Here is a 108,895-nt window from a genome sequence, read left to right as displayed (position 1 = left end):
TGAGATCACGTCCAAAGATTCATTTGTTTCTGACTGAACCTGTGGAAATTTGGGCAACAAAAACCGATCCATTTTACCACTAGCTCTACCTTTCACTCGTTCACAGGTGGAACATGAGGTCAAAGGTTAACATCAATTTCCTGTTTTGGTTTAAGTTTTTACTATCTATATGATAATTTACTGATTATTTTTGTTTTGTATGTTAAATATTATCACATCCACACGGTAAATTAAAATTAAATTGTCGTCGTCGTCTTCCTCCGCTTATCCGGGTCCGGGTCGCGGGGGCAGCATCCCGACGAGAGAGCTCCAGACTGTCCTCTCTCTGGCCTTCTCCACCAGCTCCTCCGGCAGGACCCCAAGGTGTTCCCGGACCAGATTGGAGATGTAACCTCTCCAACGTGGGTCGACCCGGGGGCCTCCTGCCGGCAGGACATGCCCGAAACACCTCCCCAGGGAGGCGTCCAGGAGGCATCCTGACCAGATGCCCAAACCACCTCAACAGGCTCCTTTCGATCCGGAGGAGCAGCGGTTCTACTCCGAGTCCCTCCCGAATGTCCGAGCTCCTCACCCTATCTCTAACACTTAGCCCGGCCACCCTACGGAGGAAACTCATTTCGGCCAATTGTATCCGCGATCTCATTCTTTCGGTCATTACCCAAAGCTCATGACCATAGGTCAGGATTGGGACGTAGATCGACCAGTAAATTGAGAGCCTGGCTTTCTGGCTCAGCTCCCTCTTCACCACGACAGATCAGCTCAGCGTCCGCATCACTGCAGATGCTGAACCAATCCGCCTGTCAATCTCCCGATCCCTCTACCCTCACTCATGAACAAGACCCCGAGATACTTAAACTCCTCCACTTGAGGTAGGACCTCTCCTCCGACCCAGAGTTGGCAAGCCACCCTTTTCCGGTCGAGAACCATGGTCTCAGATTTGGAGGTGCTGATCCTCATCCCAGCCACTTCACACTCGGCGGCGAACCTACCCAGCAAGAGCTGAAGGTCAGAGCTGGATGAAGCTAGGAGGACCACATCATCCGCAAAAAGCAGAGACAAGATTCTCCTGCCACCAGACTCAACACACTCCACACCACAGCTGCACCTAGAAATTCTGTCCATAAAGGTAATGAACAGAACCGGTGACAAAGGGCAGCCCTGGCGGAGTCCAACCCTCACCGGGAACAGGTCCGACTTACAACCGGCTATGCGGACCAAACTCACACTCCTCTGGTAAAGGGACTGAATGGCCCTTAACAGAAAGCTACCCACCCCATACTCCTGGAGCGTCCCCCACAGGGTGCCCCTGGGGACACGGTCATAAGCCTTTTCCAAATCCACAAAACACATGTGGATTGGTTGGGCAAACTCCCATGCCCCCTCCATCACACTTGCAAGGGTATAGAGCTGGTCCACAGTTCCACGGCCAGGACGAAAACCACATTGCTCCTCTTCAATCTGAGATTCAACTATCGATCGTACCCTCCTCTCCAGTACCTTGGAGTAGACCTTTCCAGGGAGGCTGAGGATTGTGATCCATCTATAGTTGGAACACACCCTCAGGTCACCCTTCTTAAAGATGGGGACCACCACCCCGGTCTGCCACTCCACAGGAACTGCCCCCGATGACCACGCAATGTTGCAGAGACGTGTCAACCACGACAGCCCTACAACATCCATAGCCTTGAGATACCCAGGATGAATCTCATCCACCCCCGGGGCTCGGCCGCTGTGTAGTTGTTTGACTACCTCAGTAACTTCTGCCCCCGAGATTGGACAGTCCATCCCCAGGTCCCCCGGCCCTGGTTCCTCCTCGGAATGCACATAGGTGGGATTGAGGAGCTCCTCAAAGTATTCCTTCCACTGCCCGACTATTGCCCCAGGTGACGTCAGCAGCTCCCCATTCCCACTGTAAACAGTGTGAGTGAGTTGCTGCCTTCCTCTCCGCACCGGACAGTTTGCCAGAAACTCTTTGGAGCCGATCGATAGTCTTTCTCCATGGCCTCACCAAACTCCTCCCACCCCCGAGATTTTGCCTCGGCAACTGCCACTGCTGCACCCCGCTTGGCTATCCAGTACCTGTCTGCTGCCTCCATAGACCCAAAGACCAGCAACGCCCTGTAGGCCTCCTTCTTCAGCCTGACGACTCCCTGAACCTCTGGTGTTCACCAGCGGGTACGGGGGTTACCACCACAACTGGCACCGGCCACCTTGCGACCACAGCTAGCAACAGCCGCCTCAACAATTGCAGAGTGGAACAAGGCCCCCTCGGAGTCAATGTCCCCCACTGCTCTCGGAACGCGGTCAAAGCTCTGCCGGAGGTGGGAGTTGAAGACCTTCTTAACAGGTTCTTCTGCCAGGCGTTCCCAGCAGACCCTCACTATGCGTTTGGGTCTGCCAGGTCTACGTGGCATCTTCCCCTGCCATCTGATCCAACTCACCACCAGGTGGTGATCAGTTGACAGCTCCGCTCCTCTCTTCACTCGGGTGTCCAAAACATACCGCCGCAGGTCAGATGATACGACTACAAAGTCTATCATTGACCTGCGACCTAGGCTGCCCTGGTACCAAGTGTACCGATGGGCATTCTTATGTTCGAACACGGTTTTCGTTATGGCCAAACTGCGGCTTGCACAGAAGTCCAACAACGAAAATTAAATTGTAAAAAAAAATTAATATTTACTTGGGGGTGCAATGACTAATCCAGGGGTGGCTATAGCGCCCCCTGGCGCCGCCACTGCCCCCAAATCAACTATTTTTTCTGATAAACTATATAAATGTGTGTCTAAGTTACACAAGTTTGTTCACTTTTATATCTAAAAAGAGTCTCTTTTAAACTTTTGGTAGGTTTGACCATTGTAGGCCTTTTACTGAACAAGACATCAACAATTAAAAGCTAATCAATAAAACCAACTGAATGTCATTTTTGTGTTGGCTAATTAGTGTGTGAAAAGGACAATAAGAATTCAGTTACAGTTGCTTTGGATACAACAACATTTAAATAAGTTTAATAACAACAATTTTGACAAAAACACGTTGATATCTATCAATGCAAATATTTCAACTTTATATAAATGCTTTTGTTCCACATCTTGCATTAGGCAAAATGATCACAAAAACGAACGTATTAATGCTTAAGCCTGGGACACAGCGGAGACAGACGCACCACAGCTTTGGGGAGTTAAATGGTCCCACAGGCCACGTCACTGAGTGCTTCTTTGAAAGTCACGCGATAGTCACAACATCACGCAAGACTTGAGAACAGGAAGCGGGAAGTGACTCTATTGATTACACTTGATCAGACTTGCGCGTCGTGCTTTCTGAGACTCTAAATCAGTGGTTCCCAAACTTATTTAGCCGCGCACCCCCTTCTATGTCCCGACCATGTCGACGCACCCCCCAGCCCCCCATATATATATATATATATATATATATATATATATATATATATATATATATATATATATATATATATATATATATATCAGACATCAAGCTAAACAGACAGGGTTAAAAAAATATGATCGACCTTTTCCCATCACTTTCATTTTAAAAAAAGTAGAGGTTCACTTTTGCCTCAGACCGACTTATTGCTGTTTTATGGTGTGGCTGAATCTGCGATCCGCTGCCACGCGGACTGGAACAACAAATGCTGCAGTAACATGAGTTGTGGTCAGGTTCATGAGGAGTCACTGGCTGGAGCGGACCCGACTTTAATACGTCATCCCAAAATAGAAGCTAATATCTTAATTTGACCTTGAATGAAAAATGTTGTTATAAAACCTCTTAAAAGTTTTTATCACGGAGGCAGCGCTCATTTCTGCCTTCAGTCTGACGGCTCGCAGGAGTTTGCGCAGTGTGCGCGCTTTTTGAATCTGTGTGTGTGTGTGTGCGCGCTCGGCACAGCTCCATGAGCCGCTCAAGTCACTGCGTCTCGTTATTGGCGCTATTTAAACCAATGTTGTAAAATTGCTTCTGCCCAGCCCAGATGTGCTCACTTGTGCACCCGTGAGCCGTGGTTCCGCTGGAACGCGTCTGACCTCTGACAGACGCACTCTGAACTTCAGATCTTCAGTGCGCTGTCAATAGCCTGAATGGGAATCATTTCTTGATTTATTTAGTTACATCCACAATGTTCTGTGTGTAAGGTTTACAATGTCAGAACACCTGCATGAGACAGGGTGTTAATTACAATCTGCCAGAATGACTCACCACCTTCAGATTCCTCCAACATTGTTAAAAATGATCAAATACGGAACATATCGGCGTGCGCAGGCCAGAGTGCTGAAGCTCGGCGCATTGTTATCATGAAGCTAGAGCACATGTGGAGGACACATGCGCAAAATATACTTGTTTTCAATTGCATTTATTGGGCCCACTTACTTTTTCTTAGGCCCACCCACAAATGAGTTTCTGGCTACGCTAATGGTGACATATGACAGACTTCTCTGAGCTCTGCAGCCATTACACTTTTCACCTCGCGCACCCCCACACTTTGGGAATCCCTGCGCCTAAATCATTAAAAATGGGTAAGAATGCTATTTATTAGAATATTTTAAGATCAATACTTTAAAGTCATCAATGCTGCAGTTGGGTTTGTGCCGTAACGCCGTTCCGCGTTGTAACGTCTGTTGTAAAGTACTCCACAATGTTGCAAACAGCCGTGGTGCCGCTTGTAGTAGAACTGGCGCCTATTTTCAGAGCCTCGGCGCAGTACTTCTGGGACACAGTGCGGCGCTCCCCGTATAGCCACTCTCATTAACTATAATAGCTTCTATTTAAAATGACGGTGCGGACATGACGCGTCTGTCTCCGGTGTGCCCCTGGTGTGCCCTAGGCTTTAGTCTCCGCCTTGAGCTGGGGGGCTCAGACGGGGGCCCAATCTTGCTGTTAGGGTGGCACTGTCCCATCCTCGAAACCCCTAGAACCACCCCTGGGAGTAGATTATTAACCTTTAACCCTTGTTAACCCAATGTGAAACTGATGTAGTTGGACTCAGAGCTGAATAAAATAATGGCTGTTGTTTGTCAGCGTTTTTGTGGGATAACTGGAATTTTTTCATGACTCACGTCCTCTGGATGTTTACACCAGCACCTTTGCTTTTGTTATGGGTTGACAGTAATCATCACTAACCCAGGAATCTTCATCTTATATTTTTTATTGGAGTACACGTAGTGAACAGCCATTTTTTGGGCTTTACACACTCACAAAACAACCAACACATGTATACTGATAATAATGCTGGTATTTTGTTCTTTGTTTTCTTCTGTCAGTCTTGATTTGTTTAATTTTTGTTTAGAAAATAACGTTCTGTGTGATTACATTGTGATCTGATACAACCCTAGTAGGATTTTGCATGTTTAAATGGTAAAATTTAAATCTGATTTGTTAGAAACAGACGTGAAATTAATAAAAATGTCTTACATTGGATCGGTTATTCTGGTTCGACAAAAGCTTTTTTTTCTTATTAGAACTTTGTTATATTTAAACAAGTCTCAGTGTCAGATTTAAACAAGTGTTTCAGATAGTTACATTAAAAAAAAGAAAATGAAGTAAACAAAATGCCCATTACTCAATATCTTACTTCCTTAAATCTAAGTTTCATCTGTTAAAATTGGATAATAGATTTTATTAAAGTAAGTAAAACTGCCCGACAAGTGTATTTAACAAAATAACATGTGGTTGTAAGCAGTAGGCATAGAAAGAAAAATAAATGTGGAACAATAAAAGTAAAAAATATCGTATAGCTCAGCATCGGGCTTGTGCATTTTTTTTTACAAATACAATTAAACGTATATTCAGTTTTTCATGCAAAACAAAACTGATCTGTAATTACTTATATTTTCACACTTAAAATCTTATTATCTTATCGATTTTCCAAACATATAATATTTTTCTAGAATACATTTTGTGTTACTGGTTATTCTAAAAACTGTTAAAAACAATAATAAAACAATAGCAAAAGTCTGAATTTGCATTAATATTAGAGAACATAAATTAACTAAAAATTGATATATGTTTTTATGTTGTAATATTTTCATACTGACAAGTAAATCTAATTTTAACAACTTAAATTGAAATTGAAATGGATTTTTCAATAGAAATAAACTTCCAAGCCTACCCGGAGTATCTTTAGCTCCACCTGGTGGTCAGCCCACAGATCTGCAGGCAAGATGGCGGCGCCCGTACGGAGGTTGTGCAGTTCAGGTGAGGCAGAGGTTAACCCCTCAAATATCTCTCCGTGTTTGTGTTGTAAGTCTGAAACTAAAGCTGTGTGACCGTTAATGTGCATTTATTTTGGTATTTTCTTTTTTACACATTTGTATTTTTCATTAGTTAGCGTGGACAGTCAATGCTAAAGCTAACGCTAACAGTGTTGCGTTTCAGCAGGTTGTGAAAATGTTTCTGCGCTTAAAATGGTCAATATAGAGACAACGATATTACTTAAAATTGTTCTCCCTTTTGTTTTTCAAGTGCTGAGACACTCCAGCAAACATTTCAGCACAACGTGTGGAGTACAAGCTGGGGAGAAATGGAGGTTGGAGTAAGTTTGCTGCTGACATTCTAAACCAAACTCCATGGAAAAAAAATCATGTTTTAAGAAATATTAATTCAAGTTCTCTGAAATTTTATGAGCTCTCTATTTCCTCCTTTATACTCCTGTTACAATGATTCGGCGAAATTCTGCTTTTCCTACGTGTCTAGTCTTTGCCACAATTAACGGTTGAACTGTTCTAATGTTGATTTATCAGGTTTTACACACACAAAATGCATTTAAAGCATATTTTTCTGAGTCCTGCTGCTTCATTAGTTAATAATATTACATCTGTAAATGCAACTACACAATAATTAATTTAAAAACATCAAATTATGAAATATAATGAGCTTGTATTCATGTGTTTGCAGACATGGACTTGCCAGAAATGGATCAGAGTATGGACCTCTGACAGATCTGCCTGATTGGTCTTATGCAGGTATTTATTTATTTATTTATTTATTATAATATGTTGTTCTTTGAAGTTTGGATTTTTAATTTGTTTATTTTATGAAATGATGACATCAGAGTGTATTACAGTATTTTCCTCATACATTTATAGCTTTAATTGGTGACTTTAATATTCACAGTGATGATCCCTCAGACCACTTTGCCATGGCTTTCTCCAGCCTCACGGACTCCTTCAGATTTACCCAGCATGTTTCTGGCCCCACACACACCAGGGGACACACTCTAGACCTTGTTTTTACCCTGGGCCTAAATGCTGACAATGTTTGTCCTGAGAACGTTTGTTTTTCAGATTCTTTTTGCATTTTTTTTACCTTGTCAGCTTCTGCGTCCCCACTTCCTGCTTGCCGTCTGGTTAGTTCTCCTTTTCCTAATGAGAGCACAGCTAGCAAACTTTCTGCTGCTTTTAATCCACCCTGTTCTTCTGATAACGACCCAGATTTCTTAACTTTTCAGTTTAATGAGCACTGCCTCTCCATTCTGGACAACATCTGTCCTGCCAGAACCAGATCAGTTCCTGCACCCTAATCCCTGGTTTAATGACGACATTTGCAGCCTGAAGCGCCAATGCAAAATAATTGAACGTTTGTGGAAGAAAACCTGTCTCCACGTCCGTCTGCTGCATCGGCTATCTTCACACTGCAGGCAAAGGCACATCAAATCAGATTTTTTACCCCCACATGCGACCCACATCTGATTTTTTCTATTACAGTCTGAACAGCACAGATCCATTTATTTTTTTCAAATCTGATCCAGGTCACATTCGTATGTGGTACTGATTCGGATACACGTCTGATGTTTTTGAAAGTGACTGCAGTCTGAACGGTCATGTCACATTAAACCCGTCTCCTACGTCACTGAGTCAACGAAGAGTTCAGGAGTCTGTCTGGACATCCTGTCAAGTTTGGAATTAAAAATAGGCGAGCTTGAGAGCGGGAGGTGCTGCTGGAGCAAAGCGTCTCACCGTTCTCAGTCATCATTGGGGGGGGGGGGGGGGGGGGGGGGGGCTTTGTGAGTGAACTCAATACTGGAACATTTTCGGTGAATAATATTTCAGGAGGATGGAATAAGGACTAAAATAGTTTATAATTTTTAAAACAGATTCCAGTCCAAAATGGGAGACTTCACAGGTGTGATCCTGATCTACTTGATGAACTATCAGTGAAGGCTTTCACGTCATAAGTCCGCCTCTCCTGGTTCCGACTCCACTGAGTGTGACTTCTTGTCTTTGGGGCCGTGGAGCGTTCACACTGGAGAGAGTTTGATGTCACATTTCAGACATAATGTGAACAGCCACACAAAAAAATCAATTTGCTCAAAAAAAAAAAATTGGAATTGAGCTGTTACAAACCCTAGGTGTTAAGCGTTGTGGCAAGGGGTAACATAAAAACTGATGCGGAGAAAGGAGGGGTGAGAGTAAATAAAAGGGTTTATTTCGCAGAATTCAACCCAAAATACACAGTCCCAGACTGGAAAGGTTCACAATGAATGTACGTAAACAAAACACACGAAGGAGAAACTGGAGATAACTCAAAACACCTGGGACAAACGGTCCCGGGGAGAAAAACACGACAATAACTATAGATCTAGACACGAAAAACAAAGAGCCGGAACTAACTAAAAACCAAATCTCAACGGCTATCAATATTATTACAAACACAACTTAAAGCGAGCTATAAAGCTAAAAACGAAAACAAACGGCCTCACGGGGGCAGAATCAAACCGATCTTTCAAACGAATCAAGGATACTATCTGAAGTCACACCAAGTCAATCCGAATTACCAAACCGAGTTAATCGAGGAGAGAAAGACAGAGGTTTAATCTGTGGGTCTCTCTCTGAGAAACCGAAACAGGAATCTTTTAAGAGCGTCTCATCAGCGGTAGACTGTCCGCAGCTGAAGCAGAGTAGGCGGGCCAAGGCGGAGACCAGCCTGATGGAGGACCTGTCCAAGGTCCTGAACAGCAGAGAGGGAACAGGACTGGGCCATACAAGGTGCGGGAGCCCAGGATCCGTAACATGAGCATTAAGACCTGCAGTGGGAACACAGCCTAAAGGACCTTCAGACATCCTTTAACTCTGCAGTCAGAGACATGAACGGTTCTGTTCTGGTGCTGCTGGACCTGACTGCAGCCTTTGACACTGCTGACCATCACCTGCTACTGGAGAGGCTGAGAGACTGGGTAGACCTATCAGGATCTGCTCTGGAGTGGTTCTCTTATCTGTCTGCGCATTCCTTCTCTGTAGCCGTCTCCAATTGTCGATCCTCCACCACCTCCCTCACGTTTAGGGATGGGTACCCTTCACATTTAAATCGATTCTGGACCAATTCCCGGTACCTAGGAATCGATACCGGTATTTAACGGTACCAATTTTTGATACTTATGAGTGTTTAATAATTTAAAAAATCCTCTTCTTTAATTGTGTTTTCTCTCAATATATAACCATATTTGATAAATATCATAATAAATAATATACAAACTGTATCTCATCATTGTAGGGCTGTACACATTCTTCAATATGAGAACCTTAAACCACAACTGTTGCTAAGTTATACAAAAACAAACCCAGCTCCATGTACTCCTAATCCTAATATATTCCCTTTGGACTAATTGTGTGATGGGTGGGTCCTTTTAGTCTTAAAATCTGCAAATTAAACTGAAGCAAACATTTTTGCTGTGAACTAAATTTACTTTGTATCTTCATTCCTTTTCCCCGTTCATTACACTTGATTATTCCTACTCGGAATTTGAAATTTTTGAATTTTGAGGAGGGAGCGACTGCCCCATTAGCTGATAGCAACGGAAGCTAACGTTATCTTAAGCAGTTTGTTTACCTGCTGTAGCTAATTAAGATGGTGATGCCTAACTTTGAACGTTGTTGATGTCATCACTCAGTCACCCATCGCTTTTAGTGAGGTGAAGACAAACTTTAGAGGCTTTCTCTCTGCCTACTTGGAGGTCGGAATTTCTGAGTACTGAGGAGATAGTGAACGCACCATTGGCTGTTAGCAACAGAAGCTCAAATATCAAGCTAATGTTGTCTTAAACCGTTTATTTACCTGCTGGAGCAGATTAAGATGATGAAAACTCACTTACATTGTTGACAATGTTATCCCCAAGTCAGCCATCGTGTTTAATGAAGTGGACCCAAACTCTAGAGTGCGTTCTTTCTACCGTGCTCTGTTTACATCTCGCCTGCAGCGACAGACGACATAACGCTCTTGCACGTGCGCTGCTGTCTATCTTGGGAAATCAGGTACTGAACGCTAGAATCTAAGTGGCAAAAGGTACAGAAACAAGGCACCGTTTCATATTAGGCAAATCTGTCCTTGGTCGGTACCACAGAATTCGGTCAGTGCCTTAAGAAGTACAGAATGCGGTACCCATCCCTACCCATGGTGTCCCACAAGGTTCTGTACTGGGGCCTCTACTCTTCCTCCTCTATCTGCTTCCTCTTCAGCACATCCTGAGCTCCTTCAAGGGAATCTCCTACCATCTTTACGCAGATGACATCCAACTGTACATCTCCTTTAAGCCCCATGAGATGTCTAAGCTGCAGCTGTTACACACCTGCTTCGACTCTATCAAAACCTGGATGGCTGGGAGCTTTCTTCAGCTGAATGAAGATAAGACTGAGATCCTCAGACAAGCTGGTTCCCAAAGTCAGAGACTCTCTTGGTCAGCTTGCTTCTCACACCAAACCCTCTGTCAGGAATCTTGGTGTGACCTTTGACCCAGCTCTCACCCTGGATTCTCATGTTAGTTCTCTTGTTCTCTCTTCCTTCTTCCACCTCAGGAACATTGCTAAGCTGAATTTGAGATCGTCATCCACACCTTCATCTCATCGCAAATATTTTTTACCCATTATTTTTGACTTACTGTTGAAAAAACTTTTGTTTTGCTTTTATGTTACATTCTGTCCTACTGGTTATTGAGAAAGAAAAGTGATCTTTGTTGCAGCACATTTTCTTTTTTAACTCTGCAGTGGTGTTAAGTTAAAATCTTCTTTAAACTGTATTGTTTGTTCACAGATGGGCGGCCAGCGCCCCCATTAAAGGGCCAGCTGAGAAGAAAGCAGGAGAGAGAAGTTTTAGCTGTGAGTTTCACAATAAAAGCCTCCTTTTTAAAAAAATCACTTGTCTTGACTCAATCACCCCTCCTGCTTGTTGTTTTTCTCAGAGGCGTATCGTGATGCTGAGCTCAGAGGTGGACAGAGGAATCGAGGCCTGGAAGGAGAAGCAGGATGAGGCTAAAAGATTAGAGGAGCACAAAAAATCCCTTTTACTCAAACCTAAAGGGAAACTTTTATTGAAACAGAAATCCAAGAGCTAGGAGCAAATGATCGTAATTTCATTTCCTGAACTTGCTACTTACTTCCTGTTGATGATGCTGGAGTGACAGCCTGTATGCTGCCCGGGTGGATCATTATTAATATACTTGTCCAAACATTTGGCTCTTTATCCACTTAATTTCTTGAATTTCAATGAAATAAATGTTTCTGGATTCTATTAACATGCAGTTAATTTCTGTGGCTTCTTGATGGGGGGGGGGGACAACAACATGGGGTGAGCCACTGGGTGTATTTCTTCAATTGTCCACTAGAGGGAAGCAATTCTCCATTTTAAAAAGTCACTGTAGCGATATGACCAGTTTTGTCTCAAGTTGTTTATTTTGGGGGTTTTGGTGTAGGTAAAAGATGGTGGTAGTATCATGGTATGGGCCTGTCTTGCTAAGCCAACACAACATGATATTGTTTATTTAATATCGGGTAATTCTAATGAAAAAACAAACTAAGTCTCATTACTTAGAGGGTGTTTTTTTTACCAAGTCGATGACCAAGCTGCCAAACAGAAAAAATAAGTAAAAAATATTTAAATCAGAAAAATAATAAACTACCTGGAATGATCTGCATAACATTTAATTAAAATCACATTTAAGCAGAAACACTTTAGCACGTTAAACAGGTCAGTGCGGGTTTGCAGAGATGCTGTTTTTGTTTAGTTTGGATTCATTTAATGTAACTGACTCATAAACTGTGTAACCCCCCCCCCCCCACACACACACACACACTTTTTATTTCTCTCCCCCCCCCCCCTCCCCCCCCACCTCTCGCCCTGGTTTTGTTGCAGACTTCAGCAAAGCCTCACTGTAATTAGGGCTGTGAGCCGCTGAGTTGCAGATTCTTTTCTGTGGATGTGGGAGTGCCCCCCCAATACCCCCGCCCCCCCACCTATTTTTTAAAACTTTTTTAATACACATTGAACCAAAGGAGCTGACTGCTGAGTGAACAGAAGAGTGGGAAGACGGTGAACAAACCAAAGAGGGAGTTAAAGAAAACAAACGTACAGATTGTGTCAGATTCATCAACAAGGCGACAGACGCTCACATCCTGTCACCTGCACCATCAAAGCTCTCCGACTGACCCGAGAAATTTAACTCCTCTTCCTCTCTTTCTACTCACCAGCTCCTCACACGCTGCTTTTCTCTGAATGTCCTTCCTCCCCCGCTTTCTCCCTTCCTCTCCTCCTGTTGTTTTGGTTTTGTGGAAATGAGAACCAGATGTTGCTCATTGTGCCGGAGTCAGCAGTGGATGGAGGGGTATGGGGGGGTGGGGGGTGGGGCACAGGGCGGTAAGGTGAGGTTGGTCCACCAACATGAAGGATAGGAGGGAGATGTGGCTGCATTTAAAGGATTAGCCCACGGGCCTCTGTAGTCTCACCCACAGACCCGACACAGGGAGGTCTTCCTGGCAGATGGGGGGACGGAGGACACACGGAGCAGCTGGTTTATGGAGGTTCTGATTCAGCAACTTGCTCATAAAGTCCGCTTCCTGACCTGAGAGTTCTCAGAGCTTCAGGTTCAACAGGACTTCAGAGAATCAACGCTGTATGGTTGCTGATGGGTATAAACTGATTTTGACCTCACCTTGTTAATAATTTGTATGTGTAAACATCTGGTGTTTTTCTTTCAAACGGAGGTTCATCAAACTTATTTACATTTAAATTGTTGCAGGAAGGGTGGCCTTTTATTATTAGAACTTCCTGAGAAGGCTAAAAGCCAGACCAATGTGTTGATCATGACTAGCGCCTGCAGGCACCTTCTCAGTGCTTCTCGGTTGACTGTCTGTGAAGAATTTGTGTGTGTGCTTATCTTTAACTTTGTGTGTGTGTGTTCCTAAACAAAATGAGGCTCCAGGCTTTGACTGATTGTGAGAGCAAACTGACCTCCGTTCTGGTGTGTATTGATTTCTCTCACCCGTTGCAAAGTATTTGTTGTTGTTGGTTGTCGGCTGATTACAATTTACCAAATTATCAATCTAATCCCTCTGTGTGTGTTTTGAACTTTCTTTGAGGTACTACGGGATCAATAAAAATTACCCAACAGTTGCATTTAACCCAGTTTATTACATAGTAAAGCATCAAATCCTTGTTTACTAAGCAGTTTTTAAAACTGACTTTAAAGGTTGATTAGCTGACTGTGATCAGTGTGTGAATGTCATTGTTTCCTATTGTAGCTAAAAATCTACATAAACAAAAAACGTACACATATGAATAAATAAATGAATAAAAGTATCTGATTCCACACGTGATCTTAAAGGGACAGTACATCATTTAACACGCCTATTTGAGTCATGTGACTATTCCAGTGACTTAACTGTTTTTCTCCAGTGATGTGTGTATGTACAGGTAAAGAAAACGTAACCCCAAAAACAAGTCATTTAACAAACAAGTCGTTTGATGGTTTATCTCTTGAGGTCCATGTGGCAGGAGTGAGGAGTGAGCACCACCTCACCCCTGCCACATGGACCGCAAGGGTTAAACCATCAGCCCTGCTCAATGGTCAACTTTCCTGGCGGGGTCACCCATTAGGACAGTGGGAGGTTTAAAGCATTAGGTCTCTTGATCATTGTTTTGTGGTGAGTAATTAAATCACATTCATCACATTGATGAAAAGGCAGAATTTTAAATAACCCAGAAGGAGTATTTACACAGGAGGGGTAATGGTGAATGGAAACCATTCACGCGGGCTGCCGGCTTGTGGAGCTCTGGGATGGAAACCTTTCCACCCGGTTCTCCCCAGCGGCAGCTCTGCGCATCTCAGATTGCAGCGGCGCTTGTCTGCTGTGCGACTGCCGCCTTGTGGAACTCTCGGGAGACCTCTGTGTTCCACCCGGTTTTACCCAGCGGTCAGCCCGGCGTATCTCTGACTCAGAAGCTCTGGTGTTGTGCACAGTTAACTCTGGTTGTAGCTAGGTTGCTACCTCCGTTAGCTTAGCTCCCACCTCCGCGTTAGCTTTGGGTTAGCTTCAGGTTAGCTTGTAGCTAGTTCGACCGGGTGTCGTCAGTCGATCCCAGCCTTACAGCCCCACCCTCATCTCCTCCTCTCTTCCCTTTTGTGGAATTGTCTGGGCTTGACGGAACCTGTGACACGGTCAAAATGGTGGTGGCCACCTCCCATTTATCTTCAAAAACGTGTTATTGGAGCCTATGGAAACCCACTGTCCATATATGTATATGTCGATGATGGAAACAGGTGTGCTGATTGCTAACTGGAAGCCAAGAGCTGGAACCAGGGATTACTGAGAACATTTAATAAACAAGTTCACTGGGAAAAAAGTTTTTAATTATTTTTCAAATCTGATTGGTCACTCTGAGTTTAAAATGCAGGCTAAGCAGGAAAGTAGTCATTCATTCGTTCATTTATCTCCTATCCGGAGAACAGCCATCCACCACTATTTCCTAGCCGCCAATAGAAAATAGACACAGATTAACATCACACTGAAATTCAACATCCATCTTGATTCACGACAGAGAAGGCTGTTGTTGGTTTAGCGTCCAGGAAATGGCTAAAATGTCAACTAATAGAAGCTAACCGTTAGCATTAGCAACTCCACAACACAGCAGAACTCCTTCAGGCTTGTGTTATTTACGGAGATAAAACATCAACGTTGCAGAGCAAAACAGCAATCAGTGGTAGAGTTGCATTGCTGGTAGCCAATCATAGGAGAGATCTCAGAATATCAGGAAATAAGAGTCCAAAACCTGCCATCTGAAGCTCACCTCTGCACTGGCTCACCTCCAGTTTCTATAACGGGAGCGCCACAGCTTTCTCCCCTACACAGCTCGACTCACAAGGCATTCATTTATACTAGAGACCACTGCAAATGTATCAAAAAAACAAGTGAACTCAGTTTTTATTGGTAATAATGGCCGAACAATAACCAGCAACAGAAAGTAGGACTAACTTTATAACAACCAGTTAATTGTGAAGGATTACTGTCCACTGGGAGTCTCCCACTTGCACTAATGTAACTCTTTTGTAATCAAATGGTATAATTCTAGAAGAATGGAAGAAGAAGAGACTGTTGAAATATAGTTGCCATGGCAACTCAAACTCGGATTATTGTTTAATCTCTAAATTTGCTCCAACTGAAAGAAGACATTCCATCAAATCTGTTCCAACAAGACTGCCATATTCCTCGCAACATCTGGACAAATAAACCTTCACTTTTAAATATGTTAAATTATATTGGCACAATTATTATTTTATGCAAAATAAATATAAAAATGCTAATAAAACCACAATCTAGGTCATCCAAAGTCTCAGGTTGAATTGCGAGCAGGCTTCCTGACCACTTCCTGCCTGGCATGAAGAGGGACTGCTGAGCCCGACGGTTGTTCCCGCACCGCCCAGCCTTTACTGAACGGGATTAAAAATGCCTGATGGGGACAGGAAAAAAGTTTTAAAGAGAAAATGTTTAAGAAAGAAAAACGGAAAGTTTAACAGCTGCCAAAAAACAACTTTTTTCACATTTTAGTATGCAGCATAAAAGAGTGTTAAACGACAACAACGGCTGATGCAGTCTGTTGAGTTGCATGTATTTTATTCAACAGCCATTAATGAAATTAGAAATGAAAAGATTTAGTCCAGAAGGTTAATGCGAGAAACTTCCACTGCAACAAATGGAAAGTCCAGATGCCAGAGCGCTAAAGAGAGTCGCCGGTGTAGCAGGAAAAAGGCTAAAGCAGATGTGGATGGAAAAAATGTGCTTCCAGCGTGGTTTTACAGTATATTCCTGTGAGACAAGCAGACGGTGCAGAAGCTTTTTTATTACCACACCAAAAACAGTGGGTCACACAAACCGATGCATGCTTCAAAATATTTAGTCACAATATAGCTTGTTACTACTTTTAATTGGTCTAGGTTACAGGACATATCATTATAGAAGTAGTAACAGCTTTTGGTTTTACCACCCTGATCAATGTTTAAGAAAGTGTAAAAACAAAACAACAGAGGGAGAGGATGTTTTCTGTTTTTCACACAATTAAAAGCAAAAAATAAAAATAAAAAATTGTTGGTTGCAATCTGCTCAGGTGTCACTGAATGTGTGTATGCACAATTATTCTGCTGTTGTGTCAGCTTTTACAGATAAACTTGTAGATTTTCCTGATCGGGTTAGCTTTAGCGATCATTCCAAGACCGTTTACTATCTGTTTCAAGACACAGATCAAAGTTTTTGATTCAGACTTTGAAAACAGACTCGTCTGGGAAAAACATGCGCAAATAGTGTCTTTCTATTCCCCTTTGTTGCTGCTGGTAATGTATCACCAGAGTGCAGACACGCTCTGATCAGGTGGCTGGAACATAGATTCGCCAGAGGTTGACGTCTTGGATTCATGAACAGTGCAGACATTTGCTTTTTTTTGTTTTCTGACAACAGCTGTAACACTTCTAGTCTCAGCATTGCCAAGGCAGCTGCTGCATTCTCTGGCCTCTGCTACAGATTGATGTTAGTTTTGTTCTTGGCTTGCTTGTACTAAGACACCCTTCTTAGACAATGAAGACCCTGAAACTGAGTAAAAAAATCATTCTTGGTCAGGTCTTCAGCCAGGTGTTATGAATGCAAAGTGAGATGGGTCGAAGATGATTTCAATCATGTACAAAACTATCCATGATGCCACTAAAATGGATCTCGTCAGTTGGTCTCTCAACGCGATTGATAAAATTTTTTCAACGATGAGAACAGGAGAAGGGGCTCCCGGATGCCCCGCCGTGACAGACCCAGTTGGACACATCATAGACTCCTGGAAACAGTGGAACTTGATTTGTTTATCTCAGCTGTCTGTGGAGGACTATGAAGACTTGTGGATATTCGTGGTGTTGGTGTCAGGTTTCCAGCTCATTGGCCTTGGAGGCTACCTGGCTTACCGGAAAATTAACGAGCTGTCGAGGAAAATTGGCCTGATCCCACAGCTCAGAGATGGTTTGCACCGCGCTGTGAATTCACAGACTCGCATAATTGTCGAGATGAGTCGTAAGCTTGGAATTTTGGCTGAGATTCATGCTTTGGCACAAAAGATGGATGCTATCAAGGAGAGAGTGGACGAATCAGCACAGATTGGGATAGTTTAATGTCCATTATTGGGATTTTGAGAGGTTGAGGACCAACAAACTGTAAGACAGAGAGGAATTTATCTCTGTCTGGCCCCAAAACAATTTCTAATCGGAATCTGGCGCCCTTGAGCCTGCAAGGCTCCAACGAAAACTCCCCCCTCAGAAGATATGTGGAATGTGCCGTCGCTATGGCAACTCAACTCTGTCTCCTATTCCAGCCTGGGTGGGACTGCGGGAAGGCTGCTGAAACATTCCAGGGTCACTGCAACCCTCCAACCCTCAATGCTCCTCCCCCTATCCACACTGAGGTGACATGCGCTGCTTATCGTGGCTGCAGGAACTGAAGTTGGGATAGTCCCAACCCACCACCCCACCTAGTGGACACTTATGTTGTGTTGCCTGAAGTCTGTTGCATATCTGTCTGTCTGAGGTGTTTTTTTGCAGTGCAAAGCTGCCCTCCTGGTGGAGGGTAACTCTGAAGTGCCTTTTTCCCTCCACCTGAACCAATCCTCATGTAACCCTCTGATCTCTATTAAGGTAGCGCGACTCAGGGTTGCGAATGACCACAGTCACCAATTCTTGTCATGTGTCTTGCCCATGTATGTCTGATCTCTGAATTGTGTGTACTGAAACTCTAATATCCCTCTGGGATTAATAAAGTATCTTTGATTGATTGATTTGGTTTACAGTCAAGCAGGATTAGCCATGCTGGCCTCATGACGAGACTACGACCCCTTCATGACATCAGCATCATGTTAGAGACAAAAATCATCAGACAATTTTCAAACCGTGATAGACCCCACAAATAGCAATTAAAAAATACCTGATACATCAGGTTTAGTCCACCTGTGTGTGGTGAAACCAACAATTTCGCTCACAAACATTCACTGTTTAGTTGGGAAATCTTGCTAAAATCTAGCAAAAGCAAACGTGACTTTGGAGTAAACAAACATGTCTGAGGAGGAGTGTTTTTCCACCACTATGCTTTCTGATTGGCTACATGTCATTAGCCTGAGCAGACAGCCCCATGCTTTCTTATGGGAAGTTCTCTGTGCAGAATTAAACAGAGGATGAGTCCGGCAGGCCAGGCTAACATGTCATATGCAACAGGCAGCATGCTAGATTGTCCCCAAATCTGGATAATTCAATTCAATTCAATTCAATTCAATTCAATTCAATTCAAGCAGCATGATTGGAGCAGTCTAGACATCCTTCTTAAAACACCCACACGGCAGGATTATCTGGTTAGATTATTTTCAACACCATTATGATAATCTGGCGTGTCCTGCCTCCTCACCAAGAAAAAAAGCAATGAAGATTGATCCCTTTTGCACGTTTTAATTTGGGTCAAAAATGCTTCTAATGTAAATTAATAATACTGATAACATAATAATATCAAGGTAATGATAATCCAATATAATAATGTTATGCCTTTTCTTCAAACATCTTCATATTTTTCAGAATTTTTCAGGTTTATAATTTAATCTTTTTAATTTTTTGCATGCTTCTTACCAATGTTCTAACATAGTACAGCTATAAATATAATGTAGAGATAAAAAAAAAGAATAAAGTGGTTTTCACGCATTTCACGCAATCAGCTCAGTGGTTGATTGTGGTAGAGTGTCCGACCTGGGACTGGGAGTTTGGAGTTCTAAACCGGTCGGGTCATACCAAAGACTTTAACGATGGGACCCAATGCCTCCCTGTTTGACACTCAGCTTTATGGGGTTGGACTGGGGGGTTAAACCACCAAATAGTTCCCAAGCGCAGCCACTGCTGCAGCTCACCGCTCCCCACGGGGATGGGTCAAACACTCTACCAGTGTGTGTTGATGACTACTAGGACTAACTTTTAACAATATTTGTCCAAAAACCTTCGGCAATAATGCGTTTCGGACCAAAAGCAGCTATATGTCGTTGGTTTTCTCTGAACTGCCATGTCCCTTCACTTCCCTGGGTCAATAGTATCAAATAGCTGGCTGCTACCACTTCATCTTTAGGACAAACTACCAGAGTCCCAAAAAGAAAAACACAATTTGATTTCATGGACAACCGAAGACGTTTGGATATAGAAAATGGCGACTGGTGTTTAGCGCTATCTTGTTTCCTTTGGCATCACGGCTTGCCTGTTCCGGTACAAGCGGAAGGGGAGGGGTGAGTGTACCGTCGCCATATTTGTGCTCAAAACCCAGATTGTTCTGTAGATTCGCTATAACACTTGTTGCTCCACCAGTTGGTTGACCAGGCAGTGAAAGGGTCGCTAAAGGGCAGAATTGTATCTAAAATTGGCGTATTTATCTTGAAGCCTTGGGCTTAAATGGTAGGACCTTTGTGGCTATTACATAAAGCATGGAAATGGAGAGGAGCATCATTTCCATCATCAGCTGTTAACTGTGTCTACTTTTCAACAATTACTTCAAAATTCTGCTTCTGACGTTTAAGACCATCCAAATTAGAACCCTTTCCAGGCAGTCTGAAGTTATCAACATCCACGTACCTTCCTGTACTCATCTATCCCAACTACAATGGTAGGTAGAGCACCCCACCTCTGGAATTCTCTTCCAGCCCATGTTTAGGATATTATACATCTACATTTAACTAACACCTAAAAACTGCTGACATATGCACTACGACTAGGGCTATAACCTCTACTGGCGCTCACACATCCTCAACCCTGGGCTTCATGCTGACCTACAAGCAGCATCTTAAGAAGTAAGCACATTTCTCTGGTCTTTCAGCTGCAGTCTTCGTCATTTTCCTTAATTCTTTTAAAGAAGCTATGCAGAACTTGTCTCCAAACAGTGGAGCTTGAATGTCTCCGACCTGTCCAGAGGACATCTGTTTGTAATCGAAGCTTTAGTGGAACTTCAGTAGGATTAAAGCAGGACTTCATGTCTACATGAAAGTATTCCACACAATTTATTACGTAATGCAAAATAATAATAATAAAAAAAAACTCTTTTGAAACTAAACTGCAACTTCATATCTATCAGTCTCACCAACTCTTGTTGGAAGTTCTTTGTCTTGCCCTTGTGGTTGTTTACTGAACGTAAATCAGGAGTTAAAAATGAAGAGTGGGGAAAGAGACAGAGAGCAAAAACAGACGAGACATACTTGTGGGGAGAAGGAGTGGTTTCAGGTCGAAGCTCATAAAAGAGCAGGTTTTTTTTCTTTTTTAATGGGTGAGGAAACAAGAGAGGGAGGGGGAAGCAACAATTCTTTCCTAAAGATCGTGCATTTTATTTTGCTTTGTGATCTCCAATAAAATATTTAGAGGAGAGGTACACAAGCACACACCAAAACACCCCACAGGCTGCAGCTGAGCCCGGCTGCGAGGCAAAGATGTGTCAGGAATACCAGATGTTTGGCAGAAATGCATTTGTCAGAAAAATGTGAGCTTTCCATAACTTTTTCAAAGTCGTTCCTCCTCACATGACTGCTGGAATCCAGACGGCTCCTCTGTGGCGCTCTAACAACTGAGAGCTTCAAGGACTGTTCATGCATGATTTAATTCATTCATCTAAGGGTTTGCCAAGTTTTTGCTTTTCAAATTTATGAAGAAACACAAAATATGGCATCAAAATGATGCAGAATCACAACAACAACAACAACTCTGCTCATTGCTGCTCCCATTGCTGTTATTGTCATCATCGGAGGAGCAAAGCTGGAGGGTCAGATTTCCTCAGCTGGGACTTTTCAGCATGGAAAAAAACTGCAGACGATGATCTGGCAGCAGCCAAGTGAAAGTGGAAGACTGATGTAATCCTCCAAAATTCTGTTTTTCATGTGCGTTTGTTTTGAGGAAACATAATTAAGAGCCTAGATTTCAGATGTAAGATGTGCAATTAGTATGTGTGGACGTTTAAAACAAGGCAAAATGTTAGAACTATTAACATTTGGAGTGGAGTCACTGCTATGACCCAGTTAGAGGTTCTGATTCATTACAAGTGTGGAACACTGAAAAACAATTTTTAAACTCTTATTTCTGATTATGATCGGTCACTCTGAGTTTAACATGTAGGCTGAAGATGAAAATAGTCTCCTACACCTATCTCCTGCATTAACTTCTGATAGAAAATAGACGGTTAGACTCTGGGATTAGAAAAGCCTGACAGATCTACGTCACACTGTCACTTAACATTCATGGACTCATCCATTTTGACTCGTAACGAGGAAGACTGTTGTTAGTTTAGTGTCCAGGAAACAGCAGAGAATGTCTTGGCTAGTTGAAGCTAACCGTTAGCATTAGCAAGTCCACCACACAGCAGAACTTCTCCAGGCTCATGTTATTTGTTGAGATAAAACATCAACGTGTCAGAGCAAACGTAGTCTGTGGTAGAGTCGTGTTGCTGTTAGCCAATCCAAAATGTCCAAATATCAGGAAATACAACCCCAAATTCCATAGACATGAATACGTAGACGCTCCATTGGGTGCTGCCAAATTCGGTGGGTTCCTCATGCTCCAAACCCAACTGGAGTCAATGCAGGGTGGGCAATTATGCACGTTTTTTGTCCAGCCTACAGTTGCAACAACCAGTGCACTATTGAAAACAAATCACGTGCAATTACTGTTGACTTTTTAGCTTACCTGTTGGGAATTTATATTCTAATTTTACTTATTTCAATAGATTTATGTTTTAAAACCTGCCATACCATTTATTTTCTTCGTTTGTTCTGTGTTTACTTTAGTAATCCATTACTTTGTTCTTTCTTTACACAGTTAAGTAAAAAAAAGTTTTTTTTTAACCTGACAAGTTTTTGACTAATGCCACTAGTCATTTAGTTCACCGGTGTTGGTCACTTCCGTTTATCCGCGAGCAGCAGAGGACGATGTTGCTCTCCACTACCCGCATCCTTCTTTGCTGATGACACCGTCCCGTGCCATAAGATCTGTTTTTAGTTGTGTAAACACCTTCTTCAGTATGGATAAATGCACTGGGGGCAAATGGAGACCCATCCAAGATGGCAGCCAGCCACTACAGCAGCTCCAAAAGGCAGCGCCAATCCATGGGGTATCCACATATATGATGTCTGTGCCTAATCCTGTCATCTTAAGCTCAGCTTTGAAGCAGCTCATTTTAACTTCCTAAAACTGGTGCACCGGAGCTTTGTTTCCCTAGAATATTACTGCAAATGTACTGATTAAACAAGTTATCCACACCTTTAAAGTGGGTTTCTGTGAACAACTACTAACGTTTTAACAACTGTTGTTGCTTGCACTCAGTTTGAATAAACAAAACAGATTAGGATTGACTGGGTAACAGTTAGTTATGTATGGACAAAGATGAACCTTTCCAACATACCACTTTTGATGTGAAGGTTTTCAGAAGTAGTTAATGCTTTTGCTATCAGAGGTGCTCCGGGAAGTGGAGCAGCTAGCTGCTACTGCTACATATAAAAAACAACCACAAAAGTTAATATAAAAGTGAGTGAAATGAGAAACAGACAGTGATGAAAATATTTCTAAAGCTACAATTGCATTAACGTTGATGGAAAGTTATGGGTTGTTGGCATAAATCCACTTTGTTATAAACTAGCCATTAGCGCATCAATCCAAAAATGAGTAATCTGTCATGATCATGCCTGGATCCCTGTGTTTTCCTGTCTCCCTGCAGCAGCAATAATCTAGCTGATTAATTCCACCTGTGCTGTTCCCTATTTAAGCACCTGGCTCCTGCTGCTCAGTGCGAGATCGTCTGCTGCCCTGTCACAGTCCTTCGAGCGTTTGTGTCTGTCTGTCTGTCTGTCTGTCTGTCTGTCTGTCTGTCTGTCTGTCTGTCTGTCTGTCTGTCTGTCTGTCTGTCTGTCTGTCTGTCTGTCTGTCTGTCTGTCTGTCTGTCTGTCTGTCTGCCTGCCTGCCTGCCTGCCTCTGTCTGCCTCTGTCTGCCTGTTTATTTTTGACCTCAGTCTGCCTGACCACAGAACCCGTCTAGTACTTCAGTTCCAGCCTGAATCTGAGCACTTACCTTCATTGGCATCCCTCACCTCTGGGCACCGCTGCTGTTTTCAAAAGGTCAGTCACTCTTCAGATTAAGACATCTAAATCATCTCCCTCGCTGACTGTCTCCCGGGCCACGCCACCCGGAACCGACTCCAGCTGGTCCCGATTGCGTTAACAAGTCCTTAAATAAACTCTTTGAAACTTTCTCTGTGTTTGGCTGTTGTTGGATCCGGCTGATCGTCACGAGGTCTGACCGTGACATAATCTTTTTCCAAACTGACGTAATTCAAAAAGCTATCTGCTACAGGCATGGACGTAATTTTGGGGGGGGGACACATGTCCTCCCCACTTTTTCCAAGTCAAGTTTCGACACCTGCACTTTTTACCATCCCAAAAAAATATTACACTATATTAAATTGACACTGGTTGAGCTCTAGGACCAAGCAGAAAACAACCGTTTGTGTTGAAGCTTGTTTCCCATTAGAAAAATCTGTAAAGCCCCCCCCCCCCCCACACACACACACACACACTACTAAAGTGAAAATTACGTCCATGGCTACAGGTAAGGTATTAATTGTTCATAATATTTCCTTAGAAACCCTATTGTTAGGTGTTGAATTAACGTAAATCCTCTAATATTAGCCTGTATTTAATTAACTGCCAGGTATCATATTTTGGCCGGTGTTGGAGTCTGCGGAGGTGAACAATTTATTGTGGCCGGGTGGAATGTGGTAACAAGCAAGTACCACAGGGGGTGGGGTGGGGGTTGTGGCGGTTGTGTCATCCGTCTCACTTTTGATTTGCCAGTGATAGACCGCGAGGGTAACTTTAACCGTGCGGAGATGAAGAGGAGGCGAAAAGTTGATATCAAGTTCAAAGAGAACGTGCTGATTATGCTGCAGGACACTCTGGGGAGCAATAGGGGTTGTATGAACTAGTCACTAGTCGACTTCACCGCTCTATAGTGACTTTTTATGCCTGTCATCGACTAGTCGCTGTCACGTGATAATGACCGGCAAGATGCAGTCCTCGGAAAAGACAGCAGCCTGCTGTCAGCAGGTGACAAGCTCCTGCGCGTCGGGAGGCAACGCGCTGTGCAGGAGCATCGGCACTGACACCCGCCGTAAAACGGACATTTAACCAGATTGTGACCTTTACCCTCTTGCAATTTAACCTTCCCCTCACCCCCATCCTAACCTTAACCAGCTTGTGCATGCAAAGCTCTGATTGTTGACGCGCTCCAGACATCTGCGTCCTGAGCACGGCCACAGTAACATTATCAAATCAGGTGTCGCCACCTCAAAAACTAATTTAACATGCGATCGTTCATGTCGGCTCATTTCCTTTTATGTTTTCTGTCTTTTATTCTTTTTATTTGTGCCTGATGCGTTTCGCTGCTGTGGATCAGGGCGCATCACCTGTTTTATCCTCGGTGCGCACCGATCACTGATGTGGCCGGCGAGCAGCGCTCACTCCGCTGTTTTTGCGGTCGGTAGATCTTTTAGAACTGCAGTTCAAAGGTAACTCATGAGGTGAATATCTATGAACCCAGGTAGCAGTTTTTCTGTAGGATTGAGAGGAGATGCAGGAAGATAATAAACAGACAGGACAGAAAAATAGTCAAATAAAAACAAGTTAGTTTTTGTACCTGGTGGTTGCAACAAACAGTCACTATTAAAGGTAATCAGAAGTGAGGAACAGAAAATGAAATAATTATTTTAATGTTTAGAGCAGCAGGAACACTGAGAGGCTGAAGGCGCATCAATGAGTTTGCGGCCGCTGCGCAGGGGGAGGGGGAAGAGGGCTGAAGCAGAAACTACCGTTGTTAAAAGAAATGTGTTTAACTTTGAAAATGTGGGCACAATTTTAATTGTCAAAAACTCCAGCGAACCATTAGTTCATTTTGCTCAAATAGAAATTAAGGCCTGCCTCTAATTCTGGTCCTCCTTCCAATAAAGGCCTGGAGCTTGATGAGCTTGAGTCAAATACAGGCCCAGGCCTGTATTGGAGGATTTACAGTAAACAACTATTTTCCGTCTAAATTTAGAAATTGAAGAAACAAACAGCTTTATAGTTATTTTGATCTGATTTAAAGCCAAATGTACATTTAGCTTTTTCTACTGTAGATCAGCTAATACGCAAAATGTAATTACATTTTATGTGCATGCATATAGAAGTGTACATATAAAAATCTGAATTAAAAAGGATCTCCGTCTCAGTGAAGGAATACAAAAAAGACCAGAGAAGAAAAATCTCATTCCATTTTATTTATAAGATCATTACTATAAATATTTTTACTATTATCATTGTTACTGAAGAAATATTCAGTTCAAACTGATGTAAAAAACAAAACAAAACAAAAAAAGAGCACCACTGTGTGTCAAATAAATATCATATTGGTTATTTTGATTTTGGGGTGTTTCACAGTTTGAGGAAACTCCCTGAACTTACATAATCTGAACAGACTAACAAAATAAATGCAAATGGGAATGATTTAATTATTGTCATGTTTTGCCTCTGTCCAGCAGGACTCCTAATGACAACATACAAAAACAACCAAAAATGTGACTTTTTCAGACAATAATAACAATAATCATACTTATAATAACAATTTCCCTTTAGAAGGGTATTTTTTAACATTGCACCATATTGTTGAAAATCATACTGAAGCAATTAGTTCTGCTCATATTAAACAATAATGCAGTGGAGGCTGAAAACATTGTCAAAAAATATATTTCCCATCTGACTGCTTGCACTGATCAGTCTTGGTAAGTTTGACATCAATAAGAATTCCTGAACCAGAAGGAACAAATGTGTTAGAAGTTCTCAACTTCATTTGGAAAGACAACTGGCTCTAGTATCTTCCAAAGGTTTGACTAACATAACAAATTCAAGTCTGTATCAAAGTGTAATAAAACTGCATAATGTGTTAAATGCAACTCCATCAAATCTATTGAAACATTTACAGTTTATTAGAAAAAGTCAGAAATTCTTTTGATTTCTTTTGATTTTTCAAGAAATTTCAAAAATAAAAACATGTGGCTTGGTAATTGTTGCTGGGAGGCGTTTTGTGAACAATTCACACCGTCTGTTATAGACAGCTTCAGTTTGAGAAACAGTTCAAAACCGATTAACAAATTTTCCAGCTTTAATTTCTTTAATTCCCCATAATTTTATATAAATCATATTTATTTTACATATTTATATCACTGTCGTATTCACATTATGTGGCTATTACATCTGAAAGAGTCAAATATTTCTGCTGGATGAAGCCACTAATTATCACAGAATTTAATGTAAACAACCATTCAATGTGAAATTGATTATGATATTAAAGTTTATAAATTAGCATTAGCATGGATTACTGTAAAGAATTTTACACTGGAGTCAATCCACTTAGATTACACCAATCCTGTCTGAACTAAGATCTGTTTCTCCAAGCTGACATAAAGGAGTTACCAAGAACATTTTAAGATATCAAATTTTCATAAACCTTCCACAGAAACAAACCTAAGGAAGTCCTAGAATAAGTTTTTTTTAACTGGAAACTGATCCTCATTAAACTTTGTTGGGGCTCACAATGGCCCAGGAGCCCCAGGCCACTGTGAACTTGTGTGATAAATGGCCAAATGCAACCCCATAGTGAAGCAATGAAAAGCCCAGTATCCCCGCCCACACAGCCAATACATGAAAATGAGAAATATGGGGTTGTGGACAAATGACGAAAAGGACAAAAAAACGCAAGTTGTGCATTTATCTGGCATTAATTTAAATTCCAAATTTTCCTGGTTCATCCAGGAATGTTACAGGTCAGCTCCGACATTCTTCTTTGTTGTTTTCTTCTCATTCATCACGGACATTAGCAGTAGCTCGGGCCAGCATTGGCAGTAGGGCTAGCATTGATCTACTGTCAGCATAACCACGACCAATGTTTATACATTCCTGACATTGAAGTGAGTTGGGACATGCTAATTTGAGAGTGGGTGTCTATGCCTATGACTAGTTATACAACCTTCCCTCAGAAGAAACCGTTTCTTTGTGGCCATTGCGATATTACTAATTTGTAGGAAATCAGCTCAGAGACCGTATGCTACGTTTGAAACCCCAAACTGCTTATATGACAACAATTTAGGACCAAAATTGCCGTTTCTGTGCAGTTTTTATGGGTTTTATATATCAGAGTGCTGTGGCTTTAAAAAAAATTAAAGGTGCATTATGTAGAAATGAAGTAAAAATGCAACCACTTTAACAACTCCGGAGCTTTTTGCCAGCTGTGGTCAAATTACAATTGTCGGCGCTGCAGTATTAGCTCGTAGGGGACGCGGCAACTCCACACTCACTGATGGTAAAAAGTAGTTATGTCCCTCCTTCCTTTGTTTTGAAAAGAGAAACACTGACAATCCACGCAGCCAGCTGGATATGAAATATGTTTCAGTACAACCTTCCTTCCAAAATGACTGAAACATTACTCTTTTGGGATTTCCCCACTGTAACATTCTCACTATATTCTTACATACTGCACCTTTAAAGCAATAAATTCAAATTGAAAAGTGCAGAATCAAAACAAAAGAGAGTGGAACTGTTAAAAAAACAAAACAAGACTGTATGGCTGTGTTCCAGAGCAATGAGATGTGAATCAGACAGCAGTTCAGCTGGAGTCGTCCAGTCAGAGAAGGATGGGATGACTTATAATAGGCACGATGAAAGATGAGTCTTTTGGTTTCCCTTTTCTGTCATAGATATGGTCTTGATTTCTGATCATAAAGAGCACATGTAAAAAGTTAACGTACAAATGTAATTTTTCCTGATTTCAGTTTTACGGGCCTTTTCCTTTTTTGTTGCACTTACAAACCACCAAACATATTGTCCCCCTTTAAACCCGCTCATTGGTTTCTTCCTCACAGTCAATTTGTTCTTGTTCACTCTGTTCTTTGTCATCCACCTTTCATGCCCTCAAACCCTCTCTTTCAGTCAGTCTGCAGCAGTCTGTCAGCGACCCGTTGGTCCGTCTACACCTTATCCAGCAGTGATCTCTGACAGTAGAGGAGGCGTCGGGGTGTGCCGTACTTCCTGAAGAACAAGAGTGCTCCCAGAGTGACCAGGACCAGCACCAGGAGGAGGATAGGGATCACCACGCCCACCACCCAGGAGCCTCCCTCTGATTCCTCAATGATGATGACCGTCCGGCCCTTCTTGGGCTCTTCGCTCTCGCAGCCCATCCAGTCACGGAGCACAGACTTGGGGTAGCCGGACTCCACCTTCATGTGCTGGTTGTTGAACTTCCAGTACTTGTTGGCCTTGTAGAAGTAAGTGTAGGCTGAAGAAAAATAACATTTAGAGATTAGGGATTAGTGTGGTGAGTTTCTAAAAATGAATAAAAATGTAAATAAGGATGCTCGATATTATCGGTCCACCACTGAGTGATGGGTCAAATGTGGAGATGAATTTCACCCGTGTGTGATGATGACTAATGGGCCTTTAACTTTATACAGAAAAAGAAGAAATACATTACTAACTATTAAACACATCTTAGTGTTACGCTTAGGGAGAATAAGATTCAGGTGTTGTGCTAGATAAATAAATATAGCACTTTTCCTATCACTGACTTAAACTGAAGTAGTTGTCAATGTGCACTTTTTTTTAATTTAAGTATGTATGATGGGAAACGTGATGTTAGTAACCTTAAATCTTCTAGTTTTTCTTTTTTATGAGAGGACACTGCAAATATCAATACTGGTTTATAATGATATTGGAAATTAAGAGTTTACTGATGTCCGGTTTATCGGATATTGGTAAAAAAAAAGAAGCCAATATCAAGCATCCCTAAATGTAAACATTATTTATAGCACTTACCACTATGATGGGTGATAATGTTTTTGCCTGTGTGTTTGTATGTCAAGCTAGCAAAACATTTAATTTAATGAAAATCTTAGAAAGTAATAATTGGACAACCATCAACCGATTAACTTTTCGGAGACCCTGTAATTCAATATGGCCGCCACATTTAAAGAGCAAGTCACCCTCTACCAGAGTACTACTCCGCTCCCACCTCCTGTTTGAAAAATGCAACAAATGCTGTTGCCTAGCAGACCGAGAGGGTGGAGCCGCTAATAAACACACACACACACACACACACACACACACACACACACACACACACACACACACACACACACACACACAGAGGCTCACAACGACATTGTGACATCATATGGTACCAGCTAACGTTCTAGGGTACCTCTTAACCAATAGCGATGGCAGATTTAAATTCAAATGCAGTGCAGAGTTTTTACCTGACAATGGCACAACACTGACAGTTTTAGGCAGAAAATGAAAATTTTAACTGAAATCCACTAAAGTGCAAAACTATTGACTGCACGTGTCTGCAGCACGATTAGACACGCATTCATGTAGTTTATCAGGAAAAAAAGTTGATTTGGGGGTGACTTGCTCTTTAAGCAACATTAGCCAACACAAAAATGACATTCATTTGGTTTTACTGATTAGCCTTTAATTGTTGATGTCTTGTTCAGTAAAAGGCCTACAATGGTCAAACCTACCAAAAGTTGAAAAGAGACTCTTTTTAGATATAAAAGTGAACAAACTTGTGTAACTTGAACAAAATGGCGTTCTACAATGACGACATGAGTTCTCATATATCCACTCAAAGCGCAATTGGAAGAACAACTTACATCCATCTTCACTCATGAAGGCAGCTTTAATGTTGTCTGGCGCTCCGCTCCACTTGCTGATGGACTTCGGATAATCTCTGTACACACTGCGAGTCTGCTCGTTAAAGCGGAAATATCTACACGTGACAGAAAAAATAATTAATTAGTATCAGGAAAGAGATTTCTTCAGAAATGCATTTCTGGTAATAAATTATAAAACCACAGTGATGTTGAGGAATGAAACTATCTAGCGAATTAATGAGTTTTAAAGGACCTGCTGGAAGATCGAGTGACATCTAGTGTTAAAAGTGCATATTGCAACCAACTAAAATGGCCCTTTAGCCTGTAATACCTTCCTAGCATATAGAAAAAAACAACAACTAGTATAAATGAGTATTATTTGAATAATTGTATACATAAAAAACATGTACTCACTCAGTTCCTCTGAAGAAGTATGTCTGTCCTGTAGGCGTGTATAAAAGAGCAGCGTCGATCTTGTCTTTGGGTAAACCAGTGCCCAGGTTCTTCAGGCTGTTAGGCGAGTCCTTCTCCATGGTGGACTCACTGAAAACCCAGTATCTGTCACCTGAAACATCAAGAAAACAAAAACATAAGAACAGGAACAAAATCGGCTTTTCCCCACAACAATCCCAGGGAAACCTACCCTTAAAGAAGACAAATTTCCCATCATCCCTCTCGTAGGCTGCATTGATATTTGAAGGAAGGCCTTTCCAGAACTGACCCATAGGCCTGGGGTAACCCGGCAACACCTTGTTGTTACGTATACGCCAAAACCACTTGTCCTGTAAACACACACAACCACCAAGTTAACTGACAATTTGCTTGGTATGGAAATTTAGACAATATAAAGTACACTTTCTTTGGTGCAAGTTTATTAGTAATGCCTGAAATCTTAAATTAAGCTGATATTTGGAAGACTTTGGATATATATATATATATATATATATATATATATATATATATATATATATATATATATATATATATGAGAAAATACACTCCAAATGGTATAAACAAAGTCTTACTGTACCTTAAATACAAACTTTTCTCCTCTGAGGATGGCAATGGTGTCAAAGTGTCCCTCACATATGTCGGGACCATTGTCCGGCTGGTCGGGTTTGGATGGCTTAGTGGGACGAGGAGGAGGAGGGGGAACTCCAGAGTTTGAGCCTGTGTTAAAGGTTTTGTTGAGACAGAAGTGAAAACGACTTTATTTCAAACTCTGTTTGTGTTACTTTCATGTAGTTTTACACCCTTCAATGTAAATTTCTTAACCAATATCTTTTCCAGTGTAATAATGGAACCACCAACCATAAATAGCCTGGATGCCTCTACGATCATCATCTGGAAGCTGGAAGTTTTCTGTATCAAACCACTGGTAGAAAGGGGCCATGATGGCAGAAGGGTCATCGGAGTGCTCCAGACCCAGAGCATGACCCAGTTCATGAACCGCCACCAAGAAAACATCATTTCCTTCAGAAAAAAGAAGGAAAGGTAAGAAACCAGTGACGGAATAATTCTGCAGGGCCAGTAGCAGAAAATAAAACAATACTACCTCCTTGATCCACATTTCCACTAGTCCATGGTTCTGCGAGGTCAAAGTGTGTGTCTCCCCCAATGCCATTCCCAGGGAAGTATGCATGTGCCAGAAAGCCACCTTCACCATCAAATGGCGTGCTGTCACCGTGGAAGCCTTCTGAGAAGGACAACATGATGTCTGCGTATTTGTCAACTTTGCCTTTGATCTGACTGAAGGGAATTTCTCGGAAGGTGAGCGGAATAGCGCTTTCCCACACTCTGAAGGCCTTTCTGATGGCTTCGAACGTTGCTCTCTCACCCACTTTGGGGGTGTAGTTCTCTATGCTGTGGTGGAGAACACAAGGTAAGCAAAGTTTAAAATTTGTAATTGAACTTTGTAAAGTCTTTATTCACACGTTAAACCAGACTCACACATGGAAGAAATAATTAATATGTGTTCTGACCTGAAGGTCACCTCGGACTTGTCCCACTTCAGACCTTGCCTAGCATATCTCTTCCTCCTCAGGTTGGTTTTCAGCTCTGGACCAAACTTGTCGGGGACTCCACACCGCGGTCGCGTCATTGCTCTGTGACGAAACAGAATAATAATCCCAGTCTTCTCTTAAGTGGTGTACATTTTACCAACCTTCACAATTTGAACTCAGCAAGTCAATCAGGACTCACTCTAATGTGTTGGTGTCTATGGAGCCGGTGACAGTCAGTCCATAAAACCTCTGCATGGCCGATATCGCTGATTCAATGGACTGGGGTGAGCGAAGGGCCTGGGCTCGCACATCACCTGGAGGCAGGTAGCCATACTTCTGAAGCCATGCCTAAAACAGTGAGACATGAACAAGGGATGAATAATCCATTTTTTTTCTTTTGATATTAAAAAAAGACTTTTCTTAGGAGAGTAAACGTTTCACTTTCTGTTGACCTGAGCTCAAGCAAAACACACAACCTGCCAAAAATGTAGTTTTCTCACGAAATTCTGATCAACTTATAATATTGATTCTTGAAGAATCCCTTCCCTATGGAAGATTTATGAGTTCATCTACTGGGATGTTTTTTAAAAACGATGCTTTGCAACGATGCATGCACAGACTAAATTATAAAAAGAAATTAAAGTTTGACTGGTTGATTATGCGAATCAAGCAAAATATTGGTTAATTTCAATCACCAGTGCTTCTTTTAGGGGTGGGGTGGGTTCACATGTAATTTTCAGTAATTGTCTTTAAAAATTAAACTGAAGTAAAAGATTATCTATAAGTAAGCCAGAAAGCTACAAAGGCCAATTTTACTCTCATTGTACTTTACACTGCAGAAAATTTCACAAAACATTTATTAATTTCCTTTTATCTTCACCTTTAGAAATTTTCAAGCTGCATTTAATCATAATAAAAACAGGAGTTTACATTATATATATATATATATATATATATATATATATATATATATATATATATATATATATATATATATATATATATATATATATATATATATATATAGTTTGAATTAGGGCTGGGCAATAAATCGAAAATTTATCGTTATCGAAATTCCTGACTCTTATCGTGATAATTTTTTCTATGCCAATAAATTTGATAATAAAAAAATGAAAAGATGTTTGTAGGTTGGCGGTGTTCATGTCCCTTTAAGAAGCTGTACTGCCTTGAGTCACGTAAAAATGTGGCTCAACTAATACATGTGACAGCCCCATCTAGTGGACAACTTTTGTTTCTGCGCATACCCGTTGTTATCGTCCATTTATCGTTATCGAGGTGAAATCTTCAATATATCGTGATATTTATTTTAGGCCATATCGCCCAGCCCAAGTTTGAATTAATCATTAATCTAACACTTAATATTAAATATAATGTTCATATTATAACCATTTATTTATTTAATTCAATGTAAAAACTAAAATTATTTTGAAGCAAATAAACAGATAATAATGAAACAAAGCTGTCTTTTATTATATTAAATCTAAAAGACACTTCTACAGCTCTTATATATTTATATTCAAACTGTAACAGAAGAAAACACATTTAAATTGGCCGCAAAACAGATTAGGTGAGTGTTTTTAACAAGGTCTTTTATTAGTTTTTAACACTTATTTTTAACAACGCCTGAACTAAAAAATCAACGTCGGGCTTGGATGGCTTGGTGAGTGTTGATATAATATCTGCTTTACTACACATTTCTATACAAAATAGGGCAAAACCATTAAAACTTCTTTCTTAAGAAAGAGCCTTATTTTTTGTTAAATCCTCTTTTTGTTTCTATGTGTTAGTTTCTTAAAATTTACTCTGCTTTTTATCAGTCAAGCCTGTAAAAACTGAAGAAAAAAAAACAGAAAAGAAAAACCACCTGAAACATCTAAATCTTCTGAGTCAGCAACAGAATGGGCTTGGCATTTGTGTTTATCAGCCTGGAGACATTTTTTAAGGTTTGTCTGGATGGTCTGGGCATGTTTTTCTGAGCTCATTGTGTATACCACAGATTCCACGGTCATCCGAGGAGATAAAGGGTTTTCATGTGTGTACTTCTTAACCCACTCATACTGAGCTAACTCCGCATGCTTTCTTCTCATTTTCTTATGACCGAGACAATTTCCCGTTTACCAGCTCTTAAAGGCAAAACCAGCTCCTCAAACGGCACTGTGATTAATGCTGAACTCGTTTGTTGTGGGCACATTTGGTAGAATGAAGCCAAATTAAACACGCAATCTGCAAACACTGATGTCATTTTAGCTACATTGACCCAGAACTCTGTCTAGACAATTGTGGCCAAAGACAACTGGCAGCTCTAATGGTGGAAAAAGCAACATTTTCAGCAACATTTGAGTTGTTCAAAGCATCTCTCCACTGTACTGTCTGGTACTCTCTGTCGACGTGTCAGCTAAAACCACCACTGTTTATCTTCTACACACATGAAATGTAAGCTGTTTCTTTCCATTGTGTGCTGCTGGTGGTCTATTATTGGATGAAGACACTATTAAAATAGCAAAAGTTAAAAATGTTCCTAAAGATTCAGGGAAACGACTAAAGTCACCACTCGTTTCTGCCACCAGATGTTAGCTTAGCATAAAGACAAACAGTAAAGGAAAAGCTAGCCTGATTAATTCTTTCTAGTGTTAACGTTTCTCAAACTAATGAATTATTTTAAATTCGGACTAATCCACAAAGTCTGAAACATGCATTTTCAAAGTGTGGCATGCACTTGCAGCCCTTGAAAACGTTTTGCGCAGCCCTCAATTGGGGGGAGAAATCAGACATCATATACGAAGACACCCGATAGGGAGTCTGTTAGTCTCCTCTCGTTCCGGTCGGCTCATGGATCCCTGGAAGAGCGAAAAAATTAATACAAGTTAACGGGGCTAAAAACGCTATTTTCTAATCTGCTTTGCCTTATGCCCTGGATCACACATATGCTGTACTTCAATTTAAATGAAAAGTAATGATGGGTGTTTCCACCACGCCTGTCACGTACTTTGAGATTAATCAGCTTGTAAAAGTTCGTAATTAGCATGACTACATAACACATTCTCAAACCCAAGGCGTCAAAATATGAGGCGTGTGACTAAGCCTCAATATATGACGATTCGGGACGCCCCAGCGCGTCAGGAGACGACGATCAGAGACACGTGGCTCCGCTGTCGTCACTGTTTGACGCGCGCAGTCACACGGACATTATTCAACTATTTAACCTTCCCCTCACCCCAATCCTAACCTTAAGGTCCGCAAACTGTGACCTTAAGGTTAGGATTGGGCTGAGGGGAAGGTTAAGTATTTAACAAGTAGTTCTAATGTCCGTTTCAGCACCAGCGTCGGATACCGACGCTCTAGGACGCTGCGTCAGCAGTTTGTCCCTGATCGTGTGACCGCGCGCGTCAAACAGTGACGCCAGCGGAGCCACGTGTCCCTGCGTGTCCCCGATCGTCGTCTCCTGACGCGCTGGGGCGTCCCGATTGGTCATATATTGAGGCTTGGTCACACGCATCATATTTTGATGCCTTGGGTGTGAGAATGTGTTGGACAACAAACCAGACGTCGGTACGTCGCATTCGTGACATCACCACATATTCTCCTCTCCTCTAGCGTAGCTGCTACTTACCACACGCCCAGATTTATGATAGTTTTTTCCGCCTGAACGAAGGATTTGAAGTTTGCTAAACTTACAGAAATTTTCTCTCTGCTTTTCTACATGTCTGGTTTGATGATGTCACTTTTGTGATGCGCATTTGTAGTACTGGACTCACTTTCACACAAAACCTAAAATAACGTTTCCCCCCATTTGAAAAGAAGCGCTTTCTTGGTATCAAAATGTGGAATTAGAAAATAGCGTTTTTATCCAAAATGACTTGCATTCATTTTTTCATTCTTCCTGGGACCCATGATCCGGAAATAGATGGGCGTAAGATAGGCTCTCTATCGCTACTTATTGGAGTTGGCACAGCAGTGGACTGCCATCTTTGAAGGGTCTCTGTTCACCTTTGGTGCATTTATTTCTATCGAGGAAGGTGTTTACCCAACTAAAAAACACATTTTATTATGCTTTTTACAAAATCAGACACGTGGTATATGATCTATAAAATATAAATATAATAAAATAAATTATAATATAAATCTCAACAGGTGGGCTAGAAAAGTGAATGGTAATCCCATGTGATCTCTTTTTAATAGTGCTAGTTGTTGCAACCATGGGCTCTACAAAAAACGTGCGAGTGAGGAACCTATCCAATATGGTGGCAATGCTGTTAAAGTCTCCAGTGCCCAATGAGATGTCTTCGTATTCATGTCTATGTGGGGAGGGTGAAAAAATTGATGGCTGGTCCTCTCAGCCATTACAAAATCATCCCTCTCAGAAATTAGCTAAGACGCCAGCATATCACGACCGTTTCAGCGCTGAGTGATGTCACTGATCAGCACCAAAAGGTGCCCACGGACATTTTTTTTTCTACAAAAGTATGTCCTATTTAATCTGTTCAGGTTCAGGGGACCGCAAAAAGTTCAATGACCAGAACAATCGTCGCTTTTTTATGCCACTCTATAGGAGACGACAAAACAGCAAAATAATTTCCTAGTGAGTTACAGCCAATCAGCATGAATTTACCACAAGTCTTGCCCAGTGACTCTACCGGGCCATTTCCAAGTACATACTGCAGTTTAGGTACTTGGTTGGTCAATGAATAGTTGGTCAATGGCCTGGGAAATGGTCCTTCCTGGGAAGTCCGATGAAATGAATACCAGGAGGTTTGGTAAAATTACTCATGAGGTCCATAAAGTTCCCATAGTGGAAATGTCCTTTAGAATGGATGAATTTTGTTTCCAGGAGGCTGTTGATACAAATAGATCCAATATGTACTAATAAGCTTCTATGTCTATTTTTGGACAATGCAAATAAAAAACCCTGCATACATTTTTTTTTTCAAATAAGAAAATATAACTATGTGGCCCGGGAGGACTTTCGGCCCTAGCATTAAAAGGTTTGAACACTCCTGGTCTAAAAAGTAAGCTAAACTATGAGGTGAGACCATAGTTAGCTTAGATATGTTAGTGCTTTATAGAGTCAAGCAAGCTGGTCCAACATCTGCATTCAATAAGCTCTATAATTACAAAGCTGGCTTTTTGGAGCAATAATTCTCAAGCATGCTTTTAATTTTTCATCTGCTCACACAGAGTTAACACACGTTTATATCTTCACCACCAATGAAAATGGTGGAACTACCCTGAATCCCTTTGTTAGTATAATCCAAACCTCAGATAGCTCTCTTGTTCCACCGTGTGTGCTGGTTTTCTGCCTCCAAAAACAGGGGGAGGGATGGAAATCTAAAAGCTAAACTGGACTACCGTAAACAGTGTGCAACCTGTACACACACAGTTACTGTTTGCACGGCCAGAGAACAAGCTCCATTTGTTACAAGCTGCAGAAAGGCACCTTATTCCTCTTCTCTCAGTTTCTGCATGTTCGGGCTAACAAGTTCTCCAGGATTTTTACAGATTATTTAAGCATCTAGTAAATTTGATTCATCCTCTGACTCCCTCGTAAGTTTACTTTCTCTGCCTCTGGGCTGACTGGCGCTAGTGTGTCCTGTGGCTCCAGTGTGGTGATGCGTCTGCTTCTATAAAAATACTCAACCCCCCCACACTGTCAAGACCTCCACATATCCCTACTGGTCTCAAACTATTCCACATACCACCACCTCCGGTTGGCCCTGAAGGTATCCCAACGTGCTCCCCTCCTCCCTGGAACTTCCAGAAGCCTCCATCAAAGCTTCTATTTATTGAGACTTGTACATGGCGGCCATTGTTGGCCATTTTAGCTTACTACACAGCCATGTGTGGTCAGAGGGCTGGCTGCTGGTTTGGTAAACACAACTCTGGGTCTCACTGTGACGTGTGGTCTGCATGTATGATGGAACAGGCAACAAACCAAGAAACAGATCCAGTCGGACATACAGATGGGAGTGGAGGTCATTTTGGTTGAGCTCTGTAATACATGGACTTTTTTAACCCTATGATGACCTTAGTACTTATACTTTTTATATAGAAAGTCTAATGTTTGCTTGTTTAATACCTTGAAATATATTCCTTTGCTTACCATAGCATGTCAGTGTTAAGATTTAAATGATGAAAATGCTTTCTGCAGTTGGACATTAGTTTTTATATTTGTGTGATAATTGCTCAGTTGGAGTAAACTACAAGTTTGAGTATAAAATCTGAGTATTAAAACCAAGTGAGGGTTTATTGATGCCAATTTCTACATAAAGTCCTCATTCCAATACTCATGTTGTTGCACTGGTGTTTGCCCTGGGGATTCACTGGGTCTTCCCACATCTGTACATTCATTTATATTTTCATGCTGCCAAAACCTCAGCAACCCTTCACCCATCATTTCATAGATTCATTTATCCATCCATCCACCCATCTCTTTCAATACTTGAACAAAGCAACCCACTGATGGTTGCTCAGATCCATCATCTACCATTGCCCTACCTTACTACTTATCCACAGATTTATCGATTCAGCCATCCATTTATGAACATATTAATCTGTCTACGGATTTAATAATTCGTCAATATATCCAACCACCAATCCATCCATCAGCCATCAATCTATGGATTAATTTATCCATCCATCCATCCATCCATCCGTGGATTAATTTAACCATCCCTCCCTCCCTCTTTCCTTTGTGTTTCCTTCTAATGTTTTATATACTTTTATTTTCTATTTTCTCATCGACTTCCCCCACAACAACGACCTTCGGTTCTTCACCCAGCAATTCCCTGGTCGTCTTTATTCTTTCTGCAGTGTTTCAAGCTATTTCAAGTTCTTTTTTTCTTTTCCATTGTTCAAGACTTTTTATTTTAAGCAGGTGTGAAGATTTTTACTTTCTTCTCCCTTCATTTTTTCTTCTTTTTTTGCTTCTTGTGGTAAAGACTGAATAACTCATTCTGTGTAGTTTTTTTAAAGAAGTAAATTAAAGTTACCCTATGAGTCTGGTGTTTTTTTCTTCCATCTTTGGTATTGATTGCAATTGTAGCTGACATACAAAGCTCCTACACACTGTTTATGGTTTCAACAAGCCTTTATCCATACAAAGATAAAAGCAACATACCCTTAGAGCTTGTACAATGACTTTAACCTGCCTGTTAACCAAAATCAGCTTTTTCCACAATCTGTGCAAAGCTTAGCATTTGTTCAACACGGCATGCATCGAATATTTGGATGTCGGAACTAGCACAGGACCTCATGAGTATCAACTGTCCCCATGATGAAATCACAAATTAACCATGAGTTATGTTCCCATGACAACAAGAACACGCAGAGGGTTGTGTTGTGGGTTATCGCCCATCACAGCGCATGTGGGTGGCTGCTGTGATGGTGATGACACACAAAATTACTGACATTCTTGTGAGTCTGATTTGTCTTCTGGACATGCAATAAAAAGTACCTAACCACAAGTTCCTTCAAGGGCTATAGATGAAAAAAAAAAGTGCACATTTATAGATCTTGTGGCAAACAAAAAAGAGGATGAGGTCATTTCAAAAGCATTGAAAAAAAAACATCATGTGGGGCGTTTCTGCTTTTAAAAGAGTTAAAGTCGGAATAAAAATAGATTAAAACTTTTAGCTTGATGTTTATGTCATTATTTATTACAAGACTGGGGAAAAGAGAGGGCAGGATAAAGGAGGGTCAGGGACAGCAGAGTTACATTATAGAAAGCGTCTAAAGGATGAGAGGATGCAGACAGAGTGGTTTCAATTGCGGCTGTATTTAAATATGAAGGCTTAGTCAGTTGTTCCTGTTGCTCTGTGCCAACGGAAAAACAGTTTTCTGCTTACGACAGGCTGAAATTCACATTGCTGCTATTTCTTGGCATTTCTGACCTAGTTAGCACTAAACGTTGTGCAAGTTGTTTTCCACGTATTTTCTTCCTTTTCACATCCAGTCTTTTCAGGGTTTTTTGCATAATGTCTTATGAAACTTTCTCTAATTCTTATTGTTGATTAGAAAAAGTGTTTTCTGCACTGCGGAACAATAACGTGTCCCCACTGAATGGGATGAACACTACTGACCTCTGTTTCTTTTTTAATTTGTTTCCTATGTAGAACCCCGGGTCAGAACCAAACGGGTTGAAGCTGCTTTTAGCTACTATGCTGCACACAGATAGAATCAGCTTTCCTCACGACCTCAAATGTGCCCCAACTCTAGAAACGTTTAAATCAAAATTGAAAGCTTTCATGTATTCATCAGCATTTGAATGGATGCTTCTTATGCTGCACCTTCTGCACTGTAACTGCTCACTCTTCAACTTTGTCTTTTTTCTGATTCTTCGATCTGAAATCTTAAGTCAGTTATGTATTTTATTTGTGGTATCATGTTTATTTTGCTGCTCTTGCTCCTGGAAAGCCCATTGAATTGCCTCTGTATGTGAAATGTGCTATAAAGCTGCCTTGCCTATGTGGCATTTTACAGCAAATACGATTTACTTGATGATTTCTCATTTAAATAACAATCATGTTGAGAAAAAAATCACAAAGATAATGCATTCAGCAGATTTAGGAGTTATGGTTATAGGTAATTTAAAAAAAATAAGTCAATATTTTTACTAATAGACTATTATTAGTGTGATACATAATCAATTTAAATGTACCTCATAATGACCCGTTGTAGTTACTGGATCTGTTCGGGTTCCCAGGTTGGCTCGGGGTCCTGCGCCTGCCGATGACTTCACACTAAGGTGAAATCACTCGGCCTTCACACATATGTTTTGGAAGGAGTTTAGCAGTTTTGTTAACAAATTCATGTTTCTTACCGCCTAAATGTTTTCTTTATAACTGTAATTTGATAATGAAACATCATATTGTCTTCATTTTTATAAAAAATGTGAAACATAACAGCACAAAAGTTCATATGTGAAAACTTTAAAACATATTTACATAATTAACAGCCATTTCTGTTTGTATGAGTGAGGAATTAATCTGTGTATTTCATTAGTTCTTATGCAAATAAACCCTTTCAGTCATTCAAAATGTAGCTTTCATCAAAATCAAGCGCTGCTGAGGATCTCCATTTAACATTAAATATTTTGCTTTTATTTTACGTTTCCTTTGGCAATTTAAACATGTTAAACATGTTTAAACATGTTTGTTTTTGGACTACAGTGCTACAATGGAAAGAACTGCAAATGCAAATAATTTTCTGAACAATCAAAATATTCAGCGTCACTGTGCTAGCGTAACTTTTACAAACTTGGTATCATAACTTCCGTAAGTCCTACGTTCAGCCAATCATCTAGTGTGACGTCGCGCAGGACCCCGGGCTGATGTGGCAGCCCGAGCAGATCCAGTAATACACCGTTTGACAAGAGTGTACTTTTATTTTGAAAGGTACTGGCTTTCTCATAAAACAAATATTTTGTCAATAAGGATTTGAAATCATGTATCTGGGTAAAGATTTGGTGCATTTTTTTAATTTTCAGCATCTTTCACACCTGCTAAGCTAATTAGACAGGCACATCTGAGGGCAGCAAAGTGCTGCCCTTGAACCCCAGAACCCTTTAATTGCAACAAAATGGTCAAACATTTGTTGCCTGTGTTTCCATAGTAGACTAAAACAAAAGGGAACTGAGCAAATAAAAATCAACAACTTCTTGTGATGAACAAACTGCAGACATTAAACATAAAAAGTAGGTAGAAATTATTAATACAGTGAAATTATGTAATAATATTTGTTATGATATGATGATGTTATATTTAAAAGCAGTGCATTAATTTTTTTTATTGAAATTTACATGTAAACCTTTATTGCTCATGCAATGCAAACTCCGACTGCTAGGTGGCAGCGGTTTTTACCTTCACTCTGATGTATCTGGATGCATCCCGGAAGTGTTTTCCAGTAAAATTCATTTTAAAAATTGCAAATATTGTCTGGCTATTATTAGTTGCATTTCCACAATTGGAGTAATGGGAAAATTTTGGGAGGGGGAAAGGTGACGGGGAAAGTATGCTGTCTCGGTCCTCTCAGCCGTCTCTTGGCAAAATCCTCTCTTTCATGACTTAGCTACGGCGTTAGCACATCACCAAGTTTCTGCAATGAGTGACGTCATTGATCAGCACCAAAAGGCATTCTACTACTCTACTAGGAGGGGCTGTCACATATATTACGTTGAGTCTCATTTTTACGTGACTCAAGGTGGTACAGCTTCTTAAACGGACATGAACGTTACCAACCTACACACATCGTTTCATTTTTGTAGTATCAAATTTATTGACATGGGAAAAATTATCACGATAAGAGTCAGAAATTTCGATAATGGTAAATTTTCTATTTATTGCCCAGCCCTAAATAATACTAAAAAATATGTTTTGTCATTTTAGGTATGCCATATTTCAAGGGATGGGAAAGTGGTTGTTTTACGTAAAATGTCTGTTAAATGATGCCGGTTTACAGCGCTCTATAGGAGAACACAAAACAATGTCCATTACAGTGATGTGGAAAGATTTCTAACTAATTTTTCGACATTCGAAGTTTAGATAAGATGACTTTGAAACAGCGTCAACGTTATTTTCTTTTCCTTCCATTCTGCTTCACCAGCAACTCTATTAACTTTATAAATGCCAGTCTTTTGATGACAACCAATCAGCATGAGTTAACTGCAGTTCCCACCCAACAACTTTACAGGGCCATCTCCAAGTACTCGGGCCACGAAGTTCCGGTAAAATTACCCTGAAGTTCCGAGAGTGGAAACGGGCCAACCATCACAGTTATTGCCTCCCCCGTATTGCGATATACATATTTCATATAGCCATATTTTCATCAATACACACCCCATTTAAAAAGGAACAAATTTAACCATATTCAGGAGCACTTAGCAAAGAAATTAAGCTATTTTTAAAAATGTTTCTACAAAACCTGCATAGGCTGGAATAGAGGCGGTAGCCACAAACAGAAAAGGTGGCAAACCAGAAATCAAAGCTTGCAAGAAGGAAGAACTAAAAACCTCACGTCTATTCACAGCTTTATTTTTCCATTAAGACATGCTTTTCTATTAATAGTGTTGCTTAAGTTCCTGTTTTAGTAGGAAATCGATTAATCATGATCAGTCTGAAGTAATATGTTCCCAGTGTCAGAAGTTTTCTGGAAACCCTATCCATCCATCCATCCATCCATCCATCCATCCATTTTCATCCGCTTATCCGGAGTCGGGTCACGGGGGCAGTAGCCTAAGGCGAGAGGCCCAGACTTCCCCTGCCATTTGGGCCAGCTCCTCCAGGGGAATCCCAAGGCATTCCCTGGCCAGGTGAGAGACATAGTCCCTCCACCGTGTCCTGGGTCTACCTTTAGGCCTCCTCCCGGTTGGACGTGCCCGGAAAACCTCACCAGGGAGGCGTCAAGGAGGCATCCTGACCAGATGCCCGAGCCACCTCAACTGGCTCCTCTCGATGTGGATGCCCCTCCCGATGACCGAGCTTCTCACCCTATCTCTAAGGGAGAGCCCAGCCACTCTTTGGAGAAAACTCATTTTGGCCGCTTGTATCTGCGATCTCGTTCTTTCGGTCACTACCCAAAGCTCGTGACCATAGGTGAAGGTAGGAACGTAGATCGAGCGGTAAATCGAGAGCTTCGCCTTCTGACTCAGCTCTCTCTTCACCATGACAGAACGATACAACGCCCGCATCACTGCAGATGCAGCACCAATCCGCCTAACGATCTCACGCTCCATCTTTCCCTCACTCGTGAACAAGACCCCGAGATACTTAAACTCCTCCACTTGGGGCAGGACCTCATCCCTGACCCGGAGAAGGAATTCTACCCTTTTCCGAATCAAGACCATGGAAACCCTATTTTTATTTTTTTATAACTTATTGTAAACATGAAGAAAATGTAGATTACCAAATTACCAAAGCAAAACGTCCTTAAAATTCCACATAAATTCAACAACCAACCATATATGAATAATAAAATCCCTCTAAAGTGATTTCTTTCCTGGAGAACAATTATAGGATGAAAATGTGTTTTAATTCCTTTTAGAAAGCCCAAGAGAGTCATCTCTAGTCGAATAAATAAAAACAGATGCTGGATATAATTTATTTTTTCCTTTCAAGTGTCAAATTACAGTTTTATTGTGCAGCGCTGGAAGTATTTAGATCAAACTTTGTATCAGCACATTTAGACAACTCAAGCAAAGAGCAGCGGAAAAGCAAAACCTTGGAAATAAAAATTCTCATTTAACTTTTATTTCTGAGCTTCCTAAAGGTTTTCTCTGTGATCTCCTGGGATAACACGAAGTTAGAGTATTTTCCTAGAAACGGAGCACAAATAGACCCCAATTGAAGTCCATCGGTTTCCAATTACAGCAGATCCAGATGATTATCTCACATTTCTCTGATGACAGCGAGCGCCTGTCAAACAGCATGCAGCAAGGTTTTCTTTGATGCTACATCACCAGCTACTCCAGCTGTGATAAAAGGGAACTGAACCCAGATGTGGTTGCAGCAGATACTTGGGATCATTAAACATATGTTTCCAAATACTGATGTGAAATCTCCAGATATTTTTTCTTTCATTTTATTAATAATTTGCGCATTTTCAGGTTTTTTTTTAATTGCACTTTGGGGGAAAAAAATGCTGTTTATCCTCTTGGTGCAGCTTTCTTCTTCTAATTATGGATTAAGTGTGTTTAGCTTGTCAGCATGAAGTCATATGGATGTTTTCATGTTGAGCAACGCTGATAAACCACAGAATTCCTCTTTTGATTCAGAGTCTTGATCTACATTAAGCTTTTTTTTTATGCCTGAAACTTCCTCTGTCCAGTTCCACTTCTCTCCAGTTAAACATTTATCTCGCCAAGTGAATCTTCTACCATGTCCCGGTTCTAGACTCGTCCTCCACATGTAGACGAGTGGAGCTGCTGATCACAGGTTCCACCAGATGATGTAAACCTATAATCACAGCTTCTACTCTGGTTGTTGCGTCTGACGGCGCTTATATCTGATGTAAGTCACAGTAAACCTGCAGTGAGCTATCTTCATCATGGAGCTGCTGCTGCTGCAGTGATGTTACAGATGCAGTTTGAAACAACTCTGCTCTGTTTCCTTGTTTACAGTCTGTGTCAGCCTCCCCCAGGCCTCCTGTAAACTGGCTGACTTATCCACCTTGTCTGGTTTGACTCAACGGTTGTGGTCGGTGACTAAGGACTCATCTGGCTCCTCCGTGCATCCTGCGTCCAGCCCATAGGTCCAGCCAGACCTCAAACTCATTCTCTTGTAAATGTTAATTATCCCATATTCCCCCTTTCTTTCCTTTTTTGCCAGCAAACTGACCATCTGGTGTGTGAATCAATTCCCTCTGAAGTCTGGCTCTTACATTTTAGAGGTTCACTTCACATCTGCACCCAAAACAAACACATTTGTGTCACCTTCTGCTGTGCAGAACAACTTCTAGAGAGGGTGGGGTTACACAGAAATCAATGCACACTCTTGGTGCACAAATATTTGCAACATTGCACAAGAGTTGAAGAGGAAAACTAAACAGAAATTTAGTGTTTCAGAGGCTCAGCTTGTTGTGAGGTTACCAGCTTCCTGGATTAATGTAGGCAGAGTCACAGATGAAACCCATTAACTCCCACTTTAACTTCTTTGTGCCACAATCCCCTCCTCTTCCCCCAAGAACAAAGCAACCGACATTACAAATACTAAAAGCTGCAGTGTCATGATGAGAAACCAAATGTAAACATCATCAGCTGTTTAAGTTAATATGTGATAAAAAATTACTTACCTCAGCTTGTAGTACATTAGCGGTGACAGAAGTAAAAGCAGAGCAGAATAGACAGCAGGTCAGTGAGAGCAGCTGCGGCAGCATTCTGGTTCCCCTCCGCAAAAATGTTCACAAAACTATGTCTGTGTGCGCCAAATCCGCGATTACAGGCAAAATATCAAAGTTAAAGCACGCAGATTTGTATGATGCGGCTTTTAAACGTGTAAGAAAAGGTTTTCGTTCTTGCGTGGAAAGTTTTTTGAGCAAAATAATCAAGTTGTTTTCTCCGCAGGACTCCGCCGCAGTCAGAGAGCGGAACTGATGAGCAAAACAGCGCTAAAAACCAGCAAAACCGAATAGATAAACTAAAACTTCATAGTTTTGTTTCCCTTCCCTCCCTCAGATTGTCTGCAGACCGTGTGGACGTGGTCCGCACTGAAGGAGGCGCACACAGATGGGATTTCCTCTAGGGTCCTCCTCCAGATGTGCGCAAACTGGCTGCGTAAAAAAAGTTTAGAGTTTTCAAGGAAACTTTTTATTAAATGTCTTGAAAAGACTGAAAGATAAACGTGTGGCTAAGTTTTGAGTTGTTTATCAAAACTTGTTATTTTTTCAGGGGCGTAAAAAAGAATTCCCCCCCCCCCTCCCTCACACACACACACACACACAATTTAGAATAGAATAGAATATCCTTTATTGTCACTGTGCACACTCGTACAACGAAATTTGGAAGCCACTCCCGGGTGCAAGTTGAAAGAAATACATAAAACTTAACAATTAAAATTCAATCAGGACAAATACTTCCCTAAAAGAAATACACAACACTACAATAATTAAAATTCAGCCTGGACAAATCCTTCCTTCATAAATTGTATAAAATTAGAACCATGCAGCTTGTGTGGTTCCATCAGGGCTACACCTGCAAACATTATCTGCTCACGTTCGGGTGTTTAATGACATTTTTCTGGCTTTAGATTCAGGTTTCCATGTGGTTCTGGTACTTTTGGATCTATCTGCAGCATTCGACACGATCGATCATGACATTTTGATCACAAGACTTCACACTTGGGCTGGCATTTCAGGCACTGCCCTGGATTGGTTTAGGTAATACTTTTGTAACAGGTCTGCTAGGGTCATGTTGGACGGCTGTTCATCAGAGTCACAGCCTCTACGTTGGGGTGTCCCACAAGGTTCAATTCTCGGCCCGTTACTGTTCAACCTCTATATACTGCCCTTAGGAGCCATTTTCAGAAAGCACACTGTCTCATACCATCTTTACGCTGACACTGTCAAATCTACTTTTCATTTAAGCCAACTCAATCAACGAAAGTTCTGTCTGATTGTATCCTTGAGGTCAAGCAATGGCTAGCTCACAACTTCCTCCATCTCAATGACTCCAAAACTGACTTAATCGTTTTCAGTCCTAACAGTATCACGGCAACTCAACAACCTGACCTCAACCATCTCTCACCTAATGTATCCTCTGTAATCTCCAACCTTGGAGTAAAAATGGACCAGGCTCTGAAGATGGATGCCCAGGTCAATAACACAGTTAAATCATGTTTTTACCAACTAAGACGCATCTCGAAACTAAAGCACATCCTGAGTGTCCGTCTTCTGAAATCGGTGGTCCACACTTTTATCACCTCAAGGCTGGATTACTCTAACTCCTGCTTATATGGCATCAGTAAAGCAGCTCTTTCTAGACTTCAGCTGGTACAGAATTCAGCAGCTAGGTTGCTGACTGGAGCTGACAGAAGACAACACATTTCTCCAATTCTGAAATCTCTCCACTGGTTGCCCGTGCAGTTCAGGATAAACTTCAAAATTATGCTTCTGACTTACAAATCCTTGAACCATCAAGCTCCTCCATATCTGTGTGAACTGGTCCATTACTACAACCCGCCGCGTGCTCTCAGGTCTGAAGATAAGCTCCTCCTAGCTGTTCCCAATGCACGTTTAAAAAGCCGTGGAGAGAGGGCTTTCTCTGTCTGTGCACCGAAGCTGTGGAACGCATTACCACTGCTAGTGAGGCTAGCACCAACAGCTAGCATTTTTAAATCACGCCTGAAAACTCACTACTTCAACCTAGCATATACAACATAATTATGAACCTCACTGACATCTGCACTGTTTATAAACTGACTCCACAATTATCGACTTCCGTATTATTGAGTGTCTTATTGATTTTTAGCTGTTATTTTTGGGAATTTTGTTGTATTTCCTTTTTATCTTTTATCTGTGTTCGACATGTTTATATAATGCCTGTTTAATTAACCAACATTTTTAGTGTACAGCACCTTGTCTGGTTGTAATGCCTTGTGAATGTGCTTTATAAATAAAATTGGAATTGGAATTGGAATTGGAATTATATAAGATAAGGACATGTGCTTTCAAATTAGCACGTTCTTTTTGTTGTTAACCGCCATGATAGCCCTGGGAAAAAAACTGTCTCTGAAGCGGTTTGTCCTGTTCCTCTGGGATCTGTACCGACGACCAGATGGCAACAGCTGAAACAAGTGGTTCCCAGGATGGAACTTGTCCTCAATGATGTTGGAAGCCCTGCTGAGATAACGGGGGTATGCTAAGTCCTCCAGGCTGGGCAGCGAGCAGCCAATGATCCTCTGGGTGGAATGTATAACCCTCTGAAGCACTCTCCTGTCTGCAGCAGTGCACCCTGCATACCAAATAGTTATCCCGTATGCTAGGATGCTCTCAGTAGTGGCTCTGTAGAATGTCACCAGCAGTCTCTCCTCCAGGTTGTTCCTCCTGAGCACCCTCAGAAAGTGGAGACGCTGCTGAGCCTTTTTTGATACTGCTGTGGTGTTAGCAGACCAGGAGAGGTCATCAGAGACCACGACACCCAGAAATCTCATGGAGTGAACTCTTTCCACACAGTCCACCTGGATGTAGAGAGGGTCTGGATCAGCTTTGTTCCTTCTGAAATCCAAGATGAGTCATTTGGGTTTTTTGGTGTTCAAAAGGAGGTTATTTTCTGAACACCAGGCAGTCAGTCTGTTGACTTCATCTCTGTAGTTTGACTCATCCCCTCCAGAGATGAGCCCAACCACGGTGGTGTCGTCCGCAAACTTTATGAAGGTGTTGGAGAGATGGATTGGAACACAGTCCCATGTATAAAGTGTGAACAGGAGAGGACTCAGTACACATCCCTGAGGAGAACCAGTACTGAGGGTGATGTTGCTGGACTGACGAGGGCCAAGTCTGACAGACTGCGGTCTGTTTGTGAGAAAATCCTTGATCCAGCGGCAGATAAAGTTGGAAAATCCCAAATGAGCCAATTTCTGGACCAGGAACTCCGGAATGATGTGGTTAAATGCTGAGCTTAAGTCTAAAAGCATTCTCACATAGCTTCCCTGGTGCTCCAGATGGTCCAGCGCAGTGTGAAGTGCTATGTTGATAGCATCATCTGTAGATCGATTAGCCCATAGGCGAACTGATGTGGATCTAGGGTAGGTATCAAACTACCCCTGATGTGCTGGCAGACCAGTTTTTCAAAGCACTTCATCACAATTGGAGTGAGTGCGATCGGCCTGTAGTCGTTCAGAGTGTCTGCTGCTGTCTTCTTAGCAATGGGAATGATAGTGGAGGTTTTGAGGCAGGGAGGAACGATGTATAGTGACAAGGACCCTCGCCAGTTGGTCTGCACAAGCGCTGAGAACTTTCCCTTGGATTCCATCCGGGCCTGCCGCCTTCCTGGGATAAACTGACTTTAAAACGCGTCTCACTTGGTCTTCCTGCAGACTCTGCAGTGCAGAGTCAGTGTGTCGTTGTTTGGGGCGGGTGGGGGTGGTATGGCCACCGCAGGCCTGGTTGTCTCAAAACGGGCAAAAAAATGGTTTAAGTCCTCGGCCAGTAGTCTGTCGTCCTTTGATGTTTCCTGTTTCCTGCCTCTGTAATTAGTGATGTGGTTTATTCCCTGCCACATTGCCCTGGGATCGTTGTTTGCAAAGTGATCCTCAATTTTCCTCTTGTAGGCTGCCTTTTACGCTGCCTGATCACCCAGCTTAAAGGCAGTGTCCCGGCTTTTTAGAAGAGAATTCACCTTACTAGTCATCCAGGGTTTTTGGTTTGGGAACACTCTGATCCGTTTGTTTATGGTGACAGTTTCCTATAGTAAATTTACTATAGTAAATTTACAAATAAGTACACTAATACTTGTTTATATTAATAATTTCAATGAGTTGTTTTCTTTTACCTCTTAGTCAACTTTTGAGTCATTTCTTGATCCTTTTATTGGCATTTTTGTGTACAGTTGGGTTATTTAATCTACTCAACTGCTGGGTTATGAAATGTGTAACCCATTTTGGGTTGTTTGAATGAGATTTGGGTTATTTTTTTGCAACTCATGCGCTGGGTCAAAATCGAGCCACCCAACATTCATTGGTTGACCCAGCACCTGGGTTGTTGTACTTGTTTGAACCAAGCCCCCTCAATGTGGGTGAAAAATTGAAGCCAACGCGGAAGTGACAAAAATTGCAGTTCCACCCTCATCCACTAGGGGCTGGTGTCAGAAGCGAGCAAATCCTCATTGACTCCCATGTTAAAAATACCAATTTCACAGCAGAAATAAACATGTTTACAGCCTGGTTCCAAAACATGTTTTTGGTTTAAATGATCTAGTTTGCACTCATGACAACTCTGAGGGGGGTGAATTTTTTTCTCACTCTTCTGTTTAAGTGTATTAAAAGCCTAAAATTCTGTATAATTAATGAGCATCAGACCCACGTGACTGCAGAGCTAGCTCGGGGGAAAGGCCTCAGTCTGAGCCTCGGCCTCGCCTGAAAACTGTTCGGTCATTTTCAGTCTCTCAACTTAGACCATTAGTTGTAGCGTTTGCACGTTCTTTTTTGGATATTATTTGTGCAATTGTTGGACAAAATGACTTGCTGTGGCATTAATTGCACTAATAGAGCGTCTAGGGCAGGGGTGTCAAACTCATTTTAGCTCAGGGGCCACAGTGAGGGAAATCTACTCCCAAGTGGGCCGGACCGGTAAACTAAAAACAACTTCAGATTGTTTTCTTTGTTTTAATACAATCAATATAAAACAAGGCTGGAGCCTGAGGACAGTGTATCCAAAATAGTACAAGTGCAACACCTGAAGTGTACTTGAAAATTTGAAATAAATTTGAAGATTCAGAGCTTACAGATCACATGGCTAGATCAGTTTCATGCAGCACTTAAAGTATATTCGACTCATTTTACTTTACATCTTTTAGCTTTCACCAGCACATTAATATCAGAAGTCACATCCTGAGTGGCAACCAACTTCAGGATGTGATTCAAGTTCTTGTGTGAGCCTAGAGCGCAGCTTTGGTTTATTTATACTCATTACAGAGGAAACTTGCTCACAAAGATAAGTTTATTTTAACTCTACATTGTAAAGTATGAAAATATAGTTTACACAACCATCTCGCGGGCCGGATCTGGCCCTCGGGCTGCATATTTGACACCCCTGGTCTAAGGAGTCTCCACTAGATTTTTTTCTGTAAGTAAAATTATATTTATGTATTTTAGGTCACTGCCGAGCTGAGCTTAGATTTTAACATGTGCTGTTTAACCATGAAATTTAAATGTAACAGGGTAAAACCCAGTTCATTTAACATAATGCTGCACTTTAGGAAATGGGTTGAAATATAACATGTTGGTGAAGCTGGGTTCCGACTTTCGGCTTGTGGAGCTCTCGGGATACCTCTGTTTTCCACCCGGTTCTCTCCTCCCCGCAGCTCGGCGCATCTCTGTCTGATCGCGGCTTCTGTCTGCTGCGCGGGCTGCCGGCTTGTGGAGCTCTGGGATGGAAACCTTTCCACCCGGTTCTCCCCAGCTGTCAGCCCGGCGTATCTCTAGTCTGACTCAGAAGCTCTGGTGTTGTGCACAGTTAACTCCGGTTGTAGCTAGGTTGCTACCTCCGTTAGCTTAGCTCCCACCTCCGCATTAGCTTTGGGTTAGCTTCAGGTTAGCTTGTAGCTAGTTCGACCGGGTGTCGTCAGTTAATCCCAGCCTTACAGCCCCACCCTCAGCTCCACTTCTCTTCCCTTTTATGGAATTGTCTGGGCTTGACGAAACCTGTGACATGGTCAAAATGGCGGTGGTGGCCACCTCCTATTTTTATTCAAAAACGTGTTATTGGAGCATATGGAAACCCATTGTCCAATATTTATATGTTGATGAAAAGAATCCGTTTTAAAAAAAGGAGTGTTCATCCTGTTCACAAACCATCTTTGTTAGTGGGTCACGAGTCGTCATTTGACCAATCACAGTCACGGAGACAGCTAGGCAAAACAGTGCGGTAGCCGGTATCGCTGTGCTGCTCCTACTGTTGTTTCAACATCTCACAGCGGTTGGAGCTTCAAGTTCGTAAGTCAAACAAAGTCCTCTCCAAATACTACAGTATTCTGTGAAGAACTTTTGCAGGTTTTTCTCTTTTCACTTTCAGCCTAAACTGATATTTCCCGAGGCTGGTGTTCTTTTTTGGGGGGTGAGTTGAGTTCAAGTGTTGGGTCAAAAACAAGTTTCCCAGTAATTAGACAGGTTCTTCCTAAACCCAAAGAAGATTCTGACACAGACAAGATGCTGCGGTTGTTGTTTCAGATACATTCAACCTAAATTATTTTAGGCACGTCTTCCCTACATATATTATATAAGGGATTTGAAATTAAGAAAAAAAATTTACTTGGAAAACAGTATGGAATTGTTTTCAATGAGATGTTGATAATAGTGGGAAAAAAAAAACAAATAGATCTAAAAATGTTACTGGTACTTCTACTATCATTCTGTTGTGGATAGTCAGCACAAATATTCAAAGAAATTAATTTAAATGCTGTTCAAACCCTATTTTTATGGTGCCTATCTATATTTAATAAAATCGGATAATTGTTTTAAAGAATTTTAACTAAAGTTACTCAGAGCCACTGTAGAAGGTCCAAGGAGCCTTAGTTAAAGTCCATCTTTTAAGTTGTTTTAAAACCTTAACCCTCCCACTGTCTTTATGGGCGACCCCGCGAGGAAAGTTAACCATTGAGCAGGATTGATGGTTTATCCCTTGGCAGGGGTGAGGTGGTGCTCACTCCTCACCCCTGCCACATGGACCCAAGGCATAAACCGTCAACCCTGCTCAATGGTCAACTTTCCTCGCGGGGTCACACGCATCAGGACAGTAGGAGGGATAAACATCTTTCTTTTTTTCTTAATTCAGTAGCGGTGGTGCTCGATGCCATTATTCCGTGGGAGAGGGGCAGTGCAAGCTACAGCAGCGTGTTCATGTATGGTAATACCCTGCCGCTTTGACATAACAAAAATCAAGATCACGGTTTTGAGAGAGTGTGCACATGAGGTGCATGTTGGCGAGTTAAAGAAGACAAGGATAAACAAACATTGCTCTTTTAAATATTGGCTTCTAGGCCAGTGTACAATCATTAGCAAACCATTATATACATGTAAAATCAAATCACTTTTATTGTCACGTCACATGTGCAGGTACACTGGTACAGTACATGCGAGTGAAATTCTTGTGTGCGAGCTTCACAGCAACAGAGTTGTGCAAAAATACAGTAATGTAAAAACAAGCAAAATATAAAAATGGCTAATCTAAGTAACAATATGTATAAGTTGTAATGTATATGCATTACTAAATGTGTATGCTAGTATATTATTTTTTATTTATTTATTTTTTTTAATATATTGTTCTACGTGTGTGCGTGTGAGTGTGTGTATAGTGTGTATATACGTGTTTTACAAATGAATGAGTAAACAATAAGATAAGAGACATAAAATATACAGAGGCTGATATGTGCAAAACAGTGGCATTAATGTACAGTATGGAGTGTGTAATGTTGGAGTTTCAGTAGTGAGGGTGAGGTGTCTGTGAAGTGTTCAGCAGTCTGATGGCCTGATGGAAAAAGCTGTCTCTCAGTCTGCTGGTTCTGGACCGGATGCTGCAGAACCTCCTTCCTGATGGAAGTAGTCTGAACAGTTTATGGCTGGGGTGACTTGAGTCCTTGATGATCCTCCCCGCTTTCCTCAGGCACCGCTTCCTGTAGATGTCTTTGAGGGAGGGAAGCTCACCTCCAATTATCCTTTCTGCACACCGCACTACTCTCTGGAGAGCTTTGCGGTTGTAAGCGGTGCTGTTGCCATACTAGGCGGAGATGTATCCAGTGAGGATGCTCTCAATGGCACAGCGATAGAAGGTCCTGAGGATGCGGTGGCTCATGCCAAATCTTTTCAGTCTCCTGAGAAAGAAGAGGCGCTGCTGTGCCTTCTTCACTGTATTTTCCGTGTGCACTGACCACGTAAGATCCTCAGCCAGATGAACTCCAAGGAAACGGAAGCTGCTCACCCTCTCCACAGCGTCACCATTGATGGTGATGGGGGTGTGTATTCCTCTGCACCTCCGGAAGTCCATTATCATCTCCTTTGTCTTTGTGACGTTGAGGGTGAGACGGTTGTCCTGACACCAGTGGGTCAGGGCGCTGATCTCCTCCCTGTAGGCCGTCTCATCGTCGTTGGTGATCATGAGACCCACCACCGTGGTGTCGTCCGCAAACTTCACAATGATGTTGGAGTTTCTAGTGGCCGTGCAGTCGTGGGTGTAGAGTGAGTACAGGAGAGGGCTCAATGCACACCCCTGCGGAGCACCAGTGTTCAGTGTGACGGGGGATGAGGTGGTGCTGCCCAGTCTGACCACCTGGCGTCTGTCAGACAGAAAGTTTTAACATAGAAAGATAAACATTTCAGGTGATGACCCCTTTAAAAAGTTCACCCAAAAACTGGAGTCTACATGTGTTCAAATTTTTTCTAAAGCTCACATTTTTCATCATGTGTGTGTTTGCATGTCAGGATCAAATTCTTGTGTTTTTTTTTACAGAGTGTACCATATCTGACGAACGCGCGTCACAGCTTAAAGAATGGTTAAGAAACCATTGCCAGCTCCTCAGTCAGGTAGAGAACTACATGCAAGACACTGCAGTCTACAGGGCTAAGTGCATTAGGGACAACAATTGGACCATCTACCAGATCTTCTAAGAATTCCCTCACCTAATGAGAAAAGGCATGGTAGGTTTAGGGAAATAATAATTATCATGTGATGATGATGATGATTGTGTTTTATTAGTATGCCACATTGAATTTGTTTAAAGAAGGTTTCCTATTTTGTAGATTGCACATGACCTTCTTATCCTGCATGGGGACGCTTCATCAAAGTTGTTTGAAACTTGGCTACCCATTTATGCGGAGGAAATCCTGTACCTGTAAAGACGGGAGGGAAAGCTGATCTCGTCCCTGGATGGGTTAACACAAGGTAATATATTCTTGCTTGCCATCTTTGCAATTGTCAATATGGTTTGTGTCAATGTAAGGTTTCCCCAACGAAGCTGGTCTCCCTCACTGGGCTATTTTAGTCCAACTAGTGTTGAAAGCCTGCAACAAGACCCCTAGTCTAACTGATGGGCTCATTACTCACCTGGGCTGTGATGGACTTTCTGTAATAGCGCATGTGGCGCAGCACCACATCTGAGCCATTGTAGGGAAAACACTGTGCAGTGCTCGTCTCTTACAGATTTGTCTCCACCAATGTTCACTGGTCCTATAATTTTAATGTATACTGAACACAAATATAAACGTGACCAGGGTCCGAAATTTAACACTCGCCACTCGCCAAATGCGAGCAAATTGCTCCATTTGGCGAGTAAAATTTTGAGCTCTATCTGCCACATAGCGAGTAAATGTTTGCACCAAATTAGTTATGTTTATCAGTCATCTTCCGTGGATTTCTGATACTCCTCCCACCTGCATGCAACGAACATAAACGTACGTGAAACGTGAGCGCTACATCCAACATCATTTCCACCTATCCCATTCAATCAGTTTATCAAGTTAGCAGTTAGCGTCGTGTTAAAACTAGCGGTGAAATGTGGCGGTTTTTAACTGGAGTCAGCCAGCCTTCCAAATGAAAACTCGTCGAACTGGAAGAAAAACCACCAGGACCAGTGGCAACCAGAAGGTTTTGTGAAAAGTGGCGAACCGGAGATGGCGGAGTCGTGAGACAATGGCTGTGTCTCAATTCAGGGTCTGCATCCTTCGAAGGACCCAGCCTACTCGCCCGACGTGGGCTGGGTCCTCCGTCGGCCGAGTAGACCGGATGTTAACGGCTGTGAATTTGGACAGGCCTAGCCTTCGTGAATTCCCGCCTCTCCCTCGCCGAACGTTCCGTCGCCTAGCAACCATGGAACCGCTGAGCAGAAGGGAGAAAGAACTTCAAATGATGGAGCTGGAAGTTTTGTTGAGCTTTTTAATAATTTCCTTGGTTCCGGAGGAGTTAGAAGACATTTATCGCCCGCGAAGGCATTTTCTATTGCTCAGGCTGAGACGCAACAGTGAACAGGTAAAGTAATTTCTACTAAGTAGACTTTACCTATCGGCTATTGCTAGTTTAATGGATAATTTTAGCAACTTTTTACAGGTTGTAAACAGACTCCGTATTAAATTCAAAACCTATACTCAAATATAAACTACAACTTCAAATCTTTTATACTTACTCAACTAAAAAAGCTCCCCACCTAAAGAGTTACTCAAGTAAGAAGAAAAAAATGTGAAAATGGCTTAAATAAAAAATAATAATTAAAAAATATGGATATCATTAAATAACAAATAACTGTTAGCAGAAAGAGCACATTACATGGAACCATCAATTACCTGTAGAGGGACATCTAGTGGACAAAAATAAGAACTTGTTATATGACTTACAAAACTTAATTACAGAAAATTGATCTTTTGGCCTTCATTGCATACATTCTTCAAAAGTTAAGTTTTTAGAAATTTGAAAGAATAGCATAAAAATGCACAATATTATCACATTTGCATTGAGAATAATGTAATGTTTTATAAAAAATTGAAATTACAGCTTTGAAATGAAACTTTATTTTTTCTGTATTTCTCTTTAACCAGACTAGACCCAGATACTGCAGGATTAACCTGAGTCTCCCAGTCCTGGACCGTTTCTTCAACCAGCAAGACCCGAGACCAGACTTGCGTTTGAGCAGGGAGTCCCTTTCAGTGCTGCTGAATCTGCTGAACTAAGATCGGCGTCGTGGTTGGGGTGCCACAATTGAGACTCTGGTGTTTCTTTTCTGGTTGGCAAGTGGAGCATCTGACAGGGTGGTCTCCAGATCGTTCAGGATTCCTCGTTCGACAGCACTGCATCGTCCACAGAGTCACGGAGGAGGTTGTGGCCATTCGCCACCAGGTCATCCACCTTCCAAAAACCCCTGAAGACCTGGAGGTGGTGTCCCAGGGGTTTGCAGGGCTGGCACGGCATAGAGCTTTTTTAAAGCTGCAGGTGCCATCGACGGCTGCCACATCAGGATCAAGCCTCCAAGCGGCCCTGATGGTCACTGCTACAGGAACAGGAAACTGTTCCCCTCTATCATCCTGCAGGCTGTGTGTGACCATCAGGGCCGCTTCATCGACACCTACATGGGCTGGCCGGGGTCGGTGCACGACTCCAGGGTGCTCCGCCACAGCCCGCCGTACAGACAGTCAGTCTACCCTCCTCCAGGGCACTTCATCCTCGCAGATGGTGGGTACCCATGCCTGCAAAGCCCACTCATCACTCCCTACAAACGTGGGAATCAAGGTGTGGCTGCCCAGTGCTTTAACAGCCATCATTCCAAAAGCACGCTCTGTGATAGAGCGTGCTTTTGGAATGATGAAAACCAGGTTCAGAGCCATCTTCCTGCAAGCGCTGGAGGTCCACCACACCTTTGTGCCTCACGTAAGTGTACGAAATGTGTCTTTTCTCATTTCTGTGAAATATATTTCAATTAATTAATTTATGTATTACAGGTTGTTACCGCTTGCACCATCCTCCACAACATCTGCCTCAGTGCTGGAGACTTTGTGGCGGCGGAGGATGAGCCTGAGGAGGATGGTGGAGATGATGAGGGGGAGGCTGGTTTGGAGGATGTCAGCGGTGCACGCTGGCGGGACCAGCAGTGCTGTGAGGTGTCTGCCCTGGAGGAGGTTCCACTGGATCATGACTACTGTTAACAGGTAACAAATGAGTCAATTTACATTTTTTTAAATAGTCTTAACATTTCACCAATAGTATGTAGATGTTGTATTTATCTCCTATTTCTCTATTTATGTTTCAGTCTTGGTCACGTAGCAGCCGTCGACAGCCAGCCCTGCAAACCGATGGATGATGCAGTGGACAGTCAAGACGCATCTTGAAGCTCTTTCTGCAGACCACCCAGTAGGATGCTTCACTTGTCAACCAGAAAAGAGCAGCCACGGGTCTCAGCTCCAGCACTCCATCCATGACATTCATCTGTTCAGCAGATCCAGCAGCCCTGTTAGAGACTTCCTGCTTCAGAGTTGTTGAAACGGTCTTGGAAATGGACACTCAGGTTAATCCTGCACTAAATATGCATTTTTGTTATTTTTCTTTGTCAGATATTTCTCTTATTTTGTATGTTTCCCTTCATGATTTTGTGTATATATGTTCAACCATGTTCAAAGAAAATAAAGTTGGAAATAAAAGTGTTAAGTTTGATCCATTTCTCCATTATTTTCTCAATTACATTTTTTTGTTTAATACATTTAACAATACAGGTTATAGGAAAGAATCTTGAAGTTCATTTTAATACTGTTTCAAGACATCCTCAATATTTTTAATATGTCACTGCAGCTTCCTGTTGTCAACATTTACATGAGTGATACTGGTACTTTTAAATAGTTGACCACTATTTGACCACTATTGCCTCTAAAAGCACTGTGGTGCTTTTAGAGGCAATTCAAATGCACCCACAATAGGCTAAATTTTGTTTGTTTGTTTTTTATTAAAATGATCAAAATCACACACTTAAACAATGTTTTTGGGACTGTTGGAGAGGTAATTCAGAGAAAATACTTTCGACAAGCTGAGCCTGAGCAAAGATGAGATAATAGTTTTTAATACTTTCTAAGGGTCTTAATTTGACCAAAACCGATTTATCACCTTTTAAGGCTTTTCAGACCCAGCGGATACCCTGTAATAGTAAACAATTCACATTTGTAAACAAAAATAAAATTCAAGAGTTTAATACAGAACTGATTTTATTCAGATATTTCTTTTAAATGTACATGTTTAATCTTTATTAACCATTTTTTCTAGCAAGCCTGTCAAAATTCTCCCTTCTCTCCTGCTCTGCCTCCCTCTGCAGCCTCACGTCCTCCCTGATCAGCTCCAGAAGCTGGTCATCGCTGTCCCTTCTCCTTTTTCTTCCTCTTGGCTGACCATCTTCATCCTCACTCTCCTCCCTTTCCTCCACTGCTGTACTTGACCCTGGAGTGTCCTCACAGATAGAGGCAATTAGGACAGGCGGACTGGTTGAGGGTCTCTGTCCTAATACCTCATCCATGAGGTGAAACCAGGGCCAAGTAGCAGCAGTGGGCCTCCCACTAACCCCCTCTCCTGACCCTGGATACTTGCAATCCTAGATAAAAAAAAATGTCAGTTTACACAAATAACTACAAACCTGTTTAACCTTTTTAGATTTAGCATGTATACATGTTATATTTTTCCACACACATCTACATACTTTATATTTTTTCTTTAAATTATCCCTTTTTTTTTTTTTTTGCCTGGATGGGGGTCACCTTCCCCTGGATGTCCATTTTCTCCAGAATAGTCCTAACATGTAAGAAAAGAAACAGGAAGAGAAAAGAGGACAACGGGTTGTTCCTTTCATGTTTTCGCAGAAACAACTAAACTCAAACGACAGTTTTTAAAAGATGAGATGTTATTGTACCTCCATGCCACAGCCTCCGAATACTTCGCTCCGGTGAACATGTGGTCCATCTCCGCCCTAAGCTTACTAAACTCCCTGGTTTTGTCTTTTGTCCCTAAAATACAAACTTCTATTAAAATCAGGGGGAAAACGTAGCGGGAGAAGTGCGACACCGAGCGGCCGAACATACAAGCCAAGACCGCAATACAAGCACTTTTACTGTAACATTTCTAACTAAAATAACGTTCATGTATCACAAAAAGTCCTTAACCTAACAGTTTTCAAGTTTAAACTGACATTTATATGCGCAATCCTCTCCGACAGCTCCCGCTTCACTGTCCGCCATTGTTTTTAAATGCCCGCAAGGCATCTTGGGAAATGTGAACCATTGAAGGATCCTTCATGCAGGCGAAAAGAAGGCCGAATTCGTCGACCACATTTGAAGGAGTCTTCGAATTGGGACAGGCCTAGTCGCGGCGCTGTGACGTAACCGGCCGACGAAGGATGCAGACCCTGAATTGAGACATAGCCAATGGCCACGTAGCGTTGCTGCCTTTCACAGACACTTTTTCTGCTCGTGCTGCAAACAGGATAGCCGTCTTCTATCAACTGTCCCTCGGCATTCTTCAAATATCCAAAAAATGCCCATACTTCCGACTTTGTCTTCTTTGAGGGATAATAAATGTCCCGAGTGCTGCCATCACCTCTGGCCATTATTTCAGCTTTAGCTTAAAGAGCAAGTCACCCCCTGCCAGATTCTTACTCAACTCCCACTTCCTGTTTGAAAAATGCAACAAATGCTGTTGCCTAGGAGACCGAGAGGGCAGAGCCACTAACAAATACACACACTCACGACATTGTGACATCATAATGTACCATCTAACATCATAGTGTACCTCTTAGCCAATAGCGATGGCAGATTTAAATTCAAATGCAGTGCAGAGTTTTTACCTGACGACGGTGCAACATTGACAGTTTTAGGCAGATAATTTAAAATTTTACTAAGATTAACTAAAGTGCCAAATTATTGACTGAACGTGTCTACGGAGCAATTAGACACTCATTTATATAGTTTATCAACAAAAAAAAGTTGATTAGAGGGTGACTTGCTCTTTAAAGAAAGTTTTGGTCGTAAACAACAAAATGCGCATGTGCCGCCGGCAACTTCAGCAGATGATACGGTGGCTGGTAAGGGTCACCGCGCCTACAGCGCAGCCACGGTAATCCACCGAGATAATATATATATTTTTAAAACAAGACGGTTATTATTATTGTCAACTTTTTTACCGGGGTTTACTGCTACACCGGTTACCGTGACAACCCTAGCCCTGACACACTTTCAGATATTCTCATGCTGCAGCTGTGTTCTCCAGAGATCAAGGACTGTGACCCAAATGAGGCTGTAATGCTTTGGCACAAAGACGGTGTCAGAAGCAGGAGGCCAGACTTCATGGACAGAGAAAACAAGGAGTCTGACTAGATTTCAATGAAAGAGTTCATAAAAACATCTCTAAAAATAAATAAATAAATAGTAAAAATGACAAAAGAGTTGTCTTTCTTAATAATTGATGTTTTAATTATTTTGTCACTCTGTTTGGAATCAACATAATATAGAATAACATGCTTTAGGTAGATCTAAATCATTTAGAATTTTGGCCGGTAAAAAATATGCTTGGCCGGTAGATTTTCTTCATCTACCAGCCAACTTGGCCGGTGAGTAAAAAATTTAATTTTGGACCCCGAACGTGACACTTTTGTTTTTGCTCCCATTTTTCATGAGTTGAACTCAAACATCTAAAACTTTATCTACATACACAAAACACCCATGACTCTCAAATATTGTTCTGAAATCTGTCTACATGTGTGTTAGTGGGCACTTTTCCTTTAACATTAGGAACTGAATTTGAATTACTCCAGGTTGAAATGCAATTTTCAGTTTTAGCAGCAAATTTAAATAAGCTAAACTGAACCTGAGGAGAGGGGGGTGAAAGTGAGCGTTTGGAGGGTCAATTTGCAGTAGAATAAAATGCACTTTCAAACCAAATTAATCCATTTTCAAAATACAAAACTCAATTTCAATTTAATGACAGTTCCAAACTGAACTTTGAACTTTACCCTCTCAATAGGAAATCTTTATTCAACTTTCCAGTGTCAAACTGGTAGCATTTATGTTTACCTGCCGCTCCTGCAGTGTCACACTCTTAAAACCTCCGGGCGGAACGCAAACAATATCAATGCAATTTTCATTGCTACAGTAGTGAAAGACGAGCGTCATCCAGCTTGGCTGTGGTTTGATGTGCCCTGTGGAAATGTAATATTTTATTTTACTTATTGTCAGACTTACCAATAGCGTTGTGTAGTTTGTGTCCAAAGCACCGGAGGTTTGGCCATCCGTTAACTTTCAGGGCTTTAATCATGTTGGTCCCACTGTCAGTCGTCATGCAGGATAGACGATTCTCAGACAGGTTCCAGCAGTCAAGAGCGTCTCTCAGTCCTTTGGCGATAAGTTCACCGGTGTGGTCCTCGGGAAAGTATGACGTTTGGAGGGAAATACTACGTAAATCTCACACATTGTTAATAAAATGCATCGTTAAACTCCTATACGGCTGCATAGTTCGACTGCTCCACATGTCGGTTGTTGCCGAAAAAAAGGACCGCTCCTCCAGTTGTCTGCCAACTTTTTTGCGTGTCTGTAGTGTACAGTTGCGGCAAGACTACTTCACTGAGATACTTTCGGCTGGGTAGCTCATACCTGGGATCCAATGTTTTCATCAAATTTATAAACCCCGTCTTCTCCACGATATATATGGGTGCCATGTCTTTTGCTAGATACAAAGCGACCGCGTCGGTGATTGTAGTCCACCGGGCCCCTTTCTTGTCATATGCGGTCCCCTGTGCGAACGATTCAGCTACAGTTAGCTGTTTTTTAGCCACTGGTTCTTGGTCACTGCGGCTTTGTTCGTCTCGGAGAGACTGGCATTTTTCGTGTTTGGCTTGATGCCTCTGTTTAAGGTGTTGAAACAAGTTAGTGGTGCTGCTGCCTTTGATTGCGACGGGTTTTAGACAAAGGTTGCAGCCTGGGGTCTCTTGTTTTATGTCTGTTGCAGCAAACCCATACCAGTTCCAAACAACCGATGATTTTATCCCTTTCTTCGGAACAAACTTCCCACTCTCACCGCCGTCACTGGTCGCCATTTGGTCGCTAGCTGTCTGTTGTTTTGTGTGTTATCGCTTGCTCGTGGGTGGGGAACCTGATGCTACGAGACCTCCGGAGGGCCAAAAAGGCGCCATTACAAAAAACTCAATTTACCTACTTTATGAATCGCCCGCAACAAAAAATTTGAATTAATTCATTTGATCGATTTTTCGCCCAGCCCTACCATTGGTGAACTCAGCCTGAGGCAGTTGCCATCCTAGCTCCCTTGCTTACAAACTTGGCCGTGGCCACAGTGCAAAAATGGTTCACCACACCTTTGAAGAATGTAACATGGCCTTCATCCACCATAAACCTGTAAGTCTTCCAGTACATCTAAAGGCAAACTTTTATCTTTTCATTAACATATACCTGTTATTCTTTGGCTCATGAATGTGCACACGCACACACACACACACACACACACACACACACACACACACACACACACGCATATCCAGATTTGTTATTCTATACTTCCAAATATAGTCAAGTCATCTACAAGCTTGTGTTGGTCACTTTAAAAACATCTTAGGCTTTTAAAACAAGGCTGCAGTGCCACTGAATGATCGCCTCATAACCACACCATACTGACTCAGAAGTTAACATATTTATATGTTAATACTTTTGTGTTTTGATCCATTCAGACCTTGCTGTACGGTTTTGGTCCATTAGAAGTAGAATTATAAACAATTAAAGTTTCCTTTTTGTCAGAACCGCATTAGAATCCAGATTTTTCTCTGGATTAAACTGGGGATGAATATCGGTGTCGGCCAGTCATTTTTTTACATATCGACATCGGTTCGATAAATAAAACCAGGCCGATATTAACAACCGATATTTTTTCCATCTTGTTTGCCTGTTTCAGAGGGTGAGGGGTGTGATGAGTGATTATTTAGTCATGTGAACAGTGAATGAAATCATCTCAGAACTGTAAATGTGTGTGTTGTGTGTACATGATAATGTAAATTCAGCTTAAAAATGTTCATTCTATACATAATCTGCTGATTTTAGAAGCATTAATGTCAGTATATCGGTATCGGCAAATATCGGTTTTCGGCCATAACCGTGATCTTAATATCAGATATTGGCATTGGCCCAACATTTTTCATATCAGTGCATCGCTAGGTTAAACTAACAGGACTCCCTCAGCTGACGTCACTTGGTTTGGCAAAAAAAAATCTCTCAGAAATGACTCTTAAAGCCTAAATTATGCATGTGTAAAAAAATTTTTAAACGAGTTTTTACTGTGTTTCTCTAAACATTTGTTCATGGGAGTCTCTAACCTGAATTGTGCTCTTTAAAATAATATTTTTTCTTGTGAGGACCAGGAAAATGCTTGTCATAATGTCTTTTTTAAATTCTGCTATACTAGTTAAATGATAAATGGCCTTTGTTAGGGAACATTTGTAATGCAGCTTTTACCGTCACATATTATAAATAATTGTAGTGCAGTAGTTACACAAGCCATATGCTCTGCTTAGTGTGTTTATAACTCGACCGAAGGTCAGAGTGGCCTCCTGAGGGTTGTTTTCCGCTGATCAGCTCCTTTCCCTGGGTGAATGACTGGACACACAGATGGGAGCGGAACCAGACGGATAAACAGTCAAATATCACTTCTTATTTCACTTATCAAGGAATGTGCTGATGTGTGTGCTCTGTACTGAATAAAAGACGCTCAAAGGGGGTCTACTCTTTGAGATTTGTCGAATTCCACACCAGGTTGGTTTGTTCTTGGTTTTCACATTTCTCCCTCTGCAGAGACAAATAAAATGTTTCAGCTTTCACCTGTGCTTGTGATTCACTCTAGGTAACCTGTGCTGCTAAAATAACCCAACATTTGATATAGCATCTTATAGAGCCCTGGAACCCCCCCGAGGCACTTTACAACACAGTCAGTCATTCACCCATTCACATACTGGGTAGCCATTGCTGCCCTGGTGTGTACTGACAGAGGCAAGGGGGGGTTAAGTGTCTTGCCCAACATGTGCCAAATTTCCTCAATCCGATTGAAATCTTGGTTGATCGGAATTTCCGAATCTCTGTTCACATGGACACGAACTGAAATGATCCGATCATGCCGTGCGTACATATGCACCAAGCATTTAATCCGATTAAATAGGTTGAGCATGCGCAGAGTTGCCTTTCCCAAAGAAAAATTTTAAACAACCGCCATGAAACGAAATGAAAAATGTAAAAACAGAAATAACTATTCTTCCTGCTTTCCTGATCCATTTATTCAATTTAATATTTTTATTTAGCTCATAGAAGTTACGTTTTCTTCAGTGAATAACTGCAGATATATGCTTTGCTGCATTTTATTGTTGATTAAAATAAGGGAGGGTTATGTCTCTGCCTCTTGATCAGCTGGTCCGCGGGTCTGAAGTGACAGCTGTGCTGTTGCGCTGCGCTGCGGCCATAGACTGTACATACTGCACAGGGGGGGGGGGGGGGGGGTTAGACTCATGTTTTATTACTGAGCTCTGTTGTGGCTTATTAATAATATGTGACAATCAGCTGAAACTGTTGAGAAAAATCTGTTCAAACAAAACAACAGAAGATGTTCAGAAAGTTTAGAAGCCTGTGTTCTTCATTAACGAACCGCATCTCAGGTCATCTGCTGTTTACGTGCTACGGACTTTACCGTTGTCCAGAGTATTTAACCGAGGACGTTTTCCTACCCAACATCAGCCTCCAATCAGGTCTGTAAAACCCATATTATCCTGTGTTCTTTACAAGCGCGTCTCCATCACCTGCTGCAGAAGCTGCTGCGTTCAAAGCTGACAGAAACAGGGATCCGTGCGCTGCAACCCCTGCAATAAACCTGCGTATTTCCAGTACAGATTTGAACATGTTTGTCGAATGATTTGTGCAATAATCAGATTTTTATTTTACTTCCACAAAATGCAAGTTCTGAATTAAATATTACTGAGATGGGGACGGCTTGTCGTCGGATTTAAAAGCCGCCGCTCGTTAATTACGCCATCATTTTTGAAGTCAGGCAGTCCAAATGACAGCGGAGAGGCCCGCTCGCTGTTGCACACATGCGCAGTGGGCATTATTTTACCCCAAAAACCGAATGGCTGTGTACATGCAAGTCAATCGGAATGATGAACGGAATAAACCACCTCTCTCAATCGGATTGAAATTTCAGTCTGATTGGGCCGAATCGGATCAGAATATTCTGATTGACATGTTTACATGCAGAATTTTTGATCTGATTGGGCATTCAATCCGATTAAATTTGTGCATGTAAACGTGACAGCGACAAACTGAACGGGGCTTGAACATGCAACCTTTTGATTACAGGGCAAGCACTTAACTCCTGTGCCACTGTCACCCAGTTGATGTTGGTAGACATTTGTTCCTTACTCACTCATACCTTCTCACCTGTTCGTCATTATGCTTTCTTTCTCTGTTTTTTAGCCTGGAACCAACATGGTGGAATACCTCCACGAGGACAAGACATCAAGACCATTCCCCTACGTCCTGACATTGGGAAATGATAAACAACATGTGTCTCAAGCCTTTGTCATCATTGCTGGTCAGGCTGTGGAACATGACACACTGCTTCAGGCCGTCGACGCCTGATAAACTGCATTACAAAATGTTCCCTATCACATGTAATTGATGATAATGTCATATGTAATACGAACACTATTAAAAACAGCTTTTACTGTCATATGTAATAGATGATAATGTTGGAAAGCACCTAATGCAGCTTATGTTGTCACATAATATAAATCAGGGGTGTCAAACTCAGTTTTGCTCAGGGGCCACATTGAGGAAAATCTAGTCTCAAGTGGGCCAGGCCAGTAAAATTAAAGTATGTATAAATTAAAAACTGCTTCAGATTGTTTTCTTTGTTTTAATACGATCAACACAAAACAAAGCTGGAGCCTGAGGACAGTGTATCCAAAATAGTTTAAGCACAACATCACTATTAATAATAAAACACCTGAAGTGTTTTTGAAAATGTGAAATACAAAACAAAAAACCCAGACTATTCCTCAGTAATTCAAATAACTGATTCACAGATCACATGGCTTATCAGTTTCATGCATGTCTTTGACTCCTGATACCTGACATCTTTTAGATTTCACCAGCAGTTGAATTGAAAAATGAAACCTTATTTTCAGACTTTACATTGTAAAGTCTGAAAATAAGGTTTACACAATCATCTCGTGGGCCGGATTTAAACTGTGTGCGGGCCTGATCCGGCCCGCAGGCCGCATGTTATGTTTTGACACCCCTGATATAAATGATAATTGTAACTGATTGTAGTGCAGTCAAGACCTATGCTATTTTTATATCACGACTTGATGTCAGAGTGACCTTTTGAAGGATGTTTCTTAAAGAGTAAGTAACGTCTACATTAACTTTTTTTTTTGCTGATGAACTGTATAAATGAGTGTCTAATAGTGTTTTGAATGTGTGTATTCATTATTTTAGCATTTTGGTGCATTTTCTTTAAAAATTAAAAATTCTGCCTAAATACCACAGTATAGCGCCACCTTCAGCTTAAAACATAGAATTTGAGTCATTTTGAATACACTTTGGCCAATGGAAGAGTAAGATACTACGTAAACCAGTAGAGTACTACGTAGCAGCTCTGTGTCAAAGTTATAAAAGCAACGAGAGTCTCGGCCACGCCTTGTGGCGAGTTGGGAGTTGGATTTGCAAGCGAGTGTAGGACGGTTAGCGGTAGTTCAGCATTAGCATATAGCATTAGCATATCCTAGTCTTTAGCATAGCTTTTAGTGTTATACATCCTTATTTAGTGTTAGCTTGGCTGTTGGATATTGTAGTTTAGTTAGTGTTTGGCTGTTAGTGTAATTAGGAAAGTAGTTCGGGTTTAGTGCTCCATATCAGTATGGTGAGAAGGTGTAGTGTAGTATGGTTGCGGTGGCTCTGTGGGGTTGCACTCCTTTCTGCTGGACTTAGAAATTAGGCGCCAGTGGTTGCGCGCAATTGGTGTCTGGAAAACATTCAGCTCCCACCTGGTGCTGTAGTTTGCAACCAGCATTTTACCTGCGATTCTGCATGTCTCCATTTGAAGAGGGAGGCTGTGCCCACCGTGGCTCTTCCGCGATTTAGATGCAGCCCACCGACTCTGCTCCCCCACCACGGCGGGCTACAGTCTGAGGTGAGTCAGCTAAATAAAGTTTTAACATCTTCTAAAGACTATTTCCTACCTAAATGCAAAGTTTGAGAGACGTGGTTCACTCCATTTAGCTAATATAAGCCTGCGCTGCCTTCGGGCTGATTTGTCAAGTTCACAAAATGTGGAACGGGATGTAAGTTTAGAATCAGCGGCGAATCGGGACATATCTCGAAGCCCTGGCCGAGGAAACGGTCCACATGACTATGACTGTCAGGCTCAGGGAAAATTCGGGTTGTTTTTTTGTCAGTCGGTAATTCTGCAACAGTGACTCTTACTGACGCAGCACTAGTTGACAGACAGCATTACAGCGTGAAATCCAGCTTGTGAACAGGTTCCGTGAGGAATTCTGTTCAGGAGGTCGCATTTCAGGCTCTCCACATCATATGCGACTGACTTTTACGTTATAATAACATCACACACTAGGAATGTTATAAAGCGCCTATATAGGACAGTTTCTTTTGTATATTATCTGACTTTATAAACAACAATGTGCTTCTATTTTTTTTTTCAGGCTAAATCTACCCAAGACGTTGGCTGTCAGACTGATTTAGCTGCAAGAATGCACTTGTCCAGGCTGACGTGAAGCCTTACCGGCATAGCAAAGGTGAATTATTTTTAATAATCTTCTATGTAAACATTTTATTATCACCTTCTAGTTTTAATTTGTTTTACAGATTATTGTTACACGTGATTTTATGCTCTTTTAAAGATTTATAAATGTGCTGCTTCTTTGTTTTTTACATAGCCACCCAGAATAGAGCTCACAGCCTCAGTGTGTCTTGTGACATGGGGACCATGACAGAAATTCATCTTCCAGAAAGTCCCAGAGCAGCGTCCACACCCCTGAAAAGACCAAGATGTGAGGTGTCTGCTGTTGATTCCAGCTTCCACCTCAGTGACAGTGCAAGCTCAGTGAGCTGTTCAAGGTAAAAAAAAAAATTAAAACATTTCAGAATTTTTAAGATATCAACAATTAAATAAGTATGTGATTACATCATGGCATCATGAAGGAGGCTACTGATTCTGGCCCTGTGACACTTGGTGGTGACGTGTGAGCTGATTCACCTGGTAAATAACTTTTACATTAAATATTTTGTTCTTTGCTATCAAAAGTAAATGAACTAATAACCTGCATTATTGCAGGACACTCAGCAAAATATGGACTCTACACCATGAGGCAGGCACACGTTAATACTCTATAAGAGCACATAAGGTGAGCAACACCACATATTATTATTGTACACTGTCCTGGATTTGTTTTCTTTCTGCATCTCATCATTAGCCTGGCTGATCACCTGATAACTCCTGTCATCTGGTTATGACAGCATGAGGATGTCCTCACACACCTGTAACCTATCAGCTCATCTGGCAGAATAGAGAGAGAAGAGACAACACCACATCTCCTGTTCCTGGAAAGCCTTCAGCCTTCCTTCGATGACTGAGAACCTCCATCAGCTCTGTCTCCTGTCTGCCTACAATTATTATAATAAATATTGTGTTTGACAAGTTTTTTGTGCTGCCAAATATCTCATTTTGATATTTTAATGGATATTTATAAATTACATTAATTGAATTATCACATTGGTGCATGTTTAACTAGCTCTATTCTGATGAATTAAACTAGCACCTCACTGTTAAAAGCTCGTTTTAATTTCAAGCATGTTTAAGTATTTATGGACATGAACAAAAACAAGAAATATATTAATTGAGATTTATTTAATTAATATAACAAATAAGGGGGAAAGAGTCATTGAAAGGCACATTCTTCTGGAAGCTCCTGATCCTGACGACACCAGAGACCAGCTGCAGACACCAGAGGATCACCTACAACCGAGAGAGCAGCTAGTATCAGTAAATGAATAATGAAATCAGGGCAGTTTGTCTGCCATCTTCTGGTGTAAATTAGTAACTACATGAGGGAAAACATTTGTTGCTTTAGTTCGTCACCAGTATCACACTGTTTTGTAATTTGGACGTGATTATGCTTTGTTCCTTTTTTTAGGACACTGACGGTGAAGACAGTTTGTGGAGTGATGTTCCAGTGGGGATCCTCTGCCGTGAACAGGATATTTCAGCACACATGCAGTCCCTCCACCACCATACATCCTCAGTGGGAATCATCTTGGAGGGCAAGATTGTGATGGATGCCGAGAACCTGCCCCAGGCCATGTACATCCTCTTTGGACTTACTTATGCACTGCATCCTGGGACGTAATTTTGGGGGGGTCACGGGTGGGACATGTCCCCCCCACTTTTTCAAAAGGCAGTTTTGGTCCCCTGCACTTTTTTCCGTCCAAAAACAATATTACGCTCCATTAAATGGATTTGGTTGAGCACTAGGACCGAAACGGAAACCGGTTTCCTACTAGACCCGCCCAAAAGCTAATCTATTGGCTCTGTTGATACTTGCTAACGTATTATTGGCTGTTGCTGCTGTCACTCAAGTTGTAAACAGTCAGAACGTGCTCACGTTGTTTTGCTAGTTTGGAGCCGCTAGGGAACACCGGTACTGAGTCACATCGTCAACTAGACGCTGTGTAATATCAGAGCTCAGCTCAGCTTTCATTACATAACATTTGAATAAGTGTTCATTTGTGAGTCTTTGGTAGTTAGGCACAGCCAGGAGGCAGCATGTCAAGAAAATGAAAAGTGGATATAAGAGACTTCTTTCAAAGTCAAAACGTAAGTTGGAACATGTGACACCCCTGCATTAAGCTCAGACTCACCTCCTCCTTCACAAACATACTCAAAACTAACTTTTACAAACTCATCTCCTCCACATAACTGACTCCTCAGACACAATTTATTCGTATTATTATAATTATTATTTATTTATTATTACTATTATCATCATAATTATTATTACTAGTAGTGGTAGTAGTAGAAGTGTAACTTCAAAACTTTTATCATTTAACTTTATTGTAAACTTATCTATTGCAATGTATATGTTCACATTAAAAAGCTCTGAAAAATGAACAGTATCATCATCGTCAACAGATTTCAACAGATTTTTTTAAGCTTAATGTCAAAGATGTACACTTTTCATTAGATTTATCTTATTTTTTCCATTTATTTTGTGTGTGTTGAAATGCAACAACTGTTTAAACACTTTTAAGGGAAAAAAACATTTAATATGTTTTTATACACTCAAATGTTAGGGTGATGATCATGTGTAAAACATTAGTTCAGCATGTCCTCTAACACAGCAAATGAAATAACGGCCAGATCTCAGGAGGGACCGTTTATGTATAAATAATTTTTATACTTTTGACTAGGCCTGGGAAAGTAACACATTTTGCTGGACGATATTTTGTCCAACAAATTGTTGATGATAAACGATATCATTGTCAACATTATCTAGACCAAAATAACCACTAATATAATGTTAATATTTCATAATAATGCAAGTACGCCCTTTAAAATGCAACAAATAAACCTTCATTTAACATTGAAATGTCCAGAACCAGAACTTCTAAATGAATAAAAATAACAAACAAAAATAAAATAAAAAAGGAATCTCACTCCCTGTTAGAAAATGTTGCACCAAAAACAATAAAAAAAGACCCAAAACAATAAATACAATGGCCTATCCATTGTCAACAGCCAAAACTGCACTTCAATAATGATAATAAATAAAAATAATAAGAGTTGTACATTTTTTAACTTTGATATATATATATATATATATATATATATACAGTTGTGGTCAGAAGTTTACATACACTTGTAAAAAATATAATATAATGGCTCTACTGAGTGTGCCATTATTTCTAAAACTCTGATTTTTCTCTGATAGAGTGATTGGAACAGATACTTCTTTGTCACAAAAAACATTCATGAAGTTTGGTTCTTTAATGTCTTTATTATGGGTTAACAGAGAAAAGTGATCACATTTGCTGGGTCACAAATATCGTGACATGTCAAGGGGTCTTTACATAACACCCCCCACCCCAAATCCGCACAAGCCTGCTGTGTCCCCCCCACTTCTGAAATCAAAATTTCGTCCCTGACTGCATCTCAACTACCCAAAGTACATGAAAAACACATTTGATTGTCACGTTGTTGACAACATTAATTAGAGCACATTTTAAAAGGAGAAAAGTGCAGGACAAACTAGAATGTCACTAACTAAAAAGTAAATAATGAGGGGGAAAATCATTAGAGGCGGGAGGGGGATGTAAGGGTGAGGTATAGAGAAAGGAGGAGAGTGCGGTTTTGGATGTGTATTTTTATGTATTTTTATAGTTTTAATTTATCACACCCATACATGCCTTTTTTAAAATTAAATTTAGAGAAACTTTTGGTTCATGTTCATGCATTCCCAAATGTTAAGAGGAAGGGGCTAGATAGGAGGTGGAGGGGTACAGAAGAGGGCCATCGAAGAAAAATAAAAAGTATTCAGACTTTTTTCTCAGAATTCTGACTTTAACGGAGGAAAAAAGTCATAATTCTGACTTTTTTTAAACTTTTATCTCAGAATAAAAAAAAACTGAATTCTGAGATTAAAGTCAGAATACTTTTTATTTTTCTTCGGTGTCCCTAATCCTCTTCCATGGAGGGGAGAGTATGGGCTTTGTGTTAAAAAATAAAATAATTTTTTTTTTTATAGTTTTACTTTATCACGCCCATACATGCCTTTTTTAAATTTAGAGTTCATTAAATGTTCATCTATTCATGAATGTTAAGAGGAAGGGGGGTTGAGAGGAGGTGGAGGGGTACGGAAGAGGATTAGGGCCATTGTATAAAAATAAAAAGTATTCTGACTTTTTTCTCAGAATTCTGTCTTTTTTAAACTTTCATCTCAGAATAAAAAAGTCTGAATTCTGAGATTAAAGTCAGAATACTTTTTATTTTTCTTCAGTGTGCCTAATCCTCTACCACAGAGGGGAGAGTGTGGGCTCTTTGTGTAAAAAAAAAATTGGAGTTTTTTTTTTACCCTTCAGTTCTTTATTCTATTGTCATTCCATGGACAAATGTGTTATTTGAGATTTAAATGTTTAATAACATATTTTGTATTTATTTGGCTCTTTGGATTGAATATTATATTTTGATTTTTATGTATTATAAAAGTTAAGTTTGTTGAGTTAGAATACACAATGTTGTTTGATAGGTAATTAAGTAAGGCTTTCTTGACAAGTTAAGTTAACTAAAAGGATGGTGGGGCATTGGTTAAACTAATTATCTTAAGTTAATGTAACTTTTGTTATTTGTATATTTAACTTAAATCTTTAATTTAATCCCATTAAGGCCTTAAGTACATTGAACATACTCAGCTGCATCAATTCAGCTAATTCTTCATTACTTAAAAAATTTAAGGCAACGGGTTACCTTGGTTTTTTTAAGTAGACTGAACTTATCGGGGTTTACAGTGGACTGTGACTTGAGCCCAGAGCTCCAGGAGAGCTGTTATCCAGCACGTTTCAGTGGTTTTCCTGCTTTAACAGGTTAGATGAGCTGTTAAGCAGCTCAGCTATTTGTTGCTGATTAAAACAGGTGTGCTGAAGCAGATAAACCTCTAACACATGCTGAATAAGCTCTCTAGCATTGAATTACATGTATTTCAGTTACATTGTTGCAGTTCTTGACCTGAAGTGCTCTGAACTTTTATATTGTTTACATTTATATGAATACATTTCAAGGCAGTGCCTTGTAAAGATTTCAGTATTGTTGAAGTTTTATTGTATTGTATATGCTTTGCGTGACCAAACCTAGCATGTATGTTTTGATAGTTGAGTATGGATAGGTGCAATTTTCTGTCTTCTAAAATGCACTGTAATGTGTTAGAAATTATTTGGCATATTGACCAAGCATTTGGATTGATTACTGAACATTATGTAGTTGAAACAACCCATAGTTTCATTAATTTGACCCAACATTTAGGTAGAGTAATTAACACACATGTGTGGTTGAATTTACCCAGGTTTGTGGTTATTTTGACCCAGAATTTGGGTGGAATATTTAACTCGTCTGTTGGGTTAAAATGGAGGAACCTATCTTGCTGGGTTAAATGCTGGGCTGGTGCAATATTGCTCCAGCGGCTGGGTTAAAAAACAGCCCAAATTGGGTCATTTTGAACCCAACTGTTTTTACCCACATGTGTGGCTAATCTGAACACATTCTTGGCTGTTTTTGGTGTCAACATTTCTGAATAAAAGTGAATAATCAGCTTATTTAACTAACAACATCCATACCATACCATACCATCTTTTTTATAGAGCACATTTAAAAACAGCATGACAGCTTTGTGTTTCACCAAACCCCAAATGAAGCATATTTCTGTTTGAAAATGAGAAACTTCTAATATGTGTTAAGTCATTTCCTGTCCTGGCTTGTGTTAGATAAAAAGTGATATTATCATTATTGAATGTCTTGACTGTTAAACATCTGGTGTCTTAAAGTTTCATCCTATTCATCCTGTTGATAGATACCAGGCTCCAGTAGGTCTAGGGAGGAGTAGGTTAGGAGGATGACCTTGCCTTGGCACCGACCTTTATCTGTAAAACTCCCTTGAGAAAGTCTAGCAATAGCTTTGTTTGATTTAGTGCACCTAAGTTTAGACTTCCTTTTTACAGCTTTCCGCCTGAGAGTCTAAGGAATGTCAAAATGTGTGTGCGATCATCTTTGTGTGTGCTTGATAAATGCTGTCGAAAGGCGTCAGCCAGATGAGAGTGAACTGCAGCCCTGGTCTGGTGTGTATCTTTCCTCTCCACTTTGCAAAGTCTAAATTGATTGTTTATGATTGGTATTGGTGTTGATCGCTTGATTAGCCATTTGTGCTTTAAACTATAATGTAATCTTGGATTGATAAAATTACCCAACATTTTTGTGCCGTGTGACTCCGCCGTGCTGAGCCGGCTGAGCCTGAAGTTGGACGCTCTTCTCCGGGGGGCCGAAAGGCGCGCCGCTCTCTTCTAAAGCCCGGGGTGCTGGGATTGCTCCACCGAACAGGTGTTGTTGCTTGGCTCCGCAGACGGCTCACGCGCGCGGATTCGGGGTGAATCCATCGCGCAGGGGGGGGGGGGAGTAAGTGAGGAGTACCTTTCTCATTGCACCCTTTTTTTTTTATTATAAAAAGCTGGTTGACGGTGTGTTTTACGCTTGTGTTGTGTCTGCCTTTCACGTTTTGTGTTCCGGCAGAAGGTGTCAGCGAACACGGGCCAACCCACCGCGGCTTAGGTGGGCAGTAATCTGAAAGTGCAGACCAACGACAAAAAAGCCGAAAAGCTGCACTTAAAGTGAGCTGGCTGATTAAATAAAAATATAACAGCGCCGCGTTAAAGCTGTCGCTATAGGCTGGCAGCCGTGTGCTGCGTTTGCGGGTTAAAGGAGTTTTCAGTAATCACACTGTCTGATTGTTAAATATCTTGTGGTGCTGCAGAGGTACAAAATACAATCACCGCTAAATTTGGCTCAAAAGACCCAAACCGTAAATTCACCCTTTATTGTTCCATGGTTTGTGTCGTTCGTGGTTTTTGTGGTTCTGCTCATTGTCTGACTCCGTCCCACTTCTGTGTGTGGGAGCTTTTAGTGTGTGCGAGGTTGCTTGGTTTTCGTGGTTCTGTGGTGGTGTTCATTGTGTTTAAGGAAGTTGTTGCTTATATCTAAGATATTTGGTTTGTAGCATTGTGGTTATAATCTGAGTTCGGCTGTGGACTGAGTACTCTGAAAGTTCGGCTGCAGTTCTCTCTCTCTCTCTCTCTCTCTCTCTCTCTCTCTCTCTCTCTCTCTCTCTCTCTCTCTCTCTCTCTCTCTCTCTCTCTCTCTCTCTCTCTCTCTCTCTCTCTCTCTCTCTCTCTCTGTGTGTGTGTGTGTGTAAGGAGGAAGAGGGGAGTGACGATTTGTTTCGGTGGTTGGCCATTTCATCAAAAGTTGTCTGAAAAAACATTTTGATATACGCTCTCGTAAGCAGTCTGATCCTCTTTCTAATTATTTTCATATTAGAAATTACCGGTGTTCTCCCGGCTTGTTTTACTAAACCAGTGAACGCGTCATCATAATGTTCCACTTTGTGTCTGTAGATAGGCTGGAGGGAGACATGAAATATATGCATCGTACCCAACCAGGTAGCTTAAAATTTATGGAAAAATGGCACAAAAAGTACAAGGTCGACGCAAAATTGAAGGGTCGACAGTGGCATGATTTATTCAGAGTCTTCAAAGTTAAAGCAGCAGCAGCCACCGGCAAAAATAAATTAATTAAGGAAGAACAGTTAAGGGTGGCGACTTTGTGGCGAGATGAAACGGATAAAAGACTGGCGGGCATTCAGGAACGTAAAGACAGAGAGAAGGACAAAAAAGGTGAAGCAGGGAAATATGTTTATGTGTTAAAAAAGTTGTGCGATGAGTTATCACTTGGGCCACCTCCTCCGCCTTGTCAGGATGCCGCGGCTGCTCCCCCACCGGAGCCTCCCACTCCGTTTGCGAGTGGAACAGCTGGAGCACCACCTCACACAGTTTCTGCTTTTGCTCCTCCTGAAGGCGAGGCGGACTCTGTAAAGTTTTCTGCTCCTCCTGAGGAGAGCACCTCTGACGATGTAAAGCTGTCTATCCCTCCTGCTCCTTTAGAGGGAGAGGAACTCCCGCTTCCGGTTAAACAGCTCTCAGTCAAACACGAAGAGCAGCCAGTTGTTAAACCTCAAACAGGAAAAGTGCCCCAACCGTCCACTAGGGTGACACCACAGCAAGAAAAGGCTAAAATAAAACGTGACAACTTGCCTCCTCACAGAGAGGAGGAATCTGACTGCTCTGCGGATGAGGGGACTACTTATGAGATTTACCCCATGATTCAAGTGCCCACAAATGACGGGTCCCATCAATATGTGTTCAGACCCTGGTCCCTTAAGGATGCAAGAGAGGTCGCTGAGCAGATTACACCTCACACCGATGATTCAGACAAATGGGTTTCAGACATGATGGATGTGATCCACTCCTATCGCCTAAACGGTTATGAATTAGGACAGCTGGCTCAAACGAGCCTTCAAAAACATTGGCACAGAGTCCAAGGCCAATTCACAGGAAGGTGCCCTAACGGAGCTGTGGCTCTGTATGACAAGGATCAGGCAACTGGAGAAATAACTGGAGATTTAAAGATCCAGTTTGACATTCTGGCAACAAATGTAAAACAAAACTTCGAGAAAGTTACTAAATTAACCCAGTTGGCCTCAATCAAACAAAAGCCTGATGAATCTGTGGATGATTTCCGTTCCAGATACCAAACTCTATTCGACATCCACTGTGCCCTCACGCCCGACACTAACATAGACGGGCCATACGTGAGACTCTTATGCTCTGATTTGTTGAAAGGTTTCCTGCCTGCAATTACTGCAAGGATTAAAACTGACTTCATTTACTGGGAAACATGCAATGTTGAGGACCTGATGATAAATGCCAGACATGCAGAAAAGGTCCTCCAGAACAGAGATAAAAAGCCTAAACCCCCTAAAGCAGGCCCACGGTTCTTCCTAGAAGAAACTGAGGAAGAAGCTGTTTATTATCAGCAGGGTAACAACAGGGGACATTTGAATCCCCAAGGGAGTGGTCGTAACAACAACCAGAGACAGTGGAACTCACAGGACCGCTCACAGCCACCCGTTTGTTGGACTTGTGGAGGTCGAGGTCACCTCTCACGTGATTGCCCCTCCAATTCAGACGGCCCAAGTAACAGAAGACCCAACAGGGGTCCTAAAAAAGGCAGGGGCTTCCAGTCACAGGGGAGCCAACCTAGCCGTGAGCATATCAGTCACCAACCCGATCACACCCGATTCAGACAGGAGCGAAGGGATGATTTTCAGCAATGACTAGCGGCTGGTTCTGATGCCTGGAAGGAAGAAAATAATGTGGTTGATTGTTGCGGAGCTTGGGAACTGCTTAATGTCCTAAAAGAAAAGCCTTTGATCAAACTTAATGTTGAAGGACAGAGTGTGGCGTTCCTGTGTGATTCTCGTGCATGTCGAACTGTCATTTCTTCCGGTGTGAAACTATCCAGGTCTGAGAACAGCATACTGGTTAAATCTGCTGATGGAGCCACCACTCGCTCATCTCTGTCTAAACCTGTTTTGGTGGATGATCCGGTGACAGGATTGGAAAAAAGAATCTCCCTGGTCATAGCACCAGACTGCCCATTAAATCTTCTGGGCAGAGACCTCATGTCAGAACTAAAGATCTCTACTGTCCCAATTCAAGATGGCATGAGGGCAGTTCGTGTGGCTGATGATTGTTGTTATCTCCACGACCCCACAGACGTTTATTATTCATTACAAGCTTGTTATGAGAACAGTGCAGCCAGTGCTCACTGACATGGCCAAAGAATAGATGCCTTTGCCACAACTCCATGTGACAATGGCACTCAGACCTGGTCCTGATTTATCATATCAGGCCTCCTTTCTTCCTATGTCTCCTGTCATGTTGACCACCTCCTATCTGATAACAAATGGAGAGTCAGACTCTGCAGTTTCTGTGTCACTGCCAACCAACATGAAAGCTTTTCATGATTTGCCCACTGCTCCACACATTTCTCTGACCAAAAGCAGCTCCTCATGCTGGAAAGATTTGGGCTGTATGGTCAACGCTGCATGTAATGCCACAGATTTTGCCCCAGTTCAACCTGATAAAGATGACCAATGGCAGTACAGTGCAAGCACAGGTCTCTATCGCCTTCCTTTGCTTGTTCCACTCCAGTGTGTGACTGCTGTTAACCCTTTGCAGTGACTAACTGACTCTGTGTTGTTAACGGATGAGGAGCAACTTAAACAGATCCCTGAAACACTTTGGTCCACAGGCCCGACTGATGTCGGCCTTTTGAACTCAATCCCACCTGTTCAGATTAAACCAAAATCCCAGTTTAGGCCCAGAGTTAAACAGTACCCTTTGTCCCCTGAGGCAGAGAAAGGCATTGAACCAGTGATATCAGATCTCCTGGAAGCTGGAGTTATCAGACTTTGTCCTGATTCTCCATGTAACACGCCCATCTGGCCTATAAAAAAGGCCGATGGAAAAGCTTGGCGTGTGATACAAGATCTCAGAATGGTTAATTCTGCTGGGCAAACCCGTGCTCCACATGTGCCTGATCCACACACGCTGTTAAATTCACTCAAGCCTTCCAGGAAGTACTTTTCTGTGATTGATCTGAGCAATGCGTTTTTCAGTGTTCCTGTTCATCCTGACTCGCAGTTTTGGTTTGCTTTCACCTACAAAACCTCAAAATACACCTTCACTCGTCTACCACAAGGGTTCGCTGAAAGTCCCACTATTTTCACTCAAGCAATCACTTAACCGTCTCGCTGATTTTCAATGTTCAGCAAACTCGCAGATTCTTGTTTACGTGGATGACGTTTTGGTTGCCTCTGACGATGCTGAGTCCTGCCTCACAGACTCTCTCGCCCTGTTGCAACATCTCCACAAAACAGGAAACAAAGTCAGTAAAACGAAACTGCAGTGGGTCAGAACCTCACTCCAGTGTTTTGGGACACACAATGTCAGGTGAGGGCAGAGAAATCTAGTCAGGACGAAAGGAAACCATTTTGAACACCCCAAGGCCTCAGACTAAAAAGCAGATGATGCAGTTTTTAGGCCTCGCTAATTACTGCAGACAGTACATCCCCCAATATGCAGAAAAACCCCAGCCCCTTTCTGAAATGATACATGGCCAAAAGATGGAAATGAATGATAAGCTTTCCTGGACCCCATTAACAGAAACACTTTTTGTAAATCTAAAACAAGATATCCACTCTAACCCAACTCTGGTTTTACCTGACTATTCCAAACCTTTCACACAGACTGTTGATTGTAAAAATGGGTTCATGACTTCAGTTTTGCTGCAAAAACATGGTGATAAACAAATATCAGTCACTTTCTATTCTAAGAAGTTGGATCAGGTGGCTCAAGCTCTGCCTGTTTGCGTTCAAGCTGTCTCAGCAGCAGCTCCCGCTGTTTCGTGTTCTGCTGATGTGGTTCTGTTCCATCCACTTGTGCTCCTTGTTCCACATGCTGCGGACGTGTTGTTGTTCCAAGGTAGATTGGGTCTGTTGTCTCCAGCCAGACATTTGAGCTACACAGCCGTTCTGATTTCTCAGCCCCACATGGGGCGATGTAACATCCTGAACCCTGCAACTTTGTTGCCCACTCCAGCTGATGGTGACCCACACAGCTGTGTTGAAGCCACTGATCATTTACAGCTGCCCAGACCCGATCTCAAGGACACACCACTCCCTGATGGTTTGATGTGGTTTGTGGATCGTTCCAGCTCCAGAACAGAGACAGGCGCAACTCAAACAGGCTACGCTATTGTGGAGTCACCTGATCACGTGAATGAAGCTAAATCTTTACCATCACATTTATCAGCTCAAGCTGCTGAAATAATAGCCCTGACTAGAGCATGTGAACTTGCTTCTGATCAACCCCACTGACAGCCAATATGCTTTTTCTACTGTGCATTGTTTTGCTAAACAATGGGAACGAAGACGGATGGTTACATCCTCGGGAAAACCCACCACGCATTCCCAGCTTCTACTCAGACTCCTTAAAGTTGCCATCTGCTCTTGCAATCTGTAAATGCCAAGCCCACACCTCAGGAAAAGATTCGGTTTCCTGTGGGAACAGATTAGCTGATGAGGTAGCTAAATCTGCATCCCAGGGCATTTTCGGTTCCTCTGACTTGTTCACTGCGCAGACAACTGATTCCCTTATCGATCACACTGTTTTAGCTGACATGCAGACACATGCCCCAGTTGCTGAAAAACAACTTTGGAAAACCAAAGGTGCAACATTGTCTCAAGATGGTCTCTATGTTACACATGGTAAACCTGATCTGCCCAAGTCTCTGTTCAAGGCTGCAGCCCTGGTGACACATGGCCCATGTCATGTGTCAACAGGGGGGGATGAGTAATTTAATCAAGCAACATTTTACTACATACAACCTTGAAACCTACCTCAAGAACTTCTGCAGGTCATGTGTGATATGCGTGAAACGTAATCCTCAAGGGAATGTGAGACCAAAGAGGGGACAGTTTCCCCAGCCAAATTATCCTTTCCAGATGTTGCACATGGATTTCATTGAATTAACGCAGAGTGGTCCCTACAAATACTATTTAGTCATTGTTGATGCTTTTTCTAAATGGGTTGAGATTGTCCCAACAGCTAAGAATGATGCCCTAACAGTAGGCAAAGCCTTATGCAAAACCATAATTGCTAATCACGGCATTCCAGAAGTAATCTACTCAGACAATGGACCTCACTTTGTGAATGAGGTCATTCAGAACATGGCAACTCATTTGGGAATCAAATTAAAGAACCACTGCGCATATCACCCCGCCAGTGCTGGCCTTGTTGAGAGGAATAACGCTATCATAAAGAGCAGGCTCAGGAAGTGCATGGAGGAGGCTAAAAGGCCTTGGCCAGAATGCTTAGACTTGGTAAAGCTCTACATGAGAATAACTCCTACTAACCTAGGGTTAACACCTTTTGAGATAATTTATGGCAGGCCATATAAACTGCCCTTGATTAACGAAGACTTACAGAAAACTGAAGATGAACTAACCTTGGCTGATTACATGAAAATGGTTATTTTGTCTAAAGAATCCCAAACTGCAAATACCTGGCCTATTTCTTCTCCTGTCTTGCAGGACACAACATCTGCCATTAAACCTGGGGACTGGTCTTCATCAAAATCATCAAAAGAAAAAACTGGACCAGTCCCAAGTGGGAAGGACTTTTCCAAGTTCTGCTGGCCACTCCCACTGCTGTGAAAATCGCTGAACGACCCTCCTGGATTCACCTCTCCCATTGCAAGCTGCAGAAACAACTGGATTAATAGACACGTGTCAGGGGGAAGGCCGACTTCAAAGGGGCTTTGGTTTTCAGTACCTCTGCGTCTCAATGTAGGTGAAGATTACACAGGTAAAAAGATCCCTGACACCTAGCGGTCAAACTTCCCATTAGGGGAAGGCTATTAATCCAGTTGTTTGCATCTCCACCACCATGAAGCTCTCCGACGCCCTCCTACTGTTTGCTACAGTCCAATGGACTCTGAAGAATGCACACACCACACAAGCGAAGCCTGCTCCCATAGAAATCCACGAAGCACACCAAAAACACCTGGTTCCACATGGTAACTCTAACTGCTAAAAGACTAGGATTTAATAACAGCTGCTATGTTTGCTCCTGGATCCCCCATCATTCAATGGAAAACCCCACAATGACAGCTACCCCCCCCTCGATGAATGACACTGTATGTTTGCTACATGCCCACGCCGTCCAAGCTATTAAGGGACGGAAGTGCTCCATCCTGCACTGCTGCTCACCTAAACATCAACAAGGACGCTGGACACGCCCAACCAACTTCTCTGCATCAACTACCCCATCTATTTCCCAGGGGGGGTGCATCTCCTTCACCTCACAGGATAAGACCCCTTCTGTTTCTCCACGTCATGCTTAAACTTCACAATTCATCTAGACAAATCCATCTGTGATGACATTCTCCCAGCTGATGGATGGATTTAATCTCCTGCCAAGAAACACTTGTTAACAACTCGGTCTGATGTCCCTGGATATGTCACCTTAAATGTGACCCTGTTGAGCCTTATAATGACTGGACGACCTTTCTACCCCCCCCCCCCCCCCCCCCCCCCCCCCATGGAACACAAACGAACATGTTCTCGCGGTCCCCTCAGTCATGGGAATGGGGACCCCTGAAGGATACATCTGGAAATGCGGAAGCTCTCTCTACCTGTACCTGCCACGCATCTGGTGTGGAACTTGCAGTTTGGCTCGACTGCACCCCTCCTCATATGTCATCACGGAGGAAGGGGCCGTCCTTACGAGGACATCCGAGCTGAAGAGGAATAAGAGAGAGTTTAAGCCTGTTATGGCCTTTCGCCCATTCTCCAACGACGAAAGCCGTGCCCCTCTCTACGACGACCCCAAAGAAATCTTCTACACCATCTTTCCCCAATTGGGAACTGCCAGTCTGATGCAACGTATGAATGAAATGTGGTGGTCTCTGGAAAACACACCACTGTCCTCTCTGAGACGACCTCGTTTCTGGCAGACAATCCCAAACAGCAAGCTATGAGAACCATGTTGATGCAACACCAACTAGCCCTGGACACTCTTTTCGCCTCCGAAGGAGGACTCTGCGCAAAAATTGGTGAGCATTGTTGCACCTTCGTCCCCTCCTCACGTGACAACTGGACTTTGATCTCCAACCGTGTTCGATTATTCAGCAACTTCCTGAAATCCAGAGAATCGACTGGAGGATCCTGGAGCTTAATGGATTGGCTGACAACTGGTAGTTGGTATCAGCTCTTGTTAAAATGTCTTGCACCTGTTATTTTTAGTCATGATTTGCTTGGTTATAAGCTGTGTAATCCCTTGTCTGAAGAGCATGGTAAACAAGCTAATGACAGATGCTTTGGTACAGTACACGCTCCTGCAGCAAAGAGAGCAGCTGGAGGAAGAAAAAGAATACATCGCCTAATAAAGGTGTTTTCATTATGATTTCAACAATGTAAACAACAAATTCTGTAACCGTTGTTGATTGATGTCCTAGTTATCAGCTCAGTTGATTTTATTATCTTTTATCTTTTTACTTTATCATTATAATCACTATTATAATCATCCTTTTTATTACAGGTTGCCACCTATTGATGCAGCCTTCTTTTGTTACAGGTTGTTATGTATTTTTACAGCCTTTTTGGGGGGGTCACTAATTATTTTGTGATCTTTTTGTGTGTTAGTTTGATTTTTACAGCTACAAACATATTTACCATAATCGTAGTATTGTTCTTGTTGTTTTATTACTCTGCCAATTATAGAGGAAGAATCTAACGTACAGGGAGGAATGTTAGATAAAAACTGATATCATTATTGATTGTCTTGACTGTTAAACATCTGGTGTCTTATTAAACGTAGCTTCATCCTTTTCATCCTGTGATAGATACCAGGCCCCAGTAGGTCTTGTAGGTGAGGAGGATGACCTTGCCTTGGCACCGACCGTTATCAGTAAAACTCCCTTGAGAAAGTCTAGCAATAGCTTTGTTTGATTTAAGGTGCACCTGGAGAAAGTTTAGACTCCCTTTTTACATCTTTCCACCTGAGAGTCTAAGGAATGTCAAAATGTGTGTGCGATAATCTTTGTGTGTGCTTAATAAATGCTGTCGGAAGGCGTCAGCCTGATGAGCGTGAACTGCAACCCTTGACTGGTGTGTATCTTTCCTCTCCGCTTTGCAAAGTCTAAATTGATTGTTTATGATTGGTGTTGATTGCTTGATTACTATAAGCCCTGTGCTTTAAACTTTCCCTAAGGTAATCTTGGATTCATAAAATTACCCAACAGCTTGCACTTAAAGATAAATTCTTAGTATTTAACATTTTATGTGAGATGTCATAAACATGGACACGTGAAGGCTTTTAATGGCATAGAAAAATGCTGCATGACCTCATGTTGGGAGTGGTTTTACACATTTGTGAAAAATTAAAAAAGAGCTCACCACTGTAATGCTCATGAGCTAATATTTAGGAGCCTCAACCACAACAAAATAGAAGAGTCTTTATGGAATAAACTTCATTCTGTTGACAAGGCTGGAATAAAAATAGTGTTTTTCAGAATGTTTTTCTACAAAAAATTGTTATTTTATCCACCATTGGTTTGTTTCTTCCCGTTTTAACAGTTGTGCACAGCCTCACAAAAAGGAAAGCAGTATTATAAATGATAGGAAAGAAATTTTTTAAAAGTTTATATGTATTTGTGAACCATTTTACCCTTTAACATTCTCTTTGATGCCATTCTGTGTTGAGTCATAGTTTATTTCTTCCTTTATATCCTTCATTTTCACAATTTTCCTCTGCTTGTGTTTTTGGCAGCAGTTGTCATGGGTATGTGAGGGATCACATTACATTGCATTATGTACAGTGGGGCAAAAAAGTATTTAGTCAGCCACCGATTGTGCAAGTTCTCCCACTTAAAATGATGACAGAGGTCAGTAATTTACATCATAGGTACACTTCAACTGTGAGAGACAGAATGTGAAAAAAATCCATGAATTCACATGGCAGGATTTTTAAAGAATTTATTTGAAAATCAGGGTGGAAAATAAGTATTTGGTCACTTCAAACAAGGAAAATCTCTGGCTCTCACAGACCTGTAACATCTTCTTTAAGAAGCTTTTTTGTCCTCCACTCGTTACCTGTATTAATGGCACCTGTTTGAACTCATTATCTGTATAAAAGACACCTGTCCACAGCCTCAAACAGTCAGACTCCAAACTCCACTATGGCCAAGACCAAAGAGCTTTTGAAGGACACCAGGAAAAGAATTGTAGACCTGCACCAGACTGGGAAGAGTGAATCTACAAAAGGCAAGCAGCTTGGTGTGAAAAAATCAACTGTGGGAGCAATTATCAGACAATGGAAGACATACAAGACCACTGATAATCTCCCTCGATCTGGGGCTCCACGCAACATCTCATCCCGTGGGGTCAAAATGATCATGAAAACAGTGAGCAAGAATCTCAGAACCACATGGGGGGAGCTGGTGAATGACCTGCAGAGAGCTGGGACCACAGTAACAAAGGTCACCATCAGTTACACACTACAACGGCAGGGAATCAAATCCTGGAGTGCCAGACGTGTTCCGCTGCTGAAGCCAGTGCATGTCCAGGCCCGTCTGAAGTTTGCCAGAGAGCACATGGATGATACAGCAGAGGATTGGGAGAATGTCATGTGGTCTGATGAAACCAAAGTAGAACTTTTTGGTATAAACTCAACTCGTCGTGTTTTTTGGAAGAAGAATACTGAGTTGCTTCCATAGAACACCATACCTACTGTGAAGCATGGGGGTGGGAACATCATGCTTTGGGGCTGTTTTTCTGCTAAGGGGACAGGACGACTGATCCGTGTTAAGGACAGAATGAATGGGGTCATGTATCGTGAGATTCTGAGCCAAAACCTCCTTCCATCAGTGAGAGCTTTGAAGATGAAACGTGGCTGGGTCTTCCAACATGACATTGATCCCAAACACACCGCCCGGGCAAAAAGGAGTGGCTCCGTAAGAAGCATTTGAAAGTCCTGGAGTGGCCTAGCCGGTCTCCAGACCTCAACCCCATAGAAAATCTATGGAGGGAGTTGAAAGTCCGTGTTGCTCGGCGATAGCCCCAAAACATCACTTCTCTCGAGAAGATCTGCATGGAGGAATGGGCCAAAATACCAGTGTGTGCAAACCTGGTAAAGACCTATAGTAATCGTTTGACCTCTGTTAATTGCCAACAAAGGTTATGTTACAAATTATTGAGTAGAATTTTTGTTATTGACCAAATACTTATTTTCCACCCTGATTTACAAATAAATTCTTTAAAAATCCTGCCATGTGAATTCATGGATTTTTTTCACATTCTGTCTCTCACAGTTGAAGTGTACCTATGATGTAAATTACTGACCTCTGTCATCATTTTAAGTGGGAGAACTTGCACAATCGGTGGCTGCCTAAATACTTTTTTGCCCCACTGTATATATATATATATATATATATATATATATATATATATATTGCCAATATGTTTTTCAACTAATTTCATGCAAATGTTCCCTCTTCTCTCTACAGATAATTACATCATAAACTGCATTTGACATGCAGGTCTGCAAAAATGTTCCATAATAAATATGATGTGTTATATATTTAGGCAGAAAACGTAAAAATGCAACAATTTACATGTTGGGTATTTTTTTTTGCTTTAAATTTTTTTTCTTGAAGGCTAGCACTATATTAATACCTTATAAATGTGCATCAAGAAATTATACAATTTTAAACAAAAAATTGCTCTCAATTTAACATTCAAGACATTTAGTGAATGTTCATTTCACTGTCATTATTTTCAGAGGAACTTTTGATACATTTTTTGTGTCAACTAAAAGATATTTCTGTCCTGTTCCCACCCTAAGTGATATCCGGTATTCTTCATGCTTCTGGAAAGACCTGAGGAAAAAAATACTAATACAACCGCAGCCTTTATGGCTTGAACAGGATAGATAGTTTTCTCCTATTTATGGTTTATTTTCTTTCTTACTATTCATAATTCCTAATAAAAAATACTTTAGTATATGGAATTAGAGATGAATAATTATGCTAAAATAGAGTAAATAATGACAAAAACTACTTAGATAAAGACATTTGTTTTATTTATGTATTACCAGTTTTATGAATCAAAGTTAGTGTTGAACCTTTGTAGCAGTGTGCAGTGACACCTGGCGTTTAAAGTTAAACGTCCTATTTAAGAACAACCTAGATCAGTCAGCAGCAGCGGTTTGTACACATATAAAAGTTGAATTGTTCTAAAATGTTAAAATGTATTTTTAATTGAAATAACTATATTTTTATGAATGAAGGGGGGAAAAAATGCCTGGTGACGTCAAAACATAAGCCCCGCCCTTTCTGTCACGAGCCCGAGCGGAGCCGCCGCATTAGGCGGAAGTAGCTGAAAACTTGTCAACAAGGAAGGCCGACTGACAGGGTAACGTATCCGCCCGCCGTCGTTTTTCGTGTTTTAACGTTAATCCTGCCGCTTGTGGCCTACGTTTTAAGACTTCTGCGGTTATTAGAGGTTAGCATGTCGTGTTTGGAAGCCGTGTCTCGTTTTGTTGTTGTTTATAAACGCGGCTAGCACGAGCTGCGGAAATACAGGATGTTAGCTGTTAGCGTTAGCTTGCTGGTAAATCTATTTTTAAAGATTTTTTTTATTGTCAGTGTGAACACATTTTTCTGGACAAATATAATTAAATATGTCAACCCAGATCAGTATCAATAAGCGAATGTTATTCAGGGAAAAAAGGAGAGAGAGTGTGTTAAGAAACTATAACAGCAGAAAAGGTGCTAAAGGTTACTTTCATTATGATTAATTCGAGGATTAAAAAGGTTGGACTTAATTTAGGTGAATAATAGTGAATATAAAATAATTACCCGACCAAGGTAGGCAAAAAATTAGAATAAAAACAAAGTTAAAGTTTGTAGAAGAAATAAAAACACAAGTCGGTAGATATTAAAGGGAGATTTAAGGGCAGCCTAATGACATTTTATTTAATGAATGTGGATTTCAGCTAAAATTATGAGTAAGTTTGTGACAAATTATTTATTCCTGGAAAATTTTGAGTGGTTGAATATCAACGTCACTTGTCTCGGGACATTTTAATATAATTTATGGTTTTGAATACACATTCTTTCATAATTTTTTGCAACACTTTCTTGTATGAGACCTCCAGAACTTACAATAACGGATCTACAAGCGGAATATTGTTGTTGAACCAACTTAATAAAGACCAGGTGTTTCTGGATGTGATGTAACGTTTCTTCTGAAAAATACTTGTGAAGTGAGAAGTTGGAGACCAGCATGTGAGAACTTGTTAATGAAATTTGGAGAGCGTTATTAGGAGCTTGCTGGCAGCATGAAGGAAGCTGTATAAGAAAAAAAAAGAATATGATCATCTGCTTTCCGAATCTTTGAATCTAGTTAATTTTCTTGATAGGATAAACAGTATTTACACTTTTAAGTACATTCAGATAATTATGATAGTATAATTGAATCTTTCTTTTTCAGCTAAACAATTTGGGTCTTTCATCATCTGAGGAAAAGATGACCAATTTATGTTGTCAAAAAATGTAGATGAAAAAATAAGCTTTGAAACCGTTTGTTTTGTGAGGAATTGTCTCAGAAGGAGCTTTTCTGCCATCATTGTGTTGAAAAGGATTTCAGACAGGAATTGGTGTTTTTTTTCTGTGTAAATAGGATAAAAATAGCGTTCATTTAGTGGGTCTCACCAACTATTGTTTATTGTTTTGATGTCAGAGATCATAAATCTCCTATAAACTAAATTATTCACAAATAGTAAATAGAACAGGCAGAATGAATCTGCAGTTTATAAAGAGAAATTATTAAGCAAAAGTACTTATGTAAGAGGCAGCTTTCTGTTTAATTATAGGACAATCAGCTGATTGTTTTCTAATTTAGTTTAATAGACAAAAATAATTAAAGGAAAATTATGCTTTATTTGTGTTTTCTTATGCTATATTTATTTATTTATTACACATCTGTAAGCTGTAAACTGTTCTGTTTCCTATTAATGCACCAAGTCTGGTTCTGAAGACCAGTTTCTGATATTGGTACACCTCAGACCTGCTGATCCTGCTCCTAGCAGCTTCTGACTCATCTTACAAAGTTCAAACTAATGGAAACTTTAAAATTTTACTCAGAATAAGTTGAAAGTTATGATACTGTATGTGAAAAGTTTCATCTGCTAGTGTGGATTAATACAATGTGGTAACACTTTACAATAAGAGTCCATTTATTAATGCTACTTAGTGCATTATTAAGCATTTATAAACTATTAAATAAAATATTAACAACTGCTTAAACGTGTTATGTAATGCATTACTAAGCAGACCCCCCTGACCCGTTGTCCTAACCTTAAGAACACTAAATATTTAACAATAATGGTAACTTTAGTAAAGTGTTAACAAATATTTTCTGAAAAATTTTTCTACTTTTTATACAAAAAATAAAATATTCTCATCTGCTTTGACTTAACTTGAGGATTTTGGGCCTCTTGCTAAATAGATTGGACACTCCTGCAAAAGCATCTTCACAGACTAGAGAAGAAAAACAAAAACGTTTATTTGTTGCGTTTCTACTCAGCTGATCATGCAGATTCCACCTACTGCCTGTTTTTGTCACATTTCTTCTTTTTCACACGTTTACAACATTTGATTAAAGCCGTTCATACGAATATATATTTTATATAGTGTGCTTTTGTCAGTTGATGTTGGACATTAAAGAGCAAGTCACCCCCAAATCAACTTTTTTTTTCCCTGATAAACTACATAAATGCGTGTCTAATCATGCTGCAGACACATGTAGTCAATAGTTTTTCGCTTTAGTGCATTTTAGTTAAAATTAAAATTTTCTGCCTAAAACTGTCAGTGTTGTGCCGTTGTCAGGTAAAAACTCTGCACTGCAGTTGAATTTAAATCTGCCATCGCTATTGGCTAAGAGGTACCCTAGAATGTTAGCTGATACCATATGATGTCACAATGTCGTTGTGAGCCTTTGTGTGCGTGTATTTGTTAGCGGCTCCGCCCTCTCGGTCTGCTAGGCAACAGCATTTGTTGCATTTTTCAAACAGGAAGTGGGAGCAGAGTTATACTCTGGTAGGGGGCGACTTGCTCTTTAAAGAGTGTTATCACTTTTAACAGCATTTATGAGTTGTTGTCCCATCGTCTGAAGTGTCGTCTTTCTCCTCTTGTTGCAGGTAAAGTCTTCTGGAGCAAAAACTCCTAAAATGGCACTTTTCTGACATCCATCATGAAGTTATGTTAAAAATCTTCCAAGTCTTCATTTTTAACCAGTTTTAAACATTTAAGAGAAGAAGAAGCATTTCCACAATGACCCTAACTCACCATTTTTCAGTGCTCCTGTTTTTCTCCGTACCAGGTAAGCTTCAGTTCCTGTAAATACATTTTTTTAGTTTTGCATAGTCCCTATCAGCTGTTTTACTGGTTCTGTTTTTGCTTACTTCCTCTGCAGCGTGCGTTCAGATTGGTCCTGCTTCCTGCTTCGGTGAGGAGAACAATCACGTCTTCAGCAGGACTTTATATGAAAAAGAGAATGAAATGTTGTGTTATTACAATGATTTTTAGTTAAAATGTCAACAAAACCTTATTTTCTCATCAAGATGCTTTCCTCAGATGTATTTATGACAACATTTTAATCATGATTTGTGTCTCAGGCCGCTGTGGGCTGACCCCTCAGGTTCTGGACCGTAAAGTGGGAGAAATCAGGAGTTCTGCTTATTACAGCTGGTCCTACAGGTTCGGTTCTGCTTCTGACTGCTGGGTCATCCAGGGTCCGGAGGATGAACCCATCATTCTCAGGTACAGGCATGGGGGAGATCTGGTTTGCGGAGGAGGAAAAGGGTAAAAGAGTTGGATAATCTACGGTTTTTTTCTTTCTATAAACCCATCAACAGCTTCTCTCAGTTCTCTGTGAGATGTGGGAATGAATCACTTTCCATAGATTCATCAGCCGGCGGTTCTGCCCGTGTTCTTTGTGGCCCCACGCTGCCGCAGCCGCTGAGGTTTCCAGGAGGAAACATCACTCTGATGCATTATTTCTCCCCTCACACGTTTCCTGTATCAACGTTTCTGCTGAGCTATGCCAGAGGTAGGATGGTTCCTAATGTCCCAAACACCCACTGGCTCTTTTTCTAAACTCTCTGCTGTCTCCGCTCATCCAGACTCAGGTGACTGCCCAGAGAGGTACTTCAGGTGCCATGGGGGCGGGTGCATCCCCCCCTCTTGGCGCTGTAATGGCCAGGTGGAGTGTCTGACCGAAGGCTACGGCAGCGATGAGAAGGGCTGTTATGAAGATCTGGAAAACCGGGGGGCTGAGACTACGGAGAGAACCGGCAACCCGACCGCAGAAAGAGACAAGGTCATCGACAAAGGCTGGGGCTCAGACAGGTCCACTGATGGCTTCATCTTCCAGGATTTTTGGCCACCACAGAGGGAGGGGGGTGTGGTCAATCCAGAACAGCCACTGACCCAGAAGCACCCTACTGTGACACCCACTCCCATTGAGTGGCCTTGTGGGGGATCTCATCACACCTTCTACGGGATCTTCTCTCCTCCAGTCTCTCGGGGTCAGGGGATGCTTTGTGTCTGGACTCTGGACCCCGGGGACTCCAGACCGCTGAGACTGGACCTCCAGCAGCTGGTCCTTGGGCCCGATGACAGACTCACTGTTTACAATCGAGAGGAAGGCAAAGGAGACGTCATCAGAAATGTGAGTTTCAGAGAAATACTTCCAAAAGTTTGTAAACAAAACCTCGATATTCGAAGTCATCGTCCCTCTTTTTTGTGTTTTAGATCACCAGCATGTCTAACTCCAAAGCCATCAGAGTTGAGTCCCACACAGGCCTGATGTCTCTGGTCTACGAGATCCGTCCTTTCTCCTATGACACTGGCTTTAAGGCCACCTTCCACGTGGGGAGCTACTGCCCCCCGTGGGAGGGTCATTGTGGGGGAACATCAGGTGGGTGCTTCACCCAGCAGCAGCACTGCGACGGGAAGTGGGACTGCCCCGAGACCGGAAAGGACGAGCAGGGTTGCAGGGGCTGCGGCCCGGACCAGTTTGCGTGCGGTTTGTCGGGACAGAGAACAATGGCGTCCAACCGCTTTCTCGGCAAGCTTATGTGTTACCAGTTAACAGAGAGATGCAACTACAGGCTGGAGTGCAACGACGGCAGCGATGAGAAGGACTGCAGCGTTTGTCAGCCGGGGACCTTCCATTGCGACAATGACAGGTCAGTGTGCTTGCTGATCAACTGTCCTCCTTCATGGCTCCTGTAGCAGCTATTCGCTGCCTTTATAGCAGCGCTAGCTGTCCATCCCATCATTTAGCCCTGCTGACCAAAAATCTGATTTCAAAGCTTCATTTTGAGCTTAAAACTACAAATGAAGTCAGATTACTTGTTGTTCAGCTGTTGTTTTGTTTATAAACAGACTCTTTGATAAATATATTGGCGTATGTAGTCAGGTCAGTGAGCGAGGATTAAAGGAAATGTGCTGCAATTCTTCCATGGAGCTTTGTGTAATTTGTAAACGTACGCTTGTGTTTTGGTAAAAAAGTTTACAAAAAAGCAAAATTATTGGTGTTTTTAGACAGATTTGAATACTTCCTACATTATTTTTGCCTTCTGTCTTCAGAAAGAGTACTTACTGATCACCCTGCGAAAATGAAATAAGCCCTCTTTTTAAAGTTAAACAGGAAGAGTGAGGTCACAGTTAAAGGTCACAACGGCACATTCTTTAATACAACCGACCCCGTTGGCCCTGCTGCAGGTGCGTGTATGAGACCTGGCGCTGCGACAACCAGGTGGACTGCAAAGACGGCACGGACGAGCTCAACTGCACCGTCATGCTGCCCCGTAAGGTCATCACCGCGGCAACGGTGGGCAGCCTCGTCTGCGGGCTGCTGCTGGTCATCGCCATGGGCTGTACGTGCAAACTGTACTCGCTCAGGTCTAGAGAATACAGGTAGTTGCCACCAGGGGGAGCTTCACAAGTAGTTGTTGGCTCACTTTTCTGAGGGAGAACCGGTAAAAGTAGTTAAACTAATAAATGTAAAATGTGTTGTTTTTTTTACACAGCATGTTTGCTCCGATAAGCCGCCAAGAAGCAGCGCTGATCCAGCAGCAGGCTCCTCCGTCCTACGGTCAGCTGATCGCTCAGGGCATCATTCCCCCCGTGGAGGATTTTCCCACAGAAAGCGCCAACGAGGTGAGAGGCCGGAGCTTTACTGGCAGTTAGGGAAGCGGCGCCGAGGCGCTGCTAGATTAGAGAAGCAGCCTCTGCGGGGAAACGGGGATCCTAATCTGATTAGATCCATAAACACGTACCTTGGTGTGTTTTTGGTGCCTGAAAATGAATTGAAGGATATTTATTCTCAACTTTCAGAGAATAAAACTCTTAATTAAATACTCAGGTGGTTTTATTACAATAATTTCAATTATTTTTCCAGACCTCGTCTCTTTCTCTGAGAGGAATCCTCCAGCTCCTCCGTCAGGACGCCCAAAACTCCCCCCACCGGAGACGCAGGCCCCGATTCGTCCGCCGTGCCATCCGACGCATGAGGAGGTGGGGCCTCATCCCCAGAAACTCCAGGTCGGGTCAGACCTCCAGCTCCGGGCAGCAGCCTAGCTCTTCTCCGTCTGCTCAGGGGCTGAGCACCTCCTCCCCCGCCAGGTCCTCCTCCTCAGCGGAGGCGGTGGAGGCCGCCAACCAGCCGGTGTCTCAGAAACTGGGTCTGCTGGCTCAAACAGAGCAGCAGCAGGAGCAGGAAGTGTCTCCTCCTCTACTGCCGCTGCTCCCACCACCTGATAGCTCCACACCTCCTCCTCCCTACGCCCCCCCAGCCCCTCCCCCGGACACTCCTCCCGTCTCCGCCCCCCCCAGCAGCCCCTACCATGCCTCCATTTTGCAAACACTAGGCATCGGTATCTCCCTCTTCAGAGCTTCGCCCTCTCCTTCCTCTTCCTCCTCCGCCTCAGACGACGAGGTGCTGCTCATCCCGCTGTCTGAAGACACGACTTCAGAGGACGACGTGCCCATGCTCACCTGATCACCCCGCCTCACAGCTCTTATTCTTTTTCCTGCTTTTTTCTTCATCACCCTCAAAAACTGACCCCTCGCCCCTCCTGTAGGTGGTTGAACATGAGCACAGGACAGCGAGACTCTTCCTCTCTGTGCCGGTCTGGTGCCTTTTGGATTCGGTGACGTTTAAAACCACACGTTTAAAAAAAACAAAAAAAACTCCCCCCAAAAATTCAGGCGTATGTTTATATTTAGTCAGACGTGCACTTAACCGACGCTGGGCTGCGATTAGAAGCCAAACTTTTGCACAGAAGGATCTTTTCCAGATCCGAAACACTGACGCAGGCGATCACGCCGAACGGTTAGAGTTCTTAAGGTGGAAATGACTGCGTTTGTATAGCTGCAACAGAGTGAATGTGTTTTATTTTAGTCTTAGGTCAACAATAGCGAGACTTTAAATGTGGATTGTCTCTGCGCACTCGTACCACTCGCATCTAAATGGATTTTAGAGCAAATATGTGGAATATTTCCCCCGTTTAAGTGCCTTTCTGAGAGGACACGCACACACACTCACACACACACACGCACACACACACACACACACACACACACACACACACACAGGCTTGTATTTTCTCCATCAACACCAGTGGCTTTACTGTAAAATTAGACATGTGTTCTCTGCGAGCTGCAGTAACCTTTGGAGATCCTATAGTTTTGAGTGCACATTACAAGTGAATGTAAATGTTTCAGAAGACAATCTCTCTGGTGCCTGGTTCTGTGTGTGTGTGTGTGTGTGTGTGTGTGTGTGTGTAAAACGGGAAGAAGACAGCCCTAAATTCACAAAAAGAACCTCAACCTCTCAGCTTTCTAGAGACTTCTGTTGTGCCATTAATGTTATCATCAGCCATTTTTACAGGGTTTTATTTCAGCATCTTTAGTTTATTTGTGGCTTTATTGAATGTACTAGGGTCAATGTGGAGTTGCCAGAGGTTTTAAAATGAAAATACTGTGTAAGTAAATAAATGAGAACGTGATTTTATGATTTAATGAGGTCAACTTCATTGTAAATAAGTAAAAGCATTTGTGGCAGAGATGAAACGATTTGCACTTTTATGCTCTTGTGTGTGTGTGGTTTTTTTGTTGTTGTTGTTGGCGTTAAAGGGGAGGGGCTTATTTGCACCACCTGATAAGGCATCACATTGTGCTTTGTATTCTAACGTCCTGAGGAAATTCACACAGGCTGAATGGTTCAGTCATCTGGAGAGAAGCAGTGAGACCACATGGAGGAGCTGATGCTGCAGGTTTATATTTTATTCTGGCATTATTATTATTATCATTATTATTATTATTATTATTTAGCTTCATGGTCAAATCTCAATGTCCGTTAAAGACATTTAATAAAATGTGCCCAAAACTTAGCTTCTATAATTAACAGGAAACAGATTTGGAGCTGATTTCTTCAGCTGCAGCCTGTGGAAGACGAGTAGGGCCACTAAAGAGAAAATTATTTAGATTTTGTCTCAGAATTCAGATCAGTTCTGACCTTTTTAAAATATATATATTTTACTAAATCTGAATTCTGACTTTTGAGAAAAAAATAATTATTTTTCTTTTCAGTGGCCCTAACCCTCTTCCGCATAAGCAGTTTGGTTATAATTAGATTATATCTGCCCTAAAATAAACCCCAAAAACTTTTTAGTTTAAGGAATTACTAAATATGTTTGAACCATTATTTTTTCCAGACAGATCTTTGAACAACCTCAGTTTATAGAAACAGAGATTAGTTCTGAGCAGATGTTTGGTTCTAAACATGACAGACATCAGGTCTTCCCTCCACCCCAGAACCTCTGGTTGCTGCTGCTGGTCTCAGCGTTGGTGGTTGGACCTCCAGGGGTTTTGCAGAAATGTGTATTTGATGAAGTTCAAGCTCAGGTTGGCGTGGCGACTCTGAAGAAGAGGAGCATTCTGGGAGAATTAGTCCGACGTCGTCCCAGCCGTCCACAGCCAATCAGGATAAAGACCTGGACTCCCAGAGAGAGCGACAGCCTGTCGGAGGATGAGAGAGCGAGACTGCAGGCTGCAGTGGAAGAGGCGGTGAAGACGGTGTCTTCTTTACTTTCAGGTAAATGCGCGCACACACACACACACACACACACACACACACACACTCCTACTATATAAATAAACTACTGTAACAGGAAATGTTTACAGTGAACAGGACTGTAGGACCACTGCTGCTCAGCAGAGATGTCAACAAATACTGCAAGTTCCTCTGGAAGAACTCAAGTATCAACTACAACAGGTGTGTGTGTGTGTGTGAGAGAGAGAGAGAGTGAGTGAGAGCAACTCAGATTCTAAACCCAGATTTGGTCATTGTAAACCTTCTGAAATCTTGAATTCTTTTCATTCTGTCCGACGTATAAACAACGATTTGACATTCTCTTTACATACATTTTCATCAAAGAGATAAAAAGTTACTTTGAAACTCTTTAAGTTCCTAACAGTGCCTGTTTTTGTGCCCCAAGAGTTCACATCCTTCACTAATATCCAAGGGAAATAGAATCAAACACCAAAGGTCTTAATATTTTTATTGGAAAACCTTCAAAGCAAGAATTTCCAAACTCAAAATCAGGACAGAAAACTTTTTTGAACTGGATTCAGTTAATGCTGTGGCATAAAAATCCCAAACTTTGCATAAAAAATTACACATGAAGCAAGTCTAATGCCTTTTCATCTTCCCAGATGTGGAAGAGCCAACATAAACTACAGAGCTGAGACTTGTCTGGATGTAGCAGTAAGTTTTATTTTATTATTTGTTGGTCTTTCTACAGATCATGTTTATTTTCCTCTTTCATGCACAGATCCCAGACGACCACTTGTCTGGATGTGATGTTTACCCAGAAGCTGATTCTCCTCTCAGAACTGTTCTCAGATCTGAGGGCACTGGACTCCCCGACACCGACTTCCTGCTTTACATCAACTCCCAACTCACTGATAAGTGTAGAGCCGAGGTAATCGCTCACAAAGTTGAATGGAACTAATTTACACACGTGCTTCTATTTAACATGAGTTCTTTATGTTAAATCGCATTTAAAAAACTATCATTTCATTAAATTTTCTATAATTTCTCCAGATTTAGAAAATTTTCATTAATAATAAACATTATTTAAAGCTGTTATTCACCCCTTTTATCGCTCTTTTCCATGCCTAACTCAGCCTAACGTGTTGGCGTATGCAGTCCACTGTCAGACGGACTCTCTGGGACGACCTGTAGCTGGTCTGGTCACCATCTGCAGGGACAGACTGACTGGAGACACGTACAACCACCAGACCACAGTGCAGGTTTGGTGTTAGAAGCCAAACAAAAACAGGAATGGATTTCTGTCAACATGGATGGATCTTATTCTTGTGTTTTTCAGACTGTGATTCATGAATTGTTGCATGCACTTGGTTTCTCCAAAGATCTCTTCAACACCTGGCGAGACTGTTCATCCCAAGGTTTATCCTGCACTTGTATCAAATCATTTCTCCAGTTTCGCGCACCTTTAGGGTTGTGTGTATGGAAGCCTATTCCTGCCACTCTGATAATCTAATTATGAGATGGCTAAGTCATAAATATGACTCATCAGGGGTCTCGTAAATCTGAGATAGTATCTGATATGTACGAGAGTATAAGCAAGTCATATTTCTGTATTTGATACAATTCAGATCACCTTCAGAACTCCGTCCCACACTCAGGGTCCTTTATGATAAATGATAAATGACCCGCACTTGTATAGCGCCTCTCCTTGTAAGGACTCCAAAGCTCTTTACACTACAGTGTATCATTCACCCATTCACACACACATTCACACATTGATGGCGATGAGCTACGATGTAGCCACAGCTACCCTGGGACGCGCTGACAGGCGAGGCTGCTGAGCACAGGCGCCAGCGGTTCCTCCGGCCACCACCAGCAGGCAAGGTGGGGTAGGTGTCTTGCCCAAGGACACAACAGCAGAATTCTCTGTCCGGAGCCGAGACCGAGCCTGCCCCTCCCTTTCTGGAAAGCTATCAGATCTGAATGGTCATTACAGCATCATGAAGACAGTGCATGACCTTAGTGTCATGTTGACTAAATTAGAGGGGACAAATATGGGCATTTCACCATAAAACAATAGACTTCCTGTTGTCAGGGGGCGGGGCTTATGTGATGTAAGCTGCCCACAGTGTCATTTTCTTGACATGTGGTCAGTGATCACACAGACAAAGTTTGATTTAGATCTGATCATGCGCATGGGAGTTATTAAGTCAAGTAATGTAATGGCGAAAGGTCAAAGTTTGAGGCTTAGACACGCCCACACCTTTCAACTTTTGAAAAATCGGACAGTTGAATATTTTCCCCTATGTCTTCAGAGTACATAGCAGAAGTTTGAAGGCGATTGGTGAAAAGGGCGACGGGGCATCACTCTCCAAACAACGTGTGCGAAAATCACTAAATCGTGTACTTGGACCAAAATGGCCGACTTCCTGTGTGACATTGACCTTGGCTCCAAGAGACTTTTTAGTAGGTCCCAAGGCACTACATTAGTGTACCAAATTTCGTAGTTCTTAGTCAAAGTGTGGCTTGGCGCTGACAGTTTTAATGGTCCTAGGAGGCACTATTTCAGAAAATAGGCCACGCCCACCAACCTATCACGTCCATTTCTATGGGGGTCAGACTAGGACCACTCACCAGAGATTCGTGGCGATATCCTTCCGATTACTTTCCAGAAAGGGAGGGGCTTTGATGCCAAAGGCATTCTGGGACCAAGGCAAGAGGTGATTGGTTGGAAGACTCCCACCACCACCCAGGAAGCCTGTGCATGATACAAACAAACCCCAGATACTTTCCTATAATAATGAGATACTTTAGTCATAATAAGTCACATTTATTAAATACGAGGCTTTTTTTTTTTATTATCAGAGCGGCGGAAATGGGATTCCACAGTGAGTTTATTGGAGAAAAGTAAACAAGTATCATTTCTGTCTGCCTCCATTTTTCTTTGATCTTTCATGAAGGAGGCTCTCTGTGCTCCCCTCGAAATAAAGTGGTTCACCCTGATGGACAAGGCCAGATGAGGATTTACACCCCGTCCATCATCTCAGCTCTGCAGGAACATCTAGGATCTGCTGATCCTGAACTTGGAGGACCTCTGGAGAACCTGGTACTGATCAGTTTTATGTTCTAACTCTTCTTCTTCTCTACAGACCTGACTTTATCATCTTCCTGTAGGATGCATCTGCAACCAGAGTGTCCTCTCACTGGGAGGCACGGGTCCTCCAGGGGTCCATCATGGCGGCAGTGCTGGGTGATCCAACCACAGTCCGGATCGACTCGATCACCCTAGCTGCTTTGCAGGACATGGGGTGGTACCAAGTGGATCAGAGCCGGGCTCAGAGTCTGGTTTGGGGAGATGGTACGGAGCAAATAAACAATCCCATCAAAAGCTGAATTAAAGTCCTCATGATTATATTTTCTAACAGGTGGAGGAGCGACATTTGGTTCTCTGTCAACCTGCAAAGACAACTCCTCTTCCTTCTTCTGCACTGGAAGGTAAAATTATCATTTTTTTAAATTCTACATTTTCAGCCTTCATGTTTTCATCCTTTTGTTTTTAGTGGGGTTGGGTGTCATTATCTCCAACTCCACAAGGGGGAGTGTCAGACTGATCCGTACCTGGAGGGATGTCGGATCTACAAACCGCTCAGGAATGGAGTAAGGTCTTTGGTGATCTTTGGGTTACAAATTGCAAATGTACCTCTAAAGTAGAAATATTTAAATATTCCATCACATATAGAAAATGTTTTCTTTCATTTTAGAGTGAATGTTGGAAACAGGAAAACATCAAATGGTCTGATGTAGAGAACAGGAGTGGAGAGATTTTTGTCTCTGACAGCCGTTGTTTCTTCTCCAGCCTTCTCAGACAGGTGTGTGTGTGTGTGTGTGTGTGTGTATCATTATAGGAGTTACGTTTATGATGAGGACAGAGTTGTCTGTGAGAGCATGTCTTGTATTGGGACATATGATGCATTATTTTGTGCTGCCATGTCGGTCTCTGGTTTTAGGAATTGCCTAAAACAAGCAGTTTCAAAAAGTTCCCATTTGTGATGTCACAAACTGGGAAATTAGCATAGAACAATTTCTCACAAGCAAAACAGATTACTCGAAGTCCCTCCTGGATGTTGGAGCTTCTCAGCTTATAGCAGCTCGTGCAGGGGAGGAGTGGGCGTGGCCAAAAACAACTTATTTTCTCAAAGTGACAGAGTCGACTCATTCTGGAAGGTGAACATGCCAAGAATATAACGGCTGAACATTTATGTAAGAGGGATTTAGAGCAAAGAAATGCATAAATATGTTTTTGTATCAACCACAGATCTATTTCAACTTAATTTTGTCCCTTTTAAAAGTTTAACTAGCAAGGTTCTAGTGAGATAAAACAGCTGTTGTTTCAGAAAGTCTTGATCAAGATGGAAGCAAACACATGAAAATGTTTGACGAATCTTCTAATTCATACAAAATAGTCCTTAAACTTTTATATTTGAATGAAGAAAATAGCAACTGCAGAGAAGGAACAGTCTAAAGGAGTTTTTCCCTTCCAACTCTTTTTAAATCAGGCAGACTTTAATCAGACCGGCAGCTCCGTGGAGGGTCGTTGTTACAGACACAGGTGTACTGGACCCAACAGGTACCAGATCCAGGTATCTGGTTCTGGATGGGTGGACTGTCCAGCTGGACGTGCTGTCCAGGTAAAACCCAACTCCTAAAGGACTTTTACACTGCAGCTCTCCTACAGTTAAAAACATGTATTTGTGTGTTTATGCTCCTAAATGCTCAGATAAAAGGCTACCAGGGCTCTGTTTCCTGTCCAGACAGGAGGTTATGTCTCCACCCTGATGTCACTTCTCCTTTAGATGAGAGCAGCCCACATCCTGCTTGTGTCACATGGTGAGTATAACTTTAAACTCTGTAGCAAAATGTCTCCAATACTAATTTTGTTCCTTTGTCTTTAGTGATCCGTCAGCCCAGAGCAGGACCTGGACTCTGCTGGGATCGCCTCTGAAGGCCGCTGTGGCCACGTCCCTCAGCTTCACTGCTGCCGGGTGTTTCTTAACCACGCTGATGGTGTCATACAGGAAGTGGCGACGCTGTGTCATCAGGATCCAGGCGGTGGCTCCGGAGGATCATCAGCTGTAGAAAAGCTGCCTTTAAAACAACAAACTAACAATAAACATTTGAACAGACTGATTGTTTTGGGTTGCCAGGTTTGTGAAAATCCTCCTCTTCATCGTTAGTCCATTTTTCTTTGCTGCTGATAAAATAACTATTTAAAAGTCGCTTCTCAGTGAAGAGGAGCTTAATAATGTTTGTAAAAGATTCACTGATAGGATGATGATTAATGCTCGTCTGAAACAATATAGGACACATTTCTAAAAGTTAATCTTTTAAAGCATCATTTATAACCAAGTAGAGCCAAAATAAAGACTGTGATGCAATGCAGCTACAAAACATTTGATTTTTTTTTAAATTAGCGTCAGGTTTAAAGTGAGGAAAAAGCATTTTTATGCACTAATTGTTTAGCAGCATTAATAAAAACAAAATTTTTAAAATTTTATCTTTGGAAAATGTTTTAGAAAGTTTAAACATGAAAATCTTTTGTTGTATCAGAATCAAACATTTAGTTTTTTAGACGAATTCAAGTATGTACAGTCAATTCAATTATTTATTCAGGACAATGCACATTAATAAACAATCAAATACATTGTATCGATCGTAAATGGGCCAGATTATATAGCATAGTTGCTCATTTGCATCTGTAGTCCGTCGACAAGATAACTAAGTAAAACAAGTAACACTATACAATTTAAAAACAGTCAGATAGAAACATTCCATTAAAATAGGCAAACAAAAAATAAGAATAACTAAAGATGCAAACATGTCTGGGAGCCTTTAAGATGTAGTTTGAGGTGCTTTTTAAAGGTGCAATAAGTGGGAAACTTTTATTAACTTATAAATTCAGACAGATTACGTTTATTCAACAGATTTAATTTATTTTTTAAATCATATTCAAACTGTTGTCATAATGAACCATAGCGGGCATCTGGTCTATGTATGTTTGTGTCATCGGATATAAATTCTACGCTTAAAAATCTGAATTTTTCAGGAAGGCTTTGAATTTTTGTCATACAATAAAAATTCCAATCAAGAAAAATAATTAAACAAATTATTCTAATAACTAAAATCTGATAATGCTGTAATATCTGTACATTAAACTAGAATTTCATTTTTATTTGTTCATACCAAGAAAGACAGACGTTTTTATAATGTGATCTTTTCTTATTTAACCAGATCCTACTGGGAATAAAAAACACAGTTTCAAGCACAAGACAGGCTGCAGAAGGTATCAGAACAGTTACAAACACATTACAGTCACAAACAGGCACAAAGATAAAAAATAAGCTGAAGTTCTAAAAGATTTACAGCAGTTTAAATGGATTTTTTTAATTTAAAAGCATTCAGAGAAATTTCTCTGTTTTCCGGTTTCTTTGCAGCATTTTTAAAACAAAAGCTGCTGAGTAGGGATGCACCAATACGATACTGGTATCGGCACCAATACCAGTATTGGTATCGGTAAAAGTTAACCGATACCAGGAACCGATACCAATGCAGTTGCTTGAAAATGGCTTCACTGTAACTTGTCATTTCTGTTCACCTAATATTTTAGTTTTGTGATGATTTCCATTCATATATTTTACTTTTTATTTACCTCACAGTCTTTACCTGTTGAAAACAGAGAAGAAAATAAAATCTGTATTCCAAATCATTGCATTTTTTTGTGTGGTAGAAGTATCAATATTGGTAATCGGTATCGGTGAGTACTCAGATTCAGGTATCGGTATCATATCGGTTTGGAAAAAAGTGGTATCGTTGCATCCCTACTGCTGAATAGACTTTATTGTTTTCTTTTCCAAACAGGAATAGAAGTTTGTTTTGGAGCAACGCCACTTGGACAGATTCCATACGGCGAACTAGTCTTATTGCACTCGCTCTTCAGTTTCAGGCAGACGAAGCAGAACTCTGTGTCGCAGCGAGGACAGGTGATGTTTTTACAGAACTGCCGGTTGTGCTCCACCTTCATGCCGCACACGGGGCAGGCACGGACCGAGGGGCAGCTGGTCACGCCCTCTACCTCAGGCAGACTGATGTCTTTGCATGTCTGCAGGAGCTGCAGGTCCTTGTTGATGCAGCCGTTGTTCCCACAGCGACCCGACTGACGGCCCGGGTCTTTCCACTTCTTCTGACACTGCCAGCAGAACTGGTACGCCTTCTTCTGGTCCGCTGTGCACACGACGCACTGCACACACAGGCTGGACAGATCCTTCCTCTCCACGCAGGTTTTACACTTTGGGCACTAAAATAGAAAACAGGAACACTTGAATCTACAGGATTTTTGGTTTATAGTTTTGGAAAACAGCCGCCAGGTTCTGGACCACTCACCGACTGGACGTCACAGTAACTGTCAACAGCCAGACGGGCCATCTTCTCCTCAAAATACTGCATTTCCTCTACATCCAAAGCAGCCAGTCTGCGCACCTCCTGGTACGACCACAGCTGGTTGCAAAGTTTGTTTGTAAGGACGTCCACCACTGCAGGACACCTGAATTCATGTTTACCCTTAAAACAAAAATTAACCATTTAGAGTTCATAAATTTATTCTAGTTATCTTCTGAGTTACTCAAAATGACCATCTCGGAGCGCTTACATCTTCCAGCTGGCAGCGACACCACTGTGTCAGAGACTCGGGCGTCACAGCGTGACCGCAGGACAACCGGGCTCGGAGAGAGACCGAGTCTGAGGCTGAGGAGACCAAACTCAAGGATCAGATGTGATGTGAACAGTAGCTCACGTAATAACAGAAATGATAGCTAATGCTTAGAAACTAAAAGAAGCACTTGGATACTCTGTGGACAAAACCGGGTTCTGATTAGTCTTACACACTGGATCCAGGTCGTCGTCCCCGTCGACGAACGTCAAAGTGGCATCAAGCGGGTCGTACTTCTTCTTCGGTGGGTCCTGACCTCGAAGGCTCATTTTGATTCTGAGAACAATAAAATAAATCAGTAACTGTTAATGATGAGAAATCACAACTATCATATTAAGCAGGTTTCACCAACATGAACAGAGAAAATAGCGCTTTTGTTTTGGAACCACACTGAGCCTTAAAGCAGACATCCGGAGCCTTTTGTCATAGGGCTCCATCTAGAGGCAGAATAATACATCGCACCTTTAAGCCTCTCCCCCTCTCCGTGATTACAGCTGGAAGCAACGCCGGTTATTCATGAACGCACCCTTCTAGTCAGCAAACAGAGCTAAAACAGGTAGTTTTACAATTATTATTATCAATCTATGCCGTTTATTTGTATTTTAAAGATTTACTTGTCCACATGAAAGGACGCCAACTCGGCATCAGTCTAGGTGCGTCCACAAACACTCGCGCATGCTCTGTGATTGGCATCCGTACGTAAGAAGATGTCTAATTGGTTAATGCTGAATGGTGCTCAGTTCACATTGCATGGGGCTCTACGGGATGGGGGGTTTAGAAAAATAACTTTACACATTGCCTACATCACAGAATATGGGAAGACTTTAACAGATAAAAAAAATCCTACATGATTCCTAAAAGAGGGAAAACTCCAGGTTGTGTCTAATGACGTTCTCTTTGCTCTGTCATAAGTCGTCTTGTTTTTTGTGAATATATCCAAAATAAGACTGATGATCATTTCTGGGGGTATTTGGGGGAAGTTTTGCAGCTTGTTTTCAGTTTGAATCAGGCATTTAAAAAGTTCCTAACTAAAGGGATGAACCTAATAAATTTGCTTCTAAATGAGGTTTAACGCATCACAGCTGTATTTGTCATTGTAATACGTTTACTACAAATTACTTTTTGACACAAGTTCAATTACAATACAGGTTTTCAGCATATCAAATCATTTATAAAATTAACATAAGGGGGAACAGTCCTTGTATTTAAAAATTTAAAAGCTTTATATGTTAAAACAAAGATAAGATTTTGTTTAAATGTGATATATATCTAGTTTGCATTAACATAAACCATTCCTTGTGTATATAAAATGATGACAAGTGTAAATCTAAGCAAAATAACTGATAAAAATGATATTTGTATCATTAGAAACAGCTGCCTGAGCATTGGGACATGAGTTTTAACACTTATGCAAAAAGAATAAAACTATGTTTCATGTAAAGTGCAGACAGTTACATTAAAAGGCAAGGCAGCTTTATTTATATAGCACATTTCAAACACAGGGCAATTCTGTGTGCTTTACAGTTAGCATGAAATGGCACAACAAAAACAACAACAACAATGAGAACAGAAATTAAAATATAAACAAATAAAAGTATAATTTAGAGCTAAAAGGAAAAGACAGAATAAGGTTGAGCAATTACATCAGAGATTACAAGAAACAATTCATTCAAAGGCTGATGAGTACATTAGGGTTTTAAGTTTTAATTTAAACAACACTACGGTTGGGGCAGATCTGAGGTCATGGGGAAGCTGATTCCAAAAGTGAGCAGCATAGCAGTTAAAAACATCTTCACCCTGTTTGGTTCTGACCCATGGTTCTACTAGCTGATTGTTACCTAAGGATCTCAGAGCCCTATTGGGTGTATATGCAGGAATGAGATTTGACATGTGTGTTGGCCCCATGCCATTGAGTGATTTATAAACTAGTAGGAGCACTTTGAAATCTATTCTGCAGTTTACTGGTAGCCAGTGTAAAGATCTAAAAACAGGAGTGATGTGCTCCATTCTCTTAGTTCTTGTTAGGACTCTAGCAGCAGCATTCTGAACAAGCTGCAGTTGCTTCACAGCAATTAAAACTAATTTGACAGTTCATAGCTGCATTTTTAGCATGCAAATAGTGCCATAGTCTGAATGTTTGCTAAACTGATGGCATGTTAAGATAATATTGAGCAACTATTATTAGTCTGACATTTGATCTGAGGCTAGTTTTGACGCCTGTTGTTGGCACAACAACCGTAAATGCTATTAAACTGACTCACTCTTCAGGGAAACCCAAAGGCCTTTCCTGGTTCAAACTGATAATTCCAGTAAAAGCTTTTATTACATGGTAATAAATCAGCTCAACTTGAAATATTATAAAATTTAAAACAAATATGAAACAATTAAATAATTAATTCAAGATAATTTGTGAAATAAAATGCAAAAACGACCAAAAACAATGTTAATATTGGTAATTTAGACTTCAGTAAAGTTAGCAAGATATTCACAGATACGACTTTGTGAATATCTTGCTAACTTGACTGAAGTGTGTAATAATAATACTTTCATCTATTCGGACAAAATTATTTAAAAACGCAGCAGAAATGAGCATCTTACCTCAGGACCTATAAAAATAACAAATATAAGAGACATTTTAACAATCAGCAGTGTTTTGGGCTTACCTTGGAGGAAGTTTTCTCTCAGGAACTCCCTTGTTGTGCTAACCGGAAGTAGCAACGGTGTACTCTAGCTAGCAGTCAGTCCTAACAGATACTTTCGCTGATCGTTTAGAGGTTTTAAGGTAAACTTTCTGCTATCCGTGCCCAATTTCAGTTGTGAGAGGTAGTTTGTGACATTCCGCTGCTTCCGTCCACCTTCTGTCGCCTCCTCCTCCTTCCGTTCGGACTCTTAACGAAAGTGAAACGCAGCGGCGGGCGGGATGAAAACGGATAAGTTGCTTGTTCGGTGAGTCTCTGCGTGCTTTACCCTCCCATTCTGCTACTAAAAGTTAGATAAAACCCATCATGTGCTTTATTGTAAGAGCACCAGCCTGATAAACTTTATTTTATCGTTTAATTGTTTCAAACTGTGTTTACAACGTGTCGGAGGCGCGAAGTCATGGCGAGATTTCCATGACACCGCAAAGCACGACTGATACGTTCACGGACTCCCAAATCTGTTTATTACGTTTATGTAGGCCAAAACATCTGACGTTTATTCTAAAGGGCAGCTGTGGCTACACTGTAGCTCATCACAATCAGCGTGTGAATATGTGTGTGAATGGATGAATGATACACTGTAGTGTAAAGCGCTTTGGAGTCCTTACTCTGAGAGGCGCTATACAAGTGCGGGTCATTTATCATTTAAAGCATAATCAGTACTCTTATGACAGGCTTTTGTGTAATTTCACGTTTATTAACATTTTAGGTATCACTAAAAACAGATTTAAACACAACACAACCGAACAGTTCATTTCTTTCTACCAAAACAAACAAGTCAAATTTTTGTATTTACATGACAAAATGTAGGTGTTTATTCTTTTCATCATCAGTTCTTCTTACAGGGAAACTTTGTTGTGTCTCTGATGTCCCAACAGGATGAATCCATGAGTAAATGAAGAAAAAAAATGCAAAAAGATGCAAAAATGCCCATATTATCACTTGAACTACACCAGTATGGATCATCGTATTGTAAAAACCTTTGCAGAAAAACTTGGGAACTTGTCCATCTCGGGTAGGTGATGCATCGTGAAACAAAACCATGTAGATATCATATGTGACAGATCATGTGATAGTTATTTGTTCCTGTTGTGTGTTTAGATTATCATGGCCTCAGGAGTCCAGGTCTGACATGTTTTTTGAACAGTGTGCTGCAGGTGCTTTTCATGACTGAGAACTTCAGAGAAGCTGTGGAAAGGTTTGTGCATTTAGACATTTTGGAATATTTTTCATTTGTGCACTGAAATCTGTTCACTTATTAAGAGTGTTGTTTCACTGAGCATACATTAACACCTTATTGTCTTCAGTAATTGTTCAACAACTCTTGACCAACATCTGGGAGAGCTGTTCTGTAATTTAGAGAGAAACGTGGCTGAAACCCACAGCATCACTAAACACCTGGGAATCAAAGATGGTAAGGCTTCATTTGGACAAATTGTCTGCCCCTGTATCAAAAAAATAAATAAATGAAAACATCAAAAACACTTTTCTTTTTAGTGTACGAGCAACGTGATGCCGCGGAGTACTTTGAGAAGATCCTCTGTCAGACCAATGAAAATGCCTCTAAGGTAGTATCACGTTATACTAATGCATAACCAACATTAGCAGCTAATAAAGTGGTTGTAAAATAGGTTTTAAACTGGAAAATATCAAAAAGCCAAACAAAAAGAGAAATTTGTCATTAAACAATAAATCAGTAAACTTACGCTCATCATCAAATGACAGGCGTTGTCAGTCCTGTTGTAAAGATGGTGATTTCTATTGTGCAACTAGAAAAATACTAACTTATCTGAGTATTTGTTTAATCTGCTGTTTACTTGATTCCTCCAGACTAAAATACAACACACTTCATCTTTTAGAACTAAATTTAGGTCACTGCACCATTAAACTAGCAGAAGACAACACTAATTAAACATTGACTTTTAGGTTTTTAAAGGAGAACTGATGCATAAAACCAGTTGCCGCAAGTGCAGACAGACCAACGATTCCAGAAGCCTCTTTTGGCTTCTTCCCCTCTCAATGGACGCCTCGAGCAGGAAAAGCTACAACCTGGTAGGAAGTTTTTCTTTAACCACAATATGATTTAGGGTTGGGCGATGGGACGAATTATTCGACTATCGACGATGGGCTGAGCCTTTCAACAGTTGGTCTTACAAGAGACGGTTTGTTTGTTTATTTATTTGTTTGCCTGTGAGTGAATTTGTTAGTGACTCATGCAGGTGTGCAGATATTTAAAACGTTACACACATAGAATTGAAAATGAATGGAA

General features: G+C 41.5%; 6 protein-coding genes and 2 long non-coding RNA genes across 12 annotated transcripts in view; 6 read left to right on the top strand and 2 right to left on the bottom strand.

Annotated features, from left to right (window-relative positions):
• Nucleotides 1-6,102: 6,102 nt before the first annotated feature.
• Nucleotides 6,103-11,515, top strand: mrpl52 (mitochondrial ribosomal protein L52). The gene is made up of 5 exons (XM_015946802.3): nt 6,103-6,207; nt 6,475-6,544; nt 6,907-6,974; nt 11,035-11,099; nt 11,183-11,515. Exons 1-5 carry the CDS (start codon nt 6,174-6,176, stop codon nt 11,333-11,335), a joined length of 390 nt encoding a protein of 129 aa, XP_015802288.2. The 5' UTR covers nt 6,103-6,173; the 3' UTR covers nt 11,336-11,515.
• Nucleotides 11,516-28,133: 16,618 nt separating this feature from the next.
• Nucleotides 28,134-46,145, bottom strand: mmp14a (matrix metallopeptidase 14a (membrane-inserted)). The gene is made up of 10 exons (XM_015946803.3): nt 45,834-46,145; nt 32,233-32,381; nt 32,013-32,135; nt 31,586-31,893; nt 31,342-31,503; nt 31,061-31,200; nt 30,674-30,812; nt 30,445-30,595; nt 30,031-30,146; nt 28,134-28,655 (listed from the first exon to the last, which is right to left on the bottom strand). The coding sequence occupies exons 1-10, from the start codon at nt 45,915-45,917 to the stop codon at nt 28,348-28,350; spliced, it is 1,680 nt and encodes a 559-aa protein (XP_015802289.1). The 5' UTR covers nt 45,918-46,145; the 3' UTR covers nt 28,134-28,347.
• A 5,945-nt stretch (nt 46,146-52,090) lies between these two features.
• Nucleotides 52,091-66,369, top strand: LOC107377285 (uncharacterized). Of its 2 annotated transcripts, none has more exons than XR_011517221.1 (4): nt 52,091-52,189; nt 54,699-54,886; nt 54,989-55,130; nt 66,218-66,369. It is a non-coding gene; the product is annotated as an uncharacterized lncRNA (long non-coding RNA). The 2 variants fall into 2 exon arrangements; XR_011517220.1 differs by lacking the exon at nt 66,218-66,369 and adding an exon at nt 56,777-56,967.
• A 2,332-nt stretch (nt 66,370-68,701) lies between these two features.
• LOC129165184 (uncharacterized) lies at nt 68,702-69,461 on the top strand. Its single transcript, XR_008564580.2, has 3 exons — nt 68,702-69,023; nt 69,099-69,168; nt 69,281-69,461. It is a non-coding gene; the product is annotated as an uncharacterized lncRNA (long non-coding RNA).
• Nucleotides 69,462-87,381: 17,920 nt separating this feature from the next.
• On the top strand, nt 87,382-95,198 carry lrp10 (low density lipoprotein receptor-related protein 10). Its single transcript, XM_015946804.3, has 10 exons — nt 87,382-87,453; nt 90,242-90,423; nt 90,517-90,549; nt 90,719-90,863; nt 90,959-91,152; nt 91,226-91,773; nt 91,857-92,293; nt 92,832-93,026; nt 93,140-93,269; nt 93,511-95,198. Exons 2-10 carry the CDS (start codon nt 90,375-90,377, stop codon nt 94,108-94,110), a joined length of 2,331 nt encoding a protein of 776 aa, XP_015802290.3. The 5' UTR covers nt 87,382-87,453; nt 90,242-90,374; the 3' UTR covers nt 94,111-95,198.
• Nucleotides 95,199-95,320: 122 nt separating this feature from the next.
• LOC107377289 (ciliated left-right organizer metallopeptidase) lies at nt 95,321-101,348 on the top strand. Its single transcript, XM_070546934.1, has 13 exons — nt 95,321-96,207; nt 96,284-96,387; nt 96,947-97,096; nt 97,302-97,427; nt 97,505-97,583; nt 99,126-99,271; nt 99,340-99,523; nt 99,591-99,660; nt 99,726-99,822; nt 99,927-100,034; nt 100,722-100,853; nt 100,943-101,052; nt 101,118-101,348. The coding sequence occupies exons 1-13, from the start codon at nt 95,880-95,882 to the stop codon at nt 101,299-101,301; spliced, it is 1,818 nt and encodes a 605-aa protein (XP_070403035.1). The 5' UTR covers nt 95,321-95,879; the 3' UTR covers nt 101,302-101,348.
• A 451-nt stretch (nt 101,349-101,799) lies between these two features.
• LOC107377290 (E3 ubiquitin-protein ligase RNF19A) lies at nt 101,800-106,728 on the bottom strand. 2 transcript variants are annotated; one of them, XM_015946809.3, is made up of 5 exons: nt 106,591-106,728; nt 104,100-104,203; nt 103,868-103,962; nt 103,603-103,779; nt 101,800-103,516 (listed from the first exon to the last, which is right to left on the bottom strand). In XM_015946809.3, exons 2-5 carry the CDS (start codon nt 104,194-104,196, stop codon nt 103,058-103,060), a joined length of 828 nt encoding a protein of 275 aa, XP_015802295.3. In that variant the 5' UTR covers nt 104,197-104,203; nt 106,591-106,728; the 3' UTR covers nt 101,800-103,057. The 2 variants fall into 2 exon arrangements, with proteins under 2 accessions (XP_015802295.3, XP_054603683.2); XM_054747708.2 differs by lacking the exon at nt 106,591-106,728 and adding an exon at nt 104,280-106,560.
• Nucleotides 106,729-106,733: 5 nt separating this feature from the next.
• The window catches only part of LOC107377292 (ubiquitin carboxyl-terminal hydrolase 50), a 12,862-nt gene continuing 10,700 nt past the window's right edge, over nt 106,734-108,895 (top strand). For 2 of the 3 annotated variants that reach the window (XM_054747706.2, XM_054747705.2), the window contains exons 1-6: nt 106,734-106,873; nt 107,505-107,641; nt 107,728-107,824; nt 107,934-108,040; nt 108,124-108,194; nt 108,553-108,678. In XM_054747706.2, coding sequence (XP_054603681.2) covers nt 107,545-107,641; nt 107,728-107,824; nt 107,934-108,040; nt 108,124-108,194; nt 108,553-108,678 — 498 coding nt within the window. In that variant the 5' untranslated portion in view covers nt 106,734-106,873; nt 107,505-107,544. The remainder of the gene's footprint in view (nt 106,874-107,504; nt 107,642-107,727; nt 107,825-107,933; nt 108,041-108,123; nt 108,195-108,552; nt 108,679-108,895) is intronic. The other variant, XM_054747707.2, reaches the window with a different exon arrangement.

This window comes from Nothobranchius furzeri, chromosome 2, assembly GCF_043380555.1.
Source record: "Nothobranchius furzeri strain GRZ-AD chromosome 2, NfurGRZ-RIMD1, whole genome shotgun sequence".
NCBI classification, from domain to species: domain Eukaryota; kingdom Metazoa; phylum Chordata; class Actinopteri; order Cyprinodontiformes; family Nothobranchiidae; genus Nothobranchius; species Nothobranchius furzeri.
The sequence above is the reverse complement of the archived record's forward strand: the minus strand, read 5'-3'. Positions and strand labels throughout refer to the sequence as shown.

What these genes read in the sequence shown, in the direction of transcription:
- LOC107377290 (XM_015946809.3), bottom strand. Translation starts at nt 104,196, where the DNA reads ATGAGCCTTCGAGGTCAGGACCCACCGAAGAAGAAGTACGACCCGCTT. An exon ending in CGACGACCTGGATCCAGTGT is followed by an intron (nt 103,963 to 104,099) that starts GTAAGACTAATC and finishes TGGTCTCCTCAG; the next exon opens with CCTCAGACTCGGTCTCTCTC. An exon ending in GTTACTGTGACGTCCAGTCG is followed by an intron (nt 103,517 to 103,602) that starts GTGAGTGGTCCA and finishes TTTCTATTTTAG; the next exon opens with TGCCCAAAGTGTAAAACCTG.
- lrp10 (XM_015946804.3), top strand. Translation starts at nt 90,375, where the DNA reads ATGACCCTAACTCACCATTTTTCAGTGCTCCTGTTTTTCTCCGTACCA. An exon ending in TGGTCCTGCTTCCTGCTTCG is followed by an intron (nt 90,550 to 90,718) that starts GTGAGGAGAACA and finishes TTTGTGTCTCAG; the next exon opens with GCCGCTGTGGGCTGACCCCT. An exon ending in GATGAACCCATCATTCTCAG is followed by an intron (nt 90,864 to 90,958) that starts GTACAGGCATGG and finishes ACCCATCAACAG; the next exon opens with CTTCTCTCAGTTCTCTGTGA.
- mmp14a (XM_015946803.3), bottom strand. Translation starts at nt 45,917, where the DNA reads ATGCTGCCGCAGCTGCTCTCACTGACCTGCTGTCTATTCTGCTCTGCT. An exon ending in TGGAAATGTGGATCAAGGAG is followed by an intron (nt 31,504 to 31,585) that starts GTAGTATTGTTT and finishes TTTTTTCTGAAG; the next exon opens with GAAATGATGTTTTCTTGGTG. An exon ending in GAGAAAAGTTTGTATTTAAG is followed by an intron (nt 30,813 to 31,060) that starts GTACAGTAAGAC and finishes GTGTGTTTACAG; the next exon opens with GACAAGTGGTTTTGGCGTAT.
- LOC107377289 (XM_070546934.1), top strand. Translation starts at nt 95,880, where the DNA reads ATGTTTGGTTCTAAACATGACAGACATCAGGTCTTCCCTCCACCCCAG. An exon ending in GGTGTCTTCTTTACTTTCAG is followed by an intron (nt 96,208 to 96,283) that starts GTAAATGCGCGC and finishes CTACTGTAACAG; the next exon opens with GAAATGTTTACAGTGAACAG. An exon ending in TCAAGTATCAACTACAACAG is followed by an intron (nt 96,388 to 96,946) that starts GTGTGTGTGTGT and finishes TTTCATGCACAG; the next exon opens with ATCCCAGACGACCACTTGTC.
- mrpl52 (XM_015946802.3), top strand. Translation starts at nt 6,174, where the DNA reads ATGGCGGCGCCCGTACGGAGGTTGTGCAGTTCAG. An exon ending in ACGGAGGTTGTGCAGTTCAG is followed by an intron (nt 6,208 to 6,474) that starts GTGAGGCAGAGG and finishes TTGTTTTTCAAG; the next exon opens with TGCTGAGACACTCCAGCAAA. An exon ending in GCCTGATTGGTCTTATGCAG is followed by an intron (nt 6,975 to 11,034) that starts GTATTTATTTAT and finishes GTTTGTTCACAG; the next exon opens with ATGGGCGGCCAGCGCCCCCA.